The sequence below is a fragment of the Tasmannia lanceolata genome, unplaced genomic scaffold (genome assembly GCF_043159265.1).
Source record: "Tasmannia lanceolata isolate RefF3 unplaced genomic scaffold, GAP_Taslan_0.1 ptg000020l, whole genome shotgun sequence".
NCBI lineage: Eukaryota > Viridiplantae > Streptophyta > Magnoliopsida > Canellales > Winteraceae > Tasmannia > Tasmannia lanceolata.
The window spans coordinates 30,713,716-30,857,894 of NW_027518697.1; the positions used below are offsets into that span (position 1 = coordinate 30,713,716).

The following is a 144,179-nucleotide window of genomic DNA, read 5'->3' on the forward strand; positions in this document are numbered from 1 at the left end:
GGGCGCTTAATACCTTCCCCATTCGTCATCAGGCACGAACTTTTGTATCTCTGGTTATCCGTTGCAACAGAGTATTTCATGGGATTCAAGGCCTACTTCCTTGGATGACGACTCTTCTTTGTTATAGGTACATCTTGGTTCCGGGCTGGTCCTTGAATCGAGAGGTATCTCATTTATATCGCCACCCATGCTGTGAGTGGCATCATTTCGAGAGTTCCTTGGTAGAGCTCTCCTTCACATTGTGGAGATCTTAGAGGACCGACGAGGGATCTCGTGTCCCTCGTCACGCCGTCCTCGGGATCGGGGTCCACAGGTAATGTATTACTTGTAGATGCATTGGGAGGAGCATTTGTCTTAGGTAAGAGGTGTTCAATAGGTTCATCCTCATCATGTGGCATTTTCTTGAGGTGTTGGCTCTCTCTCGTCAAATGTAACATGCATGGATTCTTCTACAACTAGGGTTCTTCTATTAAACACTCTATATGCCTTGCTATGTGTACAATACCCTAAGAATATGCCATCATCCGACTTCTTATCAAATTTATGCAAGTTATCTTTGATATTCAAGATGTAGCATCTACAACCAAACACTCTAAAGTAGCTTATATTTGGTTTCAGGTTTTTCCAAAGCTCATAAGGTATTTTCTTAGAAATTGGCCTCATATACACCCTATTTATGATATAGCAAGCGGTGCTAACCACCTCCGCCCAAAAGTATCTAGGGAGATCATTTTCATGCAACATGGTTCTAGCCATTACTTGGAGGGTTCGGTTCTTTCTTTCTACAACCCTATTTTGTTGAGGTGTCCTAGGTGCCGAAAAGTTGTGTTTGATGCCATGTTCATTACAATAAGTGTCAAAGTGTATATTTTTAAATTCCGTTCCATGGTCACTTCTAATGTAAGATATGGCAATACTTTTTTCATTTTGGACTTGGTTACACAACTTAAGGAAATTTTCATAGATTTCATCTTTATGTGCTAAAAATATGACCCATGTAAATCGTGAGTAGTCATCCAAAACAACAAACACGTACTTCTTTCCACCTAAGCTACTTGTCTTCATTGGTCCAAAATGATCCATATGAAGTAGTTGCAAGGGGTAAGTGGTTGAGATCATATTTTTAGGGGCAAATGAGCTCTTCAATTGTTTGCCTAATTGACAAGTTCTACAAAGTTGATCTTTGGTGAACTTGAACTTAGGAAATCCTCTAACAATGTCTTTTGAGGAGAGGGTTGAAATGAGATCCATTCCGGCATGACCCAACCTCCTATGCCGTAACCAAGAATCTTCACTAATGGCATTAAGACAAGTTACATTTTGGAGTCTAAGATCATCTAGCCCAATAGTGTAAATGTTATTGTCTCTAGAGCCTATGAATTCACTTTTCCATCTATCTTATTCTTAACAATGCATTTGTCGGGGTTGAAGACTACTTTAAAACCGTTGTCACACAATTGACTAATGCTAATAAGATTATGAGACAAGCCATCAACATAAAGTACATCATGTATGGGAGAGGTAGAGTTACCTATGGTGCCTTCTCCTTTAACTTTTCCTTTCTTATCATCTCCAAAGGTAACATCTCCACCATCCTTGAGTGAGAGGGATGCAAATTGAGTGAGGTCTCCGGTCATGTGTCTAGAGCATCCACTATCAAGGTACCATGTGTTCTTCTTGTTGTGGCTTCTAAGGCATACCTACATATGAATAGGCAAGTAAGATCCCTTAGGTACCCAAATCTTCATAATCTTGCTAAGTTCATTTATTTTTACTTTAGCATTCAATTTGATTTTATCTTGTTTAGCATACATGCAAGCAACCTTATAATGTCCTTCTAGACTACAATAAAAGCAAGTTTTAGTACCACTAGAAGAAGCCTTCACAAATTTTTTCTTATAGTTTGACATTGTAGTATCCCATTTATGTCCAAGTCCGCTCTTATCATGTGACAATCTTTGAATATTAACAAGCCTATCCAATTTTAGTGAACCAGTTTTAAATTTTTCAAAAATTTTCTTTAACTCATCATATTTATGAGATAGTTTACTCTTTTCATGCTTTAGTTTGTTGTTTTCAATGGATAGTTCTTGTCGATTTCATTTAAAATCTTGATGGTAGCATTTAAATCATGAATTTCAACTTTACATTTTTATTTTTCATTTTCATCATCTAAAAAGTCATGATCTTTCTTTAACCAACCAAATTCTTTTCTCATGCTAAAAAGTGAATTTTGAAGAGATGCATGTTTATCAAGTTCAATTTCAAGTTCATCATGTGCACTTTGCAAGGAACCAAGAACTTCTTTTAAAATAATAACATCATTTGAAGTGCTTACCTCTTTATTGTCATTTGTTGAAGACATGAAGCATACTTTTTTGCTATCAAGCATTCTTCTCCATCATCCGGCTCACCTTCACTTTCATTGTCCTCATCCCATGTGGCGGTCATTCCTTTCTTGCCTTCTCTCCTCTTGAATCGATTGTTTGGAGTAGGCTCATTGTTGAGTGGACTATCTGGGCGAATGTGTCCAAGTTTCTTGCATCCGTAGCATCGGGGTTGAGATGATCCGTCACCGAGCTCTTCTTTCTTCTTGAATGGAGGATTGGCCCTTCTATTTCTCATGCCTCCCATATTCCTTTGCAAGAACTTGATCCTTCTTATTAGGAGGGCTACCTCATTTTCCATGTCTCCCTTTGCCTCCTCATCATCACCTATATTGCAAGCAAAAGCAACACCTTTTCCTTTTTCAATTTTATTTTCAATTTTGGGTGCTTTTGTTTTGAAAATCATTTCATGGGTTATCAAAGACCATATTAGTTCATCTAGATTTAATGTGATCATGTCCTTGGCTTCGGTGATTGCGGAGGTTTTGAATTCCCATGATAAAGGTAGGGATCTAAGAATTTTGGTCACTAAATCTCTATTTGAAAATTGTTTTCCAAGTCCCCTTAGTCCATTTACTAGGTTAGTGAATCTAGTGTACATGTTGGCAATGGTTTCATCAGGTGACATTTGAAAAAGTTCATATTGCCTAAATAGATGATTCATTTTAGATTCCTTAACTTGGTTAGTTGCTTCATGGGTAACTTCTAAGGTGTCCCAAATTTTCTTAGCCGAATTCAAGTTTGAAACTCTATTGAATTCTCCGGGTGACAAAGCACGAATTAAGGAATTCATGGCTTTGGCACTATAGTTTGAGGCTTGTTGTTCGGCTTCGATCTATTCATTTAGATTTCTAGTGGGCAAGGTATATCCATTATGAATGGCTCTCCACATTCGGTAATCTTGAGTTAAAAAGATTTTCATTTTGGTTTTCCAAAATCCATAGTTTGTTCCCTCAAAATAAGGTGGCCTAGTGTTTGAGTATCCTTCATGGTGTTGAGGGTAGTCTGCCATTTTTAGAATCTTTTCTCTAGACCGGTTAGGGTTTTAAACAAAGTAGAGACAAGGCTTTGATACCAATTGAAATAAAGGTCTATAGAGCTAAGAGGGGAGTGAATTGGTTTTATCAAAAATTTATACCATTTTAAATTCAAGTATTAAACCTAATTTGATTTTTTCTTCTCCTGCTTAGATTTTGGTTAGTTCAAATAATATCAAATCAAAAGGAAGTGCCAAACCAAACAAAAATGAAAGTGCAAGACAAGGAAGGAACACAACGATGTATACTGGTTCGGGCAAAGCCCTACTCTACTCTTCTTGAGATCCTCCTCAAGGATTTCCACTATGTGAAACCTCCACGATGCCCGGCTCCAAGGCGATTACACTCCCAAGGGGTATTAAATGAGGATGCCCTTGACACCTTTACACCGACTCTCCTTCTTCGCTGAGTTCTAAGCGCTACTCCTTAGAGTATTAAAAATAGGATGCCCTAGCCACCTTTACAATGAATAGAAGATGAAGATTGCTTAGCTTCTCTTGAAAGCTTGATGCACAATAAAGTCCCCTTGAGTGCTCTCCACAATAGGTTGCAAATGAAAGCCCTAAATCCAAACTCTAATGATTTGTAAGTACAAGGCAAGTTTGGTGGAGAAGAATAACAAAGGCTCAAGCCAAAAGGGTTTGCAAGTGCTTTCAAAATGCTTAAGGATGTTTTTCAAATCGTTCAAGAGATATAGATGATCCTCTTGAATGTGTATTTATAGCCCTTTGAGAAGATATGACTGTTTGGGGGTGTGAGTATCAAAAGACACTAAAGATTAATTTTTAATTTCAAACCCAACGGCTATTTTTTTTATGTCACGACATTCCATTCTCGGAGTTCCGAGAGAATGGCCAGAAGTTGAAAAATACTTACTGGACCATTTCTCGGAGTTCCGAGAAATTGTCAAGAGTATGAAACATACTCCCTGGATATTTTCTCGGAGTTCCGAGAAGCCTAAAATCAGCAGACTTTTCTGTTTTTGTTGTTATTTGACTTTGGGCTTTTGAAACTCAAGTCTTATGACAATTTGGAATGTTATGAGGGTCCCAACATATTGGTCCACCACATAACCATTCACTTAACTAATTAATTTTAATACGGGGAGTGTGGTTAGTTTTGAAAAATACATTTGAAAGATTTTGCCTTGACTTAGAAATAAAAGAGAGATGATGTACAACAAGTCTAAATATGGTTACGCTCCTCTTTGGTCTTGGTCTTCATAGATCTTCTATGGTGTGCTTGCTTTGCTTGAGTGTGTTGAGGTGAGCTCTACATTGATTGTTCTTGCAAGGTAAGTTGTCCCATGTGGTCTCTACCTCCTTTGACTCTTGTGTGGTACATCTTCAAGCATGACCAAGTGATGTGATGGTTCCTTCTATGATCACCCTATCTTATCACAAACACTTCAAGGCAAATTGATTAGTATTCAAAAAACATAATCAATTGAGTTTAGAATCATCAAAACAAGATAGGAGGGTAGACCCTTGGGTTACAGCTTAGTTTTTGGTTAGTTTTAATAATATTAAAAATGGAAACAAGAAGTTTAACCAAAAACACAAAAATGAAAGTGCAAGAAAGAGAAACAAACACACCGATGTATAGTGGTTTGGGTAAAACCCTATGCCACTCTTCTTGAGATCGTCCTCAATGATTTTTGCTATTTGAGACCTCCACGATGCCCGGCTCCGAGGCGATTGCAATCCCTAGGGTATTAAATGAGGATCCCCTTGCCACCTTTACACCAACTCTCCTTCTTCGCCGAATTCTAAGCGCTTCTCCCTAGGGTATTAAGAATAGGATGCCCTAGCCACCTTTACAATGAAGAAGAAGAATGCTATGCCTTCCTTTAAGGCTTGATGCACAATGAAGTCCCCTTGAATGCTCTCCAAGATAATACCAATTGAATCCTAAACCCAAACTCAAAAGATTGCAAGTGCAAGACAAGTTTGATGAAGAAGATGAAGTGTTTAAGCCAAAAAGATTTGCAAGTGTTTTTAATGCTTAGAATGGTTAATGAATCATTCAAGAAGAATTAATGAACGTTTTGAATGTATATTTATAAGCCCACATCAATATATGACCGTTTGTGGGTGGAGGTATCAAAAACAACCTGAAACACCACTAGCCGTTTGAAACACAACGACTATATTTTGTGCTGTCGTGACGTTCTCTGAGTTTCGAGAACCATTCTCGGAGTTCCGAGAAAACGACCAGGGAAAGAATTTTAATCCCTGGACCATTTCTTGGAATTCCGAGAAAAAATACGGAGTTCCGAGCTCGGAGCTCCGAGAACAGTCTTAGAGTTCCGAGAAGCCTATAACAGCCGATTGTTTCTTATTGTTTGCTCTGTTTGGTTTTAGGCTTTTGGAACTCAAATTTACAAAGATGAATGGAGTGTCATGAGGGTCGAAGTATGTTGGTCCACCTCACGAACATTCACTTAACCATTTAAGTTTAATACGGGGAGTGTCAGTCTTTTTTGAAAACATATTTTAAAAAGCTTGCCTTGACTTAGAAATCCAAAGAGAAAGGATGTACAACAAGTCTAAGTATAGCTACACTTCTCTTTGATCTTGGTCTTCATAGATCTTTCATTTATGTGCTTGGTTTGCTTGAGTGTGTTTGAGGTGAGCTCCACATTGAATGTTCTTCCAAGGTAAGTTGGCCCATGTGATCTCTAGCTCCTTTGACTCTTGTGTGGTACATCTTCAAGCAAGACCAAGTGGTGTGTTGGTTCCTTCCATGATTGTCCTGTCTTAAATCAACACTTCAAGACAAATTGATTAGTATTAAAAAACATAATCAATTTAGCTTGAGAATCATCAAAACAAGGTAAGAGAATGAGCCATTGGGCATACACTTAGGGACACATTCCGTTCCCCTCTTTGTCTTCCTCTCGCACTTTCTTTATTTTGAATGTTTTCTTCCTTTTGGACATAAGATATGTCCCTACTCATGAAATATTCCAACTTGGAATCTCATAAAAAACATACAGCCCAAGTGTTCTTTTAGGGTTCAAATCTATGACTTTATTTTCTGAAAGTCTTCTCTCAACTCCTCATCAGCTTCACTGGATGTCTAATGTTCATCTCTCTAAGATTTCTGCTTTTGACCACATGTCTAAAGCTGATAGAATCGTGCCTTGCACTACACAGGGCATTCTTTTGGCTTATCGTTATAGGATCAAGCAAGATTACCCTGAACCCCTCTAAATAGGTTTATCAATTCTTCGCGCTCATCGGGAGATAAAGTTTTGCCAATCCATCTATCCCGAGTTTCAGATTTCGATACCACTATCGATAGCTTCGATTTCTTCTTTGAGTGGCTATGCTAGACGTTATTCCTCTCGTTTGATCATTTTCCAGATCTCAAGGGGAACTTCGTCTGCATTCCCATCCGAAAAGGGTGTCTTAAATTTGTTTAAACATTAGTCAAGAGTTCATAAGAATACGGATAGCACTGGAATCAAGTATTTATTTCAACAGAAATTTCAAGTACATTGATGATTTTTTAATGCACCTCAATGGGCTCTACATCTGATTTGACAAAAACTAAACATTGACTCTAGATAAGAAAGACTAACAGAGATAACTTTTTTTTTTACATCTACACAACTGGACTTATCCAACTTTGAGAGAAGAAAGTTGGTGTACACTTAATGAAAAACAAACCTAACAAAACACGACACTTCTTCGTCAGTAATGCTCTTGCACTAAAATTTTATGGGTAGCACCCCTTCCTTCATGATAATGATGACTGGGAAATTCAACTTTGGTGAAGGTCCTATTGACCTAGCTTAAGCTGATCTTCAATAATTGGCATTGGTAACATTTTTCCGGCATATAACCAGCTCCTGACATTTCTAGCTCTGATATTCTCATGTTTCCAACTAACGAAATCCCTAACTCAAAGGTGGGACGAATGATGACAGAGGGATTTTCAAAAGGCTCAACTGTCAAGTTAGCTTTTGTAGCTGCTGAAGGAATTGCAACATGTCTAGGTGAAGGATTCTGAGTAGCATTAAACTCCGACCAAATGAGATGGTCCCTATCTATGAGGTCCTGGATTGCAAATCTGAGGAAGCGGCAACGATTGGTGAAGTGACCAGGGCCTTGGTGATATTCACATAATTCATCCTTGTTATAGAACCTTAGCAAAAACTTTGGTGGTGGCTTCGGAGCCATGAGTTTCAACTGCCAATCCTTAACAAGTTTTCGAAGAATAACTGCTGGAGGTCATGGCAATGGAGTGAATTTCTTCTTAGACTTGCGTGCTGGTTTCTCATCTCCTTGACTAGACTTATGCATGACAGCTTGAGGTGCTTGATGAGATGACTCAATACCATTGATCTTTTTTAGTCCAACAACTAGCTTGCTATCATTCCTTGGATTCTTCATACTTTGGTGATCAAAGGTCAATTTTTCAATCTCTTTAACATGTTCTTTCACCTTTCCTATTGAAGTGGGAGATGGGAGGCACTTCTCTTCAACATGTTGCTTGTCTTTAGAATCATCAATATGTGCTACCATGACCGGGACAGGAACAGGGATCATACGAGGCAACTTCTCAACCTCTTTAGCAAATTCTTCCTCCTTTCCTATGGCAGTGGAAGATAGAAAACACTTCTCTTTAACAAGTTGTTCTTCCTCAGAATCATTAATATGTGCTACCTTGGCCGGGATAGGAATAAGGGTCACATGAGTGTGATTTTGGACTATAGAGTCCTCAAAGGTCTCGGATTTCTTGTTAGTTTGATTTCTTAGCTGGTTCACATCCTCCTTCATATTTAATACCTCTCTATATAGGTTCTCCATCATTTCTTTTAGGGAATCCACAGATATGGCCATTTTGTCTAAGCGGGCTGAGAGGAAACTGGTGTTGCAAATGGGTGAAGTCAATTAGGTCAGACTCCTGTCATGGAATTGACAAACACTGATTTTAGTATGAGGCAATCTCATGAAAATGTTATACACAAGTTGAAACAAGAGATAATACAAACACATATCTCCCTTGGGTAAAAACCAACAGCAAAACAATTGTAATAAGGGTCGTGATAAGGTAAACTATTGATTTATCAATAACCCTAAAGGATAGCGGTCACACTCAAAATATTTTGAGTAAACTCCGGCAACATGATGGCCTTCCAAAAGGGTCGGGTGAAAGTAAACTCATGGTTTATCAATAACCCTAAAAGATAGCGGTCACACTCAAAATATTTTAGGTAAAATCCGACAGCATGACGGCCCTACAAAAGGATCCCCACAGCTCACAATAAGGGTATATGAATAGGAACTCAGTAATATAGAACTCTCAGCAAGGATACTTGCACTCAAATAATGATGGCAAGATAAACTCACAGTCAGTAAGTTAAAAATATGGCCACCAAAAGATGTAATCAAATGAAGGACTGACCATGAATGACAATATTTGGCAATGGGTCAGATTTGTAACCAAAAGACCGAAGGATAGATCATGGCGATAAGAATGATGATTTAAAGCCATCGATCTGATCTTAATCCAAAAAAATGAATAGATAGAGATAATGGATTAGATTAGGAAAGAAAACATAACTAAGAAGTAAACCCTAATCTAATAATGTAAATCCGTGATGGAAAATACAGATCAATTTTATGAATAGATTAAGGGATAGATTATGGATAAAGAGCTAATAATCTAATTGTAACCCACAGAATGGATAAATAGAAAGAATTTATTAGATTAAGAGGGAGAATCTAACTAAGAGGTAAACCCTAATCTAATAATGTAAACCTATGATAGAAAGTACAGATCAATTTTATGACCAATTGATCAAGGAATAGATTATGGATAAGGAACCAATAATCTAATGATAGTCCACAAAACGGATAAATAGAAAGAATTGATTAGATTAGAAAAGAAAATATAACCAAGAAATAGGGCCTAATCAAAATATGTAGAATATGAATCAATGATACAAGATATAAGTCAAAGGTATAGTCAAAGGGTCAAAGGATAGACTATGGCCATAAGGGTGACAAGTAAAAGCCACTGACCAAGGCTAGATCTGAAAGATGAATTGATATAATTGATTGAATTAGATAAGGAAACCTCACTAAATAAGTAGGCACTCATCTAATAATCAATATACATAAATATATATACATATATATATCCTAACCAGGGGCACCAGCCCTAAGTCTAATCTAGCGGAGTCAAGGAGGTCTCAACTCATAACTGACTGGTGAGTGTACTAAAAGATGAAGCGAGTAACCGCATATGGCGAATTACTCTTCTACATTGCATGGGTCAAGACTGAGCTCTAACCTAGGCTCACATGTGCTAGGTGCACATGTTCGTCCTATATGCATATGATAATGTGAAAGTAAGGCCTCAATATACACTAAATAGGTCTCCATGCTGATACACGACGTGATGTATATCCCCAATATCTAAGCGATAAACGAGTGGTGTATCAATTGCATAGCATTAGTATTAGATCCCAACTGGTGCCAACAGGTCATCACCTCCTGTGTCCTGGCTAGATCCATACCGGAGGCCGACTCATATATATAGATAAAACACAAAAGGAAATAGGAAATTGCATAGAGTGAAATGTGTGAGCCCTTGTTTTATTACGCACCTACTTGGTGCCCCTGGATTTCTAACGATAAAGTTCTCATTTAACTTGATTTTGGCCCAAATTTCTTCAAAATTAATAATAATGGCATGTTAACATAGTTAGGCATGATTTCAAAAGATCCCCAGCAGAGTCGCCAGCTTGTGCACCCCGATCCGAGGAGGCGATGAGGAACAAGTCCCCGTCGGTCCTTTGGATCTCCACATGTGAAGGAGAGCTCTACCAAGGAACTCTCGAAATAAAATGCCACATGGCGATATATGAGATACCTCTTGATCCAAGGACAAATCCCCAAACCAAGACGTACCTAAAACAACGAAAGAGTCGTCATCCATGGATAGCCTATGGAACCAAAAATATACTTTGTTTGCAATGCATCACCAGAAACAATTGGGTCCGTGCCTGGTTACGAGTTGGGAAGGTATTATGCATCCAACTCGCCCGAGCGCACTCGGTCTCTTATGCCATTTTTAGTTACTTTGAAGAGTTTGAGCGAGTGAAATAGGAACAATCATCCCCAAGAGTACGTCTACCTAAGCATGCATGACCCGAGAATGAGTAAAAGAAAAGAAAACATCCATATCCTAAAGAGATGTGATATTAGAATCACCTGATATCGGAATCAACACTAGAATCCACTATGTCTCAAAGAGGCAAAAAAGACTTGAGCCAATCCAATATAAAGTAATCCTACTACCTGTCTCCATACATCCCATCTAATCCTAACTCATCACATCTGACGAAGCAATAAACATTCACATGTACATCTGTAACTAAGTAGGTAATAACAGATATGATGATAAGAAAAGCAGACAACTGAGATAAGATAAGCAAGAAAGCAGTAAAGAGATATAGCTAAAGAGATAAACAAAATAATAACCAAATAAGCAATAAAAAGCTACAGCTAAGCATGTGAGTAGACTGGTAAACAAAACAGAAAAGAAGTAAATATGCTACAATTAAGCATATGATCAAAGCAAATAAGATAAGTAAAGCTACTACTGAACATGTAAAAGAACAAGTAAAACAATACAAGAGATATATCTAAAGAGGATAAACACTCAAGATAAATGAAGAAAACACAGTAACATTTCCCTATGTATAAGATAATGACAAACAACAGACCACAGACTCCTAAAACCTCTAAAACAATAGAATAAAAAAATGTGCAACAGTATCCACTTGGACTTGGATGACCAGCCATCCAAGTTGCCTACGTATCTAAGCCCCTTTTTGGAATTAACACTTACGTAGTTCTGTGGCCTATTCTAAGCTACAATACCTATTCTGCCAAGACCACTAAACTAGACTCGACCTAAAAGACCGGACTTGTTTTTAAAGCTTCTTGAATGATATATATTTAGGTTAAAGTGCATTGTAGATTTTAAGACTCCCTATATGCCCTAACTAAATGCAAGTTAGTCTTGGACTAATGCAGGTGGTTCCTACATCCTATGTGCAACTAGGCTGTATCCTAAGGAAAATAATGGGCTCACTAAGTGAATCCTAAATCTAGCCATCAGCCGACCATGCGAAATGCATAAGTCAAAACTGATCGCACATGAGCTCCGAACTCTAGGACTCTCCTAACTCTAGAACAAACACATACAAAACACTAGACACATCTAGGACAAACTCCTAACTCTAAAACACACTATATCTAAGATAAACTTCTAACTCTAAAGGAAGATCTTTTCGAAAATGATTTATTGAAATTATTTTTTTAAATGGTTTAAAATATTTTTTACAAAAGTTTGACTGGACTTGGGATAAGGATCACAAGCTGCCTACGTACCTCGTGGAAGATGATTAAGCCAACGTAGTTCGGAAACATACTTTCTTAATATGCTCTTAAAATCTTTTTCACTTTTCAAATGTTTTTGAGTTTTAAAATATTTTCAACTGTTTTTAGATTTTTAAAATAATTTTGATGTTTTTGAGTTTCAACTTTTTAATGTTTCTGAGTTTTTAAAAATGTTTTTCAATCAAATGAAACAACACACTAGGGCCAGACCCTAAAGCTAGAAGGGGAAACCCCTAAACAAGTAACTAGTGTCTCAAAGAGAATGAAATAGTAAGGTCCCAAAACAAGTAAACTAATGTCCCAAAGTTAATGAAAATGATCTAAGATCCCAAGTAGGTAAACTCTACAAGACTGACCTAATCTCTAAGGAAAGGGGAATGACTACAACACTAAAGGAAAAACCCCTATCTGGAAGATAAACTCTGTAACTATCGGTCAAACTGCTAGTCTATAAGATAGCCAACTCTAAAGAGGGGAGGCAAATAAGTCATAGACTCTCTAATAACGGTACCAAAATGGGGCAAATAAGTCAAAGACTCTCCAATAACGCTACCAAAATGGGGCAAATAAGTCAAAGACTGTCTAACACTCTATAAGGGGGTGCAAATAAGGTAAAGAATATCTCTTAAAAGAAGAGATAAATAAGGTGCTAGTGAGACTAGGCAAGTCTCCTAGACAAAGGTGGGCTTCAAGTATCCCTATCATTGCCCTTGCAATGATAAATAAGGGATTAGGCAACTAATAGACTAAGTTGGTCTCCAACTAGTAGGGGGTACAAGTTGCGGTACAACTTAGAGAGGGTTCTATAAATGAGGCCAAGCATGCCTCCTATGAGTAACTTTCTAATGTAATTGAGCTTGCCTCCTAACATCTTTTAGTTAATCATTTTCACATCTTTGATTTCAGTTTTAATTTTTACTTGCATGGATTTAACATTTTTGCATCACAAAGTATTAGACAAAGCATGGAATTCAAGGCATCCAAACATAACAAGACTCAAAATAATTAACTTAAGTGTGATTGAAAGCCTATAACATGTATAATATTAGAAACTAAACTCAAAACATTCAAAGATTTCATCTCATCCATCACTAACTAGGCTAAGCATGAATCAAGCATCAAAAGCATGCATTTACATTATACATGGAAGCTAAACATTTGTATTGAAAATCACACTATCCAAATGGAAAAAATAGTAAACGTGATACACATCAAAGTTGTAGGGGCTACATCAGGGAACATTTGATTAGTTATGTACTTTGGCCGGTTCTAGCCGGAACTAGCCGGAAAATGGCCATTTTTGGGATGATTTCAGATTTTATTTATGCAGTTTTATTTTGAAAAGTTTCAATTTTGTTTTGAAAAACAGATAAACCAAAACACATTTTTAGAAAAAGCGTTCGATACCAAAGTTTCAAAATATTCATTGAGGAAAAATTTCCAAGTTGACAACTCCGGCTGGATTTGGCCGGAAGTGGCCGGAAAACGGCTATCTCCGGTCAAGCCGCAAGCTAGAAATATGGTGTTTTTTATTGAAATCATAAAATTATCATAACTTTTTCATTCCTTGGCCAAAATTAGTGCCATGATATGTCAAATTGAAGGTCTTGGAGTGCTCTACAACCCTTTAGATTTGACCGAAAATTGTGAAAAATGGTGAAAAAAAATCCGGACAGCATGTAATTTTGAGGTTTTTCAAGACATTTCAAAGCCAAAATTCACATTTAAGAAGCCTAGCTCTGAACCTTTACATTACATGTATTTTCAGACTTGAATTAATGAATATTATGCTCAAATTCTAAGCTTAAGATGATAGAAATGAGAAAAATCAAAGAGATTTCCCATATAAGCCTTTGAAAATGACTGAAATAATAAAATCGCCATAACTTTTTCATTTCTAACCCGATTTTAGCTTAAAATATGTCAAAAGGTCTTGAAAAGTTATACAACTTTTACATGTATCACTTTTGCAAATTCTAAACGGAATTTAGCGAAAAAGCACAAATATAATTCTGGATAATATGTATTTCAACATTTTCAACATCTTACAAGAGCATTTCACATCAAAACCTTAGATCTATCATGGATTTCACTAGATATTTATATCACACACATATTAACACATAAATTTTTGAATTCCAAAGCCTAACACATCAGATCTAAAGATTTTCACAAAAATCATCCAAGAATTCACCATTTGAACCCAAATTTTCAGCTGAAATCTTAAAATTGACATAACTTCTTCATTTCTTGGCCAATTTTGGGCCATAATATGCCAAATCGAAGATCTCAAAATTCTCCACGACCTTAAATGAGGGATTTCACTCAAATCTGACCAAAAATTAATGAAAGTGAGCAAAAATGATGCTGGACATCATGTAATTTTATCATTTTTGCATCAAAATTCAACCAAAACTCAAAATTCGTGGAGAATTCTCTTAGATCTTCTTATTAGATATGATTCTAGACATGTTTTGATGAATTTTAGCCTTAGGATGTTAGATCTAACCATTTTCATGAATATTTAGTCTAGATTTGTCATTTTTAGGCCAATTTTCAAGAGAAAACTTAAAATAAACTCAAAATCTACCAATCTTATGTGAGAAACATCAAATTCTAGTATCTCTTTGACTCTTCTCTTTGATCTCTCCTTGAAAGCTTATTCTCCTCCTTTCTCTCTCTAAATCTCCTTCTCTCTCTAGAAAGGTGTCTCTCTCTAGAATCTTCTCTCTCACTCTCTCTAAAATTAGATTAAGAACCCTAATTAGGTCAAATGATAGCCCAAGTGCTCTATTTATAGAGTTTTCTCTTAATTTTTGTCCCCCATCAGTTTATAGGACAATCCATTTTCAAAAATTTTGCTTTGATTTTGGTTATAAAAGAGTGGTCATTTGGAAAAAGTTTAATGAAAATTTAACTAAAAGAAACTTTTTGCCTCTTAAGTTACCCTGGACAAACCCCCTATTCATATTAGTATTTTCAAATAGAACTTTTCATGGGCGACTTTACAGGGATAATACACCCCCTTTTCTGCTCTAGTGTAAAAACTGGCTGGCTTACAGGATATATCACTCCCCTTTTGCACTACAATTCTAACTCAGCTCGTCTTATTAAGCAATTCTTGTCCGATTTTTTTGAAATTTTGTGAGCACCTACCTGGGATCCTAAGATACCCTAAAGCACAATTTGGGACTCTAATTCACCTATTTAAAGGGTTTTTATTCAAACACGGAGTATAAGGGTTCGATCAAAATGGGGTGTCTAAAGATCTTCCACGTTGAGCGTAGAGAATTTGGAGGGATCAAATGTCATATGCCTTGAGCATCCACTGTCGAGGTACCATTTATCCAAAGTGGAGTTGCTACTCAAGCATACCTGCGAAATACAGAATCAATTCTTGGGCTTAGGTACCTAAATTTCTTTGGGTCATTTTGGATTAGTTCCATATGAGTTAGCCTTTATTGCCCATACATATCTACTTGATTTTCTAAACTTACAATTGTATTTTATATGTCCAAGTTTTCCACAATAGTAGCAAGTAGGAATGACTTTAGAACTAGCATTATGATTCAAATGAGAATGTGATGTTCTAGCCTTTACAAATGAAATGGGCTTGTCGGTATCATTCTTGTATGAGGGTTTCTTTTGATGAGGTTGGTACCCAAGATCACACTTATCATAAGAAACTTTCATGTCAAGTATTTCATCTAATTTTGTTTTCCCACCCTTAAATTTCAAACATAGTTTTTCATTTTTCCATTTCAACTCCTTGTTTTCCAAATATAATTTTTCAATATTCAAATATATTTCTTGATTTTCTTTTAAAAAGTCTTGATTTAAAACTTCAAGATTTTTCACCTTGTCTAATAAAATTTTGTTTTCATTAACTATATATGTGAGTACATTGCATTCCTTTTTAGATTTTTCAAGTTCATGATTTAGTTTTTCTATTTCCTTCACAAGTTTGATATTTTTGGAAACTCCAAGATTGTGTGCTTCTTGAAATTTCTCGTAAGCATCATACAAATCTTCATAAGTGAAGGAAACATTTTCATCTTCTTCATTGATTACAACATTAAGTGATGATAAAGAATTTATCTCCTTAGGTAAGTCGTCCTCTTGAATTCGCATGAGACAAATGTGAGAAACTTCGTCATCGCTTTCTTCACTTCCGGATCAGCAACTAAGCCCGTCATATGTTGCACTGAAGCTCTTCTTCTTGTCCTTTCCTCTTCTCTTGTTGAACTTCTCGTCGAGCTTCTTGAGGGGACAATCGGATCTTACATGTCCGAGCTTGTGGCACCGGAAATATCTTAATTCATTCATTTCATCTTTCTCTTCTTCTTTTTCTTTTCTTGAACTTTTCTCCTTTTGGAAGTCTCTCCTGTTTGTTCTTGTAAACTTCTTGAACTTCCTTGTGAGGAGGGAGATGTCTCCTCTCATAGCCTTGAGGCTCTCATTCTTATTCTCACTTCCACTCCCTTCTTCTTGAGCCTTGAAGGCAATACTCTTCTTCTTTGTATCTTCTTTTGAGGCATCTTGATCTTCCGTCTCCATTTTCTTCATCTTCAACTCAAATGTAATGAGGGAACCAACAAGTTCTTCCAACTTCATGGTTTTCACGTTCTTGGCTTCTTCAATGGCGGTTGTCTTGGGATCCCATGTCTTCGGCAGTGATCGAAGAATCTTGTTGACTATTTCTTCGGTTGAGAAGACTTTACCTAGACCTTCCAACTCATTCATACTATTAGTGAATCTAGTATACATTTCGGTGACGGACTCACCGGGTTTCATTTTAAAGGATTCTAGATCACTTAGAAGTAAATTAATTTTGGTCTTTTTCACTTGAGTAGTTCCCTCATGGGTTACCTCAAGTGTATCTCAAATCTCTTTTGCGGTCTTAAGGGTGGAAACCCTATTAAACTCATCCGCAGATAGGGCGCAAATGAGAGAATTCATCACCTTGTAATTTAGGATGAATTCGGCCTTTTCGTTGTCTTTCCAAGTTTCACTATCGGTGGTCGGTTCGGTATACCCCGTTTCAATGATCCTCCAAATGCCAAACTCTTGACCTTTTAGGTAAATCTTCATCCGGGCCTTCCAACAACCATAGTTGTCACCATTGAAGTATGGTGGCCTAGATGAGGATTGACCCTCATGATATTGAGTGGAAGATGAGGTTGCCATGGATCTTTTCTCTTTTAGATTTCAAAAAAATAAATCTAGTAAGAGCCTTTAGCTCTGATACCAATTGAAATCCCAAAGGGCAACCCAAGAGGGGGGTGAATTGGGTTATTTAAAATTTTCTTCTAAATAACTACAAGGAGTGTGAGATTTAAACCTAGATTATGCTAACCCTTGTTCAAGATAAAATTTCAAGTTAAGGAAAGAAATTACTAAACACCGTAGAGAAGAGGAGAAGAGTAAAGAGACCACACGGAGATTTTTATAGTGGTTCGGTCACAAACAGACCTACTCCACTACCCAAGTACTTGGTCTTTTACTTGGAATTTTCCTTCACTATATTGAGATTCCGCAAGCCAAATCTCCGAGCCTTTACAACAAAATCCGCCTCCAAATGAACAAACCCTCTTTGCAAACACTGCCTCCAAGGAATCAACCCTCTTCGCACACCGCCTCAAAGGGTACAACTCCTCTTTGCAAATACAAACAAGAAAAAGGAAAGATAAAGCTCACAAGCCTCTAGGTAGGCAAATACAAATCACTCAAAGCTCTCAATCACTCCTAATGATTACAAATCCAAGTCCTACGGAGTGCCTCTTGACAAGAAATAAATGCAAGAATAAATGCTTCAAGAGGAGGAAGAATAAACCTTTTGTTTTCAAGAGAGGAAGCTCTAGGGTTTGCAAGATCAATATTCAAAAGGTTCTTTGGAAGGTCTTGAATGAGGTTTAAATAGCCCAAATATTTTTATGACCGTTTGGGGGCAATACTGTAAATATTTGGCCAAGAAAAAGTAAGTCGCGTAAGCCCCAACGGCTAGATTTCCAGACCGGAGCGGTCGACCGGGCTACGGCGGTCATCCGCCCGTATCGAGCACTTCTTTTTAATTTTGAAATTTACGCTTTCGCGGTCGACTGGGGTTGTCGCGGTCGCCCGCCGAGGGCTTCCTGTTTGTTTTATTTTTTTTATTCAAAACCTGTCCGGGTCAACCAATCTAGTGGTAGTCGACCACCAAGACCTTTCTGGATTGCTCGAATAAACCCAGGAGCATATCCGCAGTCGACCAAGGTGGCCTCAATCCACCGGCCCGCTTTCGAAAGGAAATTGCTGGAATTCCAGCAACCCTTCCGCGGTCGACCGTGGGACCCCGGTCGACCAGCCCTGCTTTGAATTTTAGTTTTACAATTTAACCATGAGACAATGGGCTAAGGTCTTTGGGATTTTGTCCTATGTTTTCAACCACTTTTATATGTTTGTCAAAATGTATTTTAAAGAGTTTTGAAAAACATAAATCCATCCAAATGATTCCATTTCAAGAAGTTTGTATTACACACTACATGAACCTTGAGTCTTCTTGTGTCTTCTTGAGTCTTTGTCTTTTAGACACTTGCATGAGATGTTCACTTGGAAGAGTCTTCGAAATACAAGGTGACAACCCAAGGGGGGTGAATTGGCTACTTAAAAATTTGGGGCTTAATTAATTTGATTACTAAAATCAATTTACAAATTAAGCCTTAACAAGTTTAACCCTTGATTAATCAATAAAGATATTAAGAGTCAAGGTTTGGATGTTACTTTAAGCATGCATTCACTAACCCTTGTTCGATTAAAACATAAACACAAGTTGGGTTAGAGATTACCAATCACCACAATGTGCAAATGAGAAGGAGAAGAAGAAAGATCCACAAGGCACAAGTTTTATAGTGGTTCGGTCACAACTTGACCTACTCCACTCTTCCAAGTTTTCCTCCTTGGAATTCTTCACTAACCAATAAGATTCTTCAACAGGCGAATCTTAAAGCCGTACACCAACTCCTTCAACTTCCAAGGGATCACACCCTTTCGCACGAAGCCTTTTCAAGGACACCTTCCTCTTACAAATGATTTACCTTTCTTTCCATGCCAAATCGAAGACCCTCAAATATTGAATGAACAATTACAATGAAAGAACTCTTAATGCCTCTTGATAGGCTGATTAGAACTTTTAGAGGTCATAAACTCTCCAAAGAATAGATACAAATGTAAAGCCTATGGAGATCCTCTTGATCGAATGTAAAATTCAAGTTCAGAGAGGTTTAACCTTTCATATGAAAGTTTAGGTTCAAGAAGATGTGATTTGATCTTGCAAAAGGTTGTTTAGAAAGGTTAAGATAGTGTATATATAGCCCACAAGAAAATATGACTGTTTGGAGGTAAAGCTGTAAATTACAGGGTTAAAAAAGTCAACATGCGAAAGCCCCAACGGATCTATTTTCCCGTCACGGAGATCGACCGAGGCACGGCGGTCGCCCGCCCTTATGGGGCTCTTCATTTGAAATTCAAAATTCATACCGGCACGGTCAACCGGCCCTATGGCGGTCGCCCAGCGAGGGCAATCTGTTTGAATAAAAATTCGGCTCAGAAAACACTATCGCGGTCAACCGGACCCATGGAGGTCGACCGCCCAGACCATACTGGATTGTTTCTATCTGAAACAGAAATGTATCCACGGTCGCCCGGCTTACCCCAGTCAACCGACCCGATAAATTTCAAGATGCTCTGGAATTCCAGTTAACATCCCGCGGTCGCCCGGTCGACCGGCCCTGAGTAAAATTTCATTTTTAACTTTAAAAACTAAGGGCTTTTGGGCTATGGTCTTTGGGCTTAAGTCCAAGGTTTTCAAACACATTTCTAGGTGTGTGTTGATGGTTTTCAAAGATGTAAAATGTTAAGTATGAAAACTATTTTGAAAACCTTTTGAGAGTGCATTTAAACATGAAATCAAGAGGACTCCAAATACATTCTAATAGTGTATACTATTGAGTCTTCTTGGAATGTCTTGGCTCCTTTGCACTTCTTTGGACTTCTTCATCTTGAGAGTGAACTTCTTGAACGTTCATTTGACTCTTGTGACTCCTCCAATCTTCAATGCATGTTGGAAGGTGCATAAGGTATCACCAATGACTTGTTCAACTCCAAGCTTCTTCTTGACACTTGTTGGGAACTTGTGGGATCTTCATGATGAGCTTCTTGATAAATGTTGATGTCTCCATTGTAGGTGCAAGCTCTTGGTTCCTTTGCTTTCTTGATCCACAAGCCATGTGTTGAGAAGAGTTGTGTAATGGCGATTATGACATGAAAATCTTGTATATTACACAACACCTCAAAGCAACACATTAGTCCATAAAAGCTAATCAATTTGAGTTTGCTAATCATCAAAACAAGAAGGTAAGATGAATGATTAACCCATGATGGCCAAAATAAAAGCCCACATCGGGCATAAAACATCATCCATGATGAAAATGAAAATACAATTTCCAAAAGCCCAAACTGGGCGAGAAGAAAGAACTGAAGAAGGATATCCTAGCAGCATTATAGTATATTATTTCTAGTGTACCAATTACAGTTCATCTACAAACACAAAATGCACTGGAGAGTCCATCACATCTTTGAGGGAGGCTGATCACGGGGAGGAGTCGAGGAGTAATATTGAAAAGGACGGGATCCTGATATAGCCTGTAATAGCTCGCCATGCTCGCTCTCTCTCTCTCTCTCTCTCTCTCTCTCTCTCTCTGTCTCTCCTGTCTGTTGCTACGATATCCATCAGTTGTGAATAATCAGTAGCCCTCTGAGTCTCGGCCCTAGTAATTCATCCTATCTCTGTGCTCATCTGGTCAATTCGTCTGACAAGATGCTCATATGATCTCTGAGGCTGAGTAGCCTGTACTTGCTCATCTTCAGCCTGACCCCTTGGTACTTCACTAGAACCAACTCTACTGCTATCTCCTCCTGTGATATTTTTTATTCTCATTTGAATTAGGGTAGAGGAATCAATTACAGGATCCGAAAGTGTGAAGTGGGCCTTCATCAAATCTACTCCATTATATTTTAGCAGTCTAGTGATAGGCATCCCGTAAGGTAAACCTCATTTTCTCTTCTTAACTGTCTTATCCATGAATCCTAAGATAATGGTACCGAGGTTCAGTCGAATCTTCTTAATGATACAGTAAGTTAAGAAGGCTTCAAATGGCTTGACTGTATCAAGATTTTCGGCTCTTGGAGTAAAATTGTGAACCACAACTTTATGGGTTATTCTAACCTGATGATTCATTTGATTAGACATAACATTCAATTTCTCACCTGTAGGGGGGAGATTCCTAGAGTTTCGTAAATATTCTTCCATGGGAAGTGATGATGCTCAATGCCATCTTTTTCCCAAAAGATGATTCTCTTCCCACTATTAGGGACATCCAGAATATTACAAATTTCTGCAACATTCAACACAAGCTGTGATTTGTAGTAGTTATTCATGTAGCTCCTCCATGTGATATTGAGAGATTGGCATAAAAGAACTTTACAAGCTCGGGGAAGATCATGGAGTAAGATTCTATAAATGTTACCCATCCTTGTGCTGCAAAGAGATTGAAGAGGTCAAACTCTATAAGGTCAGTAATCTCGACTTTCCTTCCCGAGATGATCGTTCTATCCTTGAGAATCTCATACTTTTCTTGTGCTTGTTGGTTGAAGAAATGTTCATTGGGAAATTTCTCTTCTTTTGATTTGAATCTTGGCCTCGTATCTTTATGCGCAAGCATTTCCTTCTTGGGGATTCCATTCTAGGATTAGGATTTTGTGAGAGGATAAAACACAATGAGGGAAATAGAGATGAGAGACAAAAAATGAAAGGAAGAGATGAAAATATAAAGAAGATGAGAGAATAGTGGAGATATGGTAAGAGAAATGAAGAACAAGAATAATGGAGAGATTTAGTGGAGAGAAATGAAGAAAAATGAAAGATAATGAGAAATGGAAGAAGGGGAATGGATCAAACCTCACTAAAATCCTTTAATCTTGAAGCTTTGACACTGAAAATTTATTTAGAGATGAAGAGGAGCAAAAACCCTAGGAGAAAGGCAAATGTGGAAATGAAAAATGAGAAGGCGGAAGCCCTTTAAAAGCAGTTTTCGATCGTCGCGGTCGACCGGGATATCGCAGTCGCCCGCCGTGATGCTACTGTCCTTTTTTATTTTTCACTCGCGACCATCGGCGGTCGTCCGGGTTCACGCGGTCGTCCTCCGCGAGAAACCTGTTTCCTTTTTATTTTTGTCCAGATTGCCTTCCGCGGTCATCCTCTGAAACTCGGTTGACCGTCACACCCCTGTTTTCAATTTCTTGATATTTTTCAAGGAATTTTGTGGACAAATCAATTTTCCCCTAATTTTCTCGCATTTATGGGATTCTAATGAACGTGTAAACTCGATCCCAAGACAATGTGAGGACTCCTAAAAATTCATTTCTATTTTCCTATCATTTAAGCTCAAACGGATGAATGGACATATGTTTTCAATGGAGTTTTTTTTTTGTGGATGCACTAGATGAATTTTGCTAGATACATAATATGATACATGTCGATCTATGTCTAGCAATGTTTGACATGTTAGCTCTTCTAGTTGTGGATGCTAAGTGCATATGTGTGTGTTTTTGCACTTAGATGGATTTCAAAAAATAATTTTCAATAAAGTACACCATATAGTCTAACGGGGTAATTTCTTGTTGTCTTTATAGACTATAAGGATATATGATGTGATCATGAAGCCCAATAAACGATGATACATTCAATTAACAACACGTCTGATGATATGTATCTATGCTTAATTATGAAATAATATGTCATTATACAAATAATGCACTATTGAATAGTATCTAGATAGAATTCATATGATATAGCAATTAAAGCACAACCCCATATATTGATAATTTCAAACAATGAGTTGAGTGGGGTATTTTGGAACCCAAATCAATTTGGTTCCAATCAAGTTTGTGTGTAGGAGTGTATCTTTTCTTATCCACACAAACTTGCTTGATTTCAGAAATCTAAGCCTACACCTAGATTTGTGATGCCCTAATCTACCACAATATGAACATGAATAAGTGTGGGTAGATGAAGAGCAACTAGAACCACAAGAATACATGATGACAAATATGTTTGTCCTTTTCTTCTTGTATTCTTTGGTTCTTCAAAGAGAGTTCTTTATTAATTAATTTAATCTCATTTAATTGACTTTCAAAGGAATTTGTTTGTTGAGATAAATTAGCTTTTAGTTTTTCTTCATTCTCACAAACAAGTTTATATTTTTCATTTAAATCTTTGTTTGTGTTATCAAGGCTTTCTTTTTCTTTTCCAAGACTAATGCACTTTTTAATTAAGTCATCATTTTTGTTTATTAAGATTTTGCTCAAATGACTTAATTTTTCATTTCTTTCTAAACATTCATTAACCTCTGATTTCAAATTTTCAATTTGCTTTTCCAAATCGGAAATTGAATGTTTGAAAGAATTTTTCTTTGCAAAAGATTTTTGTAGAGTCACTTTTTGTTCAAAAACATTATTTTAATCTTTTGAAGAGAAACTACTATTTTTCTCATACAAATTTTCTAGATTTGTCCAAAAATCTTTTGCATTTGTACATGATGATACTTTTTCAAAAGCATTAGGACATAGTCCACAACATATTATAATAATAGCTTTTGAATTTAATAAAAATAATTTTGCTTTATTTTTAGTGCATTTCCTTGGAATAGAAAATTCCCTTTCAATGACATCTAAGATGTCAAAGTCTATGGATTTGAGATACGCAAGCATTTTTAATCTCCAACCTCTAAAATTCGTTCCATCAAAAAATGGAGGAATTATAGTGGTTTGGCCTAGCTCAAAATCCATTGAATTGTCACGGATCTTTATCTCTTGTAGATTTTGAATTTCAAAATCTCTTTAAGAACCTAAGCTCTGATACCAAGTGAAATAGAAGGTGACAACCTAAGAGGGAGGGTGAATTGGCTACTTAAAAATTTGGGGCTTAATTAATTTGATTACTAAAATTAATTTACAAATTAAGCCTTAACAAGTTTAACCCTTGATTAATCAATAAAGATATTAAGAGAATTAATATCTATCGCCTTCAGATGGATCTCTTATTCTTCCGATGGCTTTTTGCTTCTTCCTTTTGATCCGATAGACCATGCATTATGTGTTTGACAACCCTTGGAAATAATACAAGTACATTATATTTTCATCTGGGAGTTCGACACATTTAATGTTATCGCATTCATTTGGATTTAACATCTGACATTCTTTTTGCACTACAAGTAACAAGAGAGCATGTAGTAATCCTCTTTTTTGGAATTCGATAACATGTACATGAGCTACTATATGACCAAACTTATCCCAAGCACTGCGCTATAACATAGAACTGGCATGCAAATGTTTTTACGAACATTGTCCAACATGTTTTCATAAGAGAACTGGCATGCAATAGTTTTTATGAACATTGTCCAACATGTTTTCATAAGAGAACTGGCATGCAATAGTTTTTATGAACATTGTCCAACATGTTTTCATAAGACTGCTAGTTTTTTTTAAATAACAATTTTTGGAATGATAAAAATAGATGAAAAATAATTGTTCCAACATGAAAAGAACCATAACAATTTCAAGATATACAAACTATAAGAGACCAAATTTGAAGTTCGTAAAATAGCAGCCAACAAAGACTCCGTATACTATTTAAAAGAAGAGTAACACAATTGCTTCGGAAACTTACACCAGATGGATAAATAAATTCGTGTAACAGATTCATATGTCTCCTATAAGTGTATTCGGAATTTGCATGGTATGGATGTCTTAAAAACATGACATTAAGAATTTATAAAAAAACATAAAATGAATCAAGGAAGCATGGGAGAAGAAAGACTCAAACCTTACGCTCTATTCTCTTTATAGTAGGGTAGAATAGTGTGCACTAACCACACAGCATAATAAAACAAGAAACTAAAAAACAGCAAATTATTTTATTCGCCGGAAAAAAAAATTAAGTACGTACGAATAGAGTGCACATTTTAACGGCAGTTAAAAAACACAGCGGGTAGAGAAAGCCAACCTGGCAGAGTTTTGTTTCTCTGCAAAAGAAGGAAACATGAAGGGGAAAATTAATCAGAGAATCGTACATTAAGTTTATTTGGATCTTCACAATGTACCGAGTTGTCTTCGTTGGCTCCTCCATGATTGATTGTAAGAGGGGTGTATAAAGGAAAGACAGGGGTTTGGTAAAAAAAGTATGGGGAGTGCTGTGAAGAAGAGTAGAGAGAGATGGAAAAGGCTATTGAGAGAGAGGAGATGAGGGTTACGTGGTGGTGTCCAGGGCTATATAAAAGAAAGGGAGGGATTTGGTAAAATTAAAAAACATTCGAAGTTCTATTAAGAAGTGAACAGAGAAATGGAGAGAGTTCTGGAGAAACAGGAAAAAGAGGGGATTGGCTACAGGTGGAAATAGTCGGAGAAAATGGGGGTGTTAAAGACATGTGGAAAGCAGGGTTTTTTTCAGTCAGTATTGTTCTAACTGACTAAGACTTGATCAAATCAGACTGAAAATTTAGCAAACAATGGCCGGTCAAGAACGAACCCAGTTGGACCGGCTATTTGTCTTTTGTTAAAACATTGACTATGGCACGTTATTATTTAGCCCACCCACCGTATGAAAAGATTTTGATCCCACCCTGGTGATATAAACTGATACTTCTCTCCCAAGATAATAAAAGTACAATAGAAAGAAAAAATTCAGTCATTTTTTGATAAATAGCCACTGATTTTATTCGATAGCGAGGATTTTCTCATTAAGAAACTTTTAGTCAATGAGGGTTTTGGTAATTTTGCCAGCATTTACATAAGTTTAATCAAGATATTTTTCGATCTTCAACATAATGCTTGAAAAAATTTGGCACAAGTTAGTTTCAGATCTGCAATATAGATTTTGAAATAAATTGACACATAATTTTCAATCTCCCTGGACGAAGAAGTGTCACTAAAAGCTTCAACTATCAGTACATAGGTTTCTTGTCAATCAAAGTTGTGTACTTTAAAATAAATTGACACATAGTTTTCATTCTCCCTGGACGAAGAAGTGGCACTAAAACCTTCAACTATCAGTTCACTGTGGTTTATTGTCAGTCAAAGTTGTGTTCTTTAACCATCTGAAGATTAGATTCTTCACCTTTTCTGATTCATCAGCCTTATCTACAAAATAATCAAAGGTCAGACGGGGAGTTGATGTAAAATGGTCACCCTGGGAAGTAGCAAAACAATTCAGCATGCCTTCATTCTCTTCCAAAATAAATGATAGTCTTTAACTTACAATTCATTACCAATATTATTTCCAAGACTGAAAACAATGCAAAGAAGAAAGAAACCCAACAAACCAAACCACATTTGGCTAGGGATTTTATTTCCACCATAAACAACAGAGAATGAGCAAGGATTTGTATGCTGCATGCCCACAGCAAGAAGCCCTTGTCTCTACCTTCTACGCAAATCGCCTTTTCTAAAACACTTCCACCCGCGTTAACACCTAAGGAATGTTGATCCATTAATCATCCTCTCCAAGCAATGCGAATGAAAACGGGTTGAATTTGTATCCATCTCCTTCATAAAATTTGTTCTGAAACTCTACCCAATGAAGCCGCAATGCGTGGAGAAAAGCACTCAATGTTTCCATCACGAGCAAAACACCCACAGTTGCAAAAACAAACACAATGATGCCAATTATGAGGATAAAGACATTGTTGAACCTGGACAGAAAACAATGCTTGCAAAATCAGTCATTTTCCTTGCTGGTAGGGGTGCAACTTGGGTTCGGTCTGGTTGAGCTTTTGCTAAAAAATGAATTGGAATCAACCCAAACCCAACCCGATTTTAATGTAAAAGCTCAAAGCGAATTCCGAAAAATCGACCCAATTTCCACCCGTTATTGCTGGGACAGAATTTGATTAAAAAGTCACAGCACTTACCCCCAAGCAAGAAGTAGAACCTTCTCATAGAATACACTGGACAACTCTGAATGCGCAAGACTGGACAAACAAAACAGATGATTAGCAGCTTCTAGTTATAAAAAACAGAGAGAAAAACCAGATTTATCTTTTGATTTTCTCATGATATCCAATCAATGACAGTTGCTTGCCAATGCAAAAAGACACTTTATATGATGCACAGGAATGGCTATATATGTCACAAATATCTCCGATATTTTCAAAATATCACGTTTTTATCGCGACATTTTGATAAAACGACAAACCCCAAAATAATCTCGAGATTTAAAAATATTGCGATATTTTCATTTTTATCATAAAATACCGTGATAATATCATGATATTATCTGGATAATTTATATATTTATATATTTTTAAATAATTTTATTTTTATTGTTTTTCCCAATATAAACCCGAAATAAAAATAATAATATATCCCGAGATTTCCCTTGCCAAGAAATCCCTGAGAATGATATTTGTGACAGACGGCTATAACATTCAAGATATACTCCAGAAAGTATGCATATAATAAGTATTATACCTACTTTTCAAAAAAAATTAGTTTTTTGAAAGAAAAAATTTCAAAAAAAAATAAGTATTATACCTGAGAGCCCACAACCGAAGATATGAAGCAGTGTTGGAGACCGCTCCCAGGACAAACTCTATGGTGTGTATAAGTTGATGTACAAAAACTTCACTAAACTCGAACTCCTCGTGGTCATGGGAATCATGACCATGCTCCACTTGAAAGGAGTCAGCAGCATCCGTGGTTTGAAGCATGGTGTAGGATTGGCCTTGATGCCTCTGAAGAAAACAACACATGTAAAAATCAAGGTTTAAAATTCCAGTTTCGGTATCGGTTTTGGCTGCTGAAATTTTGGCCAAATCCGAATTTTTTGCAAAATTTTTGGTAATTTCGGACGAAATTTTGTAAAAAAGGTAGATTTCGGAAAAAAATTTAAAATATTACATTTTTTCCAAAATTTCCAGCCGAAATCTGGACCGATCCCGAAATTGGTACTTTTGGTGTCAGTCCGGACCGACATCCGAAATTTCAGCCAAACAAAACTTCAGTGTGTCGGACAAAATTTAAGACCATGGTAAAAATTATTAACCAATTTAACAAAGAGTGATAAGCATACCTCTTTGTGTTGCTTCTTCAAAATAAATGGCTTGGGAAGCAGCATCCAGGGGACAGCAACAAGGGCCAGCAATAGTAGCACAATCTGGTAATATATATGAGAAGGCAACCACGAGTAGAATGCCAGAACGAATAATGTGAAAAAAAATTATAGGAGGTAAGCATATAAATTTCACCTGAAGTGTTTTCTGGCCAACAAAAAGCTGGTTTTCACCAAGATCATCTGTTGGACTTAGGAACATATAAATCATTATGTGGTATAGATCAGCTTTTGAACCAGTGCACCACTTAACAATGATTAGGAGGGAAAGGTAACCAAAGAGACTGTTTAAAAATATTAACTGAGGAACAAACTGGAACCTGTAATCATAATTACAAGAATTAGAGGTGAATTAGTACTTTAACAGGAGAGGATTGGAGGAAAGCCAAAGCCCAGCAAAAATGGCTTGCAGGCATATAAACTTGGGGAAAATCAGCTCAACATTATTTAATAGGAATCATTGAACAAACACGGGCAACATCTAGACTTAATTCTGCAAAAAAAGAAAACAAAACTCAAATAAAGTGGTTTTAGAATTATAAATAATAGAGAAAAGACGCATCAATAGATGGTTTCATCAAGTACCCTAACGTCCAACCATTTAATGCCAAATATCTTTAGGTGTAACTCGAGATCAGCAATAAGAATAATATAAAACAAGGGGGCATTTTTTACACCTTTCCAAATCAAGATATAGTTTGATAGTATTTTCAGAATTGGGATACCATGTGTGCGTGTGAATGACTATCCAAGTTAGGATCAAACTTACCATACATTCACATTATTTGCAAAGAACTTCGCATTGAAATAGCTCAATATAATGCCAAGATTCATTTGGGAAACCCCGAGAAGGATAGACATCTTCATTTTCAATGAGTTGAGAAATGGCAATTCACTGCGGCTACCGTGCCACTTAGAGTCCACACCAAATGGATAAGCATCACGCACCTTCACTAAGCCTACCGTAGAAGCATCCCTGAATGGAGTAAAAAATAATATGTTAAAGTATAAAAGATTAAATAACGCCTTCTCCAAAGGCTTAAGCGTTTGGAGTAATTGGTTGTTTGGTATGGTATCATAGATACAGGTTCTGGGTTCAAAACTCCTTGATATTAAAAATCCATATCTAATGGCCAACCCGAAAGAGGGGCCACATGTGCCACATGTTGGCCAACCCTAAAAAGAAGGGCCACACGTTGGGGAAGTGTTAAAGTATAAAAGATTTAATAACACCGTCTCCAACGGGTTAAGCTTTTGGAGTAATTGGTTGTTTGACAGAAGGGATACCAAGCAATGGAAGAGTCCTAGTGATGAAGCAAATCCAAAAAATGTGTTCAATACCTGCAGGATGCATCACGGCATTCATAGGCAGACTTGCCAAAAAGATCAAATGGGACAGAAAAGAACTCATTATAAATCAACCCTGTGTAAATTGAGAACAATGACATCATCAAAATGACATAACGCCCACCAAATGTCATCTCCATAATGTCTCCAAGTTTCTGTTTCAAAAATAAGGATTCAATAAGCCCAAACCTTCAACTGAAGAACAAAAAATACAAAATTGAAAAAAATAATAATAATAACAATAATAATAGTTGATGGACACAAAGTGGAACGACGCATATTATTGGCAACATAGGATCCATGCGAAAGATAAAGGAAATTAAGGGATATAACAGAGCTTTGTACCAAAAGAAAACAACTGACACTAAAATTTTCAAAGAGGACTCCTCATTAAGCATGAATGTATGAATGTACTAAGGAACTAACAGTTGCATGATTTAAAGTGTCATACCTTTATACTGTGATACATATTAGTAACGAAATGCCCTAAGTTGTAAGCATAATCAGATCAGATGCAGATTTCTTCTTTTAATGATTATGTAAAAGCATAAGAAAACATCAAATGCATTATGAAGGAACAAGGGAATAGACAAACCCATTTTGAAACTTATATTCAGAGAGCTTAACCAGGATAAATAGTGACACTAATAGAAATGTATGCTTTATCACTTATCCCCAGAAACTATAAGGTAATGAATTATGAGCAATCATCACAGATATAGAGCAATGTTTTTGTCCCATCTTCTAGTCACCTCTTTTTTACTGAAGCGTGTAAGACACAATGTTACGTGGGCATAATTCCATCTTTTAAATGGTCCTTTGTGTCTAATGTTTTGTTCCCATAATGTTACCAAAAAATTCATCAATGTCATGTTCAAGTTATATAAAGGGGCTTTAGGTTGGGTTCAGGTGAAGAGAACCAAACTTTCAGAGGATAGGTGTTAAGAGATTCCCGTTCTGCCATGCCTATTGGAGCTCCAATAGGCGTCTTAAGGCAGCTGCAGAAGTTTTGGTGGTTGTTCAAAAAGATGACATCAATTGCCCTCTTTCTTTAGTTGTCTGTAGAGGGTGTCTACGTTCCTCCTCTAGATAAGAGAATTTGGATAAATGACCCTTGACATTGTTTTTCTCGAAAAATCTTTCTTTTTGTTTCACCTTGCATCTACCAATCCTGAACGGTCAAAAACGTATAAGGAGCCCTAATTCCTTCTTGTGTTAAGCCTTTTGTTGGAAGGCACTAGTTGCAAAGCTAAATACATGTGATATGCTTCAAAGAAAATGAATTAGTGCTTGCCTATTAATGTAATCTATGCAAGGAAGCAAAGGACACTGGAACAACGCCTTCATTCATTGTAGATGTCTACCAAATTTTTGGTTGGACATTCACTCAACTCAACTCAACTCAACTAAGCCTTTGTCCCAAACTAGTTGAGGTCGGCTAATGAATCCTTTAGAAAATTTTCATGAAGAAGGTGAAAGGACCTCCCCGGCTCAAATTGACTAAGTCTAATCCTGACACTAGTTGGGTTCGTCTACATGGATCATTTTCTTCCATTCTCTCCAATCCAAGTTCATGTTCTCTGTTATGTTCCTAACCCTCAAGTCTTTCCCCACTATCTCTACCCAAGTTGTTTTCGGTCTGCCCCTACCTCTTTTTACTCTATCAACTTGGCACGAGTCACTTCTTCTCACTGGAGCATCCAAAGGCCTGCGTTGGATATGCCTAAACCATCATAAGTGGTGCTCTCTCATCTTCTCCTCAATTGGTGCTGGTTGGACATTCATTCTAGCTTTAAAATAGTGTAGCGGTTTATGGAGCCATGCTCTGAAGCTCAGGTACTCTCCACAACCCCACACACCAATGTCGGGTGCGCTCGCGTAAGTACTGGGTACACACCCAAATTAAAAAATTAAAAAAAAAAAAAATTTAAAGATTGAGACGTGTCGGGTGCGCTTGGGGTGCTCACCGAACACGTATTTACCAATTTTCCTGGTGTTAGGGTAGTCCCGAGGAAAAAAGGGGGGCTGGGGCGAGTTAAAATCTTAAAAAAAGGGGGTGTTTGTTAGGAAAAAGGCGGGGGTTTAAATTTACTTTAAAATCCTAAAAGGGGTAGGGGTTTTTTTCTCTCCCTCTCTCCGGGTCTCTCTCTCTCTCTCTCTCTCTCTCTCTCTCTCTCTCTCTCTCTCTGATGTAGGGCTAGGTGAGGGGATGCTCTGATACCATGTGATGTTGGGCTAGGTGAAGGGATGCTTTGATACCAAATTGATGGAGGGCAAGTCAGCGGCAAGGCGAAGCTCGGAAATGTTCGGTTCCAATATATCTGAGAGAAGAGAGTGAGCTTTCAAACGACCAATAAATGACGCTTTGATACCATAAATGAATCAGCTAGCTAGTGGTCCCTCAAGGGGAAAACTCAATGGATGAACTGAGAACAACCTGTTCACAAACTGCTAAAGCTACTAGCCCAATGTCTTGAGGTTTCAACTTCAAAATAGTAAGGAGGCATAAACACAAGCATGCCATATGCAATAGTGATATACATGAGCAGCTTGCTGTCAGGAAGTGTTACTATCAAAACATGTATCATCAACCAATTATAGCCTTAGGAATTAAGAAACTTTTAAGAGGTGAATGAAATGCCTTCTCACACATTGGAATTAATCGAATACATAAACACCACTTGGATGGTTGATGAGGCTTAAACTCTTCGGATATATTGGGTGGCTGAGTCCATTCCCTTACAAATTTTACAATATCCACAATTCAACAGCAACTCAAATGTAAGGGAAAAAAAAACAATACCATTCAATAGGAATTTCTATAAGTGGGATTTCACAGTTGAGGGCTCAATGACGCCATGGAAGGTCATGAGATTTTTCCACCATGGCTGATTCATGGACTTCAAACAGCTTCCATGAATTGTCAAATTTGTTGACCGAAGGAGCTAGAAAGAAGTGTCGAACAACATTTGGAATTAGGGTTCTAAACCACATATGATTTTCGAGTCGTTATATGAGTCGGGATGGCAAACTGCATGAGTCGGGATGGCAAACTGCCCATTGAACCAGTAAACTTAAGATGAAAGAAAACTGAAATTTACTAAAATGGAATTCTCATCAAGTAACTAACAAAATCCTTCTACTAATATGCAAATTCACAGAAATGGGCATGGATCTACATCAGACATAAGGGTTCAAGGGAATTCTCAATCGTGAGGACAAAAGAGTTCTGAATTCACAAGGAAACAAGAACTTGCTTGCAGCAAGAATGAAAGGAGAAGAAACAAGATCCAGAAATTCATTCAAAGCTCTGTCTCGATATTCTTCGATAGAAACTCGCTCCCTATAGGAAGCTGAGTTCAGGAAAAATATCCTAACAAGAACAATCTTCTTATATGATAAAATGAAAAGTCCCCCAAAAGAAAATAAAAACCCCTATTCATACTAACCCTAGCTAACACCAAAGACAAGAATGCCCTCATATATGCACCACACTATAACCCTTTCACACAAGAATGAAATAAAACCACCATCTACCCTAAACTAAGTGAAACCCATGTTCTTTGGTTGGGACCCACTCTACGTCAGACTCCCCTCCTTAGAAAAGAGCTTGTCCTCAGGCTCGGTTTCTTCTTACAAGAAGGGGTATAGACCCGGGTCATCGGGTAAGCAGGGATGTCATCCCTCTACTCAGCCAAAGGTGTGATGTCGATGCCAGGATCAAACACAAAATTTTCCTTGGCAAGGCCCTTTGCTCGGGCTCCTTCAGTCATTTGGCCTTGCTCTTTTCCTGGTTTCACATCCCACCACCAGATTAATCTTTCTGGTGTATGATCTTGATTCCTGTCTTGGACGTCATCAAAATTCTCCTCTGTATAACTCTCCTCATAAGCTAATGGTATCTGCCATAAGAACTTTCTTCCATGATCAGGTAGAATGTCATGGTGCACCACTGCCAAGGTGGATTCTGACTTTTCTTCTTCCTTTTCAAACATTGGGTCGTCCTCTGCTAACACATCATGCTCATCATAACCATCCACTGCCTCATCCTCACTCTCTGTCCGCTCTATCTCATGATAAGGTACTGCTATCTGCTCTACTTGCCCCTCAATAGAAGTAAGGGTATCAATATGATCCTCTATATCAATGTGATCCTCCGTAATAGGTACCTCTGGAAACTCTACAAGTAGTCCATCAATGGTAGTCGAACGCTCAACCTCTACTTCTTCCTCTTTGCTACTAGCATCATCATGTGATGGTGGGGAAGGAGTAGCCCTACGGCCCTGCTTTCTAGCTAATTGGCTATTCACCACATTCAATGCAGCTTACATTTCCTGATATGTAGATTTTTGTTCCAATGCATTCAACCTCATGTCCTCTACGCAAACCTTTATCTCAGCCTCACACTTTCTGCGACAGGCTTCTTTCTCACACCTTTGACGATAGGCTTTGGGTGTGAACTCTCTCATGAACCGGCCACGCACCTCCTCCCACCTGCAGATCGGAGGGTCACCAAATGCAAGGCGCTCACTGTCCCAACACATCCACACATGCTTGGCATGATGTGTTATAGTCTCCCTGGCACACCATAAAGTCTCTCGGTGATCCCAACCATAGTATGTGTGATATGCAGTGAGGGCGTCAATCCATCATAAACACTCAATCTCACAATCACCATGATGGCTGTATCCTTCAAAGTTTGGAACATAAGGTGGAGCCATGACAAGAGAGTATGTGGCTCTCCTTCCTGACAGGCTTAAAAAAACACTATCTCTGTGTTTCTACTAGGCTGTAGCACATTTGAATACAAACTTTTGAAGTGGCAATAGAAAATTCAAGGCAACAACTCCACTTGGTGGATTGCAATTGAAGAAAATCTGATTGGCACTGGAACTTTGCCTAGACTTCAAGAGAACCTGTCCAATTCCTTAGTAAACCAAAAAGCTATCTACCACCCAACCTTCCTGGCAGAAACTGAACTCATTATTTTTTATAACAGACGATCTTCTTTCAGTCCTTAATGTATGGCGGCTGAAGTTATATGTAAGCCCAAGGGTTCCCATGGGTTAATCATTCATCTTCCCTTCTTGTTTTGAAGCTAGCAAACCAAATTAATTAGCATTTATAGACTGATGTGTTGCTTTGAGGTGTTGTGTTTTATACAGGAATTTCATGTCATAATCGCCATTACACAACTCTTCACAACACATGACTTGTGGATCAAGGATCAAAGGAACCAAGAGCTTGTACCTACATTGGAGTCATCCTCATTTGAAGATGCTCAAGTAAAGAAGCTCATCATGAAGATCCCACAAGTTCCTAAGCAAGTGTCAAGAAAGAGCTTGGAGCTGAACATACCATTGGTGACACCTCACTACATGCAGTGAAGATTGGAGGATGTCACAAGAGCCAAGATAAGGTCAAGATGTTCACCCAAGCCGAAAAATTCCAAGAAAGTGCAAAGGAGCCAAGACATTCCAAGAAGACTCAAGGTTCTTATTTTTAAAATGTATTTGGAGTCCTCTTGATTTTATGTTTAAATGCATTTTCAAAAGGTTTTCAAATGGTTTTTATACTTAACATTTTACATCTTTGAAAACCATCAACACACCCAAAAATGTGTTTGAAAACCTTGGACTTAAGCCCAAAGACCATTGCCCAAAAGCCCCTGGATTTTAAAGCTAAAATGGAATTTCACTCAGGGCCGGTCGACCGGGCTAGGCCGGGTGACCGCGGGATGGAACCTGGAAATCCAGGCCATCTCGAATTTTATCGGGACGGTCAACCGGGTTAACAACCCGATTAACCCGGGCGACCGCGGATGCGCTTCTGTTTCAAACAGAACAATCTAATTTGGTCTAGGGCGGGCGACTGTCGTAGGTCGGTCGACCGGGATAGGTTTTTTAGCCAAATTTTTTGAGCAAACAGTAAGGCCTTGCTGGGTGACCGCCATGTAGCCGGTCGACCACGACGGTAAGAAATTTGAAAATAGAATAGGGCGCTCGATAGGGGCGGACGACCGCTGTACCCTGGTCGACCACCGCGGTCAAGCAAACTAGTCGTTGGGGCGTTTTCTGCTTGACTTTTTCAAGCCATTTATTAACAGTTTTACCCCAAACGGTCATATTTTCAAATACACTATATATACATGATTAAAACCTATCTCCACAAGCTTTTGAACATTAGAGAAAGATCAAATCACATTTCTCTTTCAGCTTCAACCTTTTATTTCAAAAGCTAAAAACCTCTTTGATCTTCCATTTCTACATGTTATCAAGAGGCACTCCATATGGCTTTACATTTGTATATTCTTGAAGTGATTGTGAGCTTTCAACTTTGTAATTCGCCTATTAAGAGGCAAGAGAGTTTTTCTTTTTATTTGTTCTTCATGTGAGGGTCTCCTCTTCGGCCCGTAAAGAAAGGTGAAGAAAATGGTCTCCGATTCGGCCCGTGAAGAAAGGTGAATCATGTGCAAGGATTTGACTCCCATGTCAAGGCTTCGCGCGAGGGGCTTCGCTTTGGCCCTTGAGAATGGAAAAGCAAGGATTTGTTCCCTTTGGAGATGAAGGAGTCGGGTGTACGGCTTCATCAATTTAGTGGAGATCCCAACGAGATAAACTTGGAAGAGTGGAGTAGGTCAAGTTGTGACCGAACCACTATAATTCTATAAATCTTGTGCCTTGTGGATGCTTGCTCTTCTCTCTCTCTCTCTCTCTCTCTCTCTCTCTCTCTCTCTCTCATGTGTGGTGATTGGTAATCTCTAACCTTACTTATGTTTATGCTTTAACTGAACAAGGGTTAGTGAATGCACTTAAGATAAATGTTTAAACCCTAAATTGCATTATAATATCTATTCGAACAAGGGTTAGTTAAATGTGCATGATTAGAAAGTTTAATCCCTAGAGTTTATTGATATACCTATTTGAACAAGGGTTAAACTAATTAGTGATTAATTAAATGGATTAATTTTTAATCTCCTTTAATTAAGCCTAAAATTTTTAATTGACCAATTCACCCCCCCCCCCCCCCCCCCCCCTCTTGGATTGTCACACCTGTATTTCATTATACCAATGAGAAAATTCACGGTTGAGTAGGCATGGGTAGGAACTTTATTCGTTTCACTTGTCATATCCAGCCTGATGGTGATAACCTGTCCTCAAACAAGGACAATTGAGAGGCCAGTTGCTGGAATTAAATTTCCTGATTCAGAAATGTTGGTTCCAAGCCCAACAGATTACAGAAGATCAGTTTATAATCTTGCAGTCAGTTTGTGGCAAGTTCTGAATTCCACTCACAAATGAACCCTGCAATAGAAATTCAGTTTATAATCTTGCAGTCAGCTTAAATTGCTGATTCCAGGCAGAGCTAGAATAAGAATCAGAAAACTGGAGATATACGAAGCTGAAAATGGGCTGGTAGTTAATAGAAAGAGGCACACATGCAATGGTGTTTCACAGATCTGACTGCCGTTGAATCTAGCTCAAATTACTAGCTCACAAATCCTCTACCCAAGCTGAAATTAAGGAATTGGGATTAGTTCAACCAATTGGAATACAGACCAGCTCGTATCTTCCTTGAAATCTTTAACTTGTTTCCCGCAACCTAGCTCTGATACCATATGATATAGACCTAGGTGAAGGGATGCTCTGATACCATATGACGTTAGGGCTATGTGAAGGGATGCTTTGATACCAAATTGACGCAGGGCAAGTCAGCGGAAGGGCGAAGCTCGGAGATGTTCAGTTCCAATATGTCAGAAGAGAGTGAGCTTTCAAACAGCCAATAAATGACGCTTTTATACCATAAATGAATCAACTAGCTGGTGGTCCCTCAAGGGGAAAACTCAATGGATGAACTGAGAACACCCTGTTAACAAACTGCTAAAGCTAGTAGCCCAATGTCTTGAGGTTTCAACTTCAAAATAGTAAGGAGACATTAACATAAACATGCCATATGCGATAGTGACATACATGAGCAGCTTGCTGTCATGAAGTTTTACTATCAAAACATGTATCATAGACCAATTATAGCCTTAGGAATTAAGAAACTTTTAATATGTGAGTGAAATGCCTTCTCACCCATTGGAATTAACTGAATACACAAACACCACTTGTATGGTTGGTGAGGCTTAAACTCTTCGGATTTATTGGGTGGCTGAGTCCATTCCCTTAAAAATTTTACAATATCCTCAATTCAACAGCAACTCTAATGTTAGGGGGGAAAAACAATACCATTCAATAGGAATTTCTACAAGTGGGATTTCACAGTTGAGGGCTCGATGCCATGGAAGGTCAGGAGATTTTTCCATCAAGGCTGATTCATGGACTTCAAACAGCTCCCATGAAAAGTCAAATTTGTTGACCCAAGTAGGGGTGTAAATGGATATTCGGAAATTCGATTACCGTCCGCATCCGAATCTGTTTAAAGCGAATATTATCCGAATCCGTTTCAAGCGGATATTATCCGAATCCGTTTATGAGATATCCGGCTCTTAGCGGATGCCAATCTGGTAAATGGTATATCCGATCCGTTTAACATCCGAATCCGAGAAGTAAATCCTTTTTATTTATTATTAATAATATCATTAATATTTATTTTTAGTAATGACACACTATCTTTTGTTTCTATAAGAAAAGTGAATATTCTTTTTAGAAAAAAAATATAAAAACAAAAATAGCCCAAACCCATTCCATCAAAATAGCCCCAACTCATTCCATCATATACAAAAAAAAGGAAAAACCCAAAGACCACTACCAACACTATCATCCATCCCCATCGCCTCCCTCTCTCTCTTTGCCTTTGTTTTAAAAGGAAGAAGAGGATCTCATATATTTTAGGGTTTGAGAGTTAATTTTGTGAAGAGAATGTAGAGGTCTAGTTTTAAGGTTTGGAAAATTCATTCGAGTAAGTAGGAGAAAAAAGATAAAGTGTTGCAATAAAATGTTCGAATTTACCGGATAAACGGATACGGATAATATCCGAATTCGAACAATATCCGACGGATACGAATTCGGTAATAGATATTAAATATCCGTCGAATCCGAATCCGAATTCGGATAGTGTATACTGTAATCGAATTCGGATATAGCCATATCCGCTCCGAATTCGATTCGTTTACACCCCTAGACCCAAGGAGCTAGAAAGAAGTGTCGAACAACATTTGGAATTAGGGTTCTAATATGAGTCGGGATGGCAAACTGCCCATTGAAACAGTAAAGTTAAGAAGAAAGAAAACTAAAACTTACTAAAATGGAATTCTCATCAAGTAACTAACAAAATCCTTCCACTAATAAGCAAATTCACAGAAATACAAATGGATCAACATCAGACATAAGGGTTCAAAGGAATTTTGAATTGTGAGGACGAAAGAGTTATGAATTCAAAAGGAAACAATAACTTGATCGCAGCAAGAATAAAAGGAGAAGAAACAAGACCCAGAAACTCACTCGAAGCTCTGTCTCGATATTCTTCGATAGAAACTCGCTCCCTATAGGCAGCTGAGTTCGGGAAAAAAATCCCAGCAAGAACAATCTTCTTATATGATACAATGAAAAGTCCCCCAAAAGAAAATAAAAACCCCTATTTATACTAACCCTAGCTAACACCAAAAACAAGAACGCCCTCATATAGGCTATTATATGCACCACACTATAACCCCTTCACACAAGAATGAAACAAAACCACCATCTACCCTAAACTAAGTTAAACCCATGTTCTTTGGCTGGGAACAGCTCTACGTCACTCTCTCTACGGCCTTCTCTCTCTCTCTACCACCCTCTCTCTCTCTCTCTCTCTCTCTCTCTCTCTATGACCCTCTCTCTGTCCCTCTCTCTATCCGACCCTCTCTCTATCTCTCTGTCTCTCTCTCTACGGCCCTCTCTCTCTACGATCCTCTCTCTATCTCTATCTCTACGGCCCTCTCTATCCGACTCTCTCTCTCTCTCTCTCTCTCTGTCTCTCTCTCTCTGCCTCTTTTATTTAGGCCCTTTTTATTTAAGATTGTGACAACTGGTTTAGGCCTTCTTTTAGATTGTGACAACTAATTGAGATACCAAAAATGATATTGGATTCAAAATTTTGTCTAATTTTGAGTCCAATAATCTGTTTGGGGCTCACAATTACATTTAGGCCCTTTTTAAAATTGTGACAACCAATTGAGAGCCCAAAACTGATTATTGGATTCAAAATTTTGTTTAATTTTGAATCCACAATCTGTTGGGGCTCTCAATTACATTTAGGCCCTGTTTATTTGTGAGATCGTGACAACCGATTTAGAGCCCAAAATTGATTATTGGAGTCAAAATTATGTATAATTTTGAGCCCAAAATAATATGTTTCAACTTTCAATTATTGGGTTTGCTACTTTGTTTACTAAAATTGTTTTTGTTCTTTTAATAGATTTAAGAATGTCTTCATCTGGTGCTAATGCCAATGCCGCACAATCACATATACCTTCTAGTGATGAAGATGTCTCGAAGCCTTTATGGAAGCATGTGTCTAGATATGTTACAGATCCTAATGGGGGAGGAAATGTGAAGTGGCAACGTAATTATTGTCAGAAGACTTTAATAACTCATACTAGTTAAAGATACCTGGACAAGGAATCGGAGCATGTCCTAAAGTGAAAATGAGTGAGCTTCTTGAATGCAAAGGTTGGAGGAAGAAGCCAAGGAGATTATGAAGCAAAATGCTTCAAAGAAAGTGCCATTGCCGCTATCATCTAGTAGTGGATCATTGGGTTGTACGAGTATGTTTGTCCCTCCAAGTTCTGATTTAAAGAAGAGAAAGACAAATGCAAGTGGAAGTTTGAGTGCAACTGGCATTCAACATTGCGGCCAGTGATCAACTACATGCCGAGATTGCTAGGATGTTTTATGCCGGTGGCTTGCCATTTCACCTAATAAGGAACCCATACTATGCAAGTTCATACACTTTTGCCGCCAATAATACACTTTCGGATTATTTGCCTCCGGGGTAACTCTATTACAAAGAGAGGGCTAATATTGATAGCTTATTGCAACCTTTTAGAGACACATTGAAGGAGAAAGGTGTGAGCATTGTTAGTGATGGATGGAGCGACTCATAAAGGAGGCCTCTCATTAATTTCATGGCGGTAACGGAAGGCAAGCCTATGTTTCTTAAGGAGATAAATTGTTCGGGAGAAACAAAGGACAAATATTTCATTGTTAATTTGTTGAAGGAGGTGATTAATGAGGTTGGGCATGATAATATTGTCCAAGTAATTACCGATAATGCTCCAAATTGCAAGGCGGTCAGACAACTTGTTGAAGCTCAATTACCTTCTATTTTTTTGTACCGCGTGTGTGGTACACACTCAACCTTGCTTTGAAGAATATCAAATCAAGTTGCCTATGAAGAATGTAGTTGGATCTCGGATGTTGTGAGAGATGTCATGGTAATCAAGAATTTCATCATGAATCATTCGATGAGATTAGCCATATGCAATGAGTTTAATAGTTTGAAGTTGCTTTCCGTTGTGGAAACATGCTTTTCAAGTGTTATTGTGATGCTTAAGAGATTTAAACTCTTAAAGCAAGGTCATCAAGCAATGGTGATTAGTGACAAATGGACTTGCTATCAGGAGGATGATGTCGGAAAAGCAAGATTTGTGAAAGAGAATGTGTCAGATGACATTTGGTGGGATTCTATAGAGTACATACTCTCCTTTACATCTCCTATGTATGACATGCTTAGAGAGTGTGACACGAAGAAGCCTTGTCTTCATTTGGTTTATGATATGTGGGACACAATGATTGAGATAGTGAAGACGCCAATATATAGGCATGAAGGAAAGAAGAGTCGTCTGGCTTTTATGAAGTGGTGCATCAAGTTCTTGTTGATCGTTGAAACAAGAGCAACACTTCACTTCATTTCTTGGCACATTTATTAAATCCAAGCTTAGGTGACTTTAAATTTATTTAGATAGTAGTTATATTTATTATGAACCTTATTTCTTACTTTTAACTTGAAACTAAATTATTTTTTTCTATTATTAAAGGTATTATAGCGAAGAATGGCTTACCGCTGGTTCAAATCGAGTTCCTCCATATAGGAATACGGAGATTTATGCAGGAGGGTAAAGTGCCTCAAATAGTACTTTCGCAATTCAATGGATCGCAAGAAGGCTAATGTGGAGTTTGCCCACTTCTCTATGAAGTTTGAATTATTCAATGACATTGATTCTATCAATGACCGAGCTACTTTAGAGCCTCATGATTGGTGGGCTGTCCATGGTATATGGGCTCCTATGCTTCAAAGCAATGAAGCACGGATACGGGTACGGGGTACGACTACGATACGATATGGGTACGTGAATACGTGTTTTTAAAAAAATAGGATATGGGTACGTTGGGGGTACGCTGAATATAATATATTTTTATATTTTATTATATATTTATAAAAATTAAAAAATAAATATTTTGTTAAAGAATTCAAACAATTTAATTGCAGAAAAGTCAAATAACAATAACATCACCAAAGCACACCCGACACGTACCCAAACCCCCAACTAGATTTTCGTTTTGTTTGTTTTTTGGGTGCGTACCCAGTACGCTCCCAAAGAGTACCCAAGCGCACCCTCACCCGAAACGCATCTGATACCTGTGTGTGGGCCTCCAGAAAGTACTCGTGCTTCTTAGCTTTAAAGCTTCTTATGCAGCCTTCGTCTTCGTCTTGTGCAGAGAGAAATTGGAGCACTTACTCCTTTGTGCATTCCCTGAAAATGAACAAGATAACTCCACAACGAGCAAGGAACCCATACTACGAAAGTGTGGAGTAGAAGCAGAAGATTGTGATGGAGTGGGTGCCTCTGACCTTGGCTTTTCAAAATTAAACTGTGATGGGTCTAGCTTAGGAAATCCATATCCTGCTAGAATTGGTGGTGTTAAGATGAGTAAGGGGCGGTTCTTTGGGCCTTTGTGGGCACGATTGGGGTTGTTGATGCAAGCGAAGTGGAGGTGCGTGTAGTGCACCATGGCATAATATTGCTAGATAAAGATAACTTGGATAAAGTGGTGGTCGAAGGAGATTCTCTTAATGTAATTCACTGGCTTAAAGGTTCCCACCATCACCAGTGCGCCGATAGTCTTGCCAAGGTAGGAGTGGGAAAGGAAGCATTGGAATTGTTCGACTATCTCCCTCCCTGAGAGTCATTATTTTTCTCTCTTTGTGGGCCTCTTTATTTTCTTGCTATCTTTTATCATTTTGTATCGACCATCTCTGTCTTTTTCTCGATTAATGAATTGCTACCATTCAAAAAAAAATGATGCTTCATTTCTTTTTCTTTTTTCTCAGAATTTCCAAAAAGGGAACACCTCTAATATATTCTTGTTGACATGGAAATCAGGCCAAAAAAATAAGTGATTGTGGTCTAGTTTCAACATTATACACATACCCCTTACACACCCATCTCTATGGATATATCTCTTTGTGGCTATTTCAGGATTCTTATGTTCACTGCATTAGACATTGGCATACTTGTGTCCACGTTCACAACAAATTTCACATGCATGAAAAAGATAATCACACGCATAAAATAAATTGGGATCAAATTTCCCTGTTACGAGAAGAGGTTTTATTAATTTTGGTAGGGATCGTACACTTACGGCTTTATTTGGCCGTTAATTACATTTCTTGAAGAAAGAAAATACCTTTGATTATTGATCAAGAAGTTCCCTATCTAAATACAACTTTTGTTAATTGTCTTCCAGAAAGAGAGATTTTTTGAAGAAGAACTGAATTTTGTGAATAGATCCTTTATACTTGAACATCCTTGTCCTGGAAGAGATTTTCTTCATTTTCCCTTTGGAGGAAATGTTATCTTTGTCATCTTCCTTCTGGAAGAGAAAATGTCTTCTCCATTTAGGGAGTCTATTGGAAGATATCCTAAAGGGACCTTTAGAGAGAGACTCTCTGAAGGGATTTTCCATTGTCTTTGTCATCTTTCTCCTGAAGCTTTATCATCTTTCTCCTGAAGGAGAAAGGTCTTCTACCTTAGGGAGTCTTTGGGAAGAGATCCTAAAAAGACCTTTAAAAAGTCTCTTGAAAGAGATTCTGAAGGAATTTTCTTCTTTCTCCCGGAGGAGAAAGGTCTTTTTTCTTTTGGGGAAACCACCGTCTTTTATCTTTTGAGGGAAACTGCTGTCTTTATCATCTTTCTCCCGGAAGAGAAATGTCTTCTCTCTTTGGGGAGTCTCTGAGAAGAGATCCTAAAGGGACCTTTAGAAAGTCTCTAGAAGAGATTCTAAAAGGATTTTCTTCTTTCTTCCGAAGGAGAAAGGTCTTCTTTCTTTTGGGGAAACCACCGTCTTTTATCTTTTGGGGGAAACCGCCGTCTTTATCAAGGTCTTCTCCATTTAGGGAGACTATGCGAAGAGATCCTAAAGGGACCTTTAGAGAGACTCTCTGAAGGGATTTTTCATCGTCTTTGTCATCTTTCTCCTGGGGCTTTGTCCTCTCTCTCCTGGAGGAGAAAGGTCTTCTCCCTTTAAGGAGTGGTTGGGAAGAGATCCTAAAAAGACTTTTAGAAAGTCTCTAGAAAGAGATTCTAAAGGAATTTTCTTTCTCCCTAAGGAGAAAGGTCTCCTTTATTTTAGGAAAACCACCGTCTTTTATCTTTTGGGGGAAACCGCCGTCTTTACCATCCTTCTCCCGGAAGAGAAAGGTCTTCTTCCTTTAGGGAGTCTCTGAGAAGAGATCCTAAAGGGACCTTTAGAAAGTCCCTGGAAGATATTCTAAAGGGACTTTCTTCTTTCTCCCGAAGAAGAAAGGTCTTCTTTCTTTTAGGAAAACCACCGTCTTTTATCTTTTGGGGGAAATCGCCATCTTTATCACCTTTCTCTCGCAAAAGAAAGGTCTTCTCCCTTTAGGGCCTTTAGGGAGAGATCCTAAAGAGACCTTTAGAAAGCCTCTGGAAGAGATTCGAAAAGGATTTTCTTCTTTCTCCCGTAGGAGAAAGGTCTTCTTTCTTTAGGGTAAACCACCATCTTTTATCTTGTGGGGGAAACCGTCGTCTTTATCATCTTTCTCCCGGAAGAGAAAGGTCTTCTCCCTTTAGGGAGTCTCTGGGAAGATATCCTAAAGGGACCTTTAGAAAGTTTCTGGAAGAGATTTTAAAGGGATTTTCTTCTTTCTCTCGAAGAAGAAAGGTCTTCTTTCTTTTGGGGAAACCACCGTCTTTTATCTTTGGGGAAAACCGCCGTCTTTATCGTCTTTCTCTCGAAAGAGAAAGGTCTTCTCCCTTTAGGGAGTCTCTGAGAAGAGATCCTAAAGGGACCTTTACAGAGAGATTCTCAAAAGGGATTTTCCTCCGTCTTTCTTTTTAGGAGCCTTCATCTTTATCATCCTTCACCTGGAGGAGAAGGGTCTTCTCTCTTTAGGGAGTCTCTGGGAAGAGATCCTAAAGGGACCTTTAGAGAGAGATTCTCTAAAAGGATTTCCCTCCGTCTTTCTTTTTGGGAGCCTTCAATTTGCCATTCTTCTCCTGGAGAAGAAAGGTCTTCTCCCTTTAGGGAGTCTCTGAAAAGAGATCCTAAAGGGACCTTTAGAGAGAGATTTTCTAAGGGGATTTTCCGCTTTCTCCCGAAGGAGAAAGGTCTTCTTCTTATCTCCTTTCTAGAACCTTTTGGGAGAAGCCTTCAAAGTTCAAAGAAGACAAAAGCATTGTTAGCCAGTAACCTCTTCTCACCTTTATTTCTCCTTTTCTTCACGTAGCTTTTTCTCCTCTCGTCCAGATCCGATCATCTTTGCATACCTTTTTCTGGCCAGGATTGGATCCGTCCCGGAGCCTTTCACAAAGGGACATTTCTTCTATCTATAGAGATTACTTAGACTAGTTGGTTACTACCAATTCATCCCTTATCTTTAATTTCACGATCTCCACTTTCTCTTTTTTGAGCCGTTGTGGGTGCCACCCCATCCCTTATCCTAGATTCCACTATCACTTCCTCTTTTGTGGGGAGTTACGTAACCTCTTTTTTTAAGTGGGTGATTCTCGCGAAAGTTTAAACTTTAATGGATTTAGGAATTTTCTCCTTTTCATATAGTGTTTTTTTTTTTTTTTTGTATATCCCTTTATTTTACGGAAAGCATAATGTCACGTGTAACCACTCTTTTCTCTTTGTATCTTCTTTTTTTAATAAGGAATTTTACTATTATGCCCTTTTTGTAAAATTTCGGGTCCAACAGTCCATGTTATGCGGGCTTTCCAAAATTAAAAGACAATGGCTAATGTTCAAACAAAATCTTATGATTGCTCAATATTTCACGGAAAACATAGCTTGGAACTAACAACTAATGCAGGATTCAACCATGGTTTTAAATTTCCACCAAAACCAACACAAAATTACCGAAATGTTTCCATTTCCATCCCACCGAAACCAAAACTGAAACCGAAATGAACGAAATGCATAAACCAAAATCGCAAGTGTAATAGTCATATACTATATTACTATGGATTACATAATTATATGTATATAAACTGCGTGCAAAATGTGGCGCATGTTTTATGTACAACAGATTTGTGAAGGTTTATACACGTCCCTTTTACCTCCACAAATCGTAGGGTTGGGATGATCCTATGGAGCTGATTTTTTGTGGACACCCTATCTATGTGAGGGCCAATCAAATGAATGCTTTGGATCACCCAAACAATATGCCCTCCACTGTATTTTAAGCTAGTGTGTAGATAACTTATCTACACTTGTGTGTAGAAACCGTTTTCTCTCATATGAATTACATGTGAAATTTTGTATGTACTAATAAATTACCAGACATGCGTGACAGTGCATGTTACTAGGTGTTCGATATTTTTAAACCGTTATGGATGGTAGTCTTGCTTATGTGCTGGTTTCTAAGTGTGTATTGGCGCTTATTCTAGCATTTCCTAAAGTTTCATCTTTAAAATCAATCATTTGCATATGTTTCCTCTTACAGGATTTCCACCAAAATTTCCAGCCGACACCGAAATGTTCCCTTTTCCGTAGTGACTGAAACCAAAACCCAAACAGAATTTTAAAACCATGCATAGAATTGTAAAATAATAAAATAACATTATGACATATAATAACACAATCAAGAAAAATAAATTAAAACAAAAAATGGATGATCATGTGAAGATAATGGAATACATATAATAGCAGAACATCGATATAATAGCAATGTAGTCTATATGCAGGCACTACAACTTAGAATTTCTCAACTCGTGAAGCATATATATTATAGCAACAAGAAGCTCTGTGTATCTCACCTGACTCGAAAGTTTCTTTTCTCTGATTATAAAGAACATTGTTGCAAGTAACAAGCATATACCATGGCCCCAATCACCAAACATGACTGCAAAGAGAAATGGAAATGTAACAATTGTGTATACACCAGGATTTGCTTCTTGGTACTTAGCCACCCTGCAATTACGAAAAAGCTCAATATCAGCTGAATATGCATGGCAATTTGACAGGATAGACATTTATCACATGGCATTATAACCATGGTCTTAAATTTCGGTTTATTTCGGATTAAAAGTAAAATGGTAAAAAAAATCATTTTCCCTTGAAATTTCTGAAATTTCCCAAACTTCAGCCGAAAGTCGGACGAAATCCGAAATTTTGGGCTTTATGGATTTCGGTTTCGGTCCCAACCGAAATCCGAAATTTCGGCCGTAATTTCGGTATTTCGGGCGAAATTTAAAACCATGATTATAACCCAACCAACCAGTTAAGTTAGGTAGCAAAGCACAAACAAAAAGCCAGATCAAAAGTTTATAGCCGAGCTCCCTCCTATGTAGGATATGGTAAGGCATTGTATGATACCAGCATCGATACAGGGACAGACATAAGTGCACATATAAGTAATTCCATATATAGTATTCCTCCTTTGCATCACAAGAGAGCAATTAAAACCCCCACAAAGAACAACATTTCTAGCAAATTTACAAATACAAAGGTAAATAAAAAACCCTGCAGGAATTGTCATATCACCATGAGAAAAAATACTTGCCATGAGAGATTGTCTCTCCATGCAGCTGTCATTTGAGTTTTCTTCATTTCTGTCCTCGATGTTTTGTTCCTTGAGAATTTCTCGTGAGAAATTAAAGCCTTCTCTCACGGAAAAAGAGAAGCCAATGTCCCCAAGGTCGCATCTCCTCCTCCTTCCTTTAATGAGGTTGTTTACGTCTTATGGAAGAAAGTCTATGAACAAGGATGTTGATCCCAAGTTCGTCGTGAGAGAGAGTGGGCTTTAATTGAAAGAAAGCCAATGTTCGTCCTATGGAGGAATGTAATTGGAAAATTCTCTCTGTATCTCCTAATTGATATGAGGAAGGACCAATCATTGTGTCATGAGTTACAAACACCTTTAATGGAAAAGAAACTATTTTTGTGTGGGTGGAAGGTCATTTTGAGGCCAAGATCTCCCCGTCATGTGAAGCTTAGAAGGCCACACACCCCCCCACCCCGCCCCTGGGCCGTTAAAAGGAGATTTGGTGGGTCCTGATCCAAGTCTTCAATGGATCCCTCTAAAACAAAGTCCCCTATCTTCTCAACTATGCATCCAGTAGTCACTTCATACTGTAAGTAACCATCCATGGTCTGGCAACTTCGAGATATATGACCCCAGTCTTCACTAGAACTTGTGTTAACGGCAATGATGGTATGGGTAGCTCCTACAAGCAGAAAGGGAGAAGTCACCTTATATCATAGAAAAGGATGAGAAGTGGATGGATGTTTGGAATTTCATCTGGAAGGTGAGTGAGTCAACGAGAGAAGCGCTATAATTTGATGCTCATTTCCTTGCATGTCATAGCCTTGTCGTCGAATTTCATGAGAATTGTCAAAATTGTCAAAGAAAGTTTCCCAATGGCTAAATGATATTAGCTAGACAGCTAAAGATGTTTTTAGAATGTGGTAAAACTATACTACTCCAGCAGAGAAATAAGATGAATGACCCCTATGCCAAGCTGGATAAAATGGGCTCAAGGGGATATGATTTCGCAACCCACTCGATGGGCTCAGCTACTGCAGTTTGTCCCATCAATTTGTGGGCTATTTAGATCTCAGTATCCTAACCCATCCTCTTCTAAGCTATTTTACATTCTCCACAATCTTTTTGTGCCCAATATCTGCCTAGGGTTTTCGATCATGCCCATCATGTTCCTCGATAGAGCCATGTTTCCCATGACCCAGACCCTTCATTTCATTTTATTCTTCCTGTGGTGAGCCTTCATTTCATTTTATTCTTACCGTGGGGAGCTGACAATGTGAAACTATCTCCTCTCGTCCTTGGAGATCTGAGATAGTAGTAGACCAGTGCACAACATCCAAATGTATCAAATTTGGCACAGAATCTTCTAGCAGCCATAAAAAGGTCAGCGCCACAAACTTCAGTCTATAAACCCATCTCTGGTATGAAAAGTTTCCAACTCTTCCCATGGAGCTTCATTAGATAAGGGAGTTTGGTCTGCTTTTTTTTCATTTCAAGGCCGGAGTCAGAACACCTTACCGCAAGTTAGCAGTATAGATTTTATCCTTTCTTCCTCTTCGTTGTCAGTATCACATTTCTTCTATTGGTAGTTCATTGCATCTTTACATACCATAAGAGATGCACACCAGTTTGCCCCATGTACATACCCTACAACTCTTGATTATATGTTGGATACAAGCTTTTAAATTTCGGTTTCAGTTTCGATTTCAGGCGCCATGGAAACGGAGACGTTTCTGTTGGAAATTTTGGTGGAATTCCTGTAAAATAAATGAAACGTATGAAAACATATGCAAATGATAGAATTTAAAGATGAAACTTCAGGAAATGCAACAATAAGCACAATTACACACTTCAAATAATCATATAAGCAAGACAACCATCCATAATGGTTTAAAAACATCAGACACCTAATGACATGCATTGTCGCGCATGTCAAACAATTTAGTACCTGCCAAATTTCTCATGTAATTCATAAAACTCAACTCAACTCAACAAAGCTTTTGTCCCAAACTAGTTGGAGTCGGCTAAATGAATCCTTTAGAAAAATTTCATGATGTGAAAGGAATCTATCCGGCTCTAATCCTGACTCTAGTTGGGTTCTTCTACGTGGATCATTTTCTTCCATTCTATCATATCCAAGGTCATGTTCTCTGTTATGTTCGTAGCTATCAAGTCTTTCCTCACTGTTTCTACCCAAGTTATTTTCGGTTCGCCCCTAACTCTTTTTACTCCATCAATTTGGCACGAGTCGCCTCTTCTCACCGGAGCATCCAAAGGCCTACGTTGGATATGTCCAAACCATCTTAAGCGGTGCTCTCTCATCTTCTCCTCAATTGGTGCCACCCCCACCTCTTTACGAATGTCTTCAATTTTAATTCTATCTAACCTTGTGTGGCCGCATATCCATCTAAGCATTCGCATCTCCGCTACAGTCATCTTTTGGACATGCTGCTTCTTGGTGGCCCAACATTCTGAGCCGTACAGCATGGCTGGCCTCACAGTTGTCTTATAAAACTTTCCCTTCAACTTGGTAGGGATTTTACGGTCGCATAGAACTCCTGAGGCAAGCTTCCACTTCAACCAACCTGCTCTTATTCTATGGTTAACATCCTCATGTAATTCATATAAATATTTATAAATAATGCATGCACCACATTTTGCATTCACTTCGTATAAATATAATTAGATAATACATATTAATATAGTATACGACTATTAAACTTACAATTTTGGTTTATGTATTTCGGTCATTTCGGTTTTGGTGGGGATGGAAACGGAACCATTTCGGTAATTTCGTGTCGGTTTTAGTGGAAATTTAAAACCATGGTTGGATATCGATTAAGATGATCTATTATGTAATAATTTGGAAATGCGCTCCTCTCATTTCTCGGTCCAGCAGTGGAGTAGTTTCCTCCCTCCCCAATGAAGATACAAGTTATAGTGACAAAAAATCTTTTTAGCGACGGGGTTTTGAAATTGAAAATTGTTATTCCTAAAGAAAATCTAGAGCGAAAACTCCATTCTAAAGTCGGTTATAGAATCTTCAAAAAAACCAAAACCACTTAGAACCCCTGGGAGCTGTCATTATTTTCCTAGGTCAACTATGATAGACAACCCATAGTGAAATTGATCGGGAGATTTCTTAATGTAAAAAATATCATGAAAATAGTTTCTTGGAATGTGAGAGGGGTGAGTGGTGTCCTATTATGTAGAATAAATCTATGATTGACACTCTAATACCAAATGATGCAGAAAAATATGAGTTACACTCTAATACCAATATATGATGCAACTTACGACAAAAATAAAAATCAAAGAGTTGATGGGTAGCTGTTGGTTACAGATATAAACATCATACCTCAAATCTGGAATCAACTAAGAATTCAAATTACAGCAGAAAATTTCAGCAACTAATCTTCAACTAATAACCAATCCAAAAAAAAAAAAAAAATTTTGGGCAAAAATATAGATCTAATCCAGGTTGATTACAACCACAGATCAAACCCCCAGAAAATCCAACAGCAATTATTGTAGAAATCTTCGCAATCTTGGTGAGTGTTTTCTTCTCCAAGAAAATCGAACAAACAAGAAATAGGTAGACAGAAAACCCAACAGCAATTATTGTTGAAATTTAGACCTAACTTCCACGTTATTCCAAAAGTTGAGAAATGTTTATATATAAAACCCACAGCAAATATAAGAAAAGAACCTAAAGAACTCTAGAACTTCCTACGATACAAACTCCCTACTTTTGACAAAAGTACCATTATGTAAAGTGCCCTACAACATTATATGAATAGTGAATTGAATAGTGTCATAAATGATGCAATGAAGAGTGATGTGAATAGTACAATGTTTAAAAATGCAGATGCAGCTCAAAATGCGGCAAAGAAAAATCCTTGTCAACTCAACGTGGATGTGGCCAAGAACGCAGTTGATGCAGCTGAGTACTCGGTTGATGCGGCCATAATTTTGTAGGGCAAAACGTGGAAGCGGCAAAGAGAAAAGGGAGTCGACTCAGGGGATTCCACAATGATGTGGAGGGAGTTTTAAAACTATGGAATAGTATCGCAAAAGTGAAGTGGGCCCTCTTTTATTCTAATTCACGTAAGTAACATATGTGAAACTTAAAGAAAAATACCTATAATATATGTATGACTTAAAAACTTAAAAGTGTAATTTAGAACCCACGCTATAACTAGAATAAAAAAACACTTTGGCACTAAAGGATGGGCCCCATCTGCATCAAACACTTCTATTGATACATTGAAAATACACAGCCCTTTAAACAAGAAATTGTATGGATGACCTTTGAAGAAAAAATATTCATAAATTGTAGCAACTGTATAAGAATTTATAATTTTCATTCAATTGCATAAAGTCCATGTTCTAGAAAAGGATGAGACTATTTGAAGCTTATAGAGTTTTTATTTTGAATTGAGGAAATTTCCATTGAATTTGGAAGGATGAATTTTGAAATAAACAATTTAAGTTAGAAATTTTTAGAGGAGATTTCAGGTAGGTTTCATTAGAAATTTCTATTTTTATTCTTAAATGGCTTTACCTTGTTTATGATATTCTAGTGTCTTTTTGTCTGGGAAAGAAAATATTTTGAGGTGAAAAGGATCTCTATATATGGTGTAAAAATACTCTTTATTAGGATCATGGGTTTAAATTTTGGCCGAAACGACATGACAGAAATATTTCGGTTTCGGCCAAGGCTAAAACAAAATTTACATGAAGTCGTTTTTTTACAAGATTTCAACGAAATTTCATCACGAAATTTACATGAAGTCGTTTCTTTACAAGATTTCGACGAAATTTCAAATTTCGCTGAAATTCCGAAATTTCCTCTAAGTGTCACTGAAATTTTGGTTGAAATTTCGGTTTTAGCCATTTTTACAAAATTTCCACCGAAATTTTAAAAATGTCCACCAAACTTTTAAAAAGCTCCACCGAAATTTCTGAAATTTCCACCGAAATAGCCAAATTTTCCAACTAAATCACCGAAATTCACACCGAAATTTTAGAAATTTAGGTTGAAATTTAAGAGAGAGAAAAAAAATGAAACCATTATCATAATTTTAACATGATTTCGGCCGATATTTCAGCCAAAACCGAAATATTTCAGTTTTAGTGGTGGCCAAAACCAAAATTTAAAACCTTGATTAGGATATCTTTTATAAGAATGAAGTTTAGAGATGTTTAAGTTTTATTTTTCTCCTACGTTTCTTGTTGAACCTACGCGTATTGTACTCTCTATCTTATCTTTGAATGAGGTATGTACTCGGTTTCCTTTGGGGTTTGACAAAGATTTATGGCAGTGAACTCTTTCTGAGGTACTGGAACCCTTACCGCTCTAAATGTCTGTATTGTCATCCTTGTCGCATAATTGGTCACTTTGCTTAGGTTTCCAAGCAAATGAAACGCATGACTTTTGGATTGAGGGGCACTCAATGCTATGAAATGGCAATGATTATTCAATCTTTTGAAATTGAAGAACCATTGTATCTCACAAAAAATAATATTCAGATATTTGGTATATTGTTGAGGGGAGGGCTAATGTACACAGCCTTACCCCTGCTTTGCAGAGAGGCTGTTTCCGTGACTCGAACCCGTGACCACCAGGTCACAATGGAGCAACCTTACCGTTGCGCCAAGGCTCGCCCTCTACATTAGCCCTCCCCAGACCCCGCAATGGCGGGAGCCTCGTGCACTGTGCCGCCCTTTTACATGGTACATTGTTGAACAAACACGATTCTCAGCATTGATAACCTCAATGTTGAGTGCAGTTCCGCACACTATTCTCACCTAGTTGTGGAAATCCTAACTACCAAATATTTTCTTTCTTAAAGTTGTTGTGGTTTTCTTTTCTTTTTTGTTTTGCAAACGGTGATATGATAAAACAAAATTAATTATTTTATGATAGAATGTTTGAATTGGTAAATTCCAAATCATGTTTGCACGTCCTAACCAAAATAGATAAAGCTCTGAGAACAAAGTGGTTGTAAGAAAAAAATATTATTTATTTGATTTCATACTTGGAAGTACATTATCTTTCAAGAATGTGCATCATCATTCACTAGACACATAATTCTTATTGATCAAGAAATTTCTGTCATACTCCCATAGAAAAGTTACTTAGATTTAGCATACCCAAGTGTTTAGATTTAGATTCTATAGTAGAATTAAGAGCCATGAGATCACGAAGCAAAACTCACCCATATGCATCAACAATTTCTTGAAAAGAAGATGTAAATTTATTTGTCCGAAAATATGTAGGCGGCAATTCCCTTGTATGCAGAACCTGAAATATGGCTCCAACTTGTGAATTGCTATCAAAGGCTGCTCGCTGAAGTACATCCTGGATCTGCAAGTCAATCATATACTTGGTTAATAAGCACCACATAAACTCTGATAATTATGCCCATAGATTTAAATTTCGGCCGAAATCCCGAAATTTTGGCCGAAATCGGGTAAAAAAAAAAGTATTATTTATACTGAAATTTAGGTAATTTCGGACGAAATTTCGTAATAATACTATATATTAAAAAAAATCAACTTTTCGAAATTTCGGAAATTTGAAATCCGAAATTTCAGTTACGGTCCCAACCGAAATCCGAATTTCGGCCGACATTTAAAACCATGATTATGCCTAAATTCAGGGAAAAAATGAAGTAATGCAGGTCAAAAGGACATACCTGATTTGATGCCGAAATTTAAAACCATGATTAAGCCTAAATTCAGGGAAAAAATGAAGTAATGCAGGTCAAAAGGACATACCTGATTTGATGCAAACACAGGGCTCCACCCCTCCGCAACTAGACATTTTCTTGTTACATCCATGCTTAACATGTTTAAAGTATGGTAAACAGATTTCTCTTTTTTCACCTACAATATTTGGAATACATAAAGTTGAGCTAAAGAAACTTATTTCAACAAAATAAACCGCATGTTTAGGATCAGTGAATGCAACAGCTTCCAAGAGATAAGAAATATGCCTAATTCCCAAGAAATTCTAAAATATACCAATTAAATAAAAATAATTGACTTTAAAATGTATTGACTAACCAAAAGGTTCCACTGCTCAAATTGGTATCCTATAGTATTTAGTAAACTGTCTCTGTGCAATAGTCCAACATCTATAGTAGTCTTTAACTCTGCAAGTCTTCCAGAAACCTGAAAATAGAAACAGTCCAAACTTCAAGTTATATCATAAAGATTTGAATTATAAGCATATATCATTCCACAGAATGACCTAAAGATTATGATCTCATTTTCATGTTCAAATGTATATTGGAAGAGGAGAACTGTAAATTATCAGTCACGTGTTTAATAGATTTGAACAAGGAAAAATGTAAGAGAATAGACTCCAGGATGCATATGAATCTAGGAAAGGTAGCAGTAGAAAATTAATAAATTTTATGAGAAAAAATTGAAAGCAACTACAACATCTTGGAACCAGATGCAGGAGGAATGCAAAATAAGTTTGTTCAAAAATATAGAATACCAGAAGTAATCACTACTGAGCAGGACAACCGAAACATGAAAAACAAATAATCTTGTTCAAAAATATAGAACACCAGAAGTAATTACTACCCAATAAAACAACCGAAACATGAAAAACAAACAATCTTGTTCCCATGAATTGGAAAAGTGCTTCCCGGTTTTGAGGAAGAGCCGAAATTCCCTCTTCTAAAACACGATTCGGGGAAGCGCGCTTCCCACTTTCCGGAGGAGTTTCCAGTAACCTTGGTTTTACCCTTGGGATTTCCAATCTTGTTTTGATGATTCCAAACACAAGTGATTTTTATACTAATGTGTTTGCTCATAAGTAGTAGATTTGTATGTGCAATTAAGCAAATCAAGGGAGCTTGGATCAAGGCATTGGAGCCAAATGGAGTATCAATCAAACCTAAAAGAAAGCCAAAAAAGATCCAAGACTGCGTGGACTTGAAGTGAAGGAGCAAAGTTGAATATCAAAGTGTTTCAAGTTCATTTCGAGAAAATATTCAGGCAGCCCCTATGCAAATGAAAAAGATGGCATAGGAGGTGTTAATTTGCTAGTAAAAAAATCTGTTTTTTGCTCTTCAGATTTGCTGAGAGGGTATGTTTATCATCCCTTCCTCGAAGCTGGTCTAGTAAGCTTAAGCACATCTCTTTATTGGGCTCTCTTTCTAACTTAAAAAAAAAAGTGGTTCAAGTTCAATTAGATTGTAAAGTCCAATTCCCTAGATATAGGTTCTCTATAGGCTCAAAAAGGGAAGTTAAATAAGGTCCCAAAGTTTGTTAAAGTATAAGTAAAAGACCCATGGACGAAAGCCCAAAAGATCATATTGGAAAAATAAAAAATGTTGGAAAATTACCAGGGCCAGTCGACCAGGGCAGAGTCGGTCGACCTAGACATGGTTGCTGGAAAAAATGAGAAGGTCCAAATTTGTATGGGCCGGTTAACCGAGTAGGGCCGGTCGACCGGAGCTGTGTGAAAATATAGCTGTTGGGCTTCAAGCGGCTAGTTTGTGGAACTTCGCAGTTTTTACCATTTTGCCCCTCAAACGGCAAGCTTTTGACTCCAAGCCTATATAAGGGTTCCCTAACCCTCTAAACTCAATTGTAAGACTCCAAAACTTAAGTTGAACATCATTTGAGTTAGAAAACCCCTTCGGAGCTAATCTTGAACCAAATTCTAAAGGATTGGACATAGGAATCATTTGTATAACTACTACATCTCTTGTAGCCTTGTAAAGGCATTTTGATTTCTTCTTTGCTTGTATTCAACATTGTATTGGCGAGTGTATTGGAGACAGAGAGCCATCTCCAAAGAGAGAGTTGGAGGCGCAGAGCTACCACCATTTGGCAAGTGTGAGGACACAGAGCTATCCTCGGTTGTATTAAGTGTAATCCTCACCGTTAAGGGGATTGGGTTAGTGAAGCCATCAAGGAGACAAACTTGGTGGAGTGGAGTAGGCCTCTTGCTGGACGAACGAAGCACTATAAATCTCAATGCACTCTCTCTTATCACTTCTCTATCTTTTATTGCATTTGAGTTTTTATCTTCCGTTGTGCATAATGTTTTATTTGGTCATTTGTTTTTAATTTTCTATTAACAAGGGCAAAAGTTTATAAACCCAATTCAACCCACCCACCCCCCCCTCTCTTGGGTTGCCTATTGGGATTTAAGATACCATTGGTTAAAGAATAAGCAGGGCTGATTTAGAGTATGATATCAACCTGGATATGGATTAAGTGTGTTATTTCGTCTGTTTTGGGTTTTGGGGTGTCATCTTGCCCCATTAAGTACCTTGGGCTCCAGCTCTAAGATGGTCCTCCTTGTGCGCATGATTGGCATCCACCGATGGAAATAGTTGAATCCAGTCTCGAATCTTGGAAGTTCAAATAACTTTCTTTACCTGGGAGGATTACTATGCTACAGCCTACAGGGAACAACTGAAATCAATTCAAGGGGAGGCCAATGCAGAGTAAATAGATTACTATGCAATGGTTTACCATGAAATGAGTTACCCCCTTGTATTTACCCTCACTGGAACATTCCTTAGAGATTTTGATGGGAAAATACTCTACTACCCCCAACACCGATCCAGCCAAACAAGGTTAGAGCATCGTGATTTCATACACTTAAGAATCATACCTGGTTTTTTATAGTGATTTTGTACCAAAATGTTGCCATGTTTACAAGATTTCAACCAAAATTTCGGATCAAAACTGTAATGTTTCCATTTTGCTAATGATCGAAACCAAAACTTTAAACTTTAAACCTTTCGGATCAAAGGAGCGATGCCTCACAAGCCAGGCTCTTAGATCTGAAACTTTATGGTGAGCAATCCTTATTAAAGAGACCATTGGTCAAAGAATAAACAGGGCTAATTAGAAGCGTCGTATCAACCTGGATATGGATTAAGTGTACGCTAATTCGTCTGATTTGGGTTTCGGGGAGTCATCTTTCCACATTAAGTACCTTGGAATCCAGCTCTAAGTTTGTGGTATCAACCTCCTTGTGTGCATGACTGGCATCCAATGGTGGGAAATAGTTGAATCCTGTCTCCAGTTTTGGAAGTGCAAATAACTTTCTTTACCAGGGAGGATTATTATGCTAAAAGAAACTTCATCTAATATCCATACTTATTATCTCTTACAAGATCCCCTCCAAGTGGCAAGTATGATTGAACAAAATTGCTTATAATTTCCCGTGGAACGATGACTCAACTATAAGGCGGGTTCATTTTCTAAATTGGGAGATGATGTGTCACCCTAAAAGTGAGGATGGTTTGTGTATTAAGAACATCAGTGCCCAAAATCTTGTATTAACAGCCAAATGGTGGCGGATAATCCTTACTGGCAATAAGGAGTTATGGTTCAAGGTTGTCTATGACAAATACCAAAAGTCCAGACTGAGCCTTAAGCTTGGGTAGTGGGTTGAGGTCAAGTCCCACTTATGAAAGAGCTGAAAGTTGGTTTTCAAACCATTTGCCAATCTTATCACCTCAATTGTTGGTAATACGGAAAATAACCATTTTTGGCTGGATAGATGGTGTGGTGGACCTCTACTTACTTCTTTCCTGTACCCATATAGTAGGGATGCTCTAACCTTGTTTGCGAATTATGTAGATGGATCTCGCAGAAGTGGAGTCATCATTCCATATTTGAAGGAACTTCACATAGAGTCGTTAATGTGAGTTTTTTGGACCTTTCAGGCAGGATTAATAGTCATCACTTCTACTACCATGAGTTTGATGATGAATTGATTTGGAACCCGAAAAATGATGGCACCTTTTCAGTAAAGTTGTTCTATTCAAATTCCAATTGATTCCTTTCACCTTCTTCATGAAATTTTTCTGAAGGATTCATTTAGACGACCCCAACTAGTTTGGGGCAAAGGCTTTTTGTTGAGTTGAGTTGAGTTGAGTGCATCTGGTCAACGATTTCCCAACACCTAGAGCTACAGCTTCTCTTTGGAGATTGCTTCAAAACAAAATTCTCACTGTGACAAATTGATCAAGAGAAATATTTTCTTGGATTAGGATTGTGTTTTATGTGTCTTTCATGTTGACATTGCTTGTCTTTTTATAAATTGTACTACGGAAGCTTAAATTTGGTTTTCTATGGACTATTTAACTTAACCCGGAAGGAGCCTAAATTGTACCTTTGTTCTATTGTTTTGGAAATGCAGGCAGGAAAAAACTGGCAATACAAAATTTATTGTTAATGGGAGATTCTTCTCCTGTCTAGCCTTAATATTATGTGGAAGGATTGAATTGATTGGATATTTAAAGATATTATGATTTGATTGGATTCAGATTGGTGCAGAGCTTTCCCTCCCTTCACGCCAGCCAGATTTTTGGGTTCCCTAGAGATTGGGTGGATTAAACTTAATTTGGACGAAAGCAGAAGATTATTAATTCTAGAGTTGGTCTTGTGTGTACATCCAGGATTGGGGGTGCTTTCTCCGACTCAATTCACAGCTTATTCTTTTATTTTTATTTTATTTTTTCAGGACCATCCGGTTACATTGACACATTCACTGTTGTTAAAATCTTACAATTTACGATTTGAATCTTATAACAGAGAACATGACCTTGGATAGAATAGAATGGAAGAAAATGATCCACGTAGAAGAACCCAACCAGAGCCAGGATTAGAGCCTGATAGATTCCTTTCACATTCTTCATGAAATTTTTCTAAAGGATTCATTTAGCCAACCCCAACTAGTTTGGGACAAAGGCAGAGTTGAGCTGAGGTGAGTTTACAATTTGAATCTTACGATTCAAATCGATTCGTGGGTTGAACGATTCAAATCGGACGAAGAATCTTTTTTCGTAAAAATCTTACGATTCGACTTTGAATCGTGCGAATTTTACGATTCTTTTTGGGAAGTGATAAATCTGCCCCTTTGGATTACTTGGGACACCCAATAGCAAGCTATCAATGACTGCATAGGGGCTGATGTACTTCACGTCAGAAGCATTCAATGGGGCTGATTGCCACGTACACTGCTGGTGGGTGTCCCAAGTAATCAAAAGGGGCATATTTATCACTTCCCTTCATTTTACGATTCTATCTGTTTTGAATTTTGAGAAATGAATGTGATTTCAAAATGAAAATCATTTCAAGATGCTTTGTTTATGCTGACATTTCTTTGTGTGATGATTATTATAGATTTGAGTATTTGCTTTGTTTACTGTTGTGATAAATTATATAATGATTTATTATATGATGAATATAGTTTGTGCTTTGTTTAGTAATTTATTGTGTGAGGAATATGGTTTGTGCTTCGGATTACTAATCATGGAATTTATATTTAATTTAATAGTTTCAAATGGAAAATAGACAATTACTCATTTTATTCTTATTTTTCACTTTTTTATATTTTTTAATTTTTTTCTCATTTATATATATATATATAGCTTAAAAAATCTTACGATTTACGATTCGAACCGGTTACGATTTACGATTCGATTTTGATTTTCAGAACACATTCCAAGCAGAAGTGAGGAATCTGCTTTATTTGAGTGTTAAAGTTGTAAATTGAAGGCGATTCTCTCAATACTATTCAGTGGCTCCATCAAGAAGTTGCTCCCCTTGGAGATTCAAATTAGTCTTCAGATAGATTTTTGATATATTGGGAAAACAGAGTGTATTTTTTCCCATATTCATAGAGAAGGTAATTATACCGCCGACCGTCTCGCGAACCATGGTGCCTCCCATTGTTTTGAAAATGTTACGATTTACGATTCGATTTTACAATTCAAATCAAATCTTATGCATAACGATTTGAATCCCATGATTGAATCTTAATTTGTATGAATTGTTAGAAGTGTGTGTGGGAGTGTAATCTAGCCATAAGGGCATGGTAGTCTTTTGTATGTTCTCTTTCCTATAAATACATAAGTGAGGGAGAGGATACTCACTCTTTCTCTTCTTCCTCTTTCTTTCTCCCTCTTTGGTGGCTTCTAACATGGTATCAGAGCCCTAGGGTTTGAGACCCTAGGGACCACCTTGCAAGCCCCCTTCATCCTCCCATCTGCTACAGTAACCCGCTACAGTTCCACCACCACCACCACCACCACCACCCTCCACCTCCTCCTCCACCACTACCGAGAATCCCTCACTCACTCTCTCTTCTTCCTCTTTCTTTCTCCCTCTTTGGTGGCTTCTAACATGGTATCAGAGCCCTAGGGTTTGAGGCCCTAGGAACCACCTTGCAAGCCCCCTTCCTCCTCCCATCTGCTACAGTCTAAGAAGCACAGGTACTCTCCGGAGGCCCACGTACCCATGTCGGGTGCTCTTGGGTACTCTTTGGGTGCGTACCGGATACACAACCGGGTTTATGTACATATCGGGTGGGCACCCGGTTCAAATTAAATCGAAAATTACAGATTTACAATAGAGGGGTTGTCCCAATTAACAAAAGGGGGGTTGAATATATCAAAATATCTATAATATATATCCCATAAATAAAAACCTAACAATTTAGAAGTAATATTAGATTTTGGTGAAGTAATATTAGATTTTGGTGATGTTATTGTTATTTGATTGTTCTCCAATTAAATTTTTTGAATATTTAACAAAATATTTATTTTTTTATTTTTATAAATATATAATAAAATATAAAAAATTCAGCGTACCCCCAATGTACCCGTATCCTTTTTAAATCACATATCCAAGTACCCGCACCCTATAGCAAGGAATCGAAGCCGCGGAAAGAGTTATGGGGACTAAAATGTTTAAGCCATGGAGGAAAGGGACAAAAAGAAAGTAAAAAGGAAGAAATGGAGAAGAGGACTAGGGTTTTAGAATATGTAAGGCTTCAAATGGTGGAGGTTGGCGTGGAGGTGGTGGTGGTGGTGGTGGTGGAGGAGGAGGAGGTGGAGGGTGGTGGAACTGTAGCGGGGTACTGTAGTGGTTGTCATCGGAGCCGCAATATTCTCTCTTGGCTCATCTAGTGGCCCCTCTTCCTTTCGGGCACTACAGTTGTAGTGCTTGAGCTCCTTCTTCTTTCTCTTCATGGATCCTCCATTTATTGCGGATCCCTCTCTTAGCCTAACCTCTTCGGTTCGTCCCTCTACATTATCTTCAGCTTCCTCTTTACCTAGCTTTTCTTCATTGGTGGATAGTTCATTCCCACCTCATTATGTGCCCTCTCTCATGGAGGACTATTCGAACGCTGAGCGGTGCCTCGTTAGCACCTCTACTCATTCTGATTCCTTTGATGGCTCTACTATTGCTGCCTATAGCAATAGTGATCGTGCTACCCGTGGTGGCGGTACCTTTGGCCGTGGTCACCGCAGTAGTGTACATGTTTGTGGCCGGGATCTTATTGGTGGTCGTCCCCGTCCACATTGCTCTCATTGTTGACGAGAGGGACCTTATCTTGACACTTGTTATGCTCTTCATCCCAAGCTCCATCCGCCTCCTGAGCCTCGCATCATTCACTCTGTACACCATTTGGCTTCTGCTCCTTCAGCTATATTGGCTTCCTCTTCACAGCACAGTACAGCCGCCCCTTCTGAGGGCTTCTTTCTCTCTCGCGCTGACTATGATGAGTTCCAGCACCTTCAATTATCCCGTCGCCCACAGAGTGCCGTCTTTGCCCAGCCAGGTATTTTCCCTGCCCTTTTTCTTTCTAGCTCCAACTCCTGGATTATTGATTCCGGGGCATCGAGCCATATGACAGGTACTTCTTCATCTCTTAGTTCCTTTTGGCCCCTATCCTCGTAGTCTATTACTCTTGCTGATGGGAGTACTACTCCTATATCTGGTATTGGCAGTATTTCTCCATGCCCTGGTCTTACCTTATCCTCTGTCTTATGTGTTCCCAAGTCTCCTTTTAGCCTACTTTCAGTTAGTCAGCTTACCAAACATCTTCATTGCTCTAACTCATTTTATCCATCTTATTGTTTGTTTCAGGATCTCTCGATTGGGAAAACGATTGGTTCGGGACGTGAGATGGATGGGCTTTATCGTCTCAACTGTGGCCCTTCCAATACTGTTTTGCACAGCTCCATCGATGGCTATCAGTCGCACTGTCGCCTTGGTCATCCTTGCCACGAGCGTCTACAGCACACCACCATTGTTCCTACCCCCATTCAGCCATTTCAGTGCAAGGCCTCTGAGCTTGGCAAACATCATCGTGTGTTGCTTCCTCCTAGACTTGTTAGTAGAGTCTCGCACCCTTTCGAGTTAGTACACTCTGATGTGTGGGGTCCCGCGCGGACTACCTCTCTTTTTGGATACGGATATTTCATTGTCTTCATTGATGACTTTTCTCGCATGACTTGGCTTTATCTGCTTAAAGACCGCTCGACGGTTTTCTCTGCCTTTCGCACATTTCATGCCGATGTTACAAATTAGTTTGGTTGTTCAATCAAATGTTTGCGCACTGATAACGCTCGAGAGTACTTTTCACAATCTAATGGCTTCCAAGAATTCCTCTCTACTTGTGGCATCATCCACCAATCTTCATGTGCTCACACCTCCCAACAAAATGGTGTGGCAGAACGTAGGTTGAGATCTTTACTGGATGGGACCCGCACTCTTCTCATTCAAATGCGGGTCTCCAAGACCTATTAGGGTGATGCCCTCCTTACAGCTTGCTTCCTTGCCAATAAGCTTCCTTCCTCTGTCCTTGGTGGTTCATCCCCATTCGCCTTGTTACATCCCCAGCATGACCCTTTTCCTCTCACTCCTCGGGTCTTTGGTTGTGTGTGCTTTGTCCACAACCTTGGCCTTGGATTAGATAAATTGGACCCTTGCGCTAAGCGATGTATCTTTCTTGGGTATTCTCGAACCCAGAAAGCTTATCGGTATTACAGTCCTTGCTTACATAAGTCATTTGTCTCTGCCAATTTCACCTTTTTTTAGTCCGAGTCTTACTTTATCACTCCTCATGAGGATCATCTCATAGTTCTTGATTCGGACATCCTGCTTCCTCGTCTAGCTCTTCCAGACCCCATACCTTCTCCTTCCTCATCTCCTTCTTTGCCGGTCCCTGAGTCTTGCATACCTTCTCCTTCCTCGGCTCCTCCTTTGCCGGTTCCTCCATCTAGCGTTGTTTATGAGCCCTCATTACAGACTCCAGAGGCTCCTCCTCCAGCTCCTACGAAGACATATCAACGCAAGTCTAAGTCTACAACCCATCACCCTCCTCCTGCGAAATCGACATCTCAGCCGAAGATCATGACTACCTCTTCTCAGGTACCTGCAGATTCTCCCATTGCCTCGCGTACTCGTTCTCATAGTACTGCTCATCATTTTTTTGAAATGGATAGTACTGCTCATCATATTTCCTTAGTTGTTTCCTATGACTCTCTGACCCCTATGTTTCGGAGTTTTGTATCCTCTTTAGTCTTCTGTTTCTGTGCCACAGTCCTTGCCAGCAGCTCTTGATCATCCTGTTTGACATGAGGCTATGGACCTTGAGATGGAGGCCCTTCAGGCCAATCATACATGGGATTTGGTTCCCCTTCCACCTGGAGTTCGGCCAGTCGGGTGCCGCTAGGTTTATGCCGTCAAACACTTACTTGACGGGACAGTTGAGCGCTTTAAGGCTCGCCTAGTTGCCAAAGGTTATACTCAAACCTTTGGAGTTGATTACCAGGAGACATTTTCCTCGGTTGCCAAAATACCATCTGTCAGGGTTCTCCCACTTGCGGTTAACAATGGCTGGCCCCTACATCAGTTAGATGTGAAGAATGCCTTCTTACATGGAGAGCTTATTGAGGAGGTGTATATGGAGCAATCTCCTAGGTATGTTGCTCAAGAGGAGATGTCCTCCTCAGTGTGTCGGTTGCGGCGATCTATATATGGCCTGAAGCAGTCCCCTAGAGCTTAGTTTGGCCAGTTTAGCGATGCTATCATGCGCTTTGGCATGAAGCAATGTACTGTTGATCACTCTGTCTTCAGTTATCAGTCGGGTGTTGGTTGTGTTCTATTGATAGTGTATGTTGATGACATTATCATTACAGGCAGTGATTCAGTGGGGATACACAAACTGAAGACATTCATGCAGAAAGAGTTCTCAACCAAAGATCTGGGACGTCTTAAATACTTTCTTGGCATTGAGGTTGCCCATTCTACTAGAGGTATCACTCTCTCTCTCTCTCTCTCTCTCTCTCTCTCTCTCTCTCTCTCTCTCTCTCTCTCTCTCTCTCTCTCGGTGGAAATATGTGTTGGATCTTTTTGAGGAGACAGGTTACCATGGAGTGAAACCTGCCTCAGTTCCTATGGACCCAAATGTGAAACTTCTTCCAAAAGAAGGGGATTTGTTAGATGATCCTGGCAGATACAGGAGGCTAGTGAATAAGCTCATATATCTTTCAGTCACTCGTCCAGATATATCATATGATGTTGGTGTTTTAGCCAACATATGAGCTTACCCCGTACTTCCCACCTAGCAGCAGTGATTCAGATTATTCGCTACTTGAAAGGGGCACCAGGGAAAGGCCTCCTATATTCAAGAAGCATGGGCATATCAGGTTGGAAGGATTTTGTGATGCAGACTGGGCAGGATCTCCTGCAGATAGGAGATCCACCACCAGATATTATACTTTTGTTGCGGCAATTTATTGTCATGGAAGAGTAAGAAACAGGACATTGTTTCCAAGTCCAGTGCCGACGCAGAGTACTGAACTATGTCCCATACTAGTGGAGAACTCCTTTGGTTACGTTCACTCCTATCTGAGATTGGTTTCTCCCCATCTTCTCCAGCTCAGCTTTATTGCGACAATCCTGTCTTCCAAGAGAGAGCTAAGCACATAGAGGTTGATTGTCATTTCATTCGCCAGCGAATTCATAGAGGCGAGATTCATATTTCCTTCACTCGGTCTGTGGACCAACTAGCGGATGTTCTTACTAAATCCCTTAGTAATGCAAAATTAAATAACATCTGTAACAAGTAGGGAATGTATAATATATACATTCCAGCTTGAGGGGGGGCGTTAGAAGTGTGTGTAGGTGTGTATTGTAGCCATAAGGGAATAGTAGTTTTTTGTATGTTCTCTTTCCTATATATACATAAGTGAGGGGGAGGATCCCTAACTCAGTCTCTCTTCTTCCTCTTTCTTTCTCCCTCTTTGGTGGCTTCTAACATGAATCTTACGATTTTCGATTGAATGTTACGATTTAATCATAAATCATACGATTCATGTGATTTACCCAAATTAAGTTTTGTATAAATAGAATAAGACTTTCTTTCAAAAGATCTCATTTCCTTTCTAGATAACAAGAAGCCTTGGAAATCCCTCTCATTAGAATGAAGAAGGCAAAGAAGGAGTACGAATTCGAACGGATCGAACCAATCAAGCACAGTAAATGTGCTTGAGGCAATTGCTACATCAATGTGGGAGAAGACTATAATGAGGACAACACCGACCACTCTAGTCTTTTATGATTGATATTTGTCATTTAAATGTTTGAGACTTTGAGAATTGATATCTTGTGTCTTTTTTTAAAGATTATTATACAATATGCATGGGTTTGGATAAGAACATGGTTTGAAATTTCAGCCGAAATACCAAAATTTCAGCTAAAATTTCTTATTTCAGCCGATACCGAAACCGAAAGTAACTTGAATCGGTGTCGGTTCTAGATTTCAGCTGAAAATTCGGCCAAATGTAATTTTACATTTTTTCCGTAATTTCAAATTTTAGCCGAAATTTCAGCCAAAATTACTGAAATTTAGGCCAAAATTTTGGATTTTTCCAAAATATTTTTTTACCAAATGTCGACAGAAATTTCAATTTCGGTTAAGGCTGAAACCGATACCGAAACTGAAATTTCAAACCTTGGATGAGAAATAGATGAATAGTATGTGTCAGGTTTGTTAGCAAACAATTCGTATTATGATATTGAATGGCTAATGGCAGTTTCTATTTGAATTAACGAATTTGGATGAAAAATGAATAATTGGCTATTTTTTATTATTTAATTTGTTTATAATTTATTATATATACAAATATTTATTTATTTATTTATTTCTGAATAAATCTTATGATTTACGATACGATTTACGATCCGATATGATTCGACCCATATTACATAAACTCAGTTAATCTAGCCGAGTTTCTAGGCTTTTAAATTATGCTTACGATGACCAAAAGTAAGGGCTACTGTGAATTTATGATAAATGTGCATGTAATTCCTTCGAAAGAATAGCAACAAAATTACAGTTGGAGTGTCTTTCCATTTGCATACATTTATCATTCAGAAATAATAAGAGAAATAGGATTCTGATTTTCAAAACATTGGTGCCTCCTGCCCTGAGTAATTGATTTGGCACAGTTTGCCCAAGATGTAGCTATCGAAAAAAAATTTCGAGGTTGTTTCTTTGCTTTAGCCTTTGGGGGGCAGCATTGTTGCTCCCTACTTTTATTTTATAATAATTTTTTGTAGTTCCATTTTGTTTATTACATATACATATTAAAAAAAAATAGAAACTTCTTGGTAAATCATCAAGAAAAGAAACAACTTAAGATTGGATCATGTGACAGAAAGAGAAAGTATAGAAATTTCAACCAATTTACTTCTTGCTGCCAGGTTTTGCAGATCCACTTGTTTTCTTGGAAATAAACATTAAGTTAAAATAGTAACAATTCTAAGAATAAGTAACATGACTGACTATGAATCATCAAACATCACACCAACGTCCAGTTATGACACAAAAACAATGTCTACTAAACATCAAAAGCCCTGCAAAATAAGTAGGAAAAAGAAATACAGAAAATGGCAAACAATGTACATCTTGAATGGCAGAGCAAGCTTGTGCTACAGAACAACTCAAAAAAGTCTATACAAAATATTTACTAATAGGCAGGGCAAGCTCTTCAATTCTGGTTATTGGAATAAGAGTTTATTTAGGGTTTTAGGTTTACGAGAGGGGATATAACTAGGGGTGCGCATTAATCGGTTTAAACCGAATAAACCGACCGAACCGAATTAATTCGGTCAATTCGGTTCGATTTCAGGGTGTGTCAGTTCGGTTTCAGTTTATACCAATAAGAATTTCAGTTTTCGGTTTCGGTTTCGGTTTCGGAAGGAACAAAATTCGGTTTCACCGAAAACCGAAATTTCAATTTGAAGCTTTTAAATTTCGGTTTCCGGTTTCAGTTCTAGAGACCGAAAGGGCTTTACTTATCCACGCCCCCTTTTTCTCACTTTGGACAACCCCCATTGGTCATTATATATTTATATGAATATGAGATTCAAGGCAAGAAGACAAAGACAACTAGACAAGTAGGTTGTCCCTAGTAAAAAATAGGATTCATAATTTTATTTTCTTTTTTTCAAAACCCACATTCATAGTGTAAATTGCAAAACAGCAAAAGACTTTTAGGCAAAAGCTAGGGTTTTTTGTTGTTTCTCCTCTCCTCTTCTCTCTACGACTCTCCCGCCGCCTCATGCCCTCATCTCCTCATCTCCTCATCCTTTTCCATTTAAGAAGAAATATTGAAAGGAAGAAGCTTTGATTTTTCTTCATGTAAGAAGAAATACCCAAAGCTTTTCTTTTATTTTATTTTATTTTATTTTCCTTTCCTTCTCTTCTCATTCCCTCTCTCTTTTCCACAGGAACGCCCAGATTTGAGCGGAGAGAAGTGCCGGAATCTGAGAACACCATCAAACCCTCTTCTTCAACGTCTCTACAGCTCTACTCGTCTCTCTCGAAGCTCACAGAGGTACGCATCTCTCTCTCTCTAGCATTATCCTTCTTTTCTCTTTCTCTCTCTCTCTTCTTTTTTTCATTTTTGGTTTTGGATTTGTACTATTCTCTTTCTCTACCCGAAAGGATAGTAATACCTTTCCCCTTCTTTCTTTTGCATCCATAGAAATCACCACAGCATTGTGTTTTGTATTTGTGATTTTCCCCCATCAAATTTTTAACAAAAATACAGGGGAAACTGGAAAGGGGCATTTATATCATTTTCAAATGATTACGAAATTGCATTTCACACTTCATTTGTTGGATTTAATCTGTTAAGCATACCCCTTGCATTAGGAAATTGCAAATTTGTAAGGATTAAGGTCATTAAGCTATTTCATTTCTTACAAGGGAAATAGCTATTTTAGTTGGATTAAAACTATCATTGTTGGATACTTGGATTTAAAGTGCTTAACAGAGTTATTTTTCCATCAATGGTGGCTACTTTGTATCATATAATCACCTCTAATGGCGTTTTAATCTGTTGGATGATGTAAAACAATTTTAATTGGAAAGGTTTTCACTATTCGGTTTCCATACAGTAGGAAAACCGAACTGAAACCGGATATGATAGCAGGATTATCACTATTCGGTTTAAACCGAAATTAACCGAAACCGAAATTTTCAGCAGGGTTATCACTATTCGGTTTAAACCGAAAAAACCGAATAACCGAAATAAAATTTCGGTTTCGGTTAATTTCGGTTTTCAACTATTCGGTTTCGGTTTCGGTTGGAATTTTTAGGAACCGAAATAATTTCGGTTCAACCAATTCGGTTTTTTCGGTTCGGTTTAAACCGAATAAGCACCCCTAGATATAACAACAAATATTAGTTAAAGAAGAGCTAAAAGAAGAGTTTATAATGTAAGAAGAGCTAATGATAAAAGAGGTACACATAATATTCAATAATAAAACAGAATGTCACACTTGACACTGTTAAAAAATGTGTCACCACGCCTACATTAAGTCCGACACTTCTAGCCGTACATTTACCTGTCGAAAGGAGTGACAACACGTGTCGATAAGGGTGTCATGTCGGACACAACATGACGCATATATCAGCGATAAATTCAAAGTGTCGGCTAAATCATAGGTTACAATTAATTATGACCACATGTTTCAACAAAAGGTTAGTGAAAATTTAAAACATGATAACTTGAAGATCATATTCCAGAACATTTTGAGCCGATACTGAAAGATTAAACCCAGAAATAATGAGAAGACAAGATTGAAACAGCAGTAACGAGAAGGTCAATTATCAACAGAATTAGCATATCCAAAACTACAAAGTGCAGTGTCGTAGAAACTTCTAGAAAGAGGACTGCTCAAGGAAACAAGTGCACACCTCCCCAATCATCTGCATTTGTTTGCCAAGCTCATCAGAATATGGGTACAGGTTTGCTCCAAAAGCTTCACATATCTTAAGAATTTTGGTCTTTGCTCTTTCTCCGGAGTAGAATACCACGAATACATTTTTCTCAACCTGTAAATGGATATTATAAATTTACAAGAATGAGTTGCAAAATCCAAACCTAGGAGTGACAAATAAAGAAATAAATTGGTGAATTCTTTACACATAGGGATGCACAAGAGTAACTTGGTTAATTGAATAACCACGGCTTCATGAATAATAGAAAAAAAATTTAAAAAAAGAAAAAATCATTCATCAATACCAACTATTGTGACAAAATTTAAGGAGCTAGAAACTTGATATAAACATAAGTGATGGAGTAGATTCTGTGAAGATGGTAGTTCTTGTGCATTTTAATTTCATTTGGACTATAAAACATTTCAAACCGTGATCGAAATAATTGAATATTTCTAGGTGGATCCTCAACTCAACTCAACTAAGCCTTTGTCCCAAACTAGTTGGGGTATATTGCTAGGTGGATACACGAAATGAATATCGTTGAAGATTATATAAGGGAGATGATCCCCCCCCCCCCCCCGCCCCACACACACACACACACTCCGTAGGATTATGCACCCCTTTTAACGTGATTTGACATCAAAAAGCGTTAAAGTCTGCCACAATTCACTTTAAAAGGGGGACTTCAAGAATTAATTTTTCAAACACTGCGGCAACTGAAACTCTGCCACAAAACAGAATTTTCTCAACTTACTATGTGTAACATAATTTACACTTCCATGTAGACTCCTTTCAATTAATTAGTACCATGGATTCAAATTTCGGTTTCGGTTTCGGACCCTACCGAAACCGTTTTTTTTTTTTTTAAATTTCGGTCATTTCAGCCAAAATTTAATACCATGATTAGTGCATGTTACCATTGTCCGTTACCACTGGCAGCACAAGGCAACAGATGATAGAAGGAAAAAGTTTGGTGGCCACTAAGAACTTATATTATAAGTAACCAGATTAAAAGTTTAATTTCAATCTCAAACATTTATCATACATAAAACAATACAAGGAAATCAAGAACGTAAACATTAGCACCACAGGTTATCACTGAAATGGGGTCAATAGAAAAGTTCATTCCGAAAGAACACCTTCAACTAAATTTTTAAAAGCTACAAAAACGAAACAAATTTAAGATAGTAACCTTCTCCCCTGACGCTGGATCGGTGACAGGACCGTCAACCACAGCTTGCTTGAGAAACATATTACCCCTGGTAGCACGGAATAGAATCCTTTCAAATGCCATTGACTTTTCTTTTGGTACAAGGCCACTGATGTATCCCAGCTTAACTTGCTTTGAAGGATCTGTCAGCATTTCCTGGACAATGATAAAATTTAAAGTAATATTCCAAGGCAAAAGATAGAGGATTTTGTTTTTTTTTTTTTTTTTTTTTTTTTTTTTTGAATGGCAAGGCAAAAGATAGAGGTTTCAGCTGATATCAAGAAAATAGGACAATTACAAAACTATACTTGCTCCAATAACAAAGGACTATCAATAGATCCTTCCCCAAGATGACGTGATTCAATTTCTCTTTGCTGAGCTGTAGCACTACTGTGCGCTGAGTAAAAGAACTCACCGGCCTGAAAACAAAGTCAGAATCCATCCAATGACATCCAGCCTGACTAATAATTAATTCAAGAATGAAAAAGTATGAGACTAATAAAGAATCTCCACAAGTATACAATTGCAGTGCTTCAAACGAATTGACATATGAGACTCATATATACATAATATTCACTACACACATAGATATAGATATGCATGCATCCATATAGGGGAATGATATCTGTGCGATCATGTTTTGATAATGGGATGAACTCACATTGTTTTACATGTTTTAACCAGCTGTCAAATGCTATAACAATTGACAAAAAACTCAGCAGCCAATCAGAAAAGTGTAAATCAAAGTGAGGGAAAAGTTAGAAAAGTGGGGCCCAATGTCTCTTCTAAGGAAGATAACATGTTGCTAATATCTTTCCGTGAATACGTCTTTAACAGCTAATCAAACAAAGTGTAAATTTTAGAAAGAAATGCAAATATCATGTCAGATGCAGGTGCTCTCCCGCTAGAATGCAGCAGACAGTTTTTTACGCTGACTATTGGACTACTAAATGGAATCATCTCGAAAAGTGATGAACTACGAAGTTGTAGATTTTTTTGCACTCTTTCCAACAAGAACTCATAAATTGGTTGGAGATATACGATAGTATTTCTTGATTCTATGTGTGAGTCCCTAAGCTATTAATGTGTTTGTGAGTCCTTGGCTATTTAGGTGTCCGAGTCCGTAAGCTAGTTAGTGGAAAAGCTTGGCTCCCTCTAGGTAGGAAAGAGGACTCACATCCGACAAGGGGGAGAGTAACATCTTTCTTTCCAAGGCCGAGTTTGATCAAGTGACCAAGGACAATAGCATATCCTATCTCTACTTGTTGAAGCTACTGAGGAGCATGATTCTTTCCCTCCGGAGCTTGCACCAATCATTGAGGAGTTCCAAGATGTTGTGCCCGATGAAATCCCTCCCGAGCTACTTTCTATGAGAAGCATCCAACATCGTATCAATTTCGTTCCAGGCTCAACTCTTCCAAACAAGGCAGAGTCCAAAGGAGCATGAAGAACTTCAACGATAAGTTAATAAATTTATCACCAAAGGAATGGCACGTGACAACATGAGCCCGTGTGCCGTCCCTGCTTTACTTGATCCAAACAAAGATGTGTCATGGAGGATGTGCATCGATAGTAGAGCAATGAACAAGATCACCATCAAATATCGTTTTCCCATTCCGAGACTTGAAGATATGCTTGACCAACTTGCCGGTTCTCAAGTCTTCTCAAAGTTGGATCTTAGGAGTGGCTATCGTCAAATTCACATGCGACCCGGACACGAATGGAAGACCGTGTTTAAAACTCGAAGTGGACTATATGAATGGCTTGTTATGCCATTTGGGCTTTCAATAGCTCGTAAAAGAGGATTTTGAAGAAGAAAAGATTTTCTAATTATTTGGCAAGAAATTTAGTTCTTGTTCTTCCTCCACCACCCAAAGTATTGAGTTCGTCAATCTGAACGATATATTTTTCCTTATATTAATTGTAAAAGGAATATATGTTACGAGCTTTTATCCAGCACTCCACACTTATAATACTTTATTAACCACTATCGGACCGAAATACCCCCACTCCCTCTTTCTTTTTTATTTTTAATTTTTTACCTGTTTTTACTTTTTACTTTTTACTCTCTCTCTCTCTCTCTCTCTCTCTCTCTCTCTCTCTCTCTCTCTCTCTCTCTCGGCAACGCTTCGCATTCACCGCCGTGGCAGTCCGCCTTCATCGCCATTGTGGTCCTACTTCCGCCGCCGTTGTGGTCCGCCTTCAACCGGTGAGCGTTTTTTCATTTAGGGTTTTTCATTTTAGGGTTTTGCTAAGTGGTTGTTAGAGTTAAAATTCATTTTAGGGTTTTGCTAAGTAGTTGTTAGTGTTAAAATAAGGGTTCAGAGCAAGGTTATAAATTTCGTTTCGTCCGAAATTTTGGTCATTTCGTTCGAAATTTCGGATTTCGTCAGAAATGGACGAAATTTTGAATTTCGTCCGAAATTGGCTATAACGGCTAGTTTGACTGGATTTTGCAGATTTTACAACAATGCCCCTAGGAACGGCTCTTTTTGGTTTTTGACCATTTTAACCTCAAAATGTGACAGTTTATAGCTGTTGGGAAGGGTATTTTAGTCATTTTTAAATGCACAATCAATTAAAAACTCTATAAATAGCCTTTTCCCTACCTTCTTATCCTCCACCTTCACATAAGTGATTCTCCTTCTTTCTCTACTTTCACTTACATTATCTATTCTACTAAATTTCCTACAAGTTTACCCTCTTCTTCAACTCAATCCAAGTCTATTTTGGAGCAAAGGGAAGGCATGCATTCAACTTACCACTACAAGAAGTCAAGAACTCTTTCCAAAGGCTTATTTCAAGTGAGTGAAGGCTAATTTTTTCTTCTTCTCTTCAACTCAAGTTCAACCTCAAGGTTCTCTTTATTTCTTTCCATTTCCTTTCTTTTATTTCTTACTTCATTTGTCCCCTTCTACTTCATTTTTTTGTAATTTGTTTCAATTTTCTTTCTTCTAATTCATTTTTCCCCTTCTTCTACTTCATTTCAGAATGAGTGGGTCGGGCTCGGGACCTTCTGCAAGAGCATCCTCTATTGGTTCGACACCCGCTAGATCAGATGACCCGGCATGGGCTTACGGTACATTGGTTCCGGGTCAAAAAAATAAAGTAGCTTGCATATTCTGTGGCAAAGTCATATCAAGTGGAGGTATAACCCGCTTGAAAGAACATTTAGCGGCTGTTCCTGGTGAAGTAGCATCATGCAAAAAGTGACTGAAGATGTAAAATATCGAATGAAACGACTTTTAGATGCAAAGAGAAAAGAAAGGGCTAGGATGAGCCTATCCAAAGCAGAGGTTGGAGGTTTTTATGGCACACCAGAAGAAGAAGAAGAGCAGGATGAAGAAGACATTGGCACACAATTGCCTCAACGAAAAGGTAAGGAAGTTCTTGTAGAACCGATTGGTACAAAAAGGAAGAAGAAGGGAATCACAGGAGGGATCAGGAATTTCTGTGCACCACGAACAACCCCTGGAGCCCAGCCAAGCATTAAAAGTGCTTTGGCTACTAAAGAAACAATGGATAGAGCAGACATGGCGGTTGGCATGCTTTGCTACGATGCCAATCTCCCTTTCAACGTTGCCAATTCACCTTTCTGGCAACCTATGTTTGATGCTGTGAATGCCGTGGGTTCGGGTTATAAGGCACCTACTTATCATGCTTTAAGGGGTCCCATTTTGAAGAATACAATGGATGAGGTAAACAACTACTTGGAGGAGATTAAGATGTCATGGAGATACACTGGCTGTAGCATTATGGCGGATGGATGGACAGACACCAAACAACGTTCCCTAATCAACTTTTTGGTGTACTGCCCTAAAGGAGTCATATTCCTCAAATCCGTTGATGCATCTGGCATAGTGAAGAATGCCGATGAATTATACAATATCTTTGAAAAGATTGTCGGAGAGGTGAATCCGGAATATGTGGCGCAATTTGTAACTGACAGTGAGCCAAGTTACATAGCTGCTGGGAAAAGACTAGAAGCCGCGTTTGGTACATTCTTCTGGACTCCGTGCACAGCTCATTGCTTAGATCTCATCTTGGAGCATCTGTGCAAACCGAGTGTATTTCCTCACATAGCAACCACAATTGAGAGGGCTCGGACGATTACAAAGTTCATCTACAACCATGGAAGCCTCTTGAATTTGATGAGGAAGAAGTTCACAGGTGGGAAGGAGTTGTGCCGCCCTGCTGCAACCAGATTTGCTACAAATTTCATTAGCATACAAAGTCTGGTGTTGAATCGGAAAGCACTCCAGCAGATGTTTGTGTCTGATGAGTATAGTACTAGTAGGTTTGTCCAACACCCACTGAGTGAAGGGGTAGTTAGTACTGTGTTGGATAAATCTTTTTGGGACCAATGCAAGTACATTCTAAACATCAGCGAGCCTTTAGTGAGAGTGCTGCGTTTGGTAGATCGGCAGGACAAACCGGCGATGGGTTACCTATATGAGGCCATGGATAAGGCCAAAGAGAACATCAAATAGAGGTTGAAGAGAAAATCATATTACAATCCCATCTGGAGGATCATCGACCAAAGATGGGATAGGCAACTCCACAGTCCCCTCCATGCAGCAGGATATTTTCTTAACCCTGCTCTCTTTTTCACTCCTACCTTCTCTAGGCACAATGAAGTAACCAGAGGCTTGTTGGCATGCATCACTCGACTGGTACCTGATGAAGGTACACAAGACCTCATCACCAATCAGATTGAGGATTATCGAGAGGCTACGGGTATGTTTGGAATAAAGCTTGCAATCCGCAACCGAACGAAGTTGGGACCAGGTATATTTGAGTTGTTTGTTTAATTAAGTATAATTCATTTTAACTTTCAGTTTCTCAACAAATAATGCTTTACTATTTGTTACTTTACAGTTGCATGGTGGAATCAATTTGGAGGTGACGTGGAAGAATTACAGACCTTTGCGATCAGAATCCTCAGTCAGACCTGCAGTGCGACTGGGTGTGAAAGGAATTGGAGCACCTTCGAACACATTCACTCTGCAAAGAGAAATAGGTTGGAGCACCAGAGATTAGATGACTTGGTGTTTGTCCATTACAATCTTAAGTTTCGAGAAAGGTATAAAAAGAATATAATGTTTTCAACTCTCACCTCATCACTTTAAGCTTTTAAGTTTAACCTTTGACATTAAACTTAATGTTTTCCTTTTCAGGGGCTTGTTGAGGAAATCATCTACCACTAGTGACCCTTTGAGCATAGACCATCTGGATGTCATGATGGATTGGGTTGCAGAAGAAGATGTCATATTCACGCCGGAAGACATTGGGTGGGAAAATCTTGAAGCACCTACTGCTGTGGTTGGGGCCGGGGACGACGACGACGACTTTCTCATGCCTCTTGAAGAAGATGTCCCTACTGGTGGTCCAAGTGGTGATGACGACGGCGACGAAGAAGACATTGAGTATGATCATCCGGGTTACGATGACTAAGAGTTGTTGCTACTAGCTATTGTCTATGTTTCACTTTCATGTATCTCCTTTTTTTTATGTTTTTCTATGTATCAGACTATCAGTTGGACTTGTGCGAGACTTTATGTGTTTAACTAATGAATATGCCTTTTGGGACACATATTTTGGACTATTTATTAGTTTTTCATCTTTTTCTATTGATTTTTTTATTTTTTGGATTTTTCTCATATTTTTTAATATATTTTTTGTGTGAACGAAAAGTTTCGACCGAAATGCACCGAAATCCCACCGAAATTTCGTTTCGGTGGCCAAAACGAAATGGCGACCAAAACGGAATTTACAACTATGGTTCAGAGTGTTAAATAGTGGTTCTAAAACTCAAACAGAGGTTCAAAGTTGAAAAATAGCGGTTCAAATTGATAAAAAAGGCTCAAGATTGTAAAATAGTGATTCTAGATTGTAAAATAGTGGTTGAAAGTGCTAAAATAGTGGTTCAAGGCTGAAAAAAAGTGGTTTAAGGTTGTTAAATAGTGGTTCAAAGTGCTAAATAGTGGTTCAGGGTTGTCAATAATGGTTCAAGGTTGTAAAAGAGTGGTTCAAGGTTGTAAAATAGTGATTCAAGTTTGTAAAATAGTGGTTTAAGGGTGTAAAATAGTGGTTCACGATTGTGAAATAGTGGTTGAAAGTGCTAAAATAGTGGTTCAAGGTTGTTAATGTAAAATAGTGGTTTAAGGTTATAAAATAGTGGTTCAAAGTGCTAAGTAGTGGTTTAAGGTTGTAACTAGTGGTTCAAGGTTGTAAAATAGTGGTTCAAGTTTGTAAAGTAGTGGTTTAAGGGTGCAAAATAGGGGTTTAAGGTTGTAAAATAGTGGTTAAGGTTGTAAAATAATAAAATAGTGGTTGAAGGTTGTAAAATAGTGGTTTAAGGTTGTAAAATAGTGATTCAAAGAGCTAAAATAGTGGTTCAAGTTTGTAAAATAGTGGCTTAAGGTTGTAAAATAGTGGTTTAAGGTTGTAAAATAGTGGTTTAAGGTGCTAAATAGTGGTTTAAGGTTGTAAAATAGTGGTTCAAAGCGTTAAATAGTGGTTTAAGGTTGTAAATAGTGGTTCAAGGTTGTAAAATAGTGGTTCAAGTTTGAAAAATAGTGGTTTAAGGTTGTTTAATAGTGGTTTAAGGTTGTAAATAGTGGTTAAGGTTGTAAAATAGACTCCACGTTCTGAGAAATATTTACAATCCGGAAAGAGGAAAAAATGGAGTCTTTGTCTAAAGAAATGCTTTGAGAAAGGGCAGATGTATTGAACCTAAAATAGTGGTTTAAGGTTGTAAAATAGTGGTTTTAGAATCAATTGAGAAAATGTAAAACAATTTGCAATATAGGAGTAAGAAACAACGGACAAACAAGGTAAGTAGGATAATGGGTTTCTTCCCAGCGAGTTGGGTGGAAGGTTAAGGTTGGGTCTAGCTTCTGCTTTTGCTTTCATCAACAGCTTCTGAGTTGGGTAGAAGAGGAGAGGGGTTTCTTCTATGGCGAGCTCCAATCGTGGTAGTGGTGGTTTGGTCTCCTTCTCTTGGTGTTATTCCCATTTCAGCCATGATTTCTTCCCACTCCGAATCGGTTTCTGAGGTTTCTGATGTAGAGTCTTCTACCTCGTACACATAGGGTTCATCATATTCTTCTTCTGCTTCTTCTGTTTCTTCTACAGACTCATTCTCCGTCCCTGTGTTGTTGTTGGTGTCGGAGTCGGATTCCGGTGGATTTCTCCAAAGCAGGGATCTGCACATCTTTCTGGTTTTGCTAGGAGATTTTTTGTGTGTTTTGTCTGAAATGAGGAGAGTGGAAGTTGGAACGGTTGTTGGAGCTGGAGGTTTTAGAGTAGAAGGTTGGGATCCCTTTAGGGTGGCCACCGGTGCAAACTTGATCCCTTTAGGAGGAAATCAAGTTCAAAGATCCCTTCCTGAGAACAACTGGTATCTAGTAAAGGATAAGAGATCCAAAAGAATTGAACGGGTAGCGAAATGAAGACTGGAAGAAGGCTTTGGGGACTGGAGATGTTGCAGATGTGGGTTCAGGAATTTCCAAAGAAGGAAGGTCTGTTGGGAGTGCAAAAAAATATGGTCAGGTCCGGATTTTAATTTTCCTCCTCATCAAAATAGGGTCAATCAGGTGGGTGATGGACTGGCAGGGGTGGAGGAAATCCGGGAAGAGCCCATTCCAGCTTTGGGTTTAAGGAGAGTGGATCCTCTTGTATCGGAAGGGTTTACTTTCAACCTGGAAGTTGTACCCTTGAAGTCTATAAGCAATGTTGATCTGGGTATTTGCGCTAGGATTTAATCAGGTTGGTCAGGTGACTCAAAAGCTAAGGAAAATTGGTTGAGAAGTAGGAAGGGTATTAATTGTGGAGTCATTGTGTAGAAAGTAGGTTTTGATTTCTTCACAGATAGGGGTTAATAGAAACCATCTTATTAATGTCTGGAAAGAGCCAATAAATTCTCCTTTTCTTGAGCTTTTATTTTGGGGAGAGAAATTAAATTCGGAAGGGAGTGATCATTGGTGGAGCGTCGAAGGTGTGCCCCCTCAGGCTTGGTGTGAGGAGAATTTTCGAAGAATTGGGGAAAAAATTGGAAGAGTGGTGGAGATGGATCAGTCATGTCAGGTTGGCAAGGGGTATTCTCTTGCAAAAATGCTAATCTCTACAGTAGGGGTTTCAGGCAAGGAGTTACCCATCCTAGTTTCCCTTGATGGTGCTCTTAGATGAGTGAGAGTAAGGAAGGAGGAGGAGTTTGGGAGGGTAGTCTTAGATGGGGTTAGTCTGATGAGTAAGGACGTGGATGATGAAGATTTTTCTGAGGGGGGCTGCTCGGAGGGGGGTTCAAGTAGTGAGGGATTGTGTTCAGGGGACGAGGAGGGGTTTTTGATTGGAGAAGAGTTTCAGGTTGCAGAGGTGTCTCATTTGGAAGATGAAGCCCACGATAGCATTGCTTGCTATCCTGCGCTACATGGGGCGCAAGATAGACCAGAAACACCTGGCGGAAATTTTAAATTTGAAATTAGTTTGTCTCCTATAGAGTACAGATGGCGTAGCGTATGTGGAAATAGGCCTAATATGTCTGAACCGGTGGACCCCATCTGCCGTATTAATAGCTTCTATGACATTATAGATGCTATTTCTCCAAGGACTTTTCAAGAAGAAGCTTTTATACCTCATCGAGAGTTGGGTCAGGAGTTATGTTCTGGTGGGCCACGGGAGGTGGGCATTCAATCGCCTGTAGTGAGTCTTGGATGTTGGGGTGTGGCCTATCTTCCGGAGGTTGACAGTTCTGGGCTCGCTCTAAATAGTTTTGGGCTTGAGGGCAGTTGTAGTGACTGGTTTGTATTGGAATCCCCTGTGAGTTATTCGAGTATTGGTAATCCAATTCCATTCCTTTCCAATCAAATGCTTTTTAAGTGTGGAGTTGGGAATTCTTATTCTGTTACTTGTCCTTCATACTCGCCTGAGGAAAGGTCTTTTAGAGTAAAGCCTTCATCCAAAGGTTGTAGCACGGAGACTGATGATCCTAAGGAAGCTTTGTTGGATGTGGTTAGACACCTAGATTTTGATTCAGAAACAAAAGTTGAGATCCCCCTGGAGTTGGAGCGGAATGGGGATAAGTATAGTTACCAATGGGAAGATGGTTTGCCCGTGGTTTTGAAGAGGGGTGTTTGTGTCCCGGAATCCCAGGACTTTTTCCGTTTCGATGTGTGCTCCGGTTCTAGGGTTGTGGCGTTGAGGGTGTGCAATGTTCCTTGGGTTTATAAGAAGGTTGAGCTGTCATCCTTGAATTTCGGAGTTATTACCCTAGCTAAAGCTGATATGGAGAAGTTCTATTCCTCTGAAGTGTTTAATGAATTTGCTGGCACTAAGGCTCAGTATCAATCTCTCTATGATGAAATGGAGTTGAGAATAGTTGGAGGCGGATCTTTGAAGCAGTGTTTAAAAACGCGGATTTGACGCCGAACGCGGCCAGGAAAAATCCTTGTCGACTCAACGCGGATGCGGCCAAGAATGCGGTTGACGAGATTGACGCGGTCATAACTTGGGAGAGTCCAATGAGTTTAATGACTATGTAGGGCAAAACGCGGAATGCGGATGTGGTGCAATGCGAAACGCGGCCAAGGCAAAAAGGAGTCGACTCGGGGGAGTTCCTTGTCGAGTCAAGGAGTTTTTGAACACTGCTTTGAAGAAGTTGGAACGGAGTTATTCTAGGAAGCAGAAAGCTTGTCAAAGGGAAGTAGCTAAATTTTCTGAAAATTTGACAAAGGAAACAGATATTGTTCTGTCTGTTACTACGATGGAGCCTCTGGAGTATATTTTGGAGACGACAGGCGTATCATCTGGGGATAATGCCGGGGTTACTGCTAATATGGTGGAGATTGATGGTTTTGTGTCTCATACGGAAAATTTGACAAAGGAAACAGATATTGTTATGTCTGTTACTCCGATGGAGCCTCTGGAGTCTATTATGGAGACGGCAGACGTCTCATCTGGGGATAATGTCGGGGTTACTTCTAATATGGTGGAGATTGATGGTTTTGTGTCTCATACTCTGGGAGTTAGTAAGGATCTGGGCTTGGTTTATGTTGGGCTTGAGAAAGATTTCATATCTGAAATTAGATTAGCCGACTTACGGGATTCACGGGAAAAAGAGACTTTGGTCAAGGAATCAGCGGAGTCTTCAAGAAGGAAGGTGAGGGAACTTCAGAAATTGAGGATGGACATCAACTTTGGTAAAGAATTGGTTGTGGAAGAGGACTCTCTAAATATGAAGAGAAGAAAACCTAGGGGGAGGAAGAGGAGATTGTCTGCCAAGTTAGATTTGCAATGAAGATTGTGTCGTGGAATGTTAATGGCCTGAAGCATCAGGATAAGATAATTCAAGTTAAGGAGTTGGTTAAGAAGTTAAAACCGGATCTCATTTGTTTGCAAGAAACAAAAATGGAGTCTGTTAATATAGGTGACGTTAGAGGGTTGGGGGTTCAGGCGGAATGGGATTTTTCTTTTGTAGGATCATCTGGCGCTTCTGGTGGTATTTTAGTAGCTTGGAATGAGAATGTATGGACTAAGAAAAATGAATGGAGAGGAAGGTTTTCTTTGTCGATTGCTTTCAAAAAGGAGGAGGATAATACGATGTGGTTGTTTTCGAGAGTTTATGGTCTGGTCCTTAGAGTTGAGAAAGTTCTGTTTTGGGGGGAATTGGAGAAGGTTAGGGATTCCTGCTCTTTGTCGTGGTGCATTGGGGGGGGGATTTCAATGAGGTTAAAGAAGTGGGTGAAAGACTGGGTTGTGTAAGATCTAATTCAAATATCAAAGCTTTTGCTGATTTTATGGCCAAGTTTGAGTTAATTGATCTTCCTTTAGCGGGAGCCTCCTTCACTTGGTCCAGAGGTACTAGTCAGAGTCGACTGGATAGATTTCTTGTTTGTTCGGGGTGGTTGGATTTGGCTCCTGAAAGTTCCCAAAAGGCTTTGGTGCACTCGGTTTCGGATCATTGTCCCCTTCTTCTTGACCCAAGGCTTGAGTCGTGGGGCCCTCCCCCCTTTAGATTTGAGTTGGCTTGGCATAGTTATCCCCAGATGGAGGACAGATTGAGTAATTGGTGGTCTTCATGTAATATGGAGGGCCCTGCGGATGTGGTGATTGGGAGAAAACTCAGATTTGTTAAGAGTAAATTAAAAGAATGGTCTAAGGAACAAAATCAGCAGGCTAATGGCAGGAAGTTTTGGTTGGAAAATAGGTTGGTAGCTTTGGAGGAGTGTGGTTTAAGCTCTGAGGAAGAGTGGGAGGAGTTGGGTAAAGTAAAACAGGAACACAAAGGGTTATTGTTGCATGAAGAAATATCTTGGAGGCAAAAATCAAGGGTGAAATGGCTGGAGGAGGGAGATAAGAATACAGCTTATTTTCATGCGATGGCTGACGTCGAACACAATCAAATCTATTTCAGTGAATGAGGTATTTAAAAGTTCCAAGGAAGAGGTGTCTTCAGCTATAGTTGATTTTTATTCTTCGATGTATGCTTCAGAAGGGATCCTGCGTCCTATCCCTGAAGATTTGGAGTTTAAGAGTTTGAATCTGGAGGCAAGTTCGAATCTGGAACAACCTTTTGAGGTAGAGGAAATCGAGAGAGGGCATTTCTCGATGTCTAAAGATAAAGCACCTGGTCCAGATGGTTTTTGTCTAGCTTTTTTCGAAGCATGTTGGTCGACTATGAAATGTGATATTATTAGATTCTTTAAGGAGTTCTATGAAGGTTTGACTCTTGATCGAGGCACAGAAGCTACTTTTATAACCTTAATTCCCAAGATTAAAGGTGCTACTAAGGTGTCTGATTTTTGTCCAATCAGTTTGGTGGGGTGTTCGTATAAGTTATTGGCTAAGGTATTAGCTGATAGAATCAAAATGGTGCTCCCTCTTATTATCTCCGATGGTCAGAGTGCTTTTGTTAGTAAGAGGCAAATTTTAGATTGTTGCTTAATAGCAAACGAAGTTATTGAATCTTATTCGAAAAGTGGAGTTGGAGGTGTGCTGTGTAAGTTAGATATGGAGAAAGTCTATGACAGAGTGGATTGGGATTGTTTAGATTTTCTTCTGGGTAGAATGGGTTTTGGAAATCGTTGGAGATGATGGATGAGAAATTGCATTTCCTCGGCGTGGTTTTCCATTTTGGTGAATGGGTCTCCAAAAGGTTTTTTCAAGTCTTCTAGGGGTCTGAGGCAAGGGGATCCTCTTTCTCCTTTTCTTTTTGTCATTATCGCGGAAATTCTCAGTAGGTTGCTATCAAAAGGATGTAGTAAGGGGCTGTTTGAGGGTTTTATTATTGGTAGTGACAGAGTGGAAGTTTCACTTTTGCAATTCGATGAAGACACCATCCTCTTCTGTGCCTCTGATAGGAATATGATCCTAAATTTGAAGGCTACCCTAAGATGTTATGAATTGATCACTAGTCAAAGATCAAATTTCATGAAATCCAGCTTGTTGCTATTACTCTACCCCTTTCAGAAGCTATTGAGTTTGCAAAGGTGATGGGGTGTAGGTTAGATTCCTTGCCTTCCTTGTATTTAGGACTCCCTCTGAGGGTTGGAAAACCGGGAAAAGAGCTTTGGACTCCTATCGTGGAAAGGATAGAAAGAAGATTGGAAACTTGGAAGAGAAATCTTGTTTCTAAGGGTGGGAGATTAATTTTGGTTAAGGCGGTGCTAGCTAACATACCCGTGTATTATTTATCTATGTCCAATTGCCCAGTTAGTGTAGTGTTGAGAATTGAACAGATTCAAAGAAGATTCTTGTGGGGAGGTTCAGGTAATAAGGGTGGTCTCCCCTTAGTAAGGTGGGATAAGGTCTGTGTTCCGTTAAAGAATGGTGGTTTGGGGATCAGAAGATTGAAAGAGTTTAATCGTGCTCTTTTGGGTAAGTGGCTTTGGCGTTTTGGTGTGGAACAATCATCTTTGTGGGTAAAAGTGATCGAGAGCAAATATGGTTTCTTGAATGGGAATTGGTGTTCGAATGATACTTATAGCAAGAAAGGAGGGACTATTTGGCGAAACATTTTGCGGTTTAGGCAAAGTTTTGAAGCGGGAATTCGGTATAAAGTTTATAAAGGGGATCAAATAAAATTTTGGGTGGATGTTTGGTGCTCTGATGACCCTTTGGAGGTTCTTTTCCCTGACTTGTTTTTGGTGGCTTTGAAAAAAGATGCGTTGGTGAGTGATTGTTTCGAGAGGGTTGATAAGAAGGTGGTATGGAAGCCTAGCTTCAGAAGGAATTTTTTTGACAGAGAGTTAAATTATATTACTTTTTTGCTTCAATTGATTGAGAATTGCTATCTAAAAAGAAGTGGGGTGGATTAAAGGATTTGGATTTGGGAATCATCCGGCTTCTTCTCACTTTTTATTTTCGGCTGATGCCTGCGTCAGGTTCCCCTCTTGCAGCTGGTGTTTGGAAATTTCTCGGGCCTCCATCGGTATTTTTTTTTGGTTGGGCAGTGTGCAGTGGGAGAATTCAGGCCATAGAGTTCCTTAGAAAAAGGGGTATGTGGCTGGTAGATCATTGTTCGCTTTGTGTGGTAGATGGTGAATTTATTGATCATCTCTTTATACATTGCAAGGTAGCAAGGGAGATTTGGGGGTTCATTCTGGAAAGGTTTGGTATTTGCTGGATCTTCGCAAACTCTATATCAGAACTATTGATGAGTTAGGATTATGTGCCGTGGAAGAAGAAAGGAAAGTTGCTATGGAGATTGAGTTTGCTAGCTTTGTGGTGGGTTATTTGGAAAGAAAGAAACTCGAGAGTTTTCGAAGGAGTGGCAAAGTCATCTTACTGGTTATTTATGAAAATTATTGCTTTGGATATTTTTTGGGCTAAGAGTCTTCCTCAGTTTAAATTTGTTTCAGCGTATGATCTGTGGGAAGGATGGAGAATTGTGTGCTGGGAAGGGGTGAGGAGAGAAAGGACAATTCAAAAATGGGTTGCACCTCCTGAAGGGTTCCTAAAAGTTAATTTCGATGGGTCCAGTTTGGGTAATCCGGGCCCGGCTGGAATTGGTGGCCTAGCTAAGGATTCTTTAGGGCTAGTGTCATGGGCGTTTGCTGGTTCAATTGGTAGAAGCGATTCATCTGAAGCGCAAGTAAAAGCTGCTTATCATGGGATAAAATATCTGAGCAGAGACATTTATGATAGGGTGATTGTGGAAGGTGATTCTACCAATGTAATTAGTTGGTTATCAGGTAAAGTGGTCCCCCCGTGGAGATTTCTTAGTTTCTTTGAGGAGATCTCTGATCTTGTTTCTGAATCGTCTATGGTGTTTAAATTTGTTAGAAGATCAGTCGATGGTTAAGCAGACTCCCTTGCTAGATCGGGTGTCCATAAAGAGGCGTTGGAGTGGTTTGATTATCTTCCTCCGTGAGAGATTTTTATAGTGTTTCTGTTGTATCTTGATATTTTTCCATTTTGTATTCTTGTGGACCATCTCGGTTCCCTTTTTTCAATATATTGCCTTTTCAAAAAAATAATAATAAAGGTTCAGAGTGCTAAATAATGGTTTAAGGTTGTAAATAGTGGTTCAAGGTTGTAATATAGTGATTCAAGTTTGTAAAATCGTGGTTTAAGGTTGTAAAATAGTGGTTCAAAGTGCTAAAATAGTGGTTCAAGTTTGTAAAATAGTGGTTTAAGGTTGTAAAATATTGGTTAGAGTATGTTGGAACCAATATTGAGAACTATTTTCCATGTTTGAACCACTATTACACTCAGAACCACTATCGAGACCTCTTTCTCAGGTTTGAACCACTGCTTCGAGCCTCTAAACCTCTATTACATGTTAGAGATTATAAAATCACTATTATATACTCTAAACCACTATTGAGACCTATTTCTCATGTTTAAACCATTGTTTAGAACCTCTGAACCACTACTTAGGCACCTGAACCGCTATTTAGTGTTTTGAACCACAATTTTACAACCTTGAACCATTATTTTAGCACTTTGAACCACTATGTTACAACTTTGAACCACTAATTTAGCACTTTGAACACCTATTTTAGCACTTTGAACCATTGTTTTACAACCTGGAATCACTATTTAGGCACTTGAACCACTTTTTTAGAACTTTGAACCACTAAATAGCACTTTGAACCTCTGTTTTACAATCTTGAATCACTATTTCGTCACTTGAACCTCTATTTAGCGTTTTGAACCATTGTTTTACCACTCTAAACAACATTTTTCACATTCCGAACCACTATTTAGATAATTTTAACCACTATTCTACAACTTTGAACCTCTATTTGTGGTTCAACTTGGCTAAATAGTGGTTCAGATTTCTTTACACCCTTAATAAAATGAACGAACAAGAAAGATAGAGACAGAGAGAGCGCATTAAATAGTGTTTAAATTAATGGGCAAAAAAATTGTTCAAATAAGTTTCCCGCTTTTGTTGTGACTATAGAGGAGAAATAGAGCAGAGAGAGCAACGGGAAAGGGATGTTACCTTTCCTGCACGACAATGGAGGTTTGAACGGGACGAATATGGTGGCTCAAATGGAGGGAAATGGAGGCTTCAAATGGACAACAATGGTAGCTTGGAAGGGACGACAATAACAGCTTCAAATGAAACAACAAAGGAGGATTGAAATGGCCAACAATGGTAGCTTGAAAAGGACGACAATGGTAGCTTCAAATGGAACAATGACTGTTGCGGCCTTTTCCAAGAAGGAGAAAAGGAAATGGATGAAAAGGTGACGGTGATGGGTAAAATGGTGATCTTGGAGGGAGAGGGGGTATTTCGGTCTGGATATGGGCTAAGTTTTTGTTAGAGAATATGCCCTAAAAAGCCAGTAGAATGACATATTCTAATCAATAAAGATTTATTTCATGACATGAATGGGTAATGACATGAATGGGTAATTATATTAATGAATGTGTGTGATGTGCTTGTTTATTGACACATGTTCGTCCTTAGGTAGCATAGTAGAAATGACATGCTCAAAGGATTTAAAGATCCAAGAGAACAAGGAGATATGGCATCTCAGTTCTATGCAATCCTTAATACTTCCTAGTTGGGAAAGAGACTGGACATCTCTTTCTGTATACAACTAGCACCAGTCTTGCTAACATGCACGTGTCGTGAGGTAACTTATCTCGGTCATCTGGGTAGTGGACCCTAAGCAAGAAGAGTGGGTGCGACGATTGGATCGCGCAACCGAACCGGATCAAATAAAGAACAACTTGTGGACAAGAAAGTATAAAGTTGTTCTGATAGGACCCTTCACAAGTCCTTAGACCTGCGGGATCTTATTGATCTGTCGGACCGTTCTAAGGTCTTAGTCTATCTTATAGTGATTCTATTTTAGAATTACATTCGGATAGAGCTATATCCTAGAGCAAACCCTCGAGACCAATAGTGATACTCAACAAGGGATTCTTTGCCCTAAAATTTAGGGACATCTACAATTTCGTCAGAGCCGTAGGCTTATTAAATAGCCTGGCCAAGCGGATTTGATAAAATGTTTATCGGAAAGTTTTATAAAACACTGAATTGTTTTCAAAGGATTTTACAAATGCATTTGAAGACCGAACACCGCTTGACCAAAATGGTATACCAAGAGTGGGCCAAGGGAGTAAATGGTATCCACCTCACATATGACTCAACTCAGTAGATGTAGTTACGAAGAAAGGACTTGCACATACATAATGTGATTAGGGGTATGATGATCTGACGGTCATCTTCAGGGTTACATCTCGATGGAGGCCACTGACCTAATGCGAGTGTAGTTTAACTACAGAGCTAGATCGCAGTGGGGCCCACCATAGGGTTCTGCAGGATCGACCGTCGGATCCCTGCGACGATCCCACTCATAACTCGAATGACCCGATAACAACCAAATTGATCAGGGTTCCGCATTTTATGTAATTGCACGGACGGATATGATCTGTCAGATTAATGTGGATATTAATTAAGTACATATATATATATATGTTGATATATGTATATATACACGTCTTTGTTAAGCAAGTAACAAGAGACGGTAAGAGAATTTTTTGAAGACAAATTGGAGCCGAAATAACTCCCATTTGACGTAAGTTATTAATTAATTAAATTGTTAATTAATTATTTAATTATTAAACGTTATTATGTATATTAATTTGATTAATAATAAGCATAATAATGTGTAATTCAAACGAGGATTGTTATTCCCAAACCAGTTTTGCAAAAGTTACAGAATTGGAAAGGAATTGGGAATTAGGATAGGACTACATATTTGGATAAGGCTTGTGGGGCCCACAACACTCATAAATCAGTTGGAGAGCTGGGGAAAAGAGTCTCAATTACTCAAGGACTTTTAGTTGCACTCAAACTTCTTGTTAGATAAGAATTGCTAAATTGTAGGATCTACAAAGCAAGTTATTTGTTTCCAACACCAACTCTTATGAGATAAGGCCACAAGGGCTGGAGAGAGGCATCCAAACACGTTCTCACATGTATCTTGAGTGTCTCCACACAGCATTGGAGGTTTGGGAGAGTCTCATTCACTCGAGAAGTCTCACTTCAAGTTGGTTTCTCAATTGGATAGGAATTGGGAGAGAGAAGTAAGGATTTATGAAACCAAAACTCTATTTTCTATAAATGATACAGGGCTGAACAAAATTTTAAGAGAGGAATACTCCAAAATTTGTTCTCCCTTGCTTCCCCCTTTGGAAAAATCGTTTTCCATCTCTCTCTCTCTCTATCTCTCTTCCAAATGAAATAGTTTCAAAGAGAAAGGCTTCCAATCAATTTTTGTATTCTCTATGTTAACTAACCAACTTCTCCAAAAGCTTAAGCAGTTGGAGAAAGGCGTTATTTATCTTTTATACTTTAGCACTCCCCCGCACGTGTGGCCCACTTGGCAAACACGTGGCACATGTGGTCCCACTTTGGGCCGACCATCGCATGTGAATTTTTGCTATCGAGGGGTTTGAACTCGAGACCTTTGGCTCTGATACCATGTTAACTAACTAACTTCTCCAAAAGCTTAAGTTGTTAGAGAAAGGCATTATTTATCTTTTATACTTTAACACTCTACAACAAAGGTACTGGTTAGATCAGACCTATTCACATCCACAATAGTCCAAGCAAAGAAAAAGAATCCACCAGTTCAACTTGCAGGGTTCGCGGCGTTCAGAACGATCGCAACCATTTGAGGAGTAGATCAAGCAGCGTGGTTTCTTGATTTCTTCTTCAAAGAGGTATTTCTATATGTTTGATTAACATAATTAACTAATCTAGACTCGAGGATCTTGAGCGATTGCAAGATCGAAAAGAAAAAATTAAAGTTCAATGCAATTTTTATTCCGTTGCGCATGACGATCTTGCCGGAAGGGGTTAACCTTCATTTAGTTTTCTCTTTGCCCCCCTCCTTAGTAATTTAGAAAATACCCCCTCATTTCATTTAGCCGACCCCAACTAGTTTGGTACAAAGGCTTTGTTGAGTTGAGTTGAGTAGCCGCTCATTCCAGATATTTCGTCAACTTTTCCCATTTTTCACGTCATTTTCCCAAAAATAAATAAATTTGAATGATGTGTTTTTAATTGAAAGCAATTTGGAATGCATTTGGTCTGATCTCTCGTTTTTTACTGTGTAAAAATTCATTGATTATTGTAAAACAACGATTGTTTGCCCCACCTGGAGCAAATTCCTAGATCTGTCGCTCTGTATGTATGCATGCATGACATGACATGATAGAGTATTAAACCATAACCCCATCAAAATAGAAAGGAAATCTGTTGCGTTCTAAATTCAGAAATATTGGTTTGCTTTTGCAATGTCCACCTATAGCAATAAAAAGAAATCCATACCTTTCGCAGAACAAGCTTATACTCCATAAGCTCATTATAAGTACGTTGCAACTTTTCACTATTGGCATTAATTTCTATCAGTTCAGCTTCAAGTTCACCAAGTTTGATCTGTCATACACATGGATATAACAAAAATGCTAAGCATATAATATCAAAGAAGTACAAAGTAGGTCTCTCGAATCAAGTAATCGACAATAAACATAAAAAAGTTAAATATGTAACACAAATATGTGCAATGTAGCTTCCTCTAAGCAAGTTATTAAGAAAAAAAAATTTGATGACATAGGGTATCCCCACCCCATTTTAGGATGGGACTAATCCCTACAGATGAATGCAATCACCTGTAAACCAAGTTATTAACAATTAACACACCTCCAAGTCATCCAGATGAATATCACTTTGTGTCATAGACCTCACTGAAGGTGACAAGCCAGCCTTGGTCATTTGTTCCTTGAAAAAGCGTAGCTTGCGTGCCATCTCTCCACATCTTCTAATCTGTGAAAATAAAATGCATGCATTAGGAAACATTGTGAGGGAGGGCCATAGTTCCCAAGATTATAAAGGATGTTTAGCAAAAAGAAGAAAATATATGCGTATATGCAAGAAGTCTCCTAACACAGTACCTTTTCCAATTGGCAAAACACAAACAGTCAATGCACTGCAAATGAAACTAAGATAAATAATTATTCAACAGCATCGACAACCCAAGAAGATTCATTAGCACCCCTCTCCACAACACACACACACACACACACACACACATGCCTATCTTACACTTTAGAACTCACTGCATATGAACAAGGACTGGTTAAACACTTTGAATCAAATGCAGCAACACACAACTAGCAAAGAATACAATGGCAAAGAAATCAAAGAAAAAAGAAGTTCAAAAATGATTTTGGCAAAAGATAGAAGCCGTAGCTCGGGTACTTCCTCTCTTCCGGTCAGTCAGTCCGTCGGGTCGCTCCTCCCCTCTGGTCTAGTACAGTTTCCTATTCCGTTATAGGAGTGGGGTGAGGTTACGCATTAGAGGGACTGAACGGAACGCTTCTAAGAAGAGAGAAGTAGTCCAATTCCTTTATAGGAGGAATAGTATGGGAGTAAAGGAGTACTCGAATCGAATATAACCTCTCTAACCTTTACTAATAAGGAATATAATGAACACTTACCTAATCCTGTGTTAATATTACCCCCTCCCCACCTCTCGAACGCATCCAAAGCTCTGGTTCCACCACCGGTATCATATAGAAATAGAGCTTTAAGCCCAAATCTATAAGAAATCGATACCGTATGGATCCACTGTAACAACGTATAGCATACCAATAGGACATAATCCTACCTTTCCTTGCCCCTTGTAGGGCGGCCATCCCTGGCAGAAAGAAGGGGATCTGAACACCCTCTGGCGTACCTCTAGTTTCCGGCTTTCCGCCATCCTACGGACTAGAAGATACAATCACTGCCTTCTTGTGTACTGCTTGCTGTTGGGGTGAGTATGTTCTGCATGTCCTTCCATTACAGGAGAGCAATTAGGTTCAGGTCTACCATCCGAGCGGCATCCCCAGACTCTCCCTAGTTCTGGGGACCCAAGAATTTATATATGGCGCTAGTTAATTCATAATTGAGTTAAATTTTGAGAATAATAGTCTCTAGTGGAATGATTAGGGATATATTTTTCAGGTGGAACAGTGATTGATTTTGCCAACCAAAAGTCACTGGGGGCCTTGGTATGAGAAAATATTATGGCTCAAATGCCACTGTCTTTCATATATGGTGGCGGCAGCTATTCAATTGAAAGGAGGATTTATATACAGCGTCATCGTCTCTAATATGTAATATCAAAAAGTTGGTGGCTGCTTCAGTCTGGCAGAGTGGAGACTAGAACTCTCCCCACTTGGAACTCTTGGAAACAATTTCGCCACTTTGACTGAAAATTTAATCTTCTATGTTCAATAAGGAGCTAAGACCTTCCAGGTGAAGAAGTGTTTTGGTGGCTCTATATGAAGAAGAACGCCAAGCGACAACACTAACAATAGAGAAGCACATGCGAAGAAAATCAAGAACATTTGTGGAGGGTGAAAAAACTTTGCGGTTTGGAGCTCTAACGGTTTTCGTGAAGATGCAAGCTCTCTTCACCATGGAAAATTTTTTATTCAAAAATTCTCTACCAAAAAATAGTTCCTCTGACAGCTCGCATCTCCCCCATATAAAAGTCCTTGCACAATGAGTAAAAAACAAAAGTGCAATGGTAGGTCTTTATAATTTCAATTATAAGGTTTTTTTTTTAAGATTATAGCTACAAGACTTGAAAAAGTGCTAACTAACTTGATCTCTTCGGAGAAAGGTGCATTTGTGAAAGGCAAGAGCATTACAGACAGCATTTACATTGCCCAAGAGATGATGGTAGGTCTAGCATGCGCTGGGAATTTATTCAGAATGTTTTAGTGAAATTTGGTTTCAGCAAGGCCTAGAGGGACCTGATAAGAGAAGTCGCACAAACTTATTGGTTCTCAATAATTCTTAATGAAGAACCAAATGGATTCTTCAAATCCTCAAAAGGGTAGGAGACCACGCCTCACCCGGAAAGTTAATTCTTGCCGAATAAGTGCTAAGCAGAGACGTTCATGAGCTATTCAGATCAAGGAAAGCTAGATACTACGTGTCCCAGTCAGATAGCATCCCAATCACCCTTTTCCTATTTGCGGACGACATTGCCATCTTCACCAACAGATGAAAACCGACCCTAAAAAGGACCATGGGTTACCTAAATAAATATGAAAAAGTTTCAGGTCGGCCAATCAACAAGTCAAAAAGTTGCTATGCAATCAGCAATAGTGCCTCTTGGGATCGGACAAAAGTGATTGTAGAAGCCACAGGAGTCGACCGAATGAAAACTCCTATAACATATCTAGGAAAAACACTATACGTGGGGAAACCGAATGAAAACTCCTATAACATGTCTAGGAGAAACACTATACGTGGGGAGACTGAAAGTGGCATATTTTGAAGTATTGATTGGGAAAGTGAGATCAAAATAGAATGGAAAGAGAAGTTATTAAGCTCAGGTGGAAAATTAATCATCATCAACCATGTCCTAAATAGGATCCCATTATATACAGAAAGTACTGATGCACTACTAGCTAACTTCTAGGAGGGAAGGCTGTGAAAATGGATCCAAAAAACACTGGGTGTCATGGGAGAGGATAGGAAAACCGAAAGGAGAAGAGAAATTAAATCTGAATCAGATATAAGCTTGGCATTTAGGATGAAATCACTCCACAAGCTACATGAAAACAAAACACTCCAGAGCCACTGTAGACATACTCATCCTAAACCTACTGGCAATTAGCAAAGGCATCTTGAAGCAATGGCGGGATATAATCTCCTTGAGAAGTTACCATTCAATAAAAAAAATAATCTCCTAGAGAAGCAAATGGCAGGAATCCACAAGATGGACTGGGAACAGGAGACATAAGATTCTGGACTGACCAGTGGATTGGTGACAGCCCTCTGCTCACCAATGCTACAAAGAAATATCAAATAGCCGTCAGCCACAAAATCAAGGTAATTTTAGACCAAGGTTACCTGGAACGCGGTTTGTTCCGGTACGTGGTATGGGAACGGGTACGGGGTTCGATGGTAGCCCGGTACGCGGTACGGTGAGGGTAGGCTAAGTCGGTTCACTATTTCAGCTCGCAGGTCGCTTTGGAACGCAAATCTGTTGTCACTCTGGTACTCTATATTTATAATTTCATATATTTTTACAAGAATATCATTCTACAGTCCATACTACGTACATTTAATAAACAAAACCAAAAATCCCGTGTATGCCATTCATATATATTCAAAATGAAAATTCCAGTTCCAATCCAATGCCAAATATATAAAATTTGAACATCTCTAAATATCACTAAATTAAGTACCAACATATATTGCATTCTCAATCTTAAATGAAAGCAAATAGAAAATAACTACCCAGTTCTGAAATAAAAACATAAAAACATGAACAAAGTAATAAACTTGTTTTAGACTCAGGGTACTGGAATTGTTCTGCCTTGCACAGCCAACTAGATGAGTTGATCTGGTTCCTATCCTCCTCGGGCAAGTTTGCCACAAATTCGACACGGCATCAAATCAAAAGCAGAACACAGGAAAGCATCTAGGCATTAACGGTATGGGGATCACTTCCAACCAAAATTCAATATTTTTGCTGGAAACTATTCTAAAATGCTATTAGCATAGATGGCAGATTAAAAGACAGCTATATTCATCTCGCCTCTAAATGTTTTTGCTGCAACTCGAGCACAATAGAATCAGCAGATCACATATTCATCAAAAGTGATCTGGCCAAAGGATTATGGGGATGTATTTTGACATATTTGATCTGTTAATCTGATTCCAAATCAGACGATAAAGAGTTGGTTCATCTATTGGCATAACTATGCATCTAAGAGAAAGAGTTGTGTTGGCCTTCTCACGGGCGCCACAACGATCTTCATTGCTTGGGAGATCTGGAAGGAGAGACGAAAGAGAATAATGGAAGGAAAGACAAGCCATTAACATAACTAGTAACTTTGTCAAAGAGCATGTAAGATTAATCTCTACAACAGTAAAACCCTCCAAGTCAGCCTCAATGATGGAAAGCCTAGCTTTATCTCAACTAGGCATTATCAACAAGACCTCCAGAAGCACAAAGGACAGTTGCATATTGTTGGATATAGTTGGATATATGTAATAAGCCTGAGGGCATAGATGTTATTATGCTTCTCCATTATTAATAAATATATTAGTGAGGGGGAGATCATCTCTCTAACTCAATTTCTCTTCTCTAATTCTTTCTCTCAACATGGTATCAGAGCCCTAGGGTTTTTTGAACCCTAGGGAAACCCCTTAGCCTCCATCTTCTCCATTCCTCAACCCTAACCCTAAGCCCTTTTCCTCATCCTCATCTTTATCTCTCTCTAACCCCTTCCTCATTCTCATCTTCATCTCTCCCAAGCCCTAAACCTAACCCTAACCTTCCCCATTTCCAAAACAGATTTCATCTTTTTGTCCCCCCTCAAATCCACTCGCACCCCCTGAAAACCCAAGCAGTCCAGTGTTTTGCCCCCCCTCAAACCCACTCTCGCCCCCCTGAAAACCCGAGCAGCGTTTGGATTTCTTTGTTAAAAGCCTTATTTCTTACGCTCTTTCTTTGATGTGTTAGATTTCTCTCTTCTTACTACGTCTTCGGCATCTTCCTAGTCTCTATATGGGTCTCTCTATGCACTTGGTCCTTTCTTGTGCGCTTCTTCTATGAGCTTCTTAGTGGATTAGTTAGTTCTTATTCATCTTCTCTACGTCTCCTCGTTTACACCCTTGGTTGTGGTTTCTTTGTTTCTTGATCTTTGTTGTCTTGATGGAACCTCCTGTCATCGTTGATCCATCTCTTGGCATGACAACTGAGACTCATACTTCTACCACACCGTCGGTTCCTTCTTCATCGTCTCACCCTACCTTGGCACCTGTGGATGGTTCATACCCACAGTTGAATATTGCCAAGTTTGATGGAACTAACTACCTTCCATGGAAAGTTGCAATTGAGACCTATCTCCTTTGGAGAGGTAAGGTCAGTTTTCTTTGTTAGGACCCCCCTCCACGTACGGACCCGTCCTTCACTCGTTGGGAAATGGAAGATGCCTTGATTCGCAGTCTTTTATGGCAGAGCATGACGCCTGTCATTTCATCCACGATGATTCTTCTTCCTACTGCGAAAGAGATTTGGGATCATACAGCTGACACTTACTCTGGGGTTGAGAATCTCCGACGTATTTGCTCTACTTACTCTGAGTGGATGCGGCTTCACCGTGGTGATCTGTCCCTGGAGACTCATTATGGCCAGTTTATGTCCTTATGTCAGCAGCTTAACATCTACTTACCCATCACGTCTGATATCAATGTTCTTCGCCGCCAGTGAGAGCAGACCCGGGTTGTTCACTATCTTGAGAGCTTAGGCCCTAAGTTTGCTTCCTTCCGTCAGCAGATCCTTGGCTCGGACACTATTCCCTCATTGCGGGAGACTTATTTACGAGCACAGCAATGTCTTGATGATCCATCTCCCAGCCTTCCGTCTAAGAGTGCAGCTCTAGTTTCTTCTGACAGTTCTGGTGGGTCTCAACCACCTAGAGGAGGTGGCTACTCTATTCGGGCTCGTGGCCGTGGCCGTGGCAGAGTTGGTGTTGGCCGTGGTCGCCCTTATTGTACTCATTGTCATAGGGATGGCCACCAGATTGAGACATGCTACACACTACATCGAGAGCTTCGCCCAGGCCGGTCAAGCTCATCTCACTGCGACCGGTCCGTCTGACAATGTGACCTCTTTGCCTATCTCTACTTCTGCTGATGAACCTTTCACATTCACGAGATCAAATTATGAGGAGCTGCAGCGGTTCAAACAAAATGCCTCCCATCATACTGCTAGGTTTGCTCAGCCAGGTAGCTCACCCACGACCTTACTTTCTAGCTCCGGGTCCTGGATTATTGACTCGGGAGCCTCCAATCACATTACTGGTAACTCTTCTCAGCTTGCTTCTTTTCATTCCATTTCGACAGGAACTCAGACCATTACTCTTGCTGATGGGTCCACTTCCCCCATCACTGGTATTGGCACAATTTGTCCTTCACCTAATATTTCTTTATCATCTGTTTTATGTGTTCCAAAATCTCCTTTTAGCTTATTGTCTATTAGCCAATTAACGAAAAATCATTGGTGCTCCATCTCATTTTATCCATCGAATTGTGTTTTTCAGGATCTTTCGACTGGAAAGACGATTGGATCGGGTCGTGAGGTGGATGGTCTCTACCGCCTTGACTGCAGTCGTTCTCCTACAGTCCTGCATACATCCGTCGATGCATTTCAGTGGCACTGCAGTCAAGGTCATCCGTCCCTTCAGCGCCTTCAGCAGACGTCTTATGTTCCATCTTCTATTTCTCCATTCCAGTGCGAGTCGTGTGAACTTAGGAAGCATCACCGGGTGTCCTTTCCTTCCCGAGTCCTCAGTCGTGTCGATAGTCCTTTTAGTTTAGTTCATTCTGATGTATGGGGGCCCTCTAGGGTCGCGTCCAATAATGGTTTTAGGTATTTCGTTGTTTTTATTGATGATTATTCAAGTATGACATAGATCTATTTGTTGAAAGACCGCTCCCAGTCTTCAGTGCTTTTCAAAAATTTCATGTTGAAATAAAAAACTAGTTTAATTACAATATCAAATGTCTCCGTACTGATAATGCTCGCGAATATTTCTCTTCTACACATGGTTTTGAGGATTATCTTACAGGTCATGGAATTATTCATCAATCTTCATGTGCCTACACGTTGCAGCAAAATGGTGTCGCAGAAAGAAAATTGAGATATCTACTTGAAGTTACTAACACGCGTTTCAAATGCGAGTCCCTTAATCTTTTTGGGGAGAGGCCGTATTGACGTCATGTTTTCTTGCAAATCGTCTCCCATCTTCTGTCCTTCGTGGTTCCTCTCCTTTTCGTCTGTTGTATCCTCAACAGGAGCTGTTTCCACTCCTCTCTCGCGTCTTTGGGTGTGTCTGTTTCGTTCACCTTCTTGGACCTAGTAGGGACAAACTTGATCCTCGGTCAGAGCGATGTGTCTTTCTGGGTTATTCTAGGACTCAAAAAAGTTATCGCTGCTATAGTCCTCGTTTACGACGATGGTTTGTCTCCGCCGACGTAACATTCTTTGAATCAGAACCTTTTTTTGGGCCTACGACTCCTCCTGCTCCTAGTTCCATCCCGGATGAGGTACCCTTGTTTCTTCCTTCACTTGCTGACCCTGTACAGGTACCACTCCAGCCTGCGCCACACTCAGAACCGGGTGAGTTCTAGTGGTTTGCCCACCCGTTACAAAAGAATATCAGCGATGAGTGCAAAAGACGCGGCCTCCACCTCCTTCTCATCATCCATCGTCTGCTACAGTAGAGGTCCCACTCATGCCTACTGAGGTATCTTCTTTACCATCATCTGCCATTACTTCTGATTCTCCCATTGCTTCTCATACTAGGTCTCATTCTACAACCCATCCTATTTCTCAGTTTGTTTCTTATGATAGACTAACGCCTTCTTTTCAAGCCTTTGTTTCTTCCTTGTCCTCTGTAGAGTTACCAAAATCATTACAGGAGGCTCTTGAACATCCTGGCTAGCGAGCTGCTATGGATCTGGAAATGGAGGCACTTCGATCCAACCAAACATGAGAACTTGTTTCTCTTCCAGTTGGGGCTCGACCAGTTGGTTGTCGTTGGGTCTTCTCCATTAAGTATTTACCTAATGGAAAGGTTGAACGGTTGAAAGCTCGTCCGGTTGCTAAGGGGTACACTCAGACCTTTGGGGTTGACTATCATGAGACGTTCTCCCCTGTAGCCAAGATTCCTTCAGTTTGTGTCATCTTATCCATGGCAGCTAATCATGGTTGGCCTCTGCATCAACTTGATGTGAAGAATGCCTTTCTGCATGGCGATCTACAAGAGGAGGTTTACATGGAGCAGCCCTAGGGTATGCTGCTCAGGGGGAGATGTCTTCCTCTGTTTGTCGCCTTAAGAAATCCTTATATGGCTTGAAACAGTCTCCAAAACAATGGTTTGGTCAATTTAGTGAGGTCGTTATTCGCTTTGGTCTTAGACAGTGTGCAGTAGACCATTCAGTATTCAGTCATAAATCCTCTGCAGGGTGCATCCTTCTGATTGTGTATGTTGATGACATCATTATTACAGGAAACAACTCAGGAGGAATTCAAAGGTTGAAGAGTTTCTTAGAGACAGAGTTTGCTACAAAGGATTTGGGTCGACTTAGATACTTTCTAGGGATAGAGGTGGCCTATTCTTCTCAAGGAATATCTCTATCACAGAGAAAGTATGTGTTAGACCTACTGGAAGAAACAGGAAATCTTGGAGTAAAGCCTATATCTGTGCCTATGGATCCTAGTGTGAAGCTTATTCCAGAAGAAGGAGATCTGTTGAAAAACCCTGGCAGATATAGACGACTAGTTGGCAAGCTCATATATCTCACAGTTACTCGCTCAGATATCTCCTATGCAGTTGGAGTAGAAAAGAGCACCAGGGAAAGGACTACTATTCAAGAAAAATGGACATGTCAGAATAGAAGGCTATTGTGATGTAGATTGGGCAGGATCTCCAGCAGATAGGAGATCAACCACTGCCTACTGTACATTTGTTGGGGGCAATCTGGTGTTTTGGAAAAGTAAAAAGCAAGAAGTTGTTTCGAAGTCAAGTGCTGAGGCAGAATATCGAGCTATGTCCTATACTAGTGGAGAGCTCCTTTGGTTACGTTCCCTCATGGCGGATATTGGTTTTCCTTGTTCTTCTTCAGCTCAGCTTTATTGTGATAATAAAGTTGCAATTCACATAGCCACCAATCTTGTTTTCCATGAGAGAACCAAGCATATAGAGGTGGATTGCCACTTTATTCGTCAGAAAATTCATAAAGGAGAGATACAGGTTTCTTTTACTCGATCTGTGGACCAGTTAGCTAACATATTTACAAAACCCTTGGCTATGTCAAAGTTGAATGATATTTGTAGCAAGCTAGGAATGTACAATATCTACATTCCAGCTTGAGGGGGAGTGTTGGATATAGTTGGATATATGTAATAAGCCTGAGGACATAGATGTAATTATGCTTCTCCATTATTAATAAATATATTAGTGAGGGGGAGATCATCTCTCTAACTCACTTTCTCTTCTCTAATTCTCTCTCAACAAACAAATATGGTGGAAGCGTCCACCGAATAGCTACTATAAATGTAACACGGATGGGGCAACAAAAGTTAATCCAAGAGAGAATATAAAAGTGGAGGGTCATAAGAAACCATCATGCAAAAGTCATTATGGCTTACTCTCTATATTATGAAAAGAGCAACAACATGGTGACCAAGGCAAGAGCACTCCTCGACGGACCATCATGCAAAAGTCATTATGGCTTACTCTCTATATTATGAAAAGAGCAACAACATGGTGACCAAGGCAAGAGCACTCCTCGACGGTCTTAGACTATGTGATACAAGTGGCTTGAAGAAACTTGATGTAGGACGGTTCCTAGAACATTCTAGACTTTTCTTGATTTCTAGCATTTTCTATTTGTTTGCCATAATTAGTTTCTAGGACATTCTAGGATATTCTAGGATATTCTTGCACTTTCTATTTTAAGAATTCTAACTTGGGTAGGAAGCAATGGTGTAGCGCCTATAAATATGAGGCAAGAGAGTTGTATTAGACATCTTGGATGGATTAAAATTATTTCTATTGCTTCTTTCCTTGTGGATTCAAGGTTTTCCTCTTGTGGATTCAAGAGTTTTTATCAAGAAGACGATGTTCTTCTTCTACCGGGTTGAAGACGGTGTTCTTCGCCCTTTCCGCACGCTTCCACCCACGTCAAAACTCATCGTAGAAAATGATGGCATGGTTTTATCATATCTAATCAAAGCAAAGGTAACTTTCCATGGTTAATCAAAAACCTGTGGGCTGAAATGCAAGCACTCCTTGTCTCCCTCTCCCCCCTCACAATCCACCAGTATTGTGAAGGACATAGTGGCAAATGAGCTAGCCAACTCGAGATGCTCCTCTCTTGAAAATCTCTACTACAGTTAGTGGACTCAGATGCCTAGATTGCCAAGAGGGGGGACAGGATCTAATGCTCAAGGGTTTGTAAACCTCCGCTCTAAGTAAAAGATGATTTAAAGGAAATTCTTTATTACCTCACTCTGTAATTTTAGCTATTCAACCCCTATTTTTAATGGTTAAGGAGCATAGATCTCTACTTGTAATTCCTTACACATTATCTATAAAATTCAACATCCGGCTTGCTCAAGGGTCGCATTCCGTTCCAGGTTGAACAAAGAGGTGTTGTCTTTTCTCAAAAGAATCTTTTCTCAAAAGAAAATTTTGACAGACCTCCTACATGAAACAAGAAGGCCAAGGGCAAGACCAGTTGATACTCTAATGGATTGATAGGATGCAGTTGAAAGAACGGGATAGGTAGTTTTTAGAGAGGAGACAGGTATTGGAAACCCCCAGGACTTACCTGGGTTTCCATTGTTTGTTTAGGGGTAAAAATGGATGATAAAAATAAAAAGACGAGAAAAAACAAAACAAATCTTTAAATGACATTCTCGTGTCCTTGTCCCCTTTACGGTCTGCTACACTGCACCCTTCAGTTTCTTCTCCGTTTGGGCGGAGGGGGCAGAGCGGAGGGGCTGCGCTGGGCTGAGAGAGAGAGAGAGAGAGAGTACCTGCGAAAGAACCCCATTTTTAGGTTCCTTCTCAGGGGAGCTGCAGGAATGCCACATCACCCGACAGCCCCCCATCATCCCGATGATTTATGGAAGGTTTCCCGCTTTCGTGGCGCCTCAAAATACCTAAAGCCACACATTGGATGCCTGGTTTTTGGCACCCAAACTAATGGAATCCGATGTGTGTTTGGACTTTGAACATTAAATACATTTGTGATTTTGGAGACAAATATAGACAGGTGGATGGGAATCTAATATAATTGAATGTTATTAGGCAAGATATCTCCTTCGTTGTGGAACTTGTGAGTCCATTTACGGAGAATCCCAAACAGAATCATAGGAAAGCAGTGTCAGAATTTCAAGGTATCTAAAGAGTGCTCCTAGTAAAGAACTTGTGTATCGTCCACAAAAAAATATGAGAATATTGGCTATTCAGATGCATAGTGGGCAAGTTCAGCTGACAGACAATTGCCTTGGTCTGGTTAGTCAGAAGAGTAAGAAATAGACTGTGATAGCTAGATCTACTGAAGAAGCTCAACATAGAGCTATGGCACATACCGCATGTGAGCTGATGTGGTTGAAGACTCTTATGCAAGAGTTTGGGTTTACAATGGAGAAACTCATGGCTATGTTGTGTGATAACCAAGCAGTTACTTACATTTCCAGTAATCAAGTTTTCCATGAGAGGACCAAACTTATCAGAGTGGATATCCACTTTCTCAGAAATGCAATTACGAACAAGAAGATATGAACTCCAATTGTGAAGTCTGAAAATCAGTTGAGTGATATTTTCACCTGAGGCTCTTGTTCATAGTCAGTTCTATGCATTCCAAGCTGGGCATGGGCGATATATACGCTTCAGCTTGAGAGGAATTGTTCTAGTAGATTACTGAAGTGGGGCCAAGTATAGAGCCCACACTTCTCTTAGATTTATTATGTACTGATGGGCCCTATTCTTATGTTGTCATTTATGAGTCGCATGCTTGCAAGATTGGGGAAGAAGTAAATATATAATGTTTTTTTTTGGATTTTCTAGGGGTACTTTGAATTTCACAGATTCTCTAGTCTCACATTCTCTTCTTTCTTATCCCTGTCTTCAATGTCATTTTTAACAATGTGAACTACTCACATTATAGTATTGTTTTCTCCCTCTTTGGACTAAAAACAAAATTATAAGCTTCCCAGCAGACAATCATATGCATATAAGCCAACAAGGAGATTCTTGAATTTAGTTACAATTCAATGAGAATGTGGTACATAAGGTAATCTTAATAACAACTACAAAGAAATGAAGAGATGAATATAGAAAAAATAAATTTATTAATTTATCTGATGGGAGAAGGATACAAAATTTATAGTGATTTTAGCATCGTCTATACAAACTAAACTGCAGAAGGCATTCAAAAAAAGTACCTGATTAGCATATGTTCGTTGGAAGGGACTCTTATCTGCATTTAGCTGGAAAAAAAGACTTTATCAAATTTAATGAAAATAATGAATTCCAAAACATAAACCCAAAATTATAAAGAGTTGGAACAACAAATCATGACTAAGACTATAGAATCTTTTTTAGTCAAACAAAGTTAAAAGCTCAAAATATGCAATAGCACTCTAATTTTTTTATTTTTTTTTTTATAGTTACAATAGCACTGTAATGAAAATCACAAGTTTCTATGTATCGAGTCAGTTGAAAAATCATAACATTACTAGCATTGTATTTATCTTCACAACCAGAAATTTGAGAACTAGTTCTTGCCTACCATTAATTCATTACCTTTAGTCAAACAGAAATAACATTAGTAGCTCGCAACTAAATAATCACAATGAAGACCATGAAGCAAGAGTTGCACATATTAAATTACTATACAGAAATTGTAACATTAACCAAAATACACAACTGATCATTTAATAAATAATATAAAATTTATGAGAAAAACTCAAATAGGTCGAAGGGGGCTCGTCTGTAACAGTGTAACAAATGTAATACATGCAAAGAAATCCATTCCAATGGTGATATTGTCCATAAAAAGTTTTAACTTGAACTACTATGACTAGTACCCATAGAATGACTTGTACTCTCAACACCAATAGAAGCATTTCTATCTCCATTATCACCATCACAACATGTGGGTGCATTTATTAGCTTCTTTCTTTTCCACATCATTCCAAGGTGTAAATGCCAGCTTCGGTATGCATGTCGGTCACCATAAAAATGGAAGAATGCAGATTTCAGTTGGATATATCGGTGGAAAGATTGTAAAATTGCAAGAATGAATGGAAACATAGGTGAACGATGAAAATTGAATACGAAACATCAATACATGCTAGAATAAGCACAAATAAACACTTTGAAACCATTGCATAGCAAGGCAAACCCTCTTTAATGATTGAACCACATTGAACATCTGGTGACAATACGTTGTCACACATGTCCACAACCGTAAGATTAATGCTAAGCTCAAAATGTATACAACCACATAAATGTAGGATACTACTCTTTAAAAAAAATCCACAAAAATAGGTCCAATATAATCATGGTTTTAAATTTTGACCGCAGCCGACACAAAATTAATGGAATGCTTCCTTTTCTATCCCCACAAAAAAGAAATCTCAGTGGATTTGTTTCACTTCACTATTTCGATCGAAACTACGGAAATTTCATTGAAATTACCAAAATTTGGCCAAAATGATCAGAATGACAAAAAAGTAAAAAGATGTTCCGATTTACAAAAACTGTTTTTTTTTCTCAAAACAAAAAAAAAAAGCCCTAATATGCTATAAATAGGAAAAAGAAAACCCTACAAACTGCTTTTTCATGACATGTTTTCTAGAAAACTCTATATTGGAAAATCCTAAAAAGCTTGCAATTTTTCCATAAAACGTGTTTCTTTGATTTTTCAACCTTTGATGTGTTGCATTTATAGATAAATTGATATTCAGATGTAAATGGTGCAAGTAGAGGTTGTTTGAAATTTCGGCCAAGATATTTTGTTTTGGCCAAAGTATTTCGATTTTGGCTGCTACCGAAACAAAATCCACTTGGATTTGGAAATATAAGATTCACCCAAATTTTTGGGATATCTTTTTTTTTGTTTGAAAATAAAAGCTATCCCAACGTTCTGTTTTCTTCAAAAAATTTGGGATTTCATTAATGTTCCGATCGATATATGCAAAACATGCAACTTTTAAGATTAAAAAAAGCAAAGTTTCTTTCAAAATGTCGACATTTCGATACAAATCGTTACGAAAATCAATGCCACTTGCAGAAAAGAGAAAAGCAACAAGATACCTTTAAGATATTTCCTTTCTTTTTAATGGTACCTTTAAGATATTTCTTAAGATGACAAAAACAAAAAAGAAAACCCAATGTTGAAGAATCTTCCTTGAAATTTGGTCTTGATTTCGTACCGAAATGTGTTCGTGATTTTATAAGATTTCGGCCGAAATTTTACACCGAAACCCAACTATTTTGATTTTGCTATGACCGAAACAAAAATTTAAAACCTTGAATATAATGACGAGTACAACATAAAGAAAATACAATGACCACCCACCTCCTCCCCACATGACTTTAACCCTATAGAAATACCACAGAGTTACGGGTCAGCACAAATCTATCAATTCTATCGCTGCATTAATGGGCACGTGCATCTCCTAACGAATCTGGTTTAGGATGAACTTGTAGTACTCCTACAACATGCTAACCACTCCCAAATGTGGTTACAAGTGAGCACCACATATGAAGATGAGGCATCCCCATGTGGATGTGTATATGAGCCATATGGCATCCCATGCCCATGTGACTCATTTTATGAGTGTCAATGTCATATGGGTGCGCATAGTCATAAACATAGTCATATGCGTTACAGGGTATTTTGGTATTTGTCTATGTATCTCTTCTCTTAGGTACATAGTTGTCAACCCGTGACTCGATTTCTTAATTTTATGACTCATGACTTGACTCGACTCGTGACTCGTAACAGTTTTTGAGAAGAAAAGAAATTTAGTTAAGAAAATATAATTATATATCAAAAGATGAATCATGTAAAAAATATAGCTCAATAGCACCTAGGTAAAGCACTAAGCCAAAACTATAAATAACCATAAGGTTGTAACTTGCATGCACAAAAATAATTAAGTTTTTATTGGAACTTAATCATGGGTAAAAACCCTTCCTTGCTTCAGATTTGTGTACACCCATGATTAATGGTATGGTTGGAAGGAGATTTGTGGTGGTTTAGACCAAGAACCCAAGATTATCCCAAACTGGGAGCCTCCCGCGCATGTTTTTTTAAGCTAAACTTTGACAGGTCTAGCATGGGGAACCCTGGTCCTGCCGGAATTGGGGGAGTCTTGAGGGATGAATTTGGAGCTATGAAATGGGCTTTTGAGGGTCCCATTGGAGTCGTAGATGCTAATGAAGCTGAAGTGCATGCTATCTACTAAGGAATAAGGTATCTTGAGAATGAAGATTTGAATAATGTAGTGGTAGGAGGAGACTCGCTCAATGCGATAAGGTGGCTTAGTGGGTCTCATTCCTTCCCTTAGAGATTTGCCTCTTTCTTCGATGAGAACCAAGATATGGTGGGGGATGCATCGATTTATTTCCATCATGTTAAGCGGTCAACTAATGGTATGGCGGATAGTTTAGCTAGAGATGGTGTCTCTAGGGAAAGAGTTGAGCTATTTGACTTCATTCCTCCTTGACCTTGCAGTGGGGCTTGTTCTTGTCTTTTATTTTCTTTTTGTCTCTTTATTTGCATAGACCTCCTCGGTCTTTTTCGCATATAATGCAATTACCTAACATTCAAAATAAAAAATAATTAAGTTCTAAATTCCAACTTCCAAGTTTTCAACCATCAAAACAAGAAAGGCCAGGCTCACCGACTCGACTTTGACTGGTAAGAGCCTTTTTTTTTTACTTGACTCGCAGTGACTCGTAAGAGTCATCAGACGACTCGTAAGAGTCTTCAGCAGAGGAGAGTCACCCATGCGACTCGACTCGACTCGAGAGTTGACTCGTACGACTCATAAGAGTTTGACAACTATGCTTGCGTGTGTGTATCATTTTACATGGGAGCTCCATTAAGGAAACTCCATCTTCTCTTCTCACCCCATGGTATCAGAGCAAATCTGATCCAACAAAAACAACACAAAAAAAGGAGAAAGGAAACGAAAAGAAACCCTCTCTCCCATCTCTCGCAAATCTCTCTCTTATCTCTCACAGGTCTCTCTCTCTCTCTCTCCCATCTCTCCTCATTATCTAACCCTAACCCGCCTCCGTCATAAAACCTCACAACCCCTACCTTATTGCCGTAAATCCTCTTTGTCGTAAACCCTAGATCCTTTTCCAAATCTTACACCCCAATAAACCTAATCCCTAATCCCATAACCCTCCATTCTTTAGATTATCCACCCAAACCCTAATCCCTCATCCCACACCCACAACCCTTTTGTAAATTCCCATATCCCCTTTGTCAATCCATCCCACCATTTTTCCATAATCCAAATCCTTTCTTGTTTTTCTAAATCCATAAATCCCTAAACTTATGACCCTTGTTGGGTTCTTTTCCATTCCCCCTAACCCATTTCTTTATGGTTTGGGCACCCCACTCCCTCCACTCCATCATAATCTTTGTCATCTCCTTCTCCGTAATAGTTGTCTTTTATGGATTTGTGTTGATATGAAAATTACAAGCCAACAGTTTGATGAAATGTCTGACAGAGGCATGGTGCCATGAAATTATTCTTTTTGCTGAAAGTTGAAGCCAACTGAAGTTCCAAGGATGGAATGCAGTGCTGTTGGCGACTCCGGGATGATGTAGTTGCGCCCTCTTGTTGGTGGTTCGTGTTGTTGGTTGGTTCCGTCCACGATTGGTGTTGTTGGTAGACTCACTTTGCGGGTCGTGTTTGTTGGTGTTGCAGAGCCGCATGATGTTGTCACCGGTTCAACATGGTGTGTGTAGTTGCATTCTATAGATTTACGCATTCGTTGTGCTTGTGGTAGTTTCCCTTACTATACTACTGGTTGTTGTTGTGGCTTGCTATACACATTGTCATGGCCAACTCTTTGTGTTTTATCGGAGCCGTGTGATGCTGCGTGGCATTCTAGTTGTCTGCCTTGTTGTTGTTGGTTGATCGTGTTGTGGTTGTCGATCGGTCGTAATTGGAGCTATCTCTCTTGTAGGTTGGTTGATTGTTGTGCGCCCTGTTGGTTGGTTGTTATTGTTGTTCTCTTGGAGGTGATTGTCGTTGTTTTGATCCCTGCCATAATGATCCTTTGATCAATGTTGTGGTGGGCTAGTTTTACATCGCCCCGTTGGTTTGATTGTTGGTTTCTTGCCTTTTTCGGGTTGATGTCACTCTTGTTCTATTGGAGACGTGTTTTACGACTACTTTCTACTTGTGATGCTTCGTCGTTATCTGTTATGTGCCTGTGACCCTTCACTATCAGTGGTTACGTCTACTGCCTCTATTGGGCTATGTGGTTTCTACCGGCCTCTTTTCCGCTGGCTCTCGCTTGATCTTTTCCGTATTGTGCTTGTCGTTGGTGTGGTTTGGTGTGCTTATTGTGGGGGATTTGTTGTTGTTCTACTGCTACGACGCCTCCCTTATGGCTCTCTCCTCGTGTTCAACTTCTATGGGCGTTCCTACTCAATCTGCAAGGACTGATCGTTCCTATTATGGCTGCTCTAGCGATAGTTCTAGGGGGAGGCTGTTGTTCTAGTGGTCGTGGCTCTCACCATTATACTAACTGTGTTCGGGATGGCCACTCTGTTGCCTTTTGTTATGATCTTTATCATGAGTTACGCCTCCATCGGACAACAGGGGCAGCTTCTGTTGCGACATCTGATGCTCTGCCCCTTTCTCCACTACTTATATTGCGCATGCCGGTAGTGCAACCTTCGCTCCGTCGGATAGCCCATCCTCTTGTTCTGTATGTTCCTATAAGACGTGGCTTATTAATTCCGGTACCTCCCATCATATGCTGGTGATTCTGGTATCCTTTCTGCCTTTCGACCTTTGTCGATCGTTCCTTCTGTTATTTTAGCAGATGGGACCGCCTCTCCTGTCTCTGGAGTTAGGGTCGCCTCGCTTTATCATCTGTCTGAAATGTTCCTCGTTTCCCGGTTAACTTACTTTTTGTTAGCTAGTTGACTAAGAATCTTTATTGCTTTCGTGTGTTTTTCAGATCTGACGACTGGGAGGACGATTGGTTTGGGCCGTGGGGTGAACGGCCTATATTATCTAAATCAGTCGATGCACACTGTTGCTCTACGTGCCTCGGTTGATGCATTTCAGTGACTATCATTTAGGGCATCCCTCTATCAATACGTTTAGGGCTGTGCATTTTTCAGTTTAAACCGAACTAACCGACCGAACCGAATTTGAATTTCAGTTTCAGTTCGATTAGTTTTGCAATCGGTTCGGTTCGGTTTCGGTTAAAAAAAAACTTTAAGAATCAGTTACGGTTTCGGTTTTAAGTAAATAGTAATTTGGTTAAACCGAGTAACTGAAGTTTATAGCCATACAACTTTTCAGTTATCGGTTATCGGTTATCGGTTGTCGGTTTACGTTTTATAAGTTACATATCTTATAAACCTTTGTTTTTTACTAGGGACAGCCCCCAGCTATTCAAAACTTTTGATTCAAAGAATCAAAGGGGTTGTCCCGAGTAAAAATGATATGAAAGAGTTTTACATATCTAAACTTCTTCCTTGTCTCTCTACTCTCTAATCTAAACTTCTAAACTCCAAATCGAAACTAGGGTTTCTAAGTTTCTCATTTTAACGAGGGACGAGGGTTTCTAAGTTTCTTCTTCCTTGGCTTAGAGCCTGAGACTCGAAAGTCGAAACCCAGGTTTCTTCTTCCTTGGCTGTCTGGCTGAGACTCGAGAGCCATCACTTGATTCACTAGGGTTTCTTCTTCCTTGTATGTGACTTGTGAGACTCGAAACTAGGGTTTCTTCTTCCTTGGCTGTGAGACTCGAAAGTCTAGGGTTTCTTCTTCCTTGGCTGCTCTGCCCTTCTCCGACTCTTGAAACTCGAAAGTGTATGTGATCTCTCTCTCTCTCTCTCCTCTCTTTTGCTGAAAATAAGTAAATACCAACCCCTTTTTGCCCATTGTTGCTGAAAATACCAAGTTAACAACCCGTTTTTGCCCTAAATCTCTCTTCTTTTTCATGGCATGGTCTCTGAAATTCTGAATAGTTTCAATTTTCTGCACGATAAATTTATATGAGATTTCAGCTCTAGTATTTTTTGTTATATATATAATTTTCCTACATGGGTTTCTTCTTTCTCTGTTTTCAATTCATAAGTGGGGGTTTTCCTAATAGGGTTTGGGTGTTCTCAGATAATCAGATTAGGGTTTTTTAAGTTAGGGTTTTTATCAGGGTCTCCAATTTGCAGGGTTTTCGATTAGGGTTTTTTTGTCCACAATTTATTAGATTAGAGTTTTCTTGATTACTGATTTGTGATCTCCATATTTGTTTACATAATTACATCTATTCTTCCTGGCTTAGTGGCTTCCTCTATTTATAGCTGTCGGCCCTCCGCGGCTCCACTCGTCGTCGCTCGGCGACCTCCATCTCTCATTCTCTCTAACCAGCCAAAGCCCAAAGGTATAAATGTATACTGATTTGTATTTTTTCTCTAATATTATGATTTAGATGATTTTTATGGTTTGTGGATTTGTGGGGATTTGGTTTTGGAGAATGCAGTGGGATTGTGGTTGTGGTGTTGTAGACTTGTAGACTTGTAGTTGTACTTGTGGATGACTGTTTGGAGATTTGTGTTTGTGACTTGTGAGTTGTGATTGCAAATTTTGGGTTGTTTGTGTCTGGAAATCTATGCAATTGGTGTTTGTATGTTGAAGTGTTGAAGAGGTTTGGGTTTTTGCCTATCTCAAAAGATCTAGGTTTTGTACTTTTGTAGTTTTGCGGTATGGTATTGGTATGGGCCGTATGGCTGTATGGGCTGAATGTACATGCATTTTGTGAATAGTGTTTGAATGTTTCATTGTTTGTTGAAGAGCCGAAGAGTCGAAGAGGGTTTGCTTGTTTGTTGAAGTTTGTTGAAGAGGGTTAGGGCATGAGCTGAACTAAATCGACATGGATTTTGTGAAGAGGTCAAGACGCCAAGAGGGTATTGTTTTAAATCTTGGTTTTGAATTGAGGAAGATTTGGGTTTTTTCTGACTTTCTGTCATGTGAATTTACATGGGTTTTGCACTGTTGCTTACGATTTTATTTTGTTCAATTTCTTCATCTGGTTTTCAAAAAACTTCTTCAATTTTCTTCATATGGTTTTATTTTATACAATTTTCTTTTTCTCCTTAGATGTGGCAAGAGCAGGAAGATGCTCCTAGTCGTAATGTTATCAGTACTGAGCAATCTTCGAAAACTTCTGAGACAAGGCAAACGGTTGCAAGCTCAAGAAAGAGAAAGTCAATGAAGTCAAGGTCAGATGTGTGGGAGCACTTTGCAAAATTTGTCACTGAGGAGGGTGAAACTAAGGGTAGGTGTAACTACTGCGAGAAGGAGTTATTTTCTGATCCACGGAGAAATGGAACAACCGCACTTAGGAATCACCTCTATTCATGCAAAAAGTTCCTAACCAATTTAAGTACAACGCAGACACAGTTGAATTACCCAAGGTTGCCAGAGCGGGAATCGAAAGCGGGAATTGAAGGCTCCCAGGGAAGAATCCTACTCAAGGTTGCCAGAGCGGGAATCGAAGGCTCCTAGGGAAGAATCCTGCTTCCTTGGAATTACCAACCCATCAAGGGTCAAGAGGGGGATGGTAGTGGCCAGGGCACCCTTACTAGTTCGAAGTTTGATCAAGAGGCTATTAGAAATGCCTTAGCTCGTATGGTCATTGTCGATAAGCTCCCGTTTAAGTTTGTGGAGAAGGAGGGGTTTAGACATTTGATGTCAGTTGCTTGTCCACGGTTCCATATTCCGTTACGTTCGACTGTTACAAGGGATTGCTTCCAATTCTTCGTAGATGAGAGATTGAAGTTGAAAAGGTTTTTTAAACACTCAAGTCAAAGGGTTTGTCTCACCACAGATACATGGTCTTCATTACAAAGGATTAACTACATGTGTCTCACGGCTTATTATATAGACAATTGAATGGCTTGGTACAAAGATCTCATGGTAGACTTCTTATCCCCATCTACCATCCTCAACACCTTGACAATGGGCTCCAATGTAATGATGACATACCTACAACCTAGAAGGAAGCTCTAGAAGTAATTTCCTCGACCCTCTTTCCCATTGCAGTTCTTCTCTTCTTGTAGTTAAAACAATCCTCAGACCAGCTTCAAAACGATGTCTGTATTGGTACTTTGGATCAGATAACAGAAAGAACATACAGTTTATTAGTATATTCATATTGTAAACCAGCGCCTAAGAGGCAATATAATCAAATTAACTAAACGTATTATTATTAGTCACATGGCGGTGAAGAAGCATATTCATCCATCTATCATTGATGATCTCATGGTAGCCCTGATAAAATTGAGGAGCGGCAGCTATTACCACCTCAAATCAATTGAATGGCTTGGTACAAAGATCTCATGGAAGACTTCTTATCCCTATCTATCTTCCTCAACACCTTGACAATGGGCTCTAATTTAGTGATGACCATGGTTTTAAATTTCGGTGGGGACCGAAACTAAAATTTTCCGAAATTTCATTTTTCGCCATTTACCGGATAAATGCCATTATTTATTTATTTTTAAAAGTGTTATAAATTTCGGCAGAAATTCCAGAATTTCGGTCCGAAATTTTGGAAATTTGGTCCTGAATTTCGAACCAAATTACGAAATTTCGGATTTCGCCAAAATTTTGGATTTCGCGGAAATTTCGGTTTTTGGTGGGGTCCGAAACGGTTACCGAAACCGAAATTTTAAACCATAGTGATGACATACCTGCAACCTAGAAGGAAGCTCTAGAACTAATCACCTAGACCGTCTTTCCCGTTGCAGTTCTTCTTTCCCTATAGTTAAAACAATCCTCAGACAAGAATAATTGCATCAAACCAACCTTCTTCACGAAGATACTCTTGTGTCAAGAGATCAATCAAGACATAAGTGCCCCTCAGACATCGGTATCGGGGTCACGGAGGAGAGAAGTACCCATTATAACGCACTGCCATTTTCCCCCACGGCGTGCTACCATTGACTTTTTAGGTCGCGTCCTCACGTTGGAGGGCAACATAGCTGCTAGCAAATTTAGTTAGCCTATGGAGAACCAAGTCTCGTTAACATATGTCCCTCATCATGGCCAGTATGTACACATGGTTCCATAAAAGTTAGTCACTTACCTGGCATCATCAACTAACCTCTTTACTTGCACATTCTTCCCAATGTCCTTACGGATAGATGCAGAGTGGGCACACAGGGTCCAGAAGATGTTTAAGTTGGGGGAAGCCATAATCATTTTCTCTACCTTTCTTGCAGTAGCAATTTGAACAATCTTCTTATTCCATAGCTCTTTAATCATCTCAACCATGGGCTTGGGAAGAATGTGCAAGCAAAAACAATCCAGTCCATGGGAAAATTTTAGTTCATAATCTCATAGGGAGTGGTGGTCATCACTCCTGGCCAAAACAATCCAGTCACATCAATGAAATTTTGCAGGTATGACCCTTTGTAGCATTGGTTGTGATGTCGTTGAAGAATGAACTTTGAAAATGTCTACCCAACCATCTCCCTTGCATTCACCCACATCCCACAAAGTGACTTATGTTTTCCCCGTGTATAAGCCACGGGTCATTGGAAAGAGTGGGCTCCATTAGACTACCTGCACATGTCAACCTCGGCTGCGAATATGGATGCCTCGGACTTCCTCCCATTCCCCCCCCCCCCCCCCCCTCCCCACCCCACCAAACCCAACCTATGTCAACCCCAACCCAATTCGAGTATGGACGAGTCGAAATCTAGCCTGGAGGAATTATGCCTCCCCGTCTCATCCTATCATGGTCAGAAGCCATAGACACTCTTTTGACCCTCCTATGCTCCATCCTCTGTCCGTCTGTCTATACACCAAATAGATAAACAATACCGCTGATGCATTCATTTGCATCAAAGATTCTTTCTAGCAGAGTATCCAAGAAGTCAGCATTCTTCCTCACTTTCTCATGTGTATCCTCTTTGTACCCCTTCAATGAATCTGAGATGGCTTGCCTAATCTCCCCAGGGAAAGTTGAGCACATTTGCACATTCTCCACCTACAAGACGTTGTTTCGATAAGGTAACACCACCACTGGCCATCTTCTTCTCACAATAATTGCACATAATCAATATGCTTATTGCCATTAATAGGCACGCCCTGTTATCAACCAATATCATGATCGTCCATATACCTATCTCGATTTCAACAATGTAGCAGAATAGTGATAATTAATTAATTAAGGTTCTGAAAAAAAATAACATAAAGGACGACTCTCCAATAAAAATAAACGTAAATTATTTAATAGTTATAAATAAATTTGCATCTATTAAGTATTTAATGGTTAAAGAAGAATTTGAATGAATAAGACATTTAATAGTTCTAAAGAAATTTATCTATACGGCATTCATAGTTAAATAAACTTTATATTTATGAGGTTTTAAATATCCTTGAGATCCACCCAAGTTTTCCCATTGTGTATTGCATAACCGTATGTATATATTTAACAATAGCCAAAGGAAACATGCATGTATAAGGTATTTAATTGCAAAAAAGAAATTCGCGGGTGGCTAGAGTGAGAAAAGGTGGGGTTGATCTCAGCCAAAGAAGAGAATGAATGAACGCAGAATGAAAGAAAAGGGAACGATGAGGGAGGACTAATGCTCTATGAAAGAGAGAAGAGGATAAAGAGAGAGAAAGGGAGCGAGAAAGGAGTGAAAGAAAGAAGAGAAAGAGAAGAGGGATGATGCTCCCTAACCGTGAGGTGAAAGAAAGGGAGAACAGAGCGAGACAGGTGCAGGTCCCCATAGCCATGAGATGGAAGAGGGGAGGAGAATTGAGAGAAAAGAGAGGGTTAAGAGGAAGAAAAGGAGGCAACGGGTGGTTGCCAACTGCTCACAGCCGTGAGGGTGAGGGAAGGAGAAGAAGTGGCAAGCATGATTTCAATTTTCCATCGAACAGACACGAAACGGCCGAAATGTTTCAGTTTCCATCCATATCAAAATCGAAACGCTTAGCGGAACCAAAATCTTAAGTGTATTGGTATACTATACTAACAGTACGTGTTACGAAATTATACTTATTTGAATTGCATGTGAAATGTGGTGTAAGTATTATGTATGATTTTTTTAATGGTAATGTATTATGTATAAATATTGATATGAATTACATGTGATATATGATATGTACTAAATAATCAGACTTGCGCGACAGTGCATGCCAGTAGGTATTCGATGTTATTAAATTTTTATAAATTTAAGACCTTGGCTTATGTAACGGTTTCTAAGTGTGTATTTGTTCTTCTTCTAGCATTTCCTAAAGTTTCATCATAAAACTCAATCATGTGCATCTTTCCATACGTTTTCGAAATTTTCACTGAAATTTTCAACCAAAACCGAGAGTTTTTGTTTTTTGTGGCGACTGAAAGAGGAGGAGAAAGAGGTAAATAGATGAGTGAAAAAAAACAAGGATAGGAGGACAAGGGGAGTCAACTTCAGGCTATTGTGAGGGAAAAGGAAGAAGAGGGGAGAAGGGGAAGGAAAAGGTGTGGCTCCCAAGAGTGGGTTAGTAATCTCTTCAAATTGATGCAAGTTAGAGTGAAAAGGGAAGGTCTTTAGGGTTTTATTTGAGGGGAGATTAGATAAAGTGGTGGACGATATGGGTTTGGCCATAACGACAGCAAATTGGATAAAAGATGGAGGTTAGGAGTTTACGTGATGGGCTATGGTGGAAGCCCTATAGTTTTAAAAGGCTTTTAAGTGAGTTTAGGTTGGGGTTAGAGGACTGGGTCTGGGTAATATGTCAATAAAGTGGATTATAGTTTAATGTAAACATTTCTTACATCTAGAACTAATAAAATATGAATTAAGCACTAAATAAAACCTAATAAAGATAAAGAAAACAAGTCCATATATCTACTGTAAAACTAATACTAAATTTCATCAAAAAAGATGGAAACACCCATATTGGAAATTTCTATAATAAAGGAAGAACTTGTGTAGCATTATTAAAGGAGGAATGCTAAGCTCACAGGAGCCCTTGCCAAAAAAGGGTACAAGGCTCTCCCATTGGTCAATTTCCATTTATGACAGTTATGATCGTAATTTTCTGTGCCATCATAAATGGAAATTGACCAATGGGACAGCCCTTGTACCTTTTTTTGTCAAGGGCTCCTGTGAGTTTAGCATTCCTCTTATTAAAGACATGCAAACTGGAAAAAAAATTAGGGTTTAAGAGTCATTGAGAACCAAAGGAAGATAAACATTTTGTTCACATCAAATCCTTTTTTTTCATCCATCTTATTCACATCAAATCTCTTCTTCTTTTTTTGTTCACATCAAATCTTGATAAAAATAAACACCAATAGATTCCTAAATTCCAATCATTAAAAGCGGTCTAGATTCCATTTCATAAAAATAAAAAATAGAAGTAAGCATTATTTCTATAATTCCAAGATATCGCGTTATCACCATAACTAACCCTTGTCAATTAAAAGTTGAATACAAGATTTAAAGGCAAGGGTTGTGGATATAACATGATAAGATAATAGCGAGAAAACGAACAATCGAGACAGAGAGAGAGAGAGAGAGGAGACTCACGTCTTTGAATTGAACGAGGCCGAGGTCTCCGAGGTATGAAACGGTCTGATGAGCAGACTCCATTGGGATAATGAGTTGTACCAGTTGCATCGGCTCGGACCGTAATAGATCCATTGACGGACAGCACGCGCCCGACCCCATTTTCGCTCTCTATTTCTCTCCTTGCCTCTCTGTGTGTTTTGCAAAACCCTCTCTGATCGGGGTTGTTTTTTTTTTTTTTTCACAAAATCCCAAATAGCCAGATCCCTTTGTTCCTCTCTATGTGAGAGATAACTTACCCTCAAACGAGACTGGCTCTTTTTCTCATCCAATAACCACAGCCCCACAATGCGTCTCACTCGTCTGGGACCCATATATTATGGTGTGGATTCCACATGGTAAGCACGTGTGCTATCTCGACCATCCATCCAGCAGCTTTTACTTTGGACGGTTGCGTGTTGAACAGCCAACCAATCAAAGGACCTTTAGATGTTCAGTACGATTTCTCTCTCCGACTTGAATAGTTTGTGGGGCCCAATAATTGATTTGTTTATCTTTGAACAAGTAGGCCCCACTCATACACATCCTCACAAGATCTTATATTATGGCCCACACCATAGGATGATCCAAACCGTAGCTTTGATGGGCCACGATGTACCAAAAATCATTTCCATAGAATGATCCTAGCCCTCCATATATAGAGAAATTGCATAGGGAGATGATTTTTTTCTCCCCCTTTAGGATCATGTGCCCCCCTTTTAAAGTGAATTGTGGCAGAATATAACCCTTTTTTATGTCAAATCTATAACCCTTTTTTATGTCAAATCATGTTAAGAGTGGGGCGCATGATCCTACACGGGGTGAAAAAAATCATCTCCCATTGCATATTATGGAAACCTCTATAGATAAGAGGGTTGGGATCATCCAATGAATATGATTTTTGGGGGCACGTGTTGGAAGGGTTGTAACCCACGGGTGAAATCACTACGCGCAACGGAACTACAAATCGTGTAGAACAAAAAATTTATCGTCAATTTCGCCCTTAAACCCAAGATCCTAGGGTCTATATGATCTGATGGTGATTTAAATAAAACAAAAGGTTAGAATTATACCTTTTTGGCTATCCGCAGTAATAGCATCTGCTTGATCTACTCCGCGGACCCGCAAGCTAAACCGATTATTCCTTCAAGTTCGCGAAGGAAAACTGTTAGAAAAATCCATATCTTAAGAAGCCCAAAATTATGGTTCTTAAGATTGTTGGATAAAATGGACGGATCAGATTTCTGCATATCTTATAAACAAATAATGAAGGAATGATATATGGCTTAGTTGAACCCAAAACAGAAAGTCGAAGTCAAAACAAGTTATTCGAAACCAAAACAAGTTACTTGAACCGAAAATATGTTTACTCGAGCTCAAAGAAGTGCAACTCGAAGAGAAAAATCCCTGTACTGTAAATCAAATCATAATTGAAATAAAACATGGAAAAACATATTGCACTTATCTCTTTTGATGAAAACCGTTTGGAAAAAATTAGATTCGAAGAGAGAAGGCTAAGTCGTACCACATGGTCACTCTCCTTAAGAATTGTATCCCCCCTACCGGTGCAACCGGGATCCGCAAACCGACACTCTAAGATAAAACAGCCAAATATGGCTCCAGTCCACGTGCACTCACTGACTGATCCACACCTTAGAAGTTTGAACTATGCTCAGACACGGAAGGAACGGATGGAAGGACCCTTTTTCTGTATAAATATTTGTCTTTTTTCTGCTGGCAAAGGCCACCCCAAAACGTCTTTCCAGATTCCTTGATCTCTACCCAAAATGTGTTCTCTTCTCCCTTTTGTAGACACCAAAGTGTATGTTGGAAAGAGCCACCATTTATGGGCATGACCATTGAGAAAAGCCACCAGTAAGAGCCTTGAACGTTTATCTTCCAACAATCACCACAATTGTAACCTAAGGAGATAAAACGGTTTTTCAACTTTAATAGGTGTTATTAGCACAACCGTTTGAGTGCAAAAAAAAAATGTTTAGCAATTGATAGGGATCTCTACCCAACATGTGTGTGTTTTTACACATTGACTTGTGTAGTTGTGTTCATATAAAACTCAAGGATCCAACAAATTCTAAAGCCCCTTGAAGGCCCAAGCCTTTCTCCAACTCTCCATCTTATATGGATGTGAAGCAGTTTCTTCCAAAGTAATGTGGGACTATTAATTTGTCTTTGGTTTAGAGAACACAACAAGCACACGCACTCCAAGGTTTTAGGTTCAGGTCCCAAAAAAAGCACCCAAAAGTCACTAGCTTTTGAAATAAGAGGGAAACCAAATTTTGAATCTTTCCCTTTAAATTTTAAAGACAAGGCAAAAAGCACTTTTGACTTTTCAAATTCTTTAAAATTTCCAACAATCCCTTTGTAGACACCCCATTTTGACCGGACCCCAAGTTCCCAAAAATTGAATAAAAATCCCGAAACCGAATAAAGTTCCTGAAATCTGAGTCTCGAAACCGAATTTGAATTCTCTCATAATCAAGTTTCAACCTCACGAAGTGTCTGAACCGAGTCCCGAAATTTCCAAAAATCAAGCTCTAATTTCGAAAGAACCTGAAAAATCCGAAAATGCCCGTTTGGAGACCTTTTTCGAAATATTCTGGAAGTTCGAGTTGTCCCCGAGCCCCATTGATATCCTCCATTCAATTGCCCTGACCTTCTCTTTTATTTTTGCAAAAATTAGAAAAGCCCACAAAAACGCCCATGAGTTTTGGTATTGGCCCCCTTTATTTGCACTCCTAAGCTCCAAATGCTTGAATGAACCTCATTTTGATATTTTCACTAACTCATCTTTGTACATTTGTGTGTAAGGAATTACCCAAAAGGTTGTCAACCCTTTCAAAAGTGTCACTGCAAATTTGCAGTGAAAACGGACAAAAAATGCTAGAAAGGACAAGTTGAGTTTGTGCTGTTATCAAAACTGGGTTTGGGCCAATATCAATTCCTAAATGAAACAGAAATGAGAGTGAATTTAGAAAACATGGGTGTGCTGATATCAACAACCGTTTCATTTGAAGAGACAAGCTAGGTTTGTGCAATAATCAATACGGGGAAATGAGTTGGTGCAACAGTCAAACTACGGGTGTGCTAATATCACTTTGAAAGGAAGTGTATTACTCCCCCCTATTCTTACCCAGACTACCATTTTGCAAATAGCCATGTTGAACACATTTAAAGGGGGCTGTCCATGGAGAGAGAGAGAGAGAGAGAGAGAGAGAGAGAGAGGAGAGAGAGAGAGAGAGTATTTCATTGGTTTTTTAAGGGGCCATTTCTACATCAGACATCTCCCCTAAAATGGAAAAATACTCTACCAAATACACTTGAAGGGCTGTCCCTGGAAAAGGAAGGGGTCGAATTTATCATATCCCTTTTAATTCCCCATTCTCTTACCCAGCCACGCCATGGGATAAAGGAGTAGTTATGGACCCATTAGAAGGGAGCTGCCTATAGGAAATCTGGGGGTGTGAATATATCATTGCCCTTTATAATCACTCGAATGAGGGTTTCCAAAGTGGGTGGTTCCCATTTTCAGAGAGAAAAGGAACCCTAGCTGCAAACCACCGCCATCTTCTTCTTCAATTGGCTGAGGAAAAATCAGGGAAGGAGCTTGAGGAATTTGCGCCCCCACCATTGCCGCTCAACCCCACCTTGTCTCCGACCCAAACCAATCTCAACCTCCATCTCCACCTTCTTCTACCTTTGGCCTCCATCAGCCAACAACACTACCATCTCCATTGATTCCGGCAACTTTGCCGGAATCCGACCAAACCCCCTCAAATCTGAATTCATTCCCCCTTCCCCTTACCTAGACACCCATATAGGGTAAAAGAATAGTAATAAATTACACTAGCAGAGGGCAGTCCAAGTAAGAAAGGGGAGGTCGGAATATCATTTTCCTTCATATACCCAAACGATTAGGGCTTCTAAAACGGGGGGAGTCTTCTCATTCGACTAGAGGGAGGAGAGACTTGCACAGAGAGAAGGGAAGGAGCCACTGTCCCCAACACCGTCCCCATCTCCGACCAGCCATCTCCACCCCCATCGACCACCTTTCCCCCCTCTATCTCCATTTTCATCATCTCATCTGCCCCTTTTCTTCCATTTATCACCATCATCCAAACCCACTTCATCTTTTCCGGTGACATTCGCCGGAATCCGGCAAGCTCCTTTAAATCCGACCTCACTCTTGAACCCATTTTTCATCTTCTCAATACCATTACCACCACCATCAAACCCTCTTCCATTTCACCCTTAACACCACCTCACCATCAGACCTTTCATTCTTCCGCCATCTCCACCACCTCTCTCTCTCTCTCTCTCTCTCTCTCTCTCTCTCTCTCTCTCTCATTTCTAAGATTTTGAGGGGGGTTTGCAAGAGATAGCTGCTAAGGTTCTGGGAGAGTGAAAAAAGAAGAAGGGGTTTTCTTTGTTGTCGAGAGGAGAAGAGATTAGAGAGAAAAGGAAGAAGTAACGGTTTCTCCCCCTTACTTTAGTATTTATATATAAAGAGAACATACAAAGACCACTATGCCCTTACGCTATGCAATACACCTTCTAACACTCCCCCTCAAGCTGGAATGTATATATTGTACATTCCAAGCTTGTTACATATGTCACTCAATTTTGTATAGCTTAAGGGCTTTGTGAACACATCTGCTAACTGATCAGCAGATCTCGTGAAAGAAACATGAATCTCGCCTCTTTGTATCCTTTGGCGAATGAAGTGGCAATCAACCTCTATATGCTTGGTTCTCTCATGAAAGACCGGATTGGCAGTTATATGAATTGCAGCTTGATTGTCACAATACAGCTGAGCTGGAGCAGATGAAGAGAAACCAATCTCTGAAAGGAGAGAACATAACCAAATAAGCTCCCCGCTGGTATGAGACATAGCACGATACTCTGATTCGGCACTCGACTTGGAGACTATGTCCTGCTTCTTACTTTTCCACGACACTAGATTGCCACCAACAAAGGTGCAATATCCAGTGGTAGATCTCCTATCTGCTGGAGATCCTGCCCAGTCTGCATCACAGAAGCCTTCTACCCGGGTATGACCATGCTTCTTGAATACGAGTCCTTTCCCTGGTGCTTCTTTCAAGTAGCGAAGAATCTGAATCACTGCTGTCCAGTGAGAAGTACGGGGTGAGCTCATATGTTGGCTGACTCAGCCAACAACAAATGATATATCTGGACGAGTGACTGTAAGATATATGAGCTTACCCACCAGCCTCCTATATTTGCCAGGGTGATCTAATAAATCTCCTTCTTCTGGAAGAAGTTTCCCATTTGGGTCCATGGGAGCAGACACAGGTTTCACTCCAAGGTGACCTGTCTCCTCAAGAAGATCTAGTACATATTTCCTCTGTGAGAGGGAGAGACCTCTAGTAGAATATGCAACCTCAATGCCAAGAAAGTATCTGAGACGACCCAAATCTTTGGTTGAAAACTCGTTCTGCTAGAAGGTTTTCAACCTGCGTATCCCCTCTGAATCACTGCCTGTAATGATGATGTCATCGACATATACTATCAATAGCACACAACCAGTAGTGGAATGAGAACTGAAGACGGAGTGATCAACTGCATTGCTTCATGCCATAGTGCATGATAGCATCACTGAATCGTCCAAACCAGGCTCTAGGAGATTGCTTGAGACCGTATATAAACTTCTGCAACCGACATACTGAGGAGGACATCGCCCCCTGAGCAACATACCCAGGAGGTTGCTCCATATACACCTCCTCAGTAAGCTCACCATATAAAAAGGCATTCTTGACATCTAACTGATGCAGAGGCCAGTCATGTGTAACTGCAAGAGATAGAAGAACACGAACAGACGGAATCTAAGCGACCGGCGAAAAAGTCTCTAAATAATCAACACCAAAGGTCTGAGTATAGCCTTTTGCCACCAACTGCGCCTTAAGGCGCTCAATAGTACCGTCAGGTAAGTGTTTGACAGCATAAACCCAGCGGCAACCAACTGGTCGAGCCCCAGGAGGAAGAGGAACTAACTCCCATGTCTTATTGGCCTGGAGTGCCTCCATCTCAAGATCCATGGCCGCACGCCATCCCGAATGATCAAGTGCAGCTGGTAAAGACTGTGGCAAAGAAACAGAGGACAAAGAGGAAACAAAACTCCGAAACATCGGGGTGAGAGAATCATATGAAATAACATAGGAAATAGGGTGAGCAGTACTGTGAGAACGAGTACGAGAAGCAATGGGAGAATCTGAAGGAGTAGGAGAGAGAGGTACCTGAGATGTGGGGGGTGTGATCTCAGGCTGCAAGGACGATGGCGCAGGCAGAGGAGGATGAGCTGTAGATCTTGGCCGACGAGGATGAGCTGTAGATCTCGGCTGACGAGGATATGTCTGCGGAGGAGCGGGAGGAGGAGCCTCAGTAGCCTCAGGAGCCTGTAGTGAAGAGATCACAAACAGGAATAGTCTCATGAACTAATACAGGAGGGGATAGGAGAGGAGCCGGAAGGGTGGGGAGGGGAAGAGGAAGGTCCGAGTCAGGAACTGTGGAAGGAGTCTCATGAGAAGATACAAAGTAGGACTCAGACTCGAAGAATGTGACATCGGCAGACACAAAAGACCGACACAGGCGAGGACTGTAACAGTGATAACCTTTCTGGGTACGGGAGTACCCAAGAAAGATGCATCGTTCAGCCCGAGGGTCTATCTTATCAAAGCCAGGACCAAGGTGGTGAACAAAACACACACACCAAAAGACCCTAGGGGTGATAGGAAAGGGGTCATGACCAGGGTATAACACATCAAAGGGGGAAGAGCCACCAAGAACCGAGGATGGCAGCCGGTTGGCAAGGTGGCATGCAGTAAGAACAGCATCACCCCAATAGCTCTTGGGAACTCGCATCTTAATAAGAAGAGAACGAGCCCCATCAAGTAAAGAGCGCATCTTCCTTTCAGCCACACCATTCTGCTGAGAGGTGTGAGCACAGGAAGATTGGTGGAGAATACCCCGACTGGAAAGAAAATCCTGGAACCCATGGGTAGTAGAGAAATATTCTCTAGCATTATCTGTGCGCAAGCATTTGAGGGTACAATCAAACTAATTTGTAACCTCAGAATGAAAAGTACGAAAAGCAGAGAAAACCTCAGAACAATCGTGAAGCAAATACAGCCAAGTCATGCGAGAATAGTCATCAATGAAAACAAAAAAATATCTATATCCAAAAATAGAAGGAGTTCTCAGGGGACCCCATACATTAGAGTGCACTAAAGCAAAAGGGTGCAAGGCCCGACTAACAAGCCTAGAGGGAAAAGACACACGGTGGTATTTTCCAAGTTCACAGGCCTCGCACTGAAAAGACTGAATAGGAACAGAAACTATAGAGGTGCGCCGTAAGCGCTCAATGCATGGATGACCAAGGCGGCAGTGCCACTGGTAGGCGTCGACAGAACTGTGTAAAATGGTACGGGGGGACCTCCATCCAGACGATACAACCCATCTACCTCACGTCCTTTACCAATCGTCCTCCCAGTAGCAAGATCCTGTAATAAGCAATAAGATGGATAAAATGAGACATAGCAGTTAAGATATTTAGTGAGCTGACTAACTGAAAGTAAGTTAAAGGGAGACTGGGGAACACAAAGCACATAGGAGAGGGTAAGACCAGGGTAGGGAGAGGTACTCCCTGTACCAGAAATGGGAGTAGTACGGCCATCAACGAGGGTCATAGACTCAGAGGAAAGAGGGTGAAAAGACCTGAGTGATGATAGAGTGCCTGTCACATGGTTCGAGGCTCCCGAATCAATGATCCAGGAGCTCGAGCTACTGAGAAGAGAGGCAGGAGTGCTACCTGGCTGTGCAAAGCCAGCACTGGAAGGATGGGCGGCCAAGTGTAGGCGCTGTAGCTCATCATAGTCGGCCTGAGTGAAAGACGGTACAGCTGGGCTGGAGCCGAAGGAAGATGCTCGAGGATCAGAGTCTTCCAGAGTAGAAAGGTGCGCTGATCGCCCGAACTGAGAGGGCGGCGGGGGACGACGCTCAGGATGTAGCACATAACAGGTCTCATCACGGTGGCCCTCGCGCCGGCAATGTGTACAATATGGACGAGGTCGGCCACCATATCCCCTGCCACTAGAGAAATCCGTACCCATGGTACGTCCGCCACGGCTAGAGTCACGGCCACGGCCTCGGCCAAACATCCCACCACCACGGGCAGGACGATCTCCTACTGCATATGCCGCGGTAGCATGATCATAAAAAACAGCAGGAGTAAGAGAAGCTCCACCTAGACACTGTTGTGCCCGCTGATAGACCTCCTAGAGGGAAGGCAGAGTGCCAGAACCATAAATCTGCTGGCGAAAAAATATCGAGCGGCGACGGCTAAGTCTGTCGTCAAGGGCATAAAAATATCGAGCTGCTGACAGTGAGAGACGAACTGACCATAGTATGTAGAAAGAGGGGTGTCACCACGCCGAAGATGCATCCACTCAGAATATGTGGCACTAATACGGGAGAGGTTACCGACGCCTGAAAACATAACCGCAGTATGATCCCAAATCCTCTTTGCAGTCGGAAGCTGCATCATAGTCCTTGAAATCTGCGTGATCATACTCTGCCAGAGTAAACTACGGATATGAGCATCATCCGTTTTCCACTGCTCATAAGTGGGATCCAAAACCGCAGGAGGGTCACAACGAATGATGTAGACCTTCCTTTTGGGAATGAGATAAACTTCCACCGCCACTTTCCAATTCATATAATTGGAACCATCAAGCTTGACCGTGGTCATCGGGAGGAAGGAGGCATCACCCGATGAAGTGGAAATAGGGGTGGAAGAAGAAGATGTTTGCCCGAGAGAGGGATTGTCTACAATAGGAGGATCCATAAAAGGAACGAAGGCGAACTAGACAGCACACGACATCAAAGTAAGGGACAAGAGAAATGAGAAGGCCTCTAGGGTAAATCATGATTTAGCTGACAACCAAGCAAGAGTAAGGGTCATCGATCAGATCTGAAGGAATGCACGACTGCGACAGACGCCGAAACCTAATCTAGGAGACAGGTCCTAATCTGAGAATAAATACAACACATACACGTACATATATACATACATATCCTAACCAGGGGCACCGGCCCTAACCTGATCTAGCGGAGCCAAGAAAATCTTGACTCAAAAGTGCTTGTGAGTGTACTAGATAACGCGACGGGTAACCACAGTGTGACTTACCCTTCTACACTACATGGGTAGGCTGACTTCTATCCTAGGCTCACATATGCTGGTCGCACATGTTCGTCCTATATGAGTACATATATATAGTGTCTTAGCAAGGGTTCCCTAATTTTGGTTCTAAAGGGAGCAACTAATATATACATACATAATATAATGAAGTAAAAGTAGGGCCCAGGCATCTCTGCAGGGTACTATGCTTATGACCATACCCTTGATGTATAACGCCAGCACACCCAGCATTATACAAAGTATGTTCATTGCTCATCGGCTGCTGTAGAACACCAGCACACCCAGTGTCTACGGCTGCAGCTCCGGCGCATAGCTCGGAAATAGATACAACGGTTCCCTCAAGGTCATAATTACCCATCTGGTACGCGTCATATCTATTCCCTGAGGCCAATAATGAAAATAATGAAAGAAATAAAGAATATGACAATGCATGATGTGCAGTGTGTGAATCCCTTGTTTTATTTACGCACCTACTTGGTGCCCCTGGATTTCTAACGATAAAGTTCCCATTTAACTTGGTTTTGACCCAAATTTCTTCAAAATTAATTAAAATGGCATTTTTACAGAGTTAGGCAATGTTTCAAACGTTCCCCAGCAGAGTCGCCAATCTGTGGAACCCGATCCGAGAGAGGCGGGGGGACGTGCCCCCACGCAAGTCTCAGGATCATCCACGTGAAGGAGAGCTCCACCAAGGAACCCTCGAAAGAGTGCCCCTCACTGCATGATCGGCGATGTAAAGTGAGATACCTCTCGATTCGGAGACCAGCCCGGATTCGAGACGCACCTTAAACAAAGAAAGAGTCGCCATCCAAGGAAGTAGGCCCTGGATCCCATGTTGTGCTCTGTCGCAACAGATAACCAGAGATACAAAAGGTCCGTGCCTGATGACGAATGGGGAAGAGGTTAGGCGCCCCCAATTCGCCCAAGTGCAAGCACCTGGTCTCTTATGCCATTTATTATTAACTTTGAAGAGTTTTGGGCAAAAATCATGTGAAATGGGAACAATCATCCCCGAGAAAACGTCTATCTAAGCATGCATGACCCGGGGATGGGCAAAGAAAGTGAACATCCAAATCCTAACTCATCGCATCTAATCATAACTCATCACATCTAAGAAAGCAATAAACAATCGCATGCATAACTACAGCTAAGCAGATAATGACAGATATAATGAGATAAGGAAAGCAAATATCTAAGTTTAGACAGATAATCAAGCTAAGACGAATGAATAAATGCTATAGCTAAGCAATCAAAGCAGTAAAGTAAACATACTAACATGCAAGCCTATGCAAGAGATAAGACTAAGAAAATGGCAGTCGATCGCACGCTAAAAGAACAAACAAACTAGAATGCATGAGAAATCTATGATAATCACACAGCAAGCTAAAAAGTATAAGAAAATAAAGAAATCGGAAAATCAACGGCATGTGAGAATAAAAAAATGCTAGGGAAAAGAAGATGGAACACACGATAGGCTCGGATGGCGATTCAAAAGGAATCAAGCCCAGCGATCCTAATCTGCTGAAGATCGGACAAGTCTCGCGATCGTCATGACCTATCGTTGGGCTCAACGAGGACAATCCCTGTAAAAGGGCCACGCTACGTCATCGCCCGTCCCAAAACCCGATAAAACGTCAGAAAACCGATGGAAACCGGAAAATCATGATGAAAACCGGAAATGGAATGAAAGAGGGCTCCGAGTGACCTGGCAGTCACCATCCTTGCTCATTTTTGCTTTTGTTTTGAAATGTTTGAAAATCTTTATTAAAAAGGTTTGACTGAACTTGGGTGGACGAAAAGATGAGAAATATTTGTAAAATGGTGATTTAAAAAAATGGTGACTGGACTCAGGATGCCAGCAGCACGCCTGAGCTGCCTACGTACCCCTCAGCTAGGGATCAAGCCATCCGTAGTTCGGACCTGACTACTCCTAATGACTCGAGATTTTTGAGATTTTTGATTTTTAGATGCTTTTGAAGTGTTTTTGAATTTTTGACACAAGAGGACAAAATCCTATCACCATAAGGGTAGGATAGACTCCTGATGTCCCGCAAAGGTTGGACAGCATCCTATGCTTTGCGGGGGAATTTGACAGAATCACGACTCTGCAAGGGTTGGACAGCATCCTATACCTTGCAAGAGCGGATAAAATTTACGCGACTTGATGAGAGGATGGACAGAATCCTAACCCCTATGATGATAGGACAGACTCCTGAAAGACTAAAGGACTGACTCCTATGCTGAAAACGGACTCTGGAAGATGGAAAGGCGGAATCCCAAACTTTATGAAGGGATATGACAGAATCCTAAACTCTACAAGGGTAGGACAGGCTCCCCAAACCCTAGGACGGTAGGACAGACCCCTAAACTCTCTACGACTGACTCTATAGAGAAAGGAATCCCTTAACCTGCGAAGACTCTAAGGCAGGAAGGGAAGGGGTTGGCTCAAGATACATTCCGTCATAGCCTCCGCCGGGGAAGTTTTTCGAAAATCGACGAAGATATCGAATGCTGACGACAATCTCAAACTCCCCTGAAGACTCCAAAAACAAAAGGAAACTCTAGAAGACGAAACCCAAGCATCAACACAAACCCCAAAAGAATGAGTGAAAAGGGAAGGGCAGGCTCCGAGATTCCTACGATTCAATTAGAAGTACACAAAGAAAGCCCAATTAGCAGGGAGAAGAAAAATGGTCTTAGGGTATCACCACACAACCGGCTAGTCAGACAAAATGACCAAGAATTACCGATGCCCTGATATCATTAACAGGTGGCAAGGATAATCAAAGAGTAATACAACTAAATTCGATTTGTAAGCACAGAGGTATCCAAAAACAAGTTAGAATTGCAGAGTGCATTAAAAAACCAAGACCAACTTGCGAGGACCGAGCAGTCCCAAATTAGTTTGTAATCAAAGTATAATACAATTGAAGTTTATTTGCAAACCCCAATCATAGCCCATTCCATCTGCAATTTCAGGGCATTCAAATATATATATCAAAGCCACAACTAAAGAGGACCGACGATCACAATCATTACCCGATGCTCAGGGCCAAAATAGATGCAATAGACACCATTCAATCGAAAGAAACGAAGCAAGGATAAACATCTAGTGCGATCAATATTAGCAATAAATGGAAATGTTACCCGAGCTGTTAGAGGAGGAGGAATGACATACCTGAAGATCGCTACGAACCCAGGTCTGATGGCGGGATGCCAAAATGGGATGATCGGTGGAAATGGGTGCGATTGGCGGACGGGCAGAGGCCGGCTGGAGGAGACGAAGTTGGGGGTCGAGCTCCCCCTCCTCTCTCTCTCTCTCTCTCTCTCTCTCTCTCTCTCTCTCTCTCTTTTCCTTTCGCGACAGATATCGCAAAATCCGAGAGGGAGGTGCGGAGAAGACTTGGAAAAAAAGGGGGTTTGGAGAGCTCCCTCTCTCTCTCTCTCTTTCTCTCTCTCTTTCTCTCTCTCTCTTTTTTATTTTTCTTTTGCGACAAATATCGCAAAAAACAGAGAGGGATGTGCGGTGGCTGGTGGAGAAAAATAAAAGGGTTTAGAGAGGTGATCGGAGGAGGTGGTGGTGGCTGGCAGTGGAGAGAGGTTTGGGTGCTGTCGCGGCTTGGAGGTGGGCGGCTGTGAAGGAGGTGGTGGTGGCTGGTGGAGAAAAATAAAAAATAAAAATGAAGGAGGTGGTCGGTGATGGTGGAATGAAATGGGTTTTGGCAGTAGGAAGGGAAATGGAGGTGGGGATTGTGGGTAAAAGGGGAAGATGGTGGTGGAGGTTGAAAACGAGTTTGGGGGGATGGCAGAGGGTGGCCGGCGATGGTGTTTTTATCTTTTTTGCCGGATTTCGGTGGTTCGGCCGGAGAAAATGATGGGTGAAGGGATAGGTTTTTGATGGGGTTTTGGTGGAGGGTTTAATGAGGTGGGTTGTGGTGAGGGTTTGGTGGAAACCGAATGGGTTTTGGGTAGAGATGGGTTTGGATGTTAGGATGGTGGAGGAGGGTAGAAGAAGAAGAAGAAGAGGGCGGCTGTGTTGGGGGAGGTGGGTTTGGTAGGTGGTGGCCGAGGGTGGAGGTTGCGGCTGTGGAGGAGGAGGGTGGTTTCGGTGGGAAGAGAATGGTGGCTGTGGTTGCAGAAAAAAGGGGTTTTTCGACGGGAATGGGTTTTGGGTTTGGGAGGTGTGGAGAGGGGTTTGAAGGTGGAAGATAGAGGGGGTAGAACGAGGGAGATGGTGGCTTGAATTCCGGTGGGTTGCCGGCCGGAGATGGGTTTGGCCTCCCCGGATTCCGGCTGGCCGCGGTGGTGAAGAGGGTGAAGATGGGGGAGGTGGTGGAGAAAATGGGGGAAGAAGAGGAAGGTGGGGGGAGGAGAGGCTGGCCGGAGGGATGGTGGTGGCCGGCGGCTCTTCCTCCCTCTATCTCTCTGTGTTTTTTTTTGTTTTGTTTTTTTTTCTTTAAATGGGTTTTGCTGATGGAGGCTAGGGTCGGGTTCGCAGAGGTGGAGGTTGTGGCTGTGGAGGTGGTGGTAGAAAGGAATGGAGGAGGAAGATGGAGGGGTTGTAGGCTTGCCGGAGAAGAAGGTGGTGGCTGTGGGTTCTTCTCCCTCTCTCTTTTTTTTTTTTTGGAATGAGGCCTCCTCCTTCATGCAAGAACTCCCTTTGTTTTTTTATACCTAGGGTTAAATCCCTACCTCTAATCCTAACCATCTATGTGGCATCTTCCTTTCCTTGGTTGTTCTCAACCCTTGATCCTCTCCCTTGCCTTTACAAACCCTAGAAAATCTCTTTCTAACCTCATCCTACCCACACACTTTCCTTGCTGATCCTATGGCTTAGAATTATTACTTCTTAAGCAAGCAATGTGAACATCCAAGAATACCCTTGAAGATGGGTTGATTCCCTTCTTGCCCAAACCCCTATTTTGAAGAATGATATGGTTGACCCCCCCCTTTTTGCTCTAGACAGCCCTATCTAGTGTATTTTAACTACTCTTTTCTTTACAGGGGGGGTGGCTCGGGTAGAAAAAGGGGGCGGAATAAAAAAAAAATTCTTTGATTTGCCTATGGTAAGCTAGTATTGGCACACCCATGCCCTGCTAGTTCACCCTCCCCTTTCATATTTCTTTAAACTACGCCCAGCTCGAGCTCGAGACACGGGTTGGGATGCGACTTGGGTCGATCCATGAAATTCGGGTTGAGACTTTCAACTGCCAATCGGGTTAGGCTCGGATTAATTCCATTCGTTTTCCGCCTGACCTCGGGATTTCATTCGAATACGCGCGTTTAGGGCCCTGTCGAAATGGGGTGTCTACAGTGGTGAGAGAATGTGGCGCCACTCCGATGAATGAGATGAGAAAAAAAAGACATAATATGGCCTCTAGGGCAGAAATTGAGAAGATGAAAGGTCGGAGTCGCGGAGCGAAGAAGAAAAAGAGGGGTGGAAGAAATTTAGACCATAGAGAGAAAGAGGGTTAGAGATTTAAGGTTTCACGAGGGATAGGAAATGGGATTAGTAGGGAAAAATTAGGGTTTTAATGAGGGAAAGGAAGGGAAGGGTGAAAATGGGAAGAAAGAGAAAGAGATTGGGGTGGAAGAGAGAGAGAGAGAGCGAGAGAGGAGGAGCCAGAGGCCGGAGGTGAAGAAGAGGTCAAGAGGTTGTGTCTGTGAGAGAGAAGAAGAAGAGGCTATCGCGTCTGCAACTTAAGAATCGATCGAATCGTCTGCAAGTTGCAGCGTTTGCTGAGAAGAAAACCCTAAAAACTAAAAAACTCAAAGCCTGGAGCGTGAAAGTAAGGCGGAAAAAGAAAAAAAATTGGGCTGGTAGGGAGGAGCGTGATGGAGGAGGGAGGAGAGAAGAAGGAGGAGAAGGGGAGCTTCTCCAATGGTCCCTAGGGTACAAAAACCCCTAGGGCTCTGATACCATGTCGAGAGGAGAAGAGATTAGAGAGAAAAGGAAGAAGTAACGGTTTCTCCCCCTTACTTTAGTATTTATATATAAAGAGAACATACAAAGACCACTATGCCCTTAGGCTATGCAATACACCTTCTAACATTTGTTATTCTTGGTAAAGTCTTCTAGATGAAAACAAGAAAACACAGAGAGTCCTAGATTTCCAAAAAAGAAGAAGGGACTATAGAAGAGCTCACAACTTGGGAATTTTGTACAGGTTAGAAGAAGAAGAAAATGAGGGTTTGAGAGATCTACACCACCACCGAACCATCTCATTCATTTCCTTCACTACCACCTTCATATTCCACTCGCCATCAACAATTCCTTTTCCTTGGTGCAAAATAACCCAACCTCATCAGACCCATTTCTATCACTACCAGTACCCCATGCCCAAATAACCTATTCCACCTCCAACAGCCCATCTACTATTATCCTTGTTATATATTTTGATCCGAAGTTGAAGAGATACTCTATAGGCATTGAGCGTCAGACATTGGAGGATGGCATGTTTACTCCTTTGAGGATATTCCCAAATCAAATGGTATAATACAGAGAATTGCAGTTGATAAAACAAGAAATTTGGGAGTTATGCAATCTAATGCACAGTTGTATATGGAAGAAGAAGAGGAAGATAATTAGTTGGTGTTTTGAAGGATAAGGAGAAGAAGAGAGTCCACCGTGCCAAGCTCAGATTAGAGGTAATGCTTGTCTCCCATTCTTCCCTAATTTCAATATGGTTTCAGTCATCATTGTCTTTATTCATTGGTTGTCATTCATTATCTTTGATTTCTTTGCTCTCTACCATATGGTCTACATGTTTTAGTGTAGTCTCTTTTGTGAACTCTTCTTTTATGACTCATAATTAATGAATTTTAAATCCAAATACATTCCAGGTTTTAATTTCCATTTGAAGGTATGCAATGTCCAAGTCCACTAGTGTTTGCAATCCTTCTTCTTGTTTGTTGGTGCCTTGCATATGTAAGAAATGGAAGCAGAGTCTCATTCCCAACTTGAGTTTCACGTTGACACTTATCTTTCGAGGTGTATTGAGGCAGTGTATTAGCAGGGGGTTAGTCCCTCACACTTTTTCATTTTGACTCCGTAGTCTCTGTTGGCGGTATTCAAAAGATGTGTATGTTCGGATAGAAATGTGACAGGCTTTTACCTTTTTTCTAGTTTCTTGTTTTGGATTTTAAGGGTAACTTGTACATTTTACCTCTCCATTCCGACTAGATTTGAGCTCTAATGTCCCCTTTCCATTGTCTCATTCTCTCCCTCTTCGGGTTCTTCTACAGTTTTCCGAACCTCCTTCGGTTTCAGGAATTTCTTCGGCCTTCAGAACTTTGATCAGCTTAGGGGCGATCCATCGATTTTCAGAGACCTTCTATTGGAGATCGACGATGACGGAATGTTTCTTGAGCCAACCCACTTTACCCTTCTTGTCTTTCTTGTACTAGGACTTCTCATGGGGTTTAGGATTCCTCCTTCTATAGGACCTTCGCTTCTTATAGGGTTCCGAGGTTTTACATTATCTTCTTTTGGGATTGTTCTTCTCACGTTCCTCGGGATCCTCTTTGATTTTCAGGATTCCATCGATTTTGGGAGCACTTCCTTGGGTTAAGGCAACGACGGACGGAAACCTCCTGAGCCAAAAACCCTTTTTAATCAAAGGGAAAACAACAAAAACTAAAAAAATGGGCAAGGATTGTGATTGCCAGGTCACTCGGAACCCTCTTTTCATTCTATTTCCGATTCTGATCGTTGTTTTCTGGTTTTCATCGGTTTTTTGACGTTTTATCGGATTTGGGACGGGTGACAATGTAGTGTGGCCCCTTCACAGGGATTGTCCTCGCTGAGTCCAACGATAGACTATGACGATCACGAGACTGATATTTGTTTGATCTTTAGCTGATCAGGATCGCTGGGCTTAATTCTTTTAGAATCGCTCCCTGAGCCTATCGTATGCCTCCTTTTCTTTTCCCTGCCATTTTTGGTCCTTACATACCGTCAATTTCCCGATTTCTTCACTTGAGTTGTCCCTTCATGGGTTGTCTCAAGTGTGGTCCAAATTTCCCTAGCCATCTTACAAGTTGAGACTCTATTGAATTTCTCGGGAGAGAGAGCACAAAATAGCAATGTCACTCATTTGGCATCCAATGTAGTCTTTCTCTTGTCGGCGGCACTCCATTCCTTCATATTCGTTGTGGGTTCAATGTACCCATCTTGGATTAGCTCCCAAATTTCAAAGTCTACAGATTTTAAATAAAAAGCCATCCTAATTTTTCAATATCTGTAGTTTAATCCATTGAAATATGGAGGTCTATTTGAGGCCTGACCCTCAATGTACCCGGAGGGAGCTACCGGAAGAGGATTGGATGAGGATGAGGATGGAGGAGGATCAATTGCCATGGATCTTTCTCTTGTAGATTTTTGGATCAAAAATCTCTATAAGAGCCTTTAGCTCTGATACCAAATGAAATCCCAAAGGGCAACACACTAGAGCGGGGTGAATGGGTGTTGTTAAAATTTTCTCCTTAAAAGCTAGGAAAAATGAGGTTTTTCTAATTAGTTCTAACCCTTGTTCAAGATTATATTCAAATAGAAAAAGGAAAGAGATTACCAATCACACCATAAGAGAGAGGAGAGGGAGCAAGGAGACTACACGATGATTTTATAGTGGTTCGGTCACAACTTGACCTACTCCACTATCCAAGTACTTGGTCTTTCCTTGGGATTTTCTCCACTACGGTGAGACTCCTCAATGCCTCCTCACAAAGCGTATACAACAATCACCACCTCAACAAGGGGACACACCCTTGGATACAATTCGCCTCCAAAGACGTTCTTCTTCGTTGCACCACCGCCTTGAAGAAAGAAACTTCTCTTTGCAACTCCAAATACAATAAAAGAAGGAAGAAGGAAAAATAAAAAGCTCTCAAGCCTCTTTAAGGCATATACAACTTTCAATGCTCACAGTACTCCCAATGATTGAAACTAAATGCTTTGGGGAGTTTCTCTTGATAAGAAATGAATGCAAATGTTAAATGCATAAGAGGTTTGAAGAATAATCCTTTTGATTTCAAAGAAGAAATCTCTAGGGTTTGATGAATGTTCAAAAGGTGTTAAAGAAGGTCTTTGATGGGTTTTAAATACCCCTAGTTGATTTAAGAAGATTCAAGGGCAAAACTATAATAAAATTGGGTGGCTGCACCTACCCACTGCAGGCCACAACGGCTCTTTCGTGAGACCGTCGGGTCGACCGAGCCACCGCGGTCGCCCGCCCTTTTTTATTTTCAAAATTCAAATCGTCACGGTCGACCGAGGTCACCGCAGTCGCCCACCGGGGCTTCCTGTTTCAAAATTTTTTTTGCTTAAAAGCATTACGCGGTTGACCGGCCCATTGCGGTTGTCCGCTAAGACCTTCCTGGGTGTTTTCTTAAGATTAAGAAAACGCATCCGCGGTCGACCGGATTGCGGCCCGCTTAATTTCGGAGGTTGCTGGATTTCGAGCAAGCCTTCCGTGGTTGCCCGGACTATCCCGATCGACCGGCCCTGCTTTAAAAACTTGATTTTAAATATTTGTACAAGGGACTTTTGGGCCATGGTCTTTGGGCTTTAAACATGTGTTTTCAAATACATTAATGTACTTAGAAAAATAGTTTTAAAGATTATTTGAAAACATCAAAGCATGCAAACACTAAATGCCAAGAGGACTCCAATGCATTCTAAAGTATGTAACCTTGAGTCTTCTTGATCTTCAATCTTCTTGAGTGCTTGCGTGAGCCTTCCTTTGTCTTGAGATAGTTTTTGAGCATGCTCTTGCGCTTGTGGTTCCCTTGATTATTCGATACACCATACGGCTTGAAGGATGACCACCAAGACTTGACTTTCTCCAAGACTAGCTCTTGTTCTTCTTGCTTCAAGTGTTGATATGAATATAACCTGTCTAAATCACAACACTAAAGAAGCCATTAACAAACTACCATCAATTTGGGTTCGTTGATCATCAAAACAAGAGAGGGATGTACCCTTGGGCTTACAAAAGGTACATCTATTTAACTCCTCTCTTGCTCATGATCATTTTACTGTAATGTTGTTTTATTTCGGTCATTTTGATAGGTGTTTTTTGTAAGAATTATAATAGAATATGTTTTGATTAAATACTCTTATATAGATCTCTGTTGCTGGTCTTTCGGTTTTGGAGAAAATTAAAAATGATTTATTCCTTTAAGATCCAATTTTACAAGATATATGTTTGGAAAATGCAGAAATTGAGCTTGATTCCTTGCTTGATTCAATTTTAATTTCTTTGAGGTAATTTTGTGTATTTCCGGAGATGTAGTGAAGAAAAGCTTTGATTTGTCTCTTGTATGAGAATTTCATCTTTACTCAATATGTATTGCAAATTTGAATTTCTCTGTGTTTTGGAGATGCTTTTGTGCAAATGCTAATTTCTAATTTCATATAGAAATTTCAAATGAATTAAAGAGAGTAATGTATGATAAGGATTTTGTACATGACATTAAATACATGTTTGATCGGATTAAGAATTTGTTTTCTTTGAAGTTAGCACATAGACTTGAGCATTGCATCACGTTTGCTAGATATAAAATTACCAGAAAGATGTTTAGTATTGTTGAACTGATTTACAACTTATGCTCATTTACATATTCCTTTCGTTGACCCCTGTATACCACAATATTTCTTGCATCACATATTATTTCATTTTTTTCCTAGAAAAGCCTTAGTTTCAAAGGAAGTTTTAAGCATGTTGTTGCTCATATTTCAGAAAAGGATATTATTGGGTATGCTAATCCAAATATACACTTTATGCAAAAAGCTAAAGAATGTATAATGTTTATCAAATAGCTGATGATTTATAGGTTCGAAACTTGAAGCAAAAGAATAGTTTGAACTTACTGCCATGATCTAGGCTTTCATATTCTCATTAAACATTGTTTTATATCTATATGTTGTCACTGCATTCTTCAGAGTTTAAAAAAGAAGATTGTCCTTTGTTAAAATCTTGAACATTTGACCAGTCAGTTCACCTCTTTTCATTTATAATAGCATGAATTTTTAAACATAGCAATGAATGATATCATGACATATATGACATATCCTCTTATTCCTTGTCGGACAAATCTCTGAGTTTAAGGTATCAATGTTGTTTTTGTGTCTATACTAATTGTATTTTTTTCTTCACTACTGGTAATTCTCGATAGAATAATTGGAGGCTTTTTTTTAGTTTGAAAAGTGTTGTCAAAATCTTTTAGTCATACATGTAAACTAGAAAGACTTTTATTTATAGGTTTATAATTGTTACTTATGTTCACTAGAAATTGGAAAAACAAAGTGCTTTGATATAGCTGTGCTTTATATGTTTTGTTAAGTCTTAGGTAAGGAATTTTAGACTCGAACCTTATTTTTAACATCAATCAGTTTTTTATAATTGCATGAAAGTTGATTTGTTTGATAAAGGGAATTCTGATACTTATGTGTTTGAATGTCATAATTGGAAGTTATATGGAGTGCTTGTCACATGACTGAAATTGGCCCTGGGTTTTATTCTTTGGTTTGAATTACCACAGATTTTTGTTTTAATCAAGTATATGACTATATAAATCTGTTGGTGTGTGTTGATACAGTGGGTTCAAGTTACAATTATTAACCCAATTTGATTGAATTTTGGATGAATTCAATTTATTGGAGAGTATAAATGGCTCATAAGAATGGTCTCTGCTTGTTATGAATTTTAATGTAAAAATTCCCCAGTTTATATGCAAGTAACTAATGTGAATTGCTCTACAATTAAATCATCTTGTTTGTTTCTTTCACAAGTTGCCATGATTGAATATGGTTGAGATAAATACTAGTATAAATATTATTCTTTCCTTGTTGATTGAATTACTCCAGGTATTTAATAATAGTTGAAATGACATTGATGTTTACATAGTGGATGGTTGTTTGTTTTGTAATTTGATTAAGATGCATGCCATATAGTCAAACCATCTTTTTAATTGTCAGTATTATCCATGTTTTAGTAATAGTATATGAATCTGCATATTTTCTTTCGTCTTAAATGTTTTTTTTCTCTGAAATCTAAGGAGCCATTATATTATGTTAGAGATTCTACTTATGATCTCCAGTAGTTTAACCTCATGGGCATTTGGACTGTATACGATTATTCTCTAGGGTTGTACAGATCATTAGAGAGAATGATCTAGTGTTTTATTTTTTTTAGGAGAAATACTAGATTTCAATCAGAAACATTATTTTATATAGTATTATATGGGGATATAGTTTGATGCAAGAATCACTTAAGTTTATCTTAGTGATTTTGATAACTTTGATATGTACACTCTAAAATTTTGAAATATGAGTTATGCTCAATTGATTCATATCAAGGATTTATTCCTCTTCTTTATTCTGATCTTTTGATTGATTCCTAGAAAGCATATTTGAACAGTAGGTTATGGTCAGACCATTTATCTTAATCATGAACATTCTGATGGATATAGACAAATAATGATTTAATATTCTTTAGTCTTTCTGTCATTTTATTTGATCTTGGATATAGATGTAAGGTTAGAGTTTAGGATCCTTGATCTCTCTTTTCCTATGGTTTCAAGACATTCTTTCTTCTTTGACATAATCTTTGATTTCTAAAATTCCATGTATCAGGAGAAGGTAAGTTTGGGGTTAGAGCAATGATGAGGTTACTCGAAGTTCCTCCTTTTCTTTTCCTTTCAAGCTTGGTTTTCAGTTGGGATTCTTCGAATATCCTCCTGTCATTAAAGGTTCTCATTATAGTACCCCAAATCAAGTGATATCGCACGCCATTACTCATACTGTGAGGGCAGCATCGAGAGCCACACGGAGGGTCCCACAGCATCATGCCCGAATCATACCATGCCCAACTCGAGCAACCTTCATATTTGGAAGATGATGTCGAGGTACTAGGAGAAGAGATCTTCGAGATCTTACATGTGGGTGTTAGCCACGAGCTAATTCAGAAGGTAGAGAAAATCGCAAAACTTCTGGTAAGCAATGATATGAAGCGTCGAATATCATGTTTCAGCAACCAACCGATGAGATGGCAAACCACTTTAAGCCACTCTATATTAGAGCTCATTTAAATGGTCGGCCGATAACCGAGGTCTTGGTGGACAACGGTGCAACGATCCATATCATCCCAACCGCTATGATAATGAAATTGGTAAATAATCCAACAGATCTCATACAGGTAGAAGTCATGGTCGTTAACTTCATGGAGGGAGTGAAAAACCAACCGGAAACCTTCCTGCGGAGCTTACAGTTGGAACTAAGACCATTTTCAATACCCTGCTAGGTCATGAAGTGTTCATCGAATTACAATGCACTGCTAGGTGACTGAATAAACTCATATTTCTTCGTACCATCTTCACTGCACCAAAAGTTAGTTTTTGGGAACGGGAATCACGTCGAGGTAGTAGATGCCAATGGAAAGCCATTCCTGGTAATGCTAATCTGGTAGAAGCCAGATTTTACAACCCGACGATCGGTCGTTTAAAACTTAAGACCGACTATGTTGGGATTGTTAGAGTGTATGTCCTAAAAGCTAGTAAGTTGTCATATTGAAACTGTTATTAATTAGTTCATGATATCTATTGGGTACTTATTGGAGTGCGATGTGTTCTTAGACACACATTTGTCCTTAGGTAGCATTGTAGGATTGGTCCATGGGCAAGTTTTATGGCTTTGGTCTAACTAACTGTAGTCCAAATAAGATTACCAGAGGTTAGTATTGGGTTATTGGGCAAACCCATGGGCTCAATAGTGATGCCCAATAAGGAATCCTCCACCTCTCTTGAAGAGGAAATTCATTTACAGTTTCGATCTCAACTAGGCCCATTAAAGAATGTCTGGCCAGACGGATTTGATAAATTGTTTACCAAATATTTCCAAAAAACATTATTTATTTGAAAAGGTTTTTGCAAATGCATTTGTGAGCCCAACTTTAAAAGATCGAAAGGTATACCATTGAGTGGGCCCAGGGGTAATTAATGTCCACCCCCCTTAGGACCCAACCCAGTAGATGTAGGATTGGAGGAAGGAAATGCACATTGGATGTGCTTTGGGGGTACTTTAGATCTTATGGTCTTCTTCAGGGTAATGTTCTAGTGTGGAGCCACTTGCCCAATGCGATCATAATTTTATTACATTGGATGAGATTGTAGTGGGGCCTATGGTGGGCCCCACAGGAACGACCATTGGATGCCTGCGATGATCCCACTCACTACTCGCTAGACCCTTAAAGTTTGTTACACAATCCGGGTTTTGGATTTGATCGTACATGTGGAATGGGTTGGACCCACTATATGTGATACATGGATGAGACGCACCATACATAGGGTGCATACACATGTTAAAAAAGATATACACCATATGATGGTGGGGAACTTGTTTTAATTCATACTTAAATCCTATTACCTGGACTTAAGTGAATAAGTTATGCATGTGCTTAATTAATTCTCAAATCCTATTGGATGAGAGTTATGTAAAATCCTATTGGCTAAGTTAGCTTAATTTTGAGAGTTATCTTATTTCCTATTGGTGGAAATTAAAGAAGGAAAGAAAGCTATGGAGAGAGTTACATATTGATGGATTCCCTTTAGAATTTGGTAACTTTTCCCATGCACATGGGAAAAATGATTTTGGCAAGCGTGTGTATTTGTTTTGGAAACCAAATAATAAAGCAAATTTCCAAATTATTTTAAGTTACATAATTTTTCTGGAAATTTCTTTTTTCTCAATTGCAAGAAAGCATAGTGATCAATTCTCCATTCGGCATATTTTGATGATCAAGCCAATAGATTCAGGTAATATTCTACCCTAACCAAGTTTTATTTTCTAATGATCACCCTAGGGCCCACCTTTTTACTTGGTCTCTTGATTTAGGACCTGTTTGTTTTGGTTTTGGTTTTGGACAACAGATTTGAGTTCAAAACTGTTTATTGGACTCAGAATTAGGATCGATTGCGAGTTGAAAAATAATTATTGGACTCAAAATTAACACAATCGGTTATGAAAATCCAAAACAAACAGGACCTTAATAGCAATCAACCATCATACCCTGAAGAAAAAAAGACCTGAGGACTTTGGCATGCTTGCCTGCATTCGAACCGTAAGAAACACAACAATCAAGTGGTTCAGATCATCCGGTTCCTGCTAAAGGAGTTCCATGGAAAAGCCTGTTTCATGACTATGTTCTCCTTTGGAAAGTATGCTGTTTGGTATGATAACAGAACAAGCCACTTTTCTTCTCTCATACCAAAGGATATCTCTTGAGCTAATACTGAAACAAAACCAGCTCTTATTTTCTAAACAGCTTAAACCCTTTAATGTAAAGTACTCACTTTAAACGTTAAAGCCTAAGATAAACTCCAGACCAGTTTGCCAACTCTTTCTACTTATGGTAAGAGTTTCTTTTTCCTCCAAAGGATAATCTACTGATTGTGAGAGTAGTTTTGCACAATCAAACATTGTTAGAAATAACTTAGGGTAGAATTAGCTTACCTACAATCAAAATCTACTAAAAGAGTCAATAAACCCTGCCCAATCCATCCAAAGACGAAATTAAACACCACCATCAACATAATAATATGCAATTTAGTTTCTTCATAGAGCAACCTCAATCAAAATCTACTAAAAGAGTCAATAAACCCTGCCCAATCCATCCAAAGACGAAATAAATCACCACCATCATCATAATAATATGCAGTTTAGTTTCTTCATAGAGCAACCTCCCTACAAGCATAAGTTCAGTAACTTGCACAAGGGTAATAGTCATGGGAGCAGGAAACATAAGATAAGCCATACATACATCAAACTTCTTTTGTACAGGAACTTAGAAGTCTTTAAGATTTAATGGCTGCCACAGTAGACACCATGGAGTCCACCCCACAGACGTTGCGACCCTTGCAGATCTTGTAGTATCCTTTCTCTCCCCATCTTTCTCCCCAAGAATTCTTTATGATCCAGTACGGCTTCTCCTTGAGTCGGATCGGGGCATAAGCTCCGGACCCATAACCCACCAATAACACCCCATGATCCAGTCGTCGGCCGCATATGTATGGGCATGATACTCCGCCAATGTATGTTTGCATAAAAACTGCATTAATACCAACTGCAAGGAATAACACAAGTCATCACCATTTCTGTCATCAACCTACAACCATAGTTTTAAATTTCGGAACAAAATGCACCATTAATCAGATTTTTACAGAATTTCGCCGATATTCCAAAATTTTGTTGAAATAACCAAAATTTTGTTTTTCACCGTTGTTTAAAAATTTTCCAATGAAATGTTTAAAATTTGCGTCGAAATTTTATACATTTCCATGGAAATTTTAAAAATACTGAAAATTTTAACCTAATTTTACATGATTTCGGCTGAAATTTCCACCAAAACCAAAATATTCCGATTTCAGTGGTGGCCGAAACCAACACCGAAATCCAAATTTAAAACCTTGGCCACAACCCAATATTCAAATAAAAGAAGAGATCGTAATAATCATTGTACCGTCTCAAAAGCTGGTTACCTACCTGCAAGTGGGCCATTTTTCACGAGATTTGCAGCAATTTGCTCTTCATCGACGGAGACAACACTGAAGTTAGTCACAGACGCCGCAATTTTAGACTTATCAAATTTGCAGGTACCACGGTCAGTTCCAGTATAAGGGTAATCTTCCTCTCGCTCCAGTCCACCAGATTTGAGTGCATACTCAAAGGCAGTGGTCATTAGTCCACCATTGCATCCCGCATCACACTCTCCAGGTTCTGAGGGATCACACTACAAAGATTAAAAAAGACTTTAGTATTAAGAGCTTCAACGATAAACTGATGGGTATTCTATGGATACTCTTTATGCACTATTTTGGAAAGGATCAATTCGTTCTTAGTCCATCATGTTAACAAAGTATCAATTCCTATCAAAATGTGTTTTTTTTCTAAATCAACAGTACCAAGGTTTTTTACCATTCAAAAAAATAAATAAAAAATTCACTCCCAACGTTTTCAGTTGAAGTCAACATGTGCCATAGCAAACAACTACACAACTGTATAAGAGAAAATTAGGCTTGTTTACGTGTGTGAAAATACACAGTTGAGGCATGAATATAATTGATTCCCGAAACTGGTATGCACAAGACAAAGAATGTTTGTCTTACACAATTTCATGATTTGTCAATTACTACAAGTAAATAAAAAGTTCATGATTTCCCCATGGAGCATGTTGGAACTGTGTTCAAGAATCAAAGCATCCATCAATTTACTGGCCAATAGCTTGTAACCAATAAATTGATAGGGCTTAGCTTCAAGCGCTCTCCTCGAAGATAGGATATATCCACTCAAATGTTCGGGCACACATATAACCTGGATAATTTTTAACAGAACACAGATATAGCCTGGCTTATCAACAAAAGACAATCAGATATTAACATCAAGAACCAGTATCTAATAAAAGACTGTTGGAAGATCGATAGTATCTGCAAACCCAAGAGATGAATTGTATCCACCTGCTATATATTGAAAGTATATATTAGACTAGAAAATCCATAAGGCAGCAGCCATGCTTCAGAAATGGCCTCTATGTATCTATATTTGAGTTCATTTAAAAATGCTTCTTTATATGCAAATACTTCAACAATGCAGAACTGAAAAGTAAAAAAAACTTTCTAGAACCCTTTGTGCATGCCAAACGAATGCTAGCATCCCATACATCTTTCTAGCCACGTAATTGAAACATCTAAAGATAAATGTCAGTTTAAAATTCAAAGTGTCGGCTAAATCATAGGTTCATGTACAAGTTTCAAAATTTCATGACTTATCATGGGAACATGTATGCTGGGAGTGTGACAAGTTATGGTATCAAGATACGGACATGGATAGGGACATAAGTATCCCATGCCATGAAATAATAAGACACATGAGATCTATAAAAAAAATACCACAAAACATGTATAGATTTAATTTAGACGATGGGCCAATAATAATTTAAATAAGAGCAAAAGATTAAAATTAAACTTGCAAATATGTGTAACTAATAAGAAAAACACCAAGATAGTTAATTTGAAGAGACTAACATATACTTGAAAAACGGACCATGAAGTATTTGGTACAAAGATCGGTATCATATTGTCTAGGACACAATATGTTGTGCCTCTACAAGTATCCATATCAGGGTATCATAGGGATAAGCATCCATTACTTCAATTCATAAACTCCTTGATCAATAAAGTGGAGAGGGTTTTAGCTTCATGCCGTTGAAGATAAGATAAAAGCACCACTATATTGAGGTCCCATAAATGATCCAGCTTATTAACCAGAAAATAAAGTCAAGAGCTGCTAGCTAATAAAGGATCTTTGAGAGCTTAACAGATGATGTATATCGACCTACTATAAATGTAAACTACATATTTTTCGACGTTTGAACAATATGGTACCCAGATATAGATACAGAAATGGATACAGACATGGGAAAAGAGATGAATCACCACTTTTCAAATTTTAAGACAAGGCAGGGATTCAGGGGTCCCGTACCATGAGACAGGACACAAGACATGTATCGATATAAATATCATAAAAATGAATTACAATTAACTTAGAAGATGAAACTAATAGTAAATTCAAAATAGCATCTACAAGACTCTTGTTAAAAATTATAATTGCCAATATGTGACAATAAAAACCAAAAGCATTATACTTCATTCAAAGAGAGTGATACGTAATAAGCATTGCTATTTTGACCAACAATATTATCCATGAAGTATCCGAGTATAAGTATCGGAATTATAGCATGTCAAACACTATAAAATTGGGCCAACACAAGCATCCGTGTAGTTCAATAACCCATAATCATAGAAAAAGACGACTCCAAAAAAAAAAAAAAATACTCCGAATAGACTCCACCAAGACATTATTTGACTCGGTAGATTCTAATGACAAACTCTAATAAATATTGATTGAATTACAAATGATTTGTTACCAGTTCATGGAATAAGTCTAATCAAGAATAAAACAGTTATGAAAGAGAAAGGTGTGTTTCTTGTAAGAAGGAAGGAAAGAAATAGAAAAAAACAAAGAAAAAAGAGCAAAAAAAAAAAAGAAAAATAAGTCATGCGGCACAAAAGGAGATGGAAAATGAGAAGAAAAAGGATAAAAAGAACAAGAAAGAAGAAAACAGACAAAAAACACACCAAATCCCCCAAGTCATGAAGTTTTATACCATTGGATGTTACACTACAAAAACAAACAGGGCAATAGGTGGAATAGAGAATGATAGTTTACATACAAATACCTCTATGAATGTTCCACACAATATCAATCCCCTATGTGAAAATCAGTTTAAAGACTGAATGCTTCTGTGGAGTTCTAGAATAAATACCCACTTCAAATAT

At 39.3% G+C, this 144,179-nt stretch overlaps 4 protein-coding genes and 1 non-coding gene across 5 annotated transcripts in view; 2 read left to right on the forward strand and 3 right to left on the reverse strand.

The window, feature by feature from the left end:
• Positions 1–26,136: 26,136 nt before the first annotated feature.
• On the reverse strand, positions 26,137–115,846 carry LOC143854138 (V-type proton ATPase subunit a2-like). Its single transcript, XM_077363944.1, has 18 exons — positions 115,541–115,846; positions 102,180–102,224; positions 89,849–89,971; positions 89,477–89,584; positions 70,986–71,096; positions 70,660–70,833; positions 69,444–69,581; positions 54,461–54,568; positions 54,173–54,280; positions 53,611–53,759; positions 46,662–46,815; positions 29,390–29,550; positions 28,818–29,024; positions 28,185–28,368; positions 28,010–28,093; positions 27,472–27,671; positions 26,850–26,909; positions 26,137–26,630 (listed from the first exon to the last, which is right to left on the reverse strand). Exons 1-18 carry the CDS (start codon positions 115,679–115,681, stop codon positions 26,429–26,431), a joined length of 2,457 nt encoding a protein of 818 aa, XP_077220059.1. The 5' UTR covers positions 115,682–115,846; the 3' UTR covers positions 26,137–26,428.
• LOC143855264 (small nucleolar RNA snoR77) lies at positions 55,404–55,547 on the forward strand. The gene has a single exon (XR_013237765.1). It is a non-coding gene; the product is annotated as a small nucleolar RNA snoR77 (small nucleolar RNA).
• Positions 75,188–76,131, forward strand: LOC143854755 (uncharacterized). The gene is made up of 3 exons (XM_077364860.1): positions 75,188–75,465; positions 75,556–75,760; positions 75,855–76,131. Exons 1-3 carry the CDS (start codon positions 75,417–75,419, stop codon positions 76,129–76,131), a joined length of 531 nt encoding a protein of 176 aa, XP_077220975.1. The 5' UTR covers positions 75,188–75,416.
• A 5,573-nt stretch (positions 115,847–121,419) lies between the features above and the next one.
• On the reverse strand, positions 121,420–124,436 carry LOC143853955 (uncharacterized). Its single transcript, XM_077363650.1, has 5 exons — positions 123,984–124,436; positions 123,199–123,867; positions 122,968–123,093; positions 122,036–122,650; positions 121,420–121,989 (listed from the first exon to the last, which is right to left on the reverse strand). Exons 1-5 carry the CDS (start codon positions 124,434–124,436, stop codon positions 121,420–121,422), a joined length of 2,433 nt encoding a protein of 810 aa, XP_077219765.1.
• Positions 124,437–140,458: 16,022 nt separating this feature from the next.
• Positions 140,459–144,179, reverse strand: part of LOC143854343 (putative cysteine protease RD19B) — a 9,503-nt gene continuing 5,782 nt past the window's right edge. The window contains exons 3-4 of the mRNA XM_077364228.1: positions 141,328–141,574; positions 140,459–140,908 (exon numbers count right to left, since the gene is read on the reverse strand). Coding sequence (XP_077220343.1) covers positions 140,640–140,908; positions 141,328–141,574 — 516 coding nt within the window. The 3' untranslated portion in view covers positions 140,459–140,639. The remainder of the gene's footprint in view (positions 140,909–141,327; positions 141,575–144,179) is intronic.

Coding starts and splice junctions, on each gene's coding strand:
- LOC143854755 (XM_077364860.1), top strand. CDS start 75,417: ATGTTTGGAATAAAGCTTGCAATCCGCAACCGAACGAAGTTGGGACCA. Junction 75,466..75,555: donor CCGAACGAAGTTGGGACCAG/GTATATTTGAGT, acceptor GTTACTTTACAG/TTGCATGGTGGAATCAATTT. Junction 75,761..75,854: donor AATCTTAAGTTTCGAGAAAG/GTATAAAAAGAA, acceptor TTTCCTTTTCAG/GGGCTTGTTGAGGAAATCAT.
- LOC143854138 (XM_077363944.1), bottom strand. CDS start 115,681: ATGGGGTCGGGCGCGTGCTGTCCGTCAATGGATCTATTACGGTCCGAG. Junction 69,582..70,659: donor ATCCAGCGTCAGGGGAGAAG/GTTACTATCTTA, acceptor ATCCATTTACAG/GTTGAGAAAAATGTATTCGT. Junction 28,094..28,184: donor TTGGCCAGAAAACACTTCAG/GTGAAATTTATA, acceptor ATATATTACCAG/ATTGTGCTACTATTGCTGGC.
- LOC143853955 (XM_077363650.1), bottom strand. CDS start 124,436: ATGGATCCTCCTATTGTAGACAATCCCTCTCTCGGGCAAACATCTTCT. Junction 122,651..122,967: donor CCAGTGGCACTGCCGCCTTG/GTCATCCATGCA, acceptor GTTACAAATTAG/TTTGATTGTACCCTCAAATG. Junction 121,990..122,035: donor CTCCTCTCCTATCCCCTCCT/GTATTAGTTCAT, acceptor TCTTCACTACAG/GCTCCTGAGGCTACTGAGGC.